We start from the raw sequence: 121,896 nt of genomic DNA, 5'->3' as shown, positions 1-121,896 counted from the left end.
CTCGCATCCCTCTGTCTTTCTGTTCATGTCTGTCTCTATGTCCCTTTCCTCGGCATTCTTTCTCAGTGTTCCTGTCAGTCTCTCTCATCCCTGGAATGACCTTGTATTAATGAGTGTGTGATCACGAGTCAGTTGGGCTTTCAGCGCGCCTCACAGCAAATACACAAACAATCCCTCCCTCCCTCACCACACACACACACACACACACACACGCATATATGCATCCGGTCGGCCGATCTCACAGACACTATTAACACGGCTCTGTGCTGAAATAAGAAGCTAAAGAAAAAGAGCGAGTTACAAAAGACAAAGAAGTGAAAACAGGTGGAATTCAGACGACCGGACTGAAGGTGGGTAACTTTAAATCTCTGTCAAGAACCTCAGAGCAGCCGTTACTCTGAATTTATTACGCTAAGCTTGTTTGAGCAAAACAAGTACTCAGAAAGAGATTTGATTTTTAAGAGAATCTTCACACATGAGCAAACGTCTTAGGAAAGCCACACAATCCGGCCCTTGGATCTCTCTGTGAAGGATTGTCTTGTGCTCTTGTTATATCTCAAGTACGCAGGAGGATAAATTGCAGAGATAACAGCTGTTTTTCTGCGCTTTGAGCTTTAGAGGTCTTTCTGTGCTCGGTGTGAGCCGGTGACAGCGACGGGTGACTTAAACATGTCCCTGTGCTGTCAGGGTTTAGACCCGGAAAAATCTCTTCCGCTGACCTCTCGGTCTCCGGCTGGATGTGTAAAAGTTGATATTGTTTATTAAGTCCTGCCGCGCTTTGTTTAGTCTTCTGACTTCTAACAAACATTCTGCCAATGCCCTATGAATATGAATTGAATTCCATAATATATATTTGTTTAATCAAAAATAAACATTGTATTAACGTTAATCAAAATGTTTAATCATTGCAGGTTTGATCCTCCATACATAAGACTGTGATGTAAAATAAAGTTTTTATGATTGACATAAATGTGCATAGAATATTTATAAAAGTCCATTTCAGTATAAGAAACAACTTGCAGAATTGAATTCAAGCAGAAAATCTGCCATGATGGCGTAGAAGCAGAAATCGAGTTGCGTTTGTAGGCCACACAACTAAAGATTACAATCGTTGCTGTTTTGTCAACACGTATGACATTGTTTTGTGGGCCAGTGTGCTGTTCCTGTACAAACATCAAAGCATTTCCTTAAGAAAGCATTGAAATGGGTTCGCCGTGGTCCACCTTTTATCTCTCGGCCTCACGTCCGTGTCAGAACGTCCCCTCCAGGATGACAGGAGCGAGAGAGATAAAGAGTGCTGAAGAAAGAGAGTTTTACTCTCCTTATCAACACACACATCATTGTTGGCTTCTTTTGAAAGCGTGTCGTGTGTGTGCGGGTGTATAGTCTACATTCACTCTCACATGTATAGAGCATGTGTGTGTGTGTGTGTGTGTGTGTGTGTGTGTGTTTTCAGGGGCCGATTTTTCCCAGGATGGTGTGTGAAGTGGGTCGTTCCTGACTGGAATGAGAATCAGTGGGGTGCTCACGACCCCGTGAGTTCTGAGCGTCGGGCCTCAACGCCGCTGCTGTTGCCATAGTTATCGGTTAACCTATCAGAATGACTCCTGCTCGACTGAAGAACCACCAGCCGCTCGTTTCTCTCTCGCTCAGGTCTGGGCTTAAAGGAATGTTCTGGGTTCAATACAACTTAAGCTGTATCGACGGAGTCTATGACGTGACGTCGATGACAACAAAAAATCATTTTGTCCCTTTCGTTTAAAGCAAAAGACTAAATCTGTGTTTTCATGACGGATGTTTGAAAGTGTAGCCATAAGACTATTATCACTTTTGGGGGTAGAAATGAACAAAAGTCCTTATTGAATGTTCACACCGGTAATAAATAATGATTTATAATTTGAGATGTCAGGTTGGATTCCGCAGGTATTGTCAGTTTGAAGAGTTAATACTGAAATCGTAGCTTCAATATTGTGATAAAAGGAATAACATGTGCAAAGTTTGATTTCCATCGTCGGTTATGAGAAGCTTTATGTCATCTCACTGGTCATTATGTGGGTAATCAACATCGCACAAAAGCCGAACTTGTATTAAATCCAGAACATTCCCTTTAGAAACCCAGCTGTGAATTTCTTTATACATAGAGGAGCTTTAATGCGAAAGATATTAAAAACGAAGAGAAAGAAACTGTTCTGGGATCAGTCGGACGCTGGCGGTTCGGTCGGTGGAGATTAATCTCCAGTGGGTTTACTCTACTATGTGGGAACTGGTGGTTATACTCATCCACAGACAAAAGCATGCTGGGTAGAGATGGAGGGGGCTGTCGAAGTTCTCTTTCTGTTCTGTTTGATTCGTCTTTCACTCGAGCCGCTTGAAACCGTTTTCTCATACGTCGGGTCACAGAGGTGCGGGAGGCTCACTGAGAGAGACACAAGTGTGCTTGTGAAAACAACGCACACACTTTAAATTCTCAGAAGGATGCTCCATGGAAACTCAAACTCGCTTTTGCACTAAACCTGAAGCTCCAGTGGGGACTATGTGTATGTTTCTACTGACTTCAGAGACCAATATTATACTGTTGTACCGTGTTCGGTTACTTCAAAACGAAACGATCTTATTTGACCTTTTCCATAATGTAGTAGATGTTGTACTAGTACACTTGTACACTTCTGGCCAAGTATTTCACCAAACTCGATCTGTCAAATGAAAAGAAATATTTGAACCAATAAAAAATATATTACGATAGGTTATGTTTTATATAACATTAATATATAATTGTTCTAATATGATATACTCACTCTACTTACAAGATATATTGTTCAAACACTCTACTTAAAATCTGCTTAAGCTGTTTGCATTTACTTCAGACATCAACACTGAGCACATGAGCCTCAATCACGATCATCAACAATCATCAGACATCATATGGTTAAGAAAGGAGCTCTTAATACTAAAGATAACTTACAATGACAACAAAAACAAATGTAGCCAGCAAACACTCAAATATAAATCATTTTAATCATTTTAACCTGCGAATCGAAAAATCATGCTGGGAACTTTCAAACAGCGTTTTTTGAGATTACTCAGTTTGGCAAGTTGGTCAAACTTCTTGGGTCGTTTTGGACAATCACTTAGATATCTAAGTACAGTCACACAAGACTCATTTTGTTCAGTATACTCCAAATAATGCATTCTTCTCCTACTTAAATGACTTTGTTCAAGTTACTTTAAAATCTTTGTTGAGAGAACAATTTGAAGTTGTATTTTTTACAGGTTACAACTACATTTTTGTAAGATGTACATTTAAAGTATACTGAATGTATTTTTCTTTTTAGTCTAAAAGAAGTACACTAAAAGCACACCTGAATAACCTTTTTTAAGGGGTTGGTTAAAGTGTTATAAAATGTCTGCAAGTGTTTAAAGGATTGTTTCCTCCCCTTTGAAAGAGAGAATGACCCTTTTGCTTTGAAATAACTATCAGTTAATCCATGAAACTGCTTTTCCCAGCATGCATCACTCTGCGCTGTGATTGGCTGATCTAGCTCTAAAGTACAGGTCTCGAGTGAATGGTGCCCAATATTGATCTTTTTGGACATGCACAAACATGGGGTTGCGATAAAACCGACGTGTAAGCGACCACCCAGGCATCCATCCGCGAGTGCACCTTGTTCGCCCCCTCCTCTCTCTCTCTCTCTCTCTCTCTCTCTCTGTCTGTGTTTTTCTGTACCCACCCCCCGTCCCTGCGGGAGTTCTGGGTTGTTTGTGTTTGTCTAATGAAGTGAGATGATTGTCTCTCAGTATGAAGTCACCAGAGACGGAAAGTGAAGCAGTAAGGTGACAGAGTGATTGACAGATGGAGCGAGCGAGTGAGTGAATGAACACGTAGAGTTCTGTTAAAAACATACGCAAGAAACTTCAGGAAAGTCTTGAAATATGCATCATTTTCCAGTAGAAATTCAAAACGTGTCTTTATGAATGATTTCATCACTTTTGTTGGTTTGTGTTTGCACTTCAGAGAGCAGAATCTCGTGTGTGTCCCACAGAGACACATCGCATGGCTCTCTGGTTTCTCTTTTCAAGCTCAGGAGACTTTTTCCCAGTACTGGAGAAGTATTTCAGGAAGGGATTTTATCCAGCAGGTGAAGGGTTAAGGGGGCATTACATATGAGAACTCTTTACAGGGTCAGAGCAAGTTTTTCATCATTTAAAATGGCAGATAATTATGATTTCCTTTAGAATACTGTGCATAGATTAGACCAGGAACGTGTTTTAATGAAACGGGAATCCTTTTTCTCAGTTATGTTTTGTTAAAGTATCAACTAATACTCACAGACTTTATCTTGGAATTGATTTGAGGTTTGTAAAAATGCAGATCGAGACAATCGTTGGCAACTGTTCAAGCATAGCTCAGATTTTTTGTCTTGGAAGAATTTGTTGAAAACACTTAGATGAGACGTATGTGAGAAACATGTGAGGTGTGGGAGACTGAAGCAAATGTTTGGCTTCCTAAGAGAAGCGATTAAGATTGGAATGTGATTTGTCTTTCCTGTGGGTTTTGTTAGTAAAGCGTTTTTAAAGTGATAAATGAAAATGGTTTTATAATCTTTACCATCATCTCAGAGACAAACAGCTCTTGCTAAAATAAACTCAGAGGATGCTTCAAAAGTGTGTGTGTGTGTGTGTGTCAGAGAGATCATCACACACATGCTCATTAACACTGTGTTGTAAATTGAATGATCAAAGATGATGTACACACGCAGCTTCTGCCAGTCTCATATTAATCTTACTTAAAAGAGTACTTTTACAGTTGTATTGCATACTTCGTATCTTTTAAGAGTATTTACTTTGCATTGCTCATTTTCATAATGTAATAATTCACATTTTAATAAAGGATTGACGTTAAGATTGAAAACCGGCGATACAATACATCTTATTTGAAAAGAGTAGAAGCGATGAAGAGATGAAATCGTGGTGCAATGTTTTCCAGACTTGAGAAAAAAGATGAAATCTTTTTCCTTGAAAAGACTCCAGGGACATGAAAGTGCCCACAGTTCTGTGTGTTGGTGTGTGTGTTCATGAGATCATTATGTAGAAGGAACGGTGTCCAGCGGTGATGTGTGTGCTGTCTGTAATCTCAATGCTAATAGGCTGTTGTCCACTAATGGCCGATGCAGTGGGCTGGAATAAGTGTTTAATAGGGGTGCTGTAGCCCGTCTGACTCATACATGCTCTCTCTGGGCTTTAGAGCTCGTCGGGTGGGGACGTAATGCACATCTAATCTTAAGAGCCTCTATAGTGAACACAGATAATAACAGAGAGCCCACTCCAGCGTTATAGGCCACATTGATTTTTTATTGTCTCTATCTTTTAACACAAACCTCTCGGAGGCCCCAGAGTCATTACAGCTGTCAGCATCACAGACCCAATTAAAGAGCCGGAGCGGATGAGATACCGGACCGCCGGCCTCCGGGGAAATTATGGATTATACCCAATCAGTTTGCCTGTTGATAGTTAATGGCCTTTTACATCATCGATACCTGAAACGCTTGATGATTCTGACGGTTATTTACTTACTGTCATGTGCTGTGTATTATGAACTCAATACAGAGTCTCAAACTCAGACCTACATCATTAAAGTATCATAACAGTCGTCTGAAATGACCACACAACTGTTCTGAGCTCATTTGATGGCTCTGTTTGAGAAGGAGATCGAAAGTTCGTCCGATGTTACTCTTTCATAGCTCAGAAGATTTGATGGAGGTGAAATCATCTGGTAAATTTGAGAAATGTTTGAGTTGATACTGAGATCTTCAATAATATAGATTTATCTGAGCTCAGTTTGACACATTGTGGACGTCTCTTCTCAATCTCTAATGACAGACACATTCTGACTCTTTTTCTCGGGAGACACAGATAGAGACTTTACACTGCATTTGTTCTCACTGATGTCTAGGAGAAATAATTGAGATATTCAAGAGAGAGCTCATCTGTAAAGTCGTACAGGTTTACAGTAGAACAGCATGTGATTGAGTAAATGATGAGAATTGATATATGTTTTAATGAGGCGTCTTGAGTGAGAAGAGTTGTACTGGAGATTATGAGATGATCTCCTCCTGTAATCTGGATTAAAGCAGAGCTGTGAGTTGGTTGGTATCTCTTTAAACAGATGGCATGTGTCGAATGAGGAAGATGAGGGCTTTCAGAAACCTTCAGCGCTAAACAGGGACACATCCACCCACAGAAACACGGCTGTGGATGTTCACAGACGCTTCTCCAGCATGCTAGATAAACGGCTGTGGTCAGGAGTTTGGGTCAGAGCCGCCTCCCACCGCTACGCCCGCTCTCTCTTCACACCTCTCTCTCAGCTTTAAGAGTTCTGACGTTGAGCTGAAGTTAGAAGAACCTGCTGCGGGATAAGAACAACGACCTCGTATTCTCTGTGTGTGTGTTACTGATGAGAGATCTGAGCTGTTTCAAAGCCCGATGCCCCACAGAGAGGGATATTCTTTAAAGAACCCACCCACCCACTCTCTCTCGCTCTCTCTCTCTCTCTCTCTCTTTCTGTCGCTTTCTTCTTCTCATTCTCCAAAAATAACACAACTCCTCCGTGAATATATATATATATGTATATCGGTGTCCACCTTCCTAAGCAATACAGACACTAACAAAGAAAGTACGGCGGTAATACTACGGTTGCTGGGAATGTGTCAAGATAACACCATGTCTTTGGACATGTGTAATGATCGTAGACTCATTATGTGTTTTCAGATGAATAGAAGTGCCAACAGGTACAAAAACACTGTCCTTGTTTCGAATGAGTCAATTATATGTGCTCATTTATCCGTGGAGAGCTAAATATAAATGACATTCAAACACTGGCGAGGTTTATGTGTTGCAGTCCAGATCTGGATTTGAATGTCTTAAATCTTTAAGAAAACGAAGACAAATAAGCATTGAAATCAACCAAAATGAAGACATTTTAGGATGTTTTATTACAAATATACATATGTCTAGTTACATTTACACAGTTGTGTCAAACAGCTCTGGAAAATTTTAGAAGTTAATAATGATGAGTACGGACAAACATTCTTGTGGAGGATGGAGTGGCCTTGCAGTGAAAAAAGATTCAATTCAGATTTATTTCTGTAGCTCTTTTTGTACAATTTTGAATTGTTGCAAAGTGGCTTTACAGTACATATGTGTAAGGACAGAAAAAAAAGAAGTCTAGTCATGTTATCAACATCACCCGTCATCAATTAATTTCATCAACTCAATAATAAACATTAATGCAAAGACATTGTAAATGTCAAAGGCTTGGGGTGTTAAATGTGTCAATGATCACATGACAATGATCAAAATGTTCATCCCTAACACGTGTGTATTTACCTGCACCTTACAGATGTGTAATTGATCCGAAACAGCTGGAAACTCTGCTGTAGGACAGTTACTCACATGAATCAACTCACAGGAAAGTTTGTTTAATGTGGATCATATATTTCAACTCATTTAAACTCTTGGGAGGGGTACCGAAGACTTTGAGATAAAAACTTTGAAATGTGTGTGTTGGAGAGGTGAGTGTGTGTGGGTGGGGCTGCTAATGATGGACTCATGGCTCTATTTTGGATGTAATTGCTTTGTTCACGCACCTGCTTCCAAATGCACCATCTGTCATCCGCCCGAGAAAAACTCACAAGACAATCCAGCACGTTACATCTAAATTATCATGCCGAGAATCGTGATCTGCTATATAGACATGGCAAGAACATTTAATAAGAATAGATCTCTATTAATAAAGACATTCAGCGATTGTCTGAATGATGGCGTTTTCATTGTGTAGGTGTCAAAAGAAAACCGTACTGAGGAGTATACTGTGTACAAAAATAATGTTTTACATACTTGTTTCAAAGCAGGAATGCTACATTTCCAAACATTTTATTGGACTGTACTGTTTGTATTACGAATAGTCAACAGTTTTACTAAGAAACATGTTTATTTTATATGTTAAGAGTATCCACAACTTGTTTTAAGCTTTTATAAATTGTAAATATCTTATATTTTGTTTTCCTGAAGGATTGATTTTATTTTTTATATCACTTGCTGATATGTCAAATTTTAAGACAATAAATCTGTAAATATTGAATGTAAATGTTTTCATATCTGACAGTCCAATCAAAACAAGTCAAGTCAAAGATATTCTTTCATTTTTTTGTACGCTGGGAATTGGAAGTCGATTGCATTGCATTATGGGATCAATATTCTCTCTGGTGCACTCACATCACATCTGATCGGTTATTCAGGTATTCAATGCGGTTTGCAAACTATACAGAACAAAAATAGCGTACGAGTAGTACTATGGAAGATCAGAGTAGTGTAGAGATCACATATTGTGTGCATGGGGTTGAGCGGGGTGAGGATGATTTTCTTTGCTGGGCTTTCTGAAAGATATTTTCCCGGCAAGCGAGATTCATGGAAAGACACAAATGTCAAAAAGTCGATTTTCAACACCCATCCCATTTATTTTCCATTTGCAGGGGCTTTTCTGCCGGCGAGCCGCGCGTGAGCGTGTGTATAAATATGTGTGAAAGTGATTTGGGATTACAGGTGCCTGGCAGGTTTATCGGACCCCAGCGGCTGTATCCGGGCCAGTTCCATCTGTCTGAGAGCATCTACGTCTCTGGGTTTTGTGTCATTCTGTGTATTTCTCTGGTGATTGTGGGATTTGTGTCGTGTGGCCTGTGTTGAGATCAGACACCTCTGCTAACATTAATCCCAAAACACGTAAATATCTTTGACAATCATTTGTGCACTTATTATGAATTTGATTCAGTATCAGAGCAGACTGTCTGCCTCTCTCTATCTCTTCACACGGTTCTGTTTTTGTTAGTTTCTGCTGTGATGGTTGTTCAATACGTTTCGTATAAAATACCTTTTATCACATGCCTCTCTATCTTTATTGGTCAGTCGCAGCATTCTGAAGCACATTTGCATTAAGTCATTTTGCAGATGCTTTTATCCAAAACGACTTACAAATAAGGAGCACCACAAGCAATTTATCACACGAGAGATAACATTATTCACAGCATCCGGTGCCAAGTCATCAGTAAACTCCAGTATCACAGAATCCAGAGCAGAAATACAAAACAGAAAAGTGCTGAAGTCATTACTTTCACACATAAATTATATTTATCTGTTGGGTAAGAGGCAGTGCAGTCAGGGGCATAATCCACAGTCAGTCGGCCATTGTTGTTGTTTTTCTCTGCATTTCATCAGGTTTTCGTCCTCAGAAGCTCCGCCCACTGATCTTGAAACAAACAGACAGAACTCGAATGATCCGGGTTTGGGTGTGAGTCAGAATAGCTGGATCAAGCGCAAAGCTTAGATCTCAAACCCAGACTGTCAATCAGCCCTCACGAGTGTCCGGTCGTGTTCCTGTTGAGTTGAACTCTGACCGGATCACACACACACGCACACGCACGCACGTACACACACACACACACACGCGCGCGCACACACACACACACACACACACACACACACACACACACACACACACACACACACACACACACACACACACACACACACACACACACACACACCTGAAGCAGCAGATGAAGTATTGCATGAACATGTGTGATTCAGTTGGAGTTCTCCTCTGCAGTACTGGACATCAGTGTTCTCACAACCCTCGTGTCATTTCAATGCCATAACACTCTTTTCCATATGACCAGAGAGGACCGATGCTGGCCAGATCCAAATTCCCGAAATGCCATGTTGTTTGAGTTTTACAACCACTAGTTACTTTCTGTGTTTATTGCACGGATAAATAAGTTGCTTTGCACGTTCCAGAGATAAAAATAAAATCATACATATTTCAAGTGTCACATGCAGGGGTGAGTCCATGATAACAGAATGTTCATTTTTGGGTGAAATGTTCTTTTAAGAGCCAATGCAGCAGTCTTCCAGAAATCTGTCAGTGGCAAACAATGACTACAGCTTTCTTTTGGCAATAAAACCTGTGTGTGTGTGTGTGTGCGCGCGTGCATGTTTTTCTGTCTGATGGATGACGCTGTCAGTCTCTACCTCCTGCTTCCACACTGATCAATGAGCTAATGGAGTGTTAGAGTGGGATAACCGCCTCACCCCACCACACACACACACACACACACGGTTGACCCCTCAGGTCTTCATTCTGTGTGTGTGTGTGTGTGTGTGTGCGTGCACAGGTGATTTTTCATGTGATCTTGCTTCAGGGTCTGATGGATGATCTGCAGAGCTTACACACAAAGATGTTCATGATTTGTAGCAGTGTTGGACAAAAAAGTACATCTTGATTCCTTTCAATTAATATGTTTGAATTTTAGTTAAGTTGGCCACGCCCCCGGGAGTGCTATAGTTATTTTGGCCACACCTATAGCATAAATTAGCCACATCTATATAAGAGTGAGTTTGTGTCGGATCTGTATATTTAAATTAATATTTTTTAGATTACAAATATATTCTGTTGAAATTGACATTCCTAAAACTGAGTTGCAGCTGAGTGGCAGCTGAGTGGCAGGTGATTTATCTCATGTAATTTTCCTTGAAGCTTATCACTGCTTTCTTCTGATATCAACATTTCACTGCGAATGTTTTGGTGGACAAACTGTGTTCTTCCGATTGGTTACTACGTAATGATTACAAACAGTGTAAAAATGACATGAAGGTGAAAAATCTTTGTATTTTGGGGTAAACTATCCCTTTCTATAGAAATCAATGATGCGTTAGTCTACCGTGAGCTTGACGTGAGATATTTGAGTTGCTGTATGTAGATTAAAACTCACATAGTCACTTGATTTGGTTTAATTTTAGCTACAGGTTATTTCATAAGGAAGCTGGATTTTAGAACGGAAATATTTGAAAAGTCATGTCTTTTTCTCTAGATGTTCAAGTGCGACTCGCATCCAGAGGGAAAGTCTTTAACACGAGGCCGTGCAGAGAGCCGGTGCTTATGGACGTTGTGGAAACTCAGTCAAGCAGAAAGAGGAGAGAAAGAAGGATGGGCCGAAGAGAGAGCGAGGGGGGGCTTTAGACGGCAGTAGGGAGGCTCAGGAGTAATTGAAATGGAGGTGATGTCGCCGCTGGGCTGGAGCGTTACTGTAACTGAAGTGCAGCCGAGCGTTTGGGATAAAATTGCTTTCTAATTATTCACTCCACCTTTACTTTTTCTCCTGAGAGAGAGGGGCGGGAGGGAGGGTGTTGTGTCTTTTGATTTGTTGATGAAGTTTTGGCAGTTCCATGTTTATGTATATTTTGTTGTGTTATGAGTATTATACTCATCATGTTTTTGTTTTCCCCAGCATGCAGCAGCAGTGGATGTGTGTGGCTTTATTAGCCCTGCTGGTCATCACAGTGACACTGGCAGATGGAGGTAAAACCGAGAAACAAGGTAATAGAAGATAACTACATATCACCATCAAAGCTCCCCCACATCATCACAGCGCCATAGCTTTACCGTGCCACTGACATCATCACAGCTCTGTATGACCTCACAAAGTGCTTTCAGCAGCATGTTTGTTTGTGGTGTGACAGGTAAGAAGGAGCGTAAGTCAGACTGTGGCGAGTGGCAGTGGAGTGTCTGTGTGGCTAATGAAGGCGACTGTGGTCTGGGCACTAGAGAAGGCACACGTAGTGGCAATGACTGCAAACAGACCATCAAAACCCAGCGCTGCAAGATCCCATGCAACTGGAAAAAACAGTTTGGAGGTGAGAATACACACACAGGTACGAGCTTACATACGTCTCTGTTGAACACGAGAAAGAATCGAGAAAGAGTTATGTCCCCAGAAATGACACGTCTGCTCTGAGTGCCAGAAACAAGCTGGCAGAACTTCACCGTGTGTGTGCGTGCATGTGTGTGTGTGTGTGTGTGTGAGCATATGCCACATTCCCTCAGGATTTGTAGGTATGCACACAAACTATAAACAAACAATGGAAGTGTGGGGTGTTTGAGACTTCACAGCATCAATAAAACATGAAGTCACTAAATGCTTTTCTTGTGTAGTTCAGTGTTAAAGTGACGGTTTGTAGTTTCAGGAGAGCGGTCATTTAACCAGAGAGCCACTGCGTGTCCTTCTCTTCTCTCTGTCTCTATACATGTCATTAGACACAGTTTTGTGCTTGATTGGAGCCATTTAACCCTCATATAGCCTGAGACAGAGAGAAACACCGCAGAATATATGCTGCAATCTGATGTGGAATTGCTATATATATATATATATGGGTAACACTTACATTAAGGTATTTATAAATGTGTTCATTAATGATAAATAAGTCATTTACAAATGCATTTAAAAAGAGGAGGTTCTAATGAAATACCTGCTCAATTTTAACTCACATGTTATAAATGCTTAATTTGCTGAAAATGCTGTATTTGTTCATTGTGTATTTGACTCGAAAGCAGATTCATTATTATCTTGATGTTGTTTACAATATAGGCCATCAGACCGGACACTTTAAGGTGTTGTGTTGTTTTTGCTTATAACTGCTCACTATTTGGGAGGTATTCCGTTTTATTCATGCAGTTATAACTGCTTTATAATGCATTTGTAAATGACTTATTAATCTTTCATGAATACATTTATAAATGCTTCATAAAGGGTACCTCGTGTAGTACGTATGTGTTTGTTTATTTGTGTTTGTCTAGTGAGAATGTAACCATTTAAGGTTTTCTTTTCTAATGTTTGTTGTCAGGTGAGTGTAAGTATGAATTCAAGGCGTGGGGTGAGTGTGACTCCGGCACAGGAGTGAAGACACGCACCGGTGTGCTAAAGCGAGCGCTGATGGACGCGAACTGCCCGGGAAATGTTAGTGCCACCAAACCCTGCGCAAAACCCAAGAGCAAGCTGCAAGGTACAATAAGCACTACACTAACACTTTTATAGAAATAGATTATGTGTGTCTTTTCGATTGTGTGACCTTTTGTTGTTTCGCTCTCTCTGGAGCACACCGGCTGTGTGGAATAGCCCTATTCCATATCATACCCATAATTCAGTGCTCCCAACGTGAACTTTTATTCCCGTTGTGACCAAATGTAATATATTTAATTTGTCATCTGACTGGACTTGCTGTTACACCGCAATTGATTTTGTTTCAATGTTTAAAAACATTACTGTACTAATTTCAGCTTTCATTTAGTATAGCAAACAGTGAATTGCATTCATTTTAGAAAGTGTAATTCCGCACATTGTGTGTAGTTATTGATTGTTGTCTATGGTTGTTGTAAAGAATGTGTTTCATCTTCAGTCATTAAATACATGTAAGTGTTTAATGTGCAGTTAAAGTACAGACTTGATGAGATTGAAAGGTTAAGCTGAAATATTGATCCACAGACTCTTTTGTGTCTATCAAAAGAGAATAACAATCCTATTAAATGTTCACACATGTGACGTGTGTGTGTTGGATTCTAATAGACCGAATGGAGTTTCTGTTCATTGTGTGGTCGTAGTTATATCATATTATTCTAAAGTAAATATGTTGAGATTGTTGGCTATCTGTCGTTACAATGTTTTACCTCTCTGAAGAATAAATCAAATGTGTGCTGTTGCTTTTCTTATCTGTATAGTGTGTTGATAACTGTGTATGTCTAGTAAAGGTAAATCGTGGCAGCAATAGACGATCTGTCTTAATCTTCTGCAAACATCAGTTTCTACACAAGCACACACACGCACGCACACACACACACAGTCTTGAATAGTGGTGAAGGTTGAAATTGAATGAATTAAATCGCTGTGATTGGAGTTTGTTTGGATGATGTGGACCTGAGACAGCAGGTGTCAGTGACTCATGACATTCACAAGCTGTTTTATTACCATAATGTGACATATTTCTGAATAAAACACATCCATCAGGAATCAATTACGGACGAGGCTTGTTTCTGGAGTAAATATATTACATTTTGATGAAACATGTACATTCACGTAAAATAACGCGCACCAATGAATCTTCCACAATAAGATCGAAAACGTGAGAGAGCGAGAGCGAGAGAGAGAGAGAGAGAGAGAGAGAGAGAGAGAGAGAGAGAGAGAGAGAGAGAGAGAGAGAGAGAGAGAGAGAGAGAGAGAGAGAGAGAGAGAGAGAGAGAGAGAGAGAGAGAGAGAGGTGATGGAAGTGAGATAGATTTGGCTGAGGAGTGGATCTGATGGGTCCAGCTCTCGTGTCAAATCTATCAGGATTTTGAGCTCAAGTGCTCCTGCAGCCCATCATGAAACATCCACACAGATGAAGAGAACAACAGAGACGTTTGAGGAGAAAAATAAGATCTCTTTAGTGTCACAGCATTGAGATTACAGTGAGAACAGGGGTCTTCTCGTTTAGTTTCAGATCTCAACAGTGTCATTCAAAATACAAATGCACACCAACATTTCATCATGAACTCAAATGTTTCTCATCATGTTCTCCCACGACCAAACGATCTGTATGTTAAGTCACCGTGAGCTATTGCAGAGGTAAAACAGATGCGTTTGTGTCCTTTTCAGCGTGTCAACAGAGGACAGAGGTGTGTGGAAACTCTATTCTGTATCAATAGACGCTGAACACACAGCCGTCTGGGTGAGAGGGGTGTTGTCACCCGGATCTGTTTGAGGTGATAAGAGGAAAGGCAGAGAGGATTGTGGGTGTTTACAGTCAGATGAGCAGAGAGATGGAGAACAGGTAAAGGCTATCTCACCTCATGTGGAACATCGCATCACCCGCGCTGATATTCACGGCGAGACCATGCAGTGCTGAGCTGGGGGATTTTCACGAGCTCTGATTGGCTGAGAGCAAGGACAAACGTTAGAGATGAGAGTGAAACTGCCTCAACCCATTTCTGTCTGGTAAATGTCAGCTGACATGATTTGGCTCGTATTAAAGGCTAATTCTAGAATAAGAGTCATTGGATCTGTTCACATAATAAGATGTTGATGTGTGTGCGTGTGGGGGGACCAAATGTCCTGACAAAGATCAAATGATGATTTTTTTATTCTAATGAAGATTGTGATGTTGGATGAAGTGGGATTTGATGCGGTGGCGAGTACAGACACGACTGCAGACAGCTGGTGTTTCTGAAATAATTGACTTTATGACTTGTAATAGAGTTTGATCAACAGGCGATTTCCACTGACACTCACTCTATTTCTCTTCATCTAATATGGTAATTAAAGTCAAGGATCATTTCATATTTCTGATGAGTTTTGCAGAGGTGATTTATACATTTCATAGTGTCACAATGGAAGCAGTTCGAGAGCCTGAACTTCAAAAGAACGACTGCTTGAAGAAAATGAAGTCTGTATTTATTCAAGTTTAAGATCTTTATGAATCATCTGAATGATCATCTTTCATCATATATAATAACAAAACAAATATATACATATTTTTTTAAAATGTTCCCTCGCTTGTATTTACAGACTCACAGAAGCCAAAACGGGAAGGAAAGAAGGAGCGAAACCCAACAGACTAAAGGAGACGAGAGGAGAAATGATTGACCTCCTCATGCAGAATGTCTAGAACTGTCTTCACATGAGGGAAAGAGATTTTCATTTCTGTCTAGTAGGACATATTTAGATATTCTAGAGTTTCATCTTGTTATAATGAAATACAGCAAAAAATCTGAAGACAAATGTATCAGTAAAAGTCTTTGCTTAAACTGTAATGTTACTAAACTAATACTGGACATTAACCATTCAGTTTCATCTATTCATCCTCATGATGATTTAATCTCGCATGTTAGAAGAAAGAGTTGAATTGTTCGGATGTATGTATGATCTTTATATTATATTTGGATTGTTCACTCACCAGATGAATGTAAGGGGGATCCAGTAATCATCTTGACATTTTTTCTGTTTGCCTTTTTGTGCTTTTAAATGTTGGAAAACTGGGCAGATGTTACGTGTAATTCCATTGATTCATCTCATTGGAAGAAGTGCATTGCATTGTGGGACACGGTATTCTAAAATGCAATTCAGTCTTCAGAAATGTGCATACTCTGCACAAAATGAGCTATATACTTCATGGTAGTATGCTGTTTTGAACGTGATGTTTGGAAGTGAATGAGCTGAATTTCTCCTGCTGTTCGAAAAGACAAATATAACACCAGCTAAACACATCAATGCAGAATACTAAATGCAGATGAACGCAGAAATGTATTTATCTTCATGTGTGTGCGTGTGTGTGTGTGTGTAAATAAAACTGATAAATAAAATGATTCATTCCATCAATCCTAATTTCACGTGTCTGTCCAGTTGTGTTCTTTGTTGTCTGTAATAATCCAGGCAGAATCAATTATCATGAACACTTTTATTTGCTAGAATTCTTCTCCAAAATCTCACAATACAGCAAATCTTATAAACACACTTTAAACCATTTCATCGCATCAATGATCAACAATTCAGAATGCCTTTCGGATCATCGCCCTCATAAAGACCAAGAACATTGAGATTTATGAATAAACACATGTATTTACAAGTCATCTGTGCTACACGTATAGAATGTCCACGATATATTGTAATACAAATGAAAACAAAGCACACGGCATCTACTGCGTGAAAGTCACAACTCACAGTGAATCGAAAGCATGTGACACATGTAGCCATGAAAAAGAAACAATGTTATATACACATGCTGAGATCTGTACATATACAGCTTCACCAGTCCGTGTCTCATGAGTGACCCAAAGTCTGAAATCAGATATTTTTGGTATACGAATAAAAACCAGCATCTGACGTATGAGTCCAGACACTCGTTCACACAGAACGCATTCTTCTGTTGGTTTATAATATGTACAGACGGATGTCTTTGGCCGATGTGACACGTCTCGCATCCACGAGTTCAGCTTTACCAAATCTTTGCGTAAGAATGCATACTGTGTAAACGGCCTATTCAGGCGAAGCACGCACTACGCAAGTACATCTGTGTCTTATCCCTCACTACAAGTCTGCTATTGTATACTCATATTATACTCAAAATAAAACATTGTTATTATAGTTCCAAATAGTATTGAAATAGCACACTTACAAGTATACTATTGGACATAAAGTATACTTAAAATAGAGTAGAATTTTGCTTAAGTATAGTCTACTATTTGTAAGGGATTCAGGATGCATTTTGGCACGTATATTAAAATCTGCCTTACAAGTATTTCGTCTGTGAGGTCAATTCTGATTCTAACCTGTTTATCTGCACAGACGTGTGAAGGAAGCGTAATCATCCCCCTGAGGACAGAAGATTGTTACCATCACAAAACCACAAGAGTGAATGTTGAGCATCTTCAGCGGGCTGCTCAAGCGTTCATCTCTGTATTTGCATACTTGTGTTGAGTCTGTTTCTGGCCCGAAGCACATTCCCGTCGTCGTCAAGTCACCATTAATGAGCCAAAAAGAGAGAAAAAAACAACAACTTTAAAGTCAAACGTGTGAAGAAGTCTGCTTTAGTTGCTATGACCACCAACAAGTTCCTTGAAGTCATCTTTCATTTTCACGCTGTCTGCTTTCTGTCCTGCTGCAATGTCCACGTATGGCTTGGTTCTTTTGAAAATACCGTCCGAGCGAATTTCCCACTTTATGGATGTTTTATGTTTACATACTGATTAAGAAAACTGTACAAAAGCACGTCTGTCGTTTGATGAAGACTGCTAATCGGTTTTGTTGTATTCATCTTTAGTGTTCATTGGTTGTTCATGATGGCCTCATGACCTCCATCACACGCTACAATTGAGTTTATGTGTGTCTAAACTCACACAGAGAGAGAGAGGCTTGAGACACTCTATGGATGACCGTTAAACACATACATACACATACACATCATTAGTGTGTGTGTGTGTGTGTGTGTGTGTGTGTGTGTGTGTGTGTGTGTGTGTGTGTGTGCATCAAGAACTGTGAGCATGTTCTGATTTACATGATCTCTGGGTCACGAGCAAACTTCACACAAATGACATGTGTGACCTACACGCACACGCACACGCACACACATACACACGCTGATATTATTAATCTCTTTGTGTTTACCAAGGAAAAAGTTATTTATTATATTTACAGCTACACTTCAAATCTAAACTTGCCAACAACAAGCGCCATGAACACCATAAATGATATTTCTGATACTTTTTGCTTAAAAACACAAGAACAGCGAACTTCTATATATTTATTTAAATCAATATCTAATAAATAGAATGACTATACTATATAAATGATATCAATAACCGATCAATATATTCAAGCCCTTTTATATTAATTGTGCCGTCAGTTTACTCTTGATGATGATGATTGCAGGATGATGATGTGTCGAGCTCTCTGAACATAACAACACACACAGCAAATCACGTGCTGTATGTGTGTGTATGTGTGTGTGGACTCTCTGAGCTGTTGTACATGTGATGTTGTTGAGCGTCACACACTCTCTCATCTGTTTATCTCTCTCTGAAGAACACAGAGAGTGTGTTAGATGAGTGTCGGCCCATGTAAGGACGGGGTCACAGGAGAGAGCGTGTAGCTCACAGATCTCCGTCTGAACACTCAATCTGACACCTGCACTATCTGTCCCGCATGCGGTTTATAGCACAACACCAGAAAACATCTGTCACGACCTCTGACCTCCAGCACAGAGGGATCACACACACAGCGATTGCAAACAGTCGGAGATGCACAGTGACATGCATGACAGTGTCATGTGAGGTGTGTAGGGGGCGCTGTGTTGCTCATGTGAGCGTGTACAGAATGAGGCTGATGTATGTGTGACTCAGCTCTACATTCTACAATAAACACTTCGGTCATAGAGCCGAAAATAACAAAACATCATGAGATGAAAATACTGACACTGATTATATGTGTGTGGGAGAAAGAATCAGTACAATGTACCAAGGGTGACAACAGTTTTCATTCAAAATCAACTGTTGTTTACTTTGAAAGAGATTGCCCATAAATGAGAGTTCTTTCATCATTTATTTACCCTTGTGGGGTTTGAAATCTATTTTCTTTGCGAAACACAAAAGAAGATATTTTGAGAAATGAATGTCAATGGGGTTCAGCATTGTTTGATGATCAACATTCTTCAAAATATCTTCTTTCGTGTTCTGCAGATGAAAAAAAGTCATACCGGTTTGACATGACAATGAAAAAATAAAAGTCTTGTCTACGGACTCAGTTTGAGAGTGACTGTTATCCCAGGGGGAAAGTACGAGCGCAGGGCACACAAACCAACGTTCAACACAAACAAGACATCAAACATCATCTCCCAGCTGGAGATGTACAGCATTCCCCCAGCATGCATCACTGTCACTTTCTCTGATCAACTGATTGATTTATGCCATGATCCTCTGCTTCAGGCAGGATTCTGTACGTCTGGTTTAATGAATCAAAACTGATGTATGGTGACACAGCGTCTCATAATGAGATGAGAAAGCGTATACGCTTTAGCCCTTTAAATTCACAAGGCAGAAACCTGTGATTTAGTTTAAACCCCTTTCCGGGGTAATCAATCACACACACACACACACACACACACGCACAAATCTTTCAAACAGGCTGCCCGCAGGCAGGTCATGCACCCAGAGATCAGAGCATCATCAGGCCAGCCAAACACACGCATGCAACGAGCGCCGGTCTCATGTCAATTACAACGAGGCTGGAAATGAGCCTCGGCTCTTTTAATGAGAACTTACAGACTGTTTTGTACAGTTAGGCCACAAGCTCTGGATGTAAATGAGCGCGCTCCTCTGTCCGTGTGTAGCTGGTATCTTCTTTTCTTTCACTCAGCCGCGAGTGAACTGTTTTGTGTAAATGCAAAGCAGAGGTGAGCGGGATGCTAATGCGAGCGCGTCTCTGAGAGGCTCTTTATCCTGCACGTCTGCTCACTTTAAAAGCTTTAGATTTGCATCCCTGGAGCCCCCGAGCACTCACAGCTCATCCACTTTAACATACGGCCACACCAGAGAGCCTCTCCAGCTCCCTTATTGCTCTCTGAGAGCACACGTAACACACACACACACACACACACACACACTCACATACATGTACCTGTCACACTCCGTTTGATGAACGCTTTAAAGTCAACATAAACCCGAGACGGTTTACTTTCTTAAGAACACTTCCTGCATGGTCCGTGCATGTTATTATAACATTTCTTAACATTTATTTGATCAAATCTAGTTTGTAGTTTGTTAAGCCTACAGGATTCCGTCTCTTGTTGAATATTGTGCTTCAGAAGTCAAATGAGTTCCCGTTGACTTTAAACCGGCTTTATAACACACATGCGCACACACACACACACACACACACACACACAAGCACATCATTCAGCACGCCACACAAACATTACAGTACACGGTTATGTACATTTATATACATGTGTGATTTTATACTGAAGCTCAAACACATCGGGTTTGGATCTTCAGTCAGCCCTGTTGTCCCTGTATTTGTGTGTTATTATTGAATAGTACAGAGTCCAAAATCTGAGCACTTCTCATCCTTCTTTTTGCGACATGCATCACATCTATGTGTGTAAAGTGCTACAACAATATTATCTATAAAAACAAAAACAACAGACACACATACACACGATCACTCGTGGCAGGCCCAGACGGAGTTAATCTGGATTTGAACCGAGTAAAACGTGTTCAGTGGAGCTGACAGCAATACAGTCTTATTGGAAAGCGTAATGAGATTCCCAACAACTATTTGAATGATTCTGTGTGGGCCCGTCTCATTACCTGAACCCTTTTCAATCTCTCTGTTTGAATTGCTGAAGTCTTAATGGACGTTCACACTAACAGCGATTTGGAAGTCACTCGTTTTTAATTAGTCGCTGGCAATTTCTACCAGCGATGTGACAAAACAGAGTTCAGCTTTATGTAAATGAAGCACAGGTCGGATATATACAGACTTCCAGCCGTTTCATGAGACTCTACTCTGACACACACACACACACACGTGCGGACCGCTCATCGGATGGAGCGGATGTTCTTATACTGGCAGAGCAGCAGTTGTTTGAATGTTTTTTTGAAGGTGATGTTACACAGGGCGTAGCAGGCGGGGTTGATGGTGCTGTTGATGTAACAGAGCCAGTATCCGATGGTCCACACCGTGTTGGGAATACAGCTGGAGCAGAAGGTGTTAATGAGCACCATCACGTTGTAGGGCGTCCAGGTAGCCACGAACGCCACCAGGATGGCCATGATGGTGCGCGTAACCTTCTTCTCCCGAGAGGACGGCGCTTTCTTCTTCTTGGGCGGCTGCTTGGTCATCTTCACGATCTTCCTCGCAACGTGGTTCTGCCTCTCAGTGGCCGGAACGATTTCCACCGTGGCATTAGAGGGAGCGTAACAATCTCCTTTGGGTGATTTGGTGATGATCTTGATGCAAGTGAGTTTGGATCCTCCGGATTTGGCGCGATGCTGGGTGGGAGCGTCGTTGGCTGCGGATGTCGCTACTTCGTCTTTCTGATTCGTTACACCGCCGCTGCCCGAGGTGGAGTCGTTGGAGCTTTCTTTCTCCTCGGCGGGGACGCAGTTGCCTGTCACTCCTTCGTCCGTCGATGGCGCTTTGCCATTCTGAAGTTTGGCATCTCGCTGGTTGGCCGCGTCGTCTGTGACCTGGGTCTGACCTCGCTCGGCTTCTACGGCCGTCACGTTGTTGTTGGTGGGTTTGTTGGTGGTGTTTTCGCGTGTCTGGCTTGGAGATGCTACCTCCAGGTTGCCGCTCGACGGCTTGCGGTTGTCTTTCTTCACACGGCTCTTACTGGCCCGGGAGATCTGCCAGTACAGCACCATCATGATGATGACTGGCAAGTAGAAAGCAGCTATGGCCGTGCCGAATGTAACCGCCGCGTTGGAGAAGAACTGGATGTAGCACTCTTTCTCCGGCACCGTACGCCCCCCAACGATAAACTGCCAGAACAGGATGGCCGGAGCCCAGAGGACGAAGGACAACACCCAGGCGGCGGCGATCATCATCCCCGCCATCTTGGTTGTCCTCTTCACCGGGTAGCTGAGCGGCTTGGTGACACAAAAGTACCGGTCGAAGCTGATGATCAGAAGGTTCATGACCGAAGCGTTGCTCACCACGTAATCCAGCGCTAACCACAGATCACACACAACCGGCCCGAGGGGCCAGTATCCAATCACAATGTAGACCGTATATAAGTTCATAGAGCACAGGCCGATGATGAGGTCAGCACAGGCCAGACTGAACAGAAAATAGTTGTTGACGGTCTGCAGGCTTCTGTTCACTTTAATGGAGAGCATGACCAAAATGTTCCCGATCACGGTGACCAGACTGAGTGATCCGGCCACGAGTACAATAAACACCACCTCCACTGTCTTATAGGGGCTCTCGTCCACCACCGTCTCCTCCGTCTCATTGCCCTCGGAGGCGTTCCAGAAGGTGAAGTTAATTGCGTCCATGGCGTCAGGTTCAGCTGCTCAGTTCACTACAGGCAGGAGTTATGAATTAACACACCTGCATGAAAAAGAAAAACAAGCATTGACTTAATATTTGATCAAAATATAGAAGAATTCATACAAATACAAAAAAAACACACGCAAACCATACATTAACCATAGTTTTATAACCATAGTTTAACCATTGTATTTGTGAAACCATCACTCTGCCCAAAAACATTACATCACTTTAATAAACCAAATGTATTCAAGTTTATTCAAAACTGTCTATTTGTTATTACAAAACGTTTATTTTGACTTTATTTTATTTTAATAACTACTAAAACCAAAATAATATATATCAGATATGTATTCATTAATAATAAAGTTTTTGTTTTCGTGGCGACAGAGAGCGCATGCGCGGTTGTTGTTGCTAGAAGGGATACGGATACGGCCGGAAGTGGTGCAAAGTCTCGCCATATAATTACAATGAATTAAACCAGAAAACGCGTTTACCTAACCCGACCCTAAACACGACCTTACAATAATACAAATATGAATCAACTCTTTTCAGCGTGACAAAAATGATGTGGTATTGAAGTGCGCATGCGCAGTGGTGGTGGCTGCCTGTATCTTCTCCAGTCAAAACCGAGAAGCGGCGGAAAGCGCGAGAGACAAACGTGAGTTTACCCAAATAGTAACAATTAAAAAATAATCCTTATTTATTTGCAAAAATAAACGTGACTGACACAAGAACAAACATTAACCCGATGAGAAAATCATCAACACGTTAGTTTATTAACAGGAAATGATGATATGGTAACGACATATACGGTGTGAAAAGGTGTCGGCGTTCACGTGAGTGGAACAATACAAACAATTACCCGATAATATATTTATTTTCCCTTTAATCCCGTGTGATTTTTCTCACAGAAGTTTCACTGCTTTTAGATTGTAATGAAACGTGTCAGTTGATCGGTGTAATAGCATATTCGGGTGTTTTCATCTGGTGATTTTAAGATCTTAACACGTCTTGTTTCAGAGCGATTTTCAGTCATAAAATTGAAGTGTTTTTACATTTCAACTAATGTGAATTATGAAACGGTTTAAATGAAGTGAAAGGGCCATTTAAGGCTTGAACTCAAAGAGAAAAAACTAATCTGAAGTAACGTAAACGTTACCAGGCATCCCAAAGTGGAGATGATTTCCAGAAATTTCTTTTTTATTGTTAGTTAAAAGTTAAAACCAGGCAAATAAAAAGCCATTATGCTTTGGAACCCCCCCATCATAACCCCTGAGGTGATTGTCACGTTAATGACATTATCAACCTCATTAAGTTCATTTACAGCACCAAGTTAAACAGCCCCATGTGCATGCAAATTATTTTTCAGGCTTTAAGTTTAGGATATTCTAAATTTTTTAAACGAAACGTTGATTAATGTCAACCAAATACAATGTGGGGAGGCCAGCGGGGAGGCCAGCGGGGAGGCCAGCGGGGAGGGCTGGAAGCGCCGTGATTTCAAGGTGCCATCGTCCTCCGGTACGAAGAGAGGCACCACCATTAGCACTTGAATAGGTTTGATGAAATTCGACCATCTGTAGTAATAGTTTATGTATAACAACAAGTGAAATAATGAGTAAATAACTATAAAACAATTGTATGTTAAGCTGTGATCTTTGGTGTTTGTACACTTTGGACACCTCCGAGGATAGTGGGGGTCTCGAGTCACTGGCACTGTTATTTTGGGGTCGTGGGCTGAAAAGTTTGGGAACCCCTGCATTACACCTCTCTCTGTGTCTCTCTAGATTATATCATGTTGTGTTTTGTGTAGACTCAATGTGAAGCTTTCTTGATCCACTTTTTATCATAAACTTTGTTGATCCTTTATACATAGATAACATATTTATAAAGAAGTGTATTGTTACTGGGTTAGGCTTTTTACAGTGGAGATTTTATATAGACTTAGGAAATGAGTTCCAATATAAAGGAATCCCACAAAACTTTGTTTTGCATGCATTTAGCCCTAAATAAATAAATGTGAATTTGTGTAGATCAAGACATTTTATTTGACCATTAAGAGGATTTCTCTTAATGAGTGTTAAGCACAATTTGCTCTCGCTATTATATTTTTGGTAGCATAATTTGTAAAAGAAACATTATTCTCAAAAAGGATGTCACAAAACTGAGCCCAAATGCTCTTTAATGCCACTAGCCTGTAAAAACTATACAGTAGCGTACAGTACACTCCTATACTCTATGTGCATATAGTACTCAAGTCGTATAGATTTGGAGGTTGTTCTTTAACCGTTGTTTGCTCTGATCGTTTGCATTGAAGATGTAAGGAAAAGCAACACATTGGTAATGTGAGTTTAATATTCCACTGTTGGCTCAGTCGTGCCTTTCGTCTTTGTACCAGGATTAGAGCCTAGGATCTGTTCCCATACCAGCGCTTGCGGGCAAAATTAACCTAATGCCAGGCTCTCTCTCCCTTTCTGTGTCTGTGTATGTGAATAGATATGAGTCCGGTAATGGTGATTAGAGGGAAGAGGTTATCAGTCTTGCCGAGTGACAGTTTGCTCTGTTTTTCTACATTAAAACGCTGCCTTTTTTGCTACTTTCCCTCCAGAGCAGCCTCCGAATAACCAGAGAAAATTCACTTATCTCCAGTGCCAGAAAGCCCTAATCATGGCATTAGCCACGGCACTAAGCCAAACTAATCCTGGTAAAAATGCTCATGTCCAGCAATCAGTGTTTTAAGAAGAGGCGGACAGCAACAATGCAGACAGAGCGTGCTGGGTCTGCGGGGAGAAGTCACCTGCTGGCCGCAGGCTATCTGCACACTCCATTCATTCAGATGAACATCTTTATTAGTTCTGTTTTGAAACCTGGTGAGCCGCCTGCCATCCACTGCTCCCAGTTTGACATTAGCTTATGGAAAATATAATAATGCAATACTTAGAATATACATATTAATATATATATGTATTTACATTATTAAGTATGCAGTATTTGACTTTGCATGTTTTGTTTTTGATTAAAAAATAGTATTTTTATTAATTGATTTCAGCATTAAATAAAATGTATTTTGTTTTATCAGTCTTGAAATGGAAGTTTGCCCCAATGCATCCTGGGATCGGCTTCTCTGCAAAGGATACATGCGACACTGTCTTTGAGTTCGGCCAAAACAAGTCATCTCAGAAGGTAGCATAAGGTTCCAGAGCTACTTTGTCATACACATCACATCTCAGAAGACGTCTTTTCGTCTGCCTTTAAAACCTGAAACAATTGTCTGTTTTAATATCGACCTCTAAGCACTTGAGTCCGTGCACTTCAGCTTGTTTTTATGTGTGTCGTATTCTTTATTTATAGTCATAAAAGCTCAGACCTGCTTGACTAATCAGGTATAATGCAATCCGCCGGATTCATTAATCATCTGTATATTCGGCTCTTAAGAGGCCTGTTGTATTGTAATGACAAACTGCCCTCAGAATTATTCTGCCTGATGCAGCGTTCACATTCCCCTGCCGCTTTCTGATGGCATTCTCTGATCTGAGGTCCATATTTGAGGCTGGCTGAAGCAATGTGTCGAATGACAGAATAGAGTTTGGCATTATGAATAAGTTTGCTCAGGCTTTTGGACTCAGCCGTTGTGGAACTGGCTCAGTAGAGCTGAAAATTGACATTGCCCTATGGGACGCTCCAAGGACTTCTACCCCGTTCTATTGCCCCTTTTTTATCCTTGTTTACGGTTTTCTTTCTGTGTTCCAGCAGAAGCCACTGCTGACCTACCGTCCATATTTACATCAATACTCTGAGCAAAGGCTTCATAATCTGTGTGTGGTAGAAGATGGAACATCAGTGTTTGTTTGCACTGAAACGCTCTGGAATGGAGCCGTTTCTAAGACACTGAGATAATTATATTGCTTTAAACAACAACACAAGCCTTTGACAATAGTTTGATGACTTATAGTTATTAAATAAGCTTTTGTTAAAAGTTTAGGCACGGTCTGTTACTGTGTGTTTATCTGATGAAATACACTTTGCATTCTCACTGTTTCCGCAGGGGTGCTATAGCGGGACACTGCCTGAATAATAACACATCCAGTTTAACGGCACAGACGTCTCAAGGTAATGCATCAAACAAGTGTTTGAATTTGATGTTGTGTAGATTCTCTGGCTTCAGCCCTCTCTGTGCACAAGCAATGTTTTCTGGCCCTGTTGTCATATATACACCAACGTGGATTTTTTCCTGAGGACAGGACCAACGTCTTTGCTCCATTGACCGAATGTGTCAAGTCAGCGGCCGTCCCGCAGCAGTCTCTTATGAGATTTCAATCTGAATGGATGAATGACTTAATGAGATTGTAATGTTCTTCTTTCCTGCTCAATTGATGACGGTGTGGTGCATCCGAGGTGTGGACATGGGATGTGTGTGTCCGGAGAAACGTGTGAGAAGGTAAAAATGCAGAGAGATTTGTTTCCACCCTGCTAGAGAAACGTGATTCAGTGTTTGTGTGTTCGTGTGGCAGGTGTTTGTTTGTGTATAGCAGGTGTGTCGGGCAGACTGAAAGGTTAATGACAAACTGAGGAGAGACGCTTTAGACTCAAACAAAAGCTGGCAAAGATAATGAGATGATTCCACTTAGGCAGAGATACGGTAACACTGTCTGATTATGGGCATTTGTAGCAAATATTCTGTGTTTGTGCACACAGACAGCGATCTGATTATTCTTGACAGACAGCAACGGTGTTTGTGTTTCTTTCCCATCTGCCACCGTCAGTCTGGATGTTTCACATATGGCAGCGCACTTATAAACAAACTCAGTCACTCCTGAAGACATTCACTGGACTGAGCAGCTCTCCGTCAGGCCTCTCTGTCGCTTTCATTCTGTCACAAACCTGAAAGTGTATGAGACTTGCTGTCCTGTGTGAGGAAACTTCAGTACTCCAGGGGACAGTAGGGTTTCCTTTTGACGTCTGTGCTAATAAATCAGATGTGTTATTCATGTAGACAGTTTAACTAACTGTTTGTCTTTATCTTGAGGAGGGAACAGAGTGTGGAAGAAGACTGTTCGTGAAAACCCTGGCTGAATGCCCAATGCAGCACAGGTACTCGCATTCATTTGTGTTTGTTTCAGGCCTTGTGTCGTTGATGTATGTGAGTGTGTGTTATGTTGTTTTGGACAGGTTAAGGTTGTGTGTGTGAGGTCTCAGCTGTGAGTATTGGCAGATTGAAATGGTGCGCAGCAGGACGCTGAAAGTGCTCCCAAATGATCCCATTATGGACACACAAACATAACATAGTGGCAACATCTGGCAGCCTAAATATCTGCTCAGGACATCTGATGCTGTATTAACACACATGCACGTACACATGAGAGAACTAATTTACTCTCATTATTAGTCACACCTTAATTAAAGAGGTTTACAATTACAGTACATTTCTCCCTTTGCATTCATTTGCAACGTGTGTTCTATTTAGTTTGTGTTTTCCAAGTTGGCTCGTGTGTGCTTTGTTTTTATTGTTCTGTGTATGCCTGTAAAAGTTTGACCCTGGTCCCAGTGCTTCACAAATCCACACTAAGACTGCATTGACATTATATCCGGCGAACAGATACTCACAATTATACGAGTGCATGTATCCGCGCATCTATCCGCACAAAAGCTTGTAAGAATTGCTTCTTGTTGTTGTCAGAGGAGCCATTAGAGGGATTTGGAGACATGAATAGTTTAGCAATTTTGTCTGGAGCTTTAAAATCACAGTTTCCGTGATCTTGTAATACCTCCCATACACGAGCCTTTCGCCTCAACCACCTGGAAAATACAGCTCTTTGCGTTTTACCGCTTTTATTTACACATTTACAACTCAGGTATATAATGTTGTTTTGTTAAAAGACTTTCAAATGCCTCTTGGCAAAAGACATTTGCGAGCAGAGTTGTTGTCGGGTTATTCGATGAGGTTGGATGCCGTTTCGCAGCAATTTTCTGGATAATGGCCTCCCTCTTTGTAACGGCACGTTTCATCACAATGATGGCGAGGAACTCGTTTTATCATGTAGATCTGGCCTGCTGTCGTAATCTCGCCATTATAAATCGTGTGAGAAGTTTGTGCATGTTATCAGGAGAGTGTGTCTCACGAGTAATGTTCCAATATCGTCATTACAACTCGACGGAGAGCTGTTTAGTGTTGGGTTTTCCTGTTGCTGCCAGACTGCATACAATGCATCTCAATGAGGCCAGGCCGGAGCGTGCGTGCGTGTGTTTGTGTGTCCGCAGGGTCTAATAGCCACAACCTGTGATATAGCATCCACTCTGAAATGGGAAACAGGATCTGTTTCACTTCATTAATGTATTACACTCTCAATCTATAACTTCAGCAACTCATTAGCAACTTCTGTGAACACTCGGGCAACTTTAAATAACTGTCCCATTAGTGCGTCCAGTATGCGAACAGATTGTAAGACCGGAGACATACTATATGCACATATGCTAATGCTTAAACAACACCATTCCCTTCAAACTCCTGCTCTGCCATGACAGTTGTTTAAGAGAAAACCGAGAGTAAACAAAGACTAGCTGTATTGTCCCTTGTGGTGATGCTAGGAACACAACACACTCTTCAATTGCATTCCAGAAAGTGAGCGTTTGGGCTTATTATCAGAATGCGGTTCTGTCAGCGTCCCATGATGAATATTCCTCGTTTTAGAGGAGGTCAGAGGTGTGGTGTTGTCGGTCAACTCTGAACACATCTGTGTGTTTGAAATTCACAGCAGTGCTTAACTGTCTAGACTACAGATACATGCACAGCACCAGAAGAGCGATACCGTCTTTGTAGATTGGATTTCTTGATTTCTTTAACAGATATTCAAACCTCCATCCATCGTAGACGCTCGGAGGGTGAGACTTGATTAAATTCATGGGGAATTGATTGGTTGGTAAAGTGTGTCTGTGTGGTGTTTCGGTGATGTCAGACAATGACTTTTCAGAGCGCGACCAAATTATAAGAGTTTCACAACAAAAATGTGCACAGATGAATCATGCTGTAATCTGTAATGTGTATGGTAAGAGACAGCATTCTTTATATGTTGACTCCCACTCTCTCTGTTTGCTCTTTTGGAGAAATTGAGACATTAAAGAGACTTCATGTGCGATTTCTTTCTTTCCTACAGGCCGCATTTACAGTTTCTTTCATTCTTCACAGAGAGCCACATGAAGGCATCATTTCTTCACACAGCGCCAGGTCAGGGTAAGAAGAAAATCGCTACAGGAAGAAAATGCTGCTTTAAACGATGTCCTTGAGAAAGAGCGTCGAGCGTAAGTGTGTGTGTTGAGTTGTCTAGTCATGCGTGCAGTTGCTGAGTTGTGTTTTCTGTGTCTCGTCTCGGGTCTTACAGTGTGTGTGTCGCTGTAGGATGGAGTACCGTGGTACTCATTAAGATTGGGAGCGATAGAGAAAATGGGAAAGAGAAAAGCAGAAAGAGATAAAGCGTTTGCTTTCTGGAGTTGTTCCTTTTCATTATTTTCACTGACCTCTTATTCTCTTTCTCTCTGTTTTAATGTTTCTCCATATCTATCATCTGAAGGCGTAAACACGTGACGCACTGTAGAGTCGGACGGATCCAGTTCTAAATGGGTTTTATGATGTACACTGGAAAGGTGGTAATTCATCTGTCACCATTGCTCATGGCAGGGTCATGGTCACGACTTTATAATCCTGCACAGAAGACATCTTAAGCGTGGATTCCAAAAGGTGCATTTACACTTGTTATATTTAAATGAGAGACAGATATGCCCTATGTGCCAAATCACACTTGCCATATATGACAAGGGCTAAGTTTTTTTTCCCCTTGCGGGGCTTGAACCTGCAACTTTTCATTTACCAGCCTGTATATTATCTACTACACAGTGTCCCCCAGAAATGGGCTCAGTTGCTCATATGATGTATCTCGCAGGTGCTTTTGTCTGGACAAAATGTCACATCCAGCCGACGACATCCACGGCAAATCTCTCTGAGAGCCGAGGATCAGCAGAATCTGATGACGGTTAATCTCTGGAATGGAGTTTTGAGCCCATCATCGTATGCACGGCCCGCAGCCGTCATAACAGCACACACTTGATCCGCTTTTAACCGTTACCTTTTAACGCTCATAACGCACACGCTTACAGGACACGTCACATTTCGAGTGGCTTAACCTTTCGCCCGGGGCCCGTGTCAGACACGGCCGAGCGTAAATGCGAGCGGGCAGGTTCGTAATGAGTCGGCCGTAATAAATGAATAGGCTGCCGTTGCTCTTTGCGCTGCCGGCTGGCTCTCGGGATCCCTCTAATGCGTTCGTCTCCATCCATATTCCCCGCGTATGAAAATTAGTCTTGAAAATCTTTTTGTTCATCAAATGCCGTACAAAGAAGTTCTCGGCTGTTCACAAACCGCTCTTCAATTATCCCCCGTTCGCCCGTCGCTGCCGCTCTCTCGTCTGCCCTCATCAATTATGCATACTGTATATTAAATACATCACATTTGCACATCCTCTCATTTGCATAATTTCCAGAATCCCAGTTGGCAGAAGAACAGAAACGTGTTATTGAACTTTGCCGTTTCCTTCACCTCTGATTTGTGTGGCATGGTCTTATAGGGATATTCAGGGTCATTTTAAACGTTTAAAAAATGTCAAGGCAGTCATTTTGATGTGTTTAAATATCATTCTGCATATGCAACGAGTTACAAACAAAATGCACATAAAAACATTAATACTATAGAATTTTGAATAATTCAGATGATGTCATAACATGTCTATAATCAAAATTCATATCAACAAAAAAATGCTGTTTTATATTATTTTCAATGTGAAAGATTAAACGAAGTGACTTCCGACTTTCCTATCGAGAGGACTCATTCTAGACAGGCATGTCTGATTGACCCCGTACAGAGAAATGAAGCTGAAAATAACCCAAAATATTCCTTTAACTCGCGTAGTGTGTGTGTGTGTGTGTGTGCGCATTTGTGTGCTTGTGTCTTTTGAGTGGTTTGCTGTAAGATCACTCTGTCTGGACTCCTGACACGAGGACAGTGTTTTGTGTGAATGACACCATTGTGCCGTGCTGAGAGAGATTTATTGGTTGGATAAGAGGACACAGGAGGCTGAGCTGAGTGAAGTCTGTAATGTGCTCGAGGGTGATTGGTTTTCAGTTTCTCTCCTCCCAGCCAAAGTGTGCAAGAGTAATAGCTTTAAAATTCAGCTGTGTGTTTGAGCAAGTGATGCTCAGCCAAAAGTTTCTCTTCTTCACCTCCACCACCATCCATCTGAGATCTGACCCATTTGGTTTTTGGACTCTGATTGCTCAGACGTGGCTATTATAATGCAGTGTTTTAACTAGGGATGGGTGATATGGCCCTAAACTATATAGAACTATAACACTATCCACCGCTGCTTTATGCTACAAGTGATAGTAGCTGCATGTAGTCTAGAGCCTCAGACACATAAACATTCATCAAAAAGTAAAACGAACCCCAAATCAAACAGGCTCCTGTAGTGTTTTTGTAAATATAAAATATAATGCTGACATTCCACTTCAAAAGGTTGTAGTTAAGAATTACTGAGAACTGATAATTCAATTGAACTAAAACTCCATATACACATTATGTCATAACTAAACTGTATATGGCATATTGTTTGGTGGAAACTATGGCATCACACTGCCAAATTCTCTCCTGAACTGTGTGAACCTTCTCTTCTCACAGAAACATATACTGTATCTGTCTATGACTCGCACTACAGGTAGAGATCTGAGCCAAACTATTGCTTGTTGTGTTTTAATGTATTATGACTTTCAACAAATACCCATCCCTAGTTTTAACCAGATGTCACCTTTCCGTCATCTCTCTGTACACCCTGAAAACATCCTGTATATCATGTAGTTGGCGTCACTTCGCTTTTGCTCATACTTGAATCCATAAGTCCATCTATATCTAGGAACCATTATGGACCAGACCTACAGTACAATGGATCTTCTGGTCGTGACGTGTTTGGACATTCAGCTGCGGGTTTATTATGAGTAATGAGCTGGTTTTCTGCTAGCAGTATTAGTCTGCAGTCATTTGGCTCTGCTATACAGTGCTAGGAGATAGTGTTTGTAATGGCAAGGGACTGGCACGTGTCCAGCAACTGAAGTCTTTCTCAATGCCGCTGCCAAAACAAGCTCGCTAATACATCGTCATTAAGAGCCACGTAAATAAACCAGGGCAACAAGGCTCCAGGGCTTTCGTGAAACAGGCGGCGTTTAAAGAAACAGTTCGCCCATTAAGTTCTATCATCATTTACTTGCCCTCACATCAAACCTGAATGACTTACTGTCTTCTTCCGAACACAAAAAAAGATTGAAATAAAATGCAGGTGGGTGGATTAAATACAGTGGCAGAACATTATGACTCAGTTTAACGCTTGATAAAGAAAGTATGAGTAGCCCGCTGATCAGTTTTGGTGAATCATCATCACATCTCAACGATAGCGCTGCTTTAGATCTATTATTATCCGCAGCTTCTATCAAGTGTTGAACAGCATTTCATCTCATGATTATAGATCGCCTATTTACAACAGTCCAAAAGTGAAGTCATTTATAAAATGTTAATGAAAATGTATTGTTTTCATTTTTCCCTTAAAGAAGTGTTTATGAGCTTCATTAATATACAGCAGTTCCTCCGTAAGCTGTTGTGTTTGTTTCTGTCATCGTTGAATCCATATGCCACCAGCTATTGTCCTCCAGACGGCTAAGCGTTTTCAGTAACTTTGCAGCATCCTGATTTACAAAATCAAATTCTGTGAGTGAATAAGCAGTCAGCCAACACGCCACTCGGAGGGGTTTCATTTACGCCGGGTAATGAGCTATTAATGCTTCTTTAAGGGCTCTCTCCTGTCGATTGCGTGCTGCACGGCGTTTGATTTGTTTATTTGTGTGCTATCAGGCCTCCTGCAGAGTTGCGTCTCCGATACGACATATGAAGTGCACACGAGGTGTGAATGTGCACTGTGTTCGCTATGTTTATTTAGCTTGCGGCTCCGCGTTATTGTCTTGGAAATAAAGACGTTAGTTTGCTTTCTTAGTAGGATTGAGCAATTGTACAGTATAGTGTTTATTCTGTATATGTACATACTGCATTTGTATTTGAAGTCCATACGCTGCAGTATGATGTATATATGAGGCGTGCTATGGGCCAGAGTGTGAATGATTTGTATAAAGCTGTTAGTGTAAATTGTGTATAGTGGGACCCTCAGGAGGCGGCGCTCATTCTGACAGCAGGAACACTGGCCAAGCGAGACAGAAAATCTCTTAACGGAAGGAAAATGATATTAGGGCTCGCTGCCGTGTGCTGCTGTGATTATCATATATATTAGTGCATGGTGTGTTATAGCTGCGGGCCAATGCGGAGGAATGCTTTAATGTGCAGACGCCGTGCACACTGGGACAGGAGAAGAGACCTCACTCACTGGACTCTCTTTTAACATGCATGCGCTGGAACACCTTTCACCCACATATGACAATCATTTGCTCACCATTCATATTTGTTTACATTACTAATGTTGTTTAATTGTACACAACCAAACCAAAATGATCATGCATTGAATAGGCAAGAATGTATTGCAGTTTGTTGCAGATTGGGAATCTGTACTATTAACGTGGAAATGGTCAGAATCGTCTTTCATGTAAAAATCTGATATTACCTGACATCATCACAGCACAGACTGTGTGAGTTTCCTTTGTGAGTGAACTTTTCCTGTAATCGCTGTGGATGTGAATGATGTGAATATCGCGACCCTGAGATGGTCAGGAGTGCATCACATGCTCAGCGACATTCCTTCGTCTCTCAAATCCTGTTTATTTCTACTGATCGATTCATTTTAGAGAATACGCTGTTTTATGCCCTTTCTGTGTCTCTGTTAAAAGCCTCACATCCAGTCTGACTGTTCACATCACTGAAATATGCCAATCTTTATTATAAGCATCACTTTCTTTGTTTTTGCTCTGATAGACTGTTTTAATGTACAGAAGACATGCATGTAGTGTATACACATGTTTTTTTTGTGTAGGACTTTCGAAGTGAAGGTGTTTCAAGAGAAGTGGCTGTAAATGGCCTTTTTTGTGTCTGAAGTCTTTAGATATTCACAGTTATAATCAGAATGCAGATGAGCGCTGCTATCATTTTAAATCTCGGTTTCTCAAACGAGGGGTTATTCAGATTCTCTAAACAGCACTGTATGAGTCACCTGATGACGGAGGTTCAGGATCAAAACGCTGAGCATGTGTGATGGATTTTATGCTCTTTTTCTTCAAAAATCTGTGTGGAGTGTCAGCAGACACAGTGTTCAGGCTATAGACCCAACACATGTGTGTGTGTTTATGTAACATGTCTGTTTGTTGTCTGTCTCGTGTGTGCAGGCGTTCGGAGCTCAGCGAGGGGAAATGAAGAGGTCTCTCGCTCTCGGCAGATGAGTTCTGCGGCCGCAGGATTAGCTAATGCGATTAGCTGCGTCTCACAATCAGCCTCACTGAATGCATGTTGTAATTACTGCACCTCAAGTAGAAGGAAGGTGTGTGTGAAAGATTACAGCAGGTGAGTGGCGGCCTGTGATAGATACGCTCTCTCAACAGCTGCGTGTGAAGCTCATCAGCACACGTGACCAGAACTCCACAGACACATCGAGTGACTTCTGAGCTGTTTGTGTGGGTGTGTGAATGAGTTTCCTCACTGTCCAGATCAGCTGTCATATTACTATACAGGTTTGTTAATACTGTTTATTTGCCTTCATAAGTGTTATTGAAAAATGACATATCTATCATCCTAATGATGCTCGGGCTGTTAATGACCTTTAGTTTGTCTTACACTGTGACCTAACCATACACGATGCGACGCCACACACGATTAAATGCTATCTCTTCCATGTTAATCCGAGTTATTTTGGTCCTAACCAGCCGCGACAGCGCTGCGCGACGAGCAACAGGGTTTCCATTTCTACGACGTTGCGGCTGACAGCTCTGCCCACACAATGATCTCCTTCGATGCAAGTCTTGCACCTCATGAATATTAATCGGCAAACATGGATGAGGACAGGCTTTATACATTTGATTACATACATTTAGATTATGAAATCATAGCATAGCATCCGGTGAGGCATCACTGAAGTCACAGGACGCATCTCTCTTTGTGCACTCTTCAGCTGTCACATGAGAGCGTGCTTGGACTGAAAAACAGTTTTGATTGGCTGTGTTTTGTGATTGATGGTTGCGTCCCACCCCTTTTTCGCATTCGGTAGGAACAAACAAATTGCTTATCGGAGGAATCTAGTCGTGTTTGGTTTGGTTAGGATGCAATGTAGCCCTCCGGTTTTATAAAATGACAAAATGTAAAAGAAATAATTACTTTTATTAGTATTAATCAATAGAGATAGATTGTTCAGTTTTGCAGTATTGCAGAACATTTCTCCCTTCATAATGAATCCAATGGAAAAAGTTAGAGAAATGAACAAATATTAGGGGAATCTTTATTGAATAGCAGAATGTTTTTGACAGAAACCCTCAGCAGGCGCTCCCCATGGAGAATAAACACCGAGCAGAAGTACTGAATACCTTCAAAACACATCAGAATTGGCTCATTTTAATTTTATAATTAAACCTTCACTGCAAATCGAATATGAAGAAACGCTGAATTATTTGAACACAACTGTGATATTCTATTACATGAAAACCAAATTAAAAGATTGCCGTTCTGAAAAATTGACTTAAAGAAATGAATTTGTATAAAGATGAGATTCTACGTTTTTTGGTACTTAGCAACACACCGTGTGAGTTTTCTCTATGATCTTAATTCCTTGCGTGTCAACCGTAAGCTGACAGAAGTCGGATAGCCGCATGCTAACGTTTGATTGAATTATCCCTCAACATGAGATGGCAGTAAACAGTTATTCCTCCGCTGTCTCACCCCTGAGCGATGACTTTCATCCTCTCACATGTCATACACACACTGACACTCGCCTGTCGCTGTGACGGCTGTGAGCTTTTGCTCATTTACGGCTCTATATTTCTGAGGGGAGGCCTGCGAAGCACTTTCTGTTGAATGTACGCCTATTTATAAATATATATTAGCTTGAGCACATGGTGCGCGCTCAGATTGAAAACTCGTACCTGCAAAGATTGCCTGCTGTGAAGTTCATTCAGGGGAAGGGATGCATTTCTCCTCCCCGTCTCCTCTACAGATCGCATCCTATTTTGAGGTATGAGATATAAGCGGACTGAGTAAATGTTCGAGAGTAACCCAGTCTTCATTTCTTTAGGATTTTTTTTTTTTCTGCTATTCACTTTGCTCTGATTGATGTCATATTGGGAATGGTAACGGTCAGGCGCTTCCTCTTGTTTCTTTCCAGTGGCCACTAAGACAGGAGGATATATGGCAATAATGGTTTTCTTACATTAAGTTTAGTTGGATGAATAAAACCTGTGCACCCTGCATCACACAGCTAAAGCCAGTCAGTCACATTTCAGAGAGTTTAACATGAGAGGCGGTCTGTGGGCTTGCTGTGTGTGTGTCGCTGCTAGACACCTGCACTGTCATCCTGACAACAGAGTATCATTACACAGTCATTATACACCTGTGTGCAGGGTGCAGGTCAGAGAGCGTGCGGTCAGCTCACATGAAAGCTCCGTCCTTCACAGCGGACTAATGCTGTTCACTTCACCGCCTTCATGCTGTCAGTTCATATCTTCAGGGAACGTGGGCTAAAAAACTACATCTAATGTGATTATTCACACTATAACAGAATAGATATTTTATTATATAATGTCGGGTTTTAACTCTAAAGCTGCGCTTAAAGATGTTATCAAATGTCAATACATGAACAACTGTGACCACATTAATGATTTCTGGCTTGCTTAAAGCTTTGCCTCTCTGTCTTGCCTCCTGTTTAAAACAGCATTTGCAGGTTGCTTCATGTGCTTTTCCTTGCGCAGGTCGAAATCAAATGACGTCAGACTGACCTTGTGCCCAACAGCGCACATTATAAACCATCATTAAAAGCTTTCTGTTGTGAATTGGGGTAAGTAAACAGTTTTCAACAATGTTTTTATATAACTGATTTTCAACCTTTTTTCTACGGGAATTGTTTACAAATTCAATTCAAGCACCGTAAGTTACAATAATAATTTATATGAATATATTAGTTTTTTGTGTTTTTGGTCTGTAAGAGCAGTAAGCAACCAAGCATCATGCCGTGCGCTGTTCTGCTCACTCATTGCATTTTCTTTTATTCCCGCATGACCAGAGAAAGATGTATTCATGATGTTGCCGTAGAATTCCAACATGAATTTATTACAAGGTGACTCTCTTTGGCGTAACCAGAGGGTAAGAGACGGTTTACAGGCCAATAAACCAGTAACCTTCCTGTTATCAACCCTTTGTGATGCCTCGTTTTACCTCATGAATTTTATTCATGGATCTCATGCAAGCTGGACCTCTCAACAAATAATATCCATGAGCCAAGCATTACACACCTCCGTTGCTCTCTGTAATGTTCTTCAGGTCGATGTGTTTGTTTGTGTGTCGTCTTTAAACGCAGGAAAGTTGGATTATGGATTTGTACGATGAGATGCCTCTGGGAAATGTGTGTTTTTCCAGCGTGCCAGGAAATGGAGTGGGTGGACAGGATTCTGATTAGAGCCGAAGCTAAGATAGAGCGACACATCTATGGGTTCTATATCCGTCCATGAACAGAGAGAGACGTGCCTTATCATAGACGACGACAGACACCCTGTACACTCCACTCGCTCTGTATCAGTCAGCTGAGGACCACACACACAAACACACACGAGTGGTGATAGCGTGCATTTATCAACCGCTGACACCCCTGCATTCATATACTGCTGCTGGACTGCATGTTGTCTCCATCGTGTCTGAGCTCATGGTAATATGGCGAGTGCGTGTTTGTGCCTCTTTCTCGCGTGAGCGTCACGTACGCCGAAACCCCGAAACCGTATGTTGGATAAATGCGTAAAATGAGATGTTTCGTCTTTTTTTTCCTTCTCAATTTTCCTCAAGTTGATTAAACAGCAGCAGGATCAAACCAGAGCTGAATCTCAAATCCATTTCTGAAGAAACTAGCTGTGTTCTAGCATATTTAACCACGTCAGCCTGTGGGAGACCGATTGCACAGAGCATCTTGCGATAGAATCATCACTTAATAAAGAAATGAAGAGTCATTTTTTATTTCTTTCCTTAAAGGGATAGTTCACCCAAAAATATAAAATGGCATTTACTCACCTTCCAGTTGTTTGTTCCAATGAACACAGAGAAAGATATTCGGAAGAATGCTTATAACCAAACAGTTCTTGACCCCCATTGACTACCATAGTAGGAAATATGACAATGATAGTCAAAAGTGCCTACTATGGTAGTCAATGGGGGGGCGATATCTGTTTGGTTATAAGCATTCTTACAAATATCTTTGTGTTCATCAGAACAAAGAAATGTATACAGGTTTGGAAGGTGAGTAAATGATGACAGAAGTTTTGTTTTTGGGTGAACTGTACCTTTAAACTTGCCTGCACCATGGTATATATACATGCATATATGCTGTGTTTTATCCATGTTGTATATTACATGCCAGAGTCAGTGTTAGTAGAGTTTGCTGAGGGTTTTGTGTCTTTGCTTCAATTCTGAATGAGAAATACGGTGAGCTCACACAGTGTGTGTGTGGATGGATGGATGGATGGGTCTCCATCTCTCTCTGCAGCTCACACTTAAACCTTTGAGAGAGCTTGAACTGAGATTTTCTGCCGGCTCCCTTCCAAAGCGAGAGGCCTGTTAATGATTTAGACGTGTGTGTGTGTGTATGGCGAGCATCCACCCGTGCCACAGTGTTTCTCCCTCTTTCATATTTCATGAAAATCCAAACACTGAAGGGGGGAATGTGTGAAAAGCTCCTTTGTGAGTGTGCTTGTTTGTCTCTGCTCGAGTCGTGATCTATCATTACCAACATATAGGGCTCATTCTCCAGTTACTATGGTGATGAGCCTCCCATTAGCTGATGATGATGATGATGATGATGATGATGATGTCATAAGGTCTGAGATATCCTGAATAGGTGGCCCGATGGTTCTAAAGACCTCCATTCCTGAACTCATCTGACCATTTTTATATTGAAATGATTTTGGTTTTGTCTTTTAGCAAGTAGATGTAGAGTAATTCTTTTAATTGCTTAACTCTTTTGTTTTTCTATAATCTTATCACAGTGCATTCTGGGATTGCAAAACATTCACTGTATGTGAAGACCTTTGTACTGTGATTGTCATGTGATGTTAAATCTACTTACTTTCTGCTCATATGAAGTGAATATTATTGTCAAAACACAGTGTCTTGTCTGAACGTCACTTCACATTTCTCTCTCATCACTAAGCTATCATACAGAGATTATATTTCACCATCCAGTCAATTTCTAATAAAACTTCTGGTCTGTATTTTTTCATTAAATGTGTTGTTTCACATTGTAAAATGGGTTGTTAACAGCGTTTCATATTGACTTTAAATGCTGTCTAGGTAGACAGCTCACTAGATGAACTATTGACTATTTGTTAAATGTGTTTCTGTGTTCATAGGCGGATGTTGCTGTGGCCAGCGGTGGATTAATTGTCCAGCAGTTATGACGAAAGGTGAGTGTTTGTGTAAAATTCATTGAGATTCTATAGATGTCACTGAAAGGAGTGATTTGTAAATGTGCCTTGATTTGTATTCAAACAAACACAGCATACTTTGTTTTACCTAAGCAATCACATTGCTTTCAGAAGATCAGTTCTGAAATGAAATCCTGTAACACATTCCAATAATGTTCAGATGGGTGCAAAACGGGACTAATAAGTAAATGTTTGCCAACAGATGCAATGACAAATAATCCTGCACTGTTTCCCAAAGACAGATTGATAGAATTTTGGGCATTTCATTCTCTACAGTACACAATATAATAGAAAGATAAAATAAAATGGGCTAAATAAAGGGCAAGACATCAGACATCACTATCTTAACTGATGTTGTGATATAAGAATAATTCAGTCAACACTTTTCACTCCTATTTCCACAGGCTTTACTATGAAAAGAAGCCATACATCAACACTTCACAAGTACGGCTGACTTCTCTAGACCTGGTTTCATCTGAGAGCTGTGGATTTGTGGTCCGACACATATTCTTGGTAAAACAGCCATTGTGTTCTTCACGCCAAGAAGGAAAAAGACCATCCAAGCTGTTATCACCATCAGGTCCAAAAGCCAGCGTCTGTCATGATGCGGGGGTGTGAATGGGGGAAGATCCAATGCTAAACCTAACCAACTTTGAAAATTGACCAAAGACTCGATTGTCTCCGTTTCATTGGGGTGCGTTTCAATCATCTGACTTGAGTACTTTCAAAACATTATAAAACAATTACAATTTGATCGTAAACATGAAATAATGTGTTGAACAAAGCACAGGAGGAACAGAACTTCTAAATTACTCCTTTTTTTTTTGTATCGCTGTTTTGGACACTGTCCCATCTTATTTTGGGAATTGGGAATATACAAACACTAAGGAGCCGTTACTCTGTTTATACTTGTTCTGCAAGTGTATTAAAACGCACCGTTATGAGACTTTAACAACACATTGCTAGGCTGCAAGAAAGAGAGACAAAGATAAATATGTCACATTGTCTTGAAGATTTGCAGCACGTTGAGTTCTTTCCCTCGTTCTGTTCATTCACATTATCAACTCATTAACAACTAGGTCAAACTGAGACTTGAAAAATATGCACACAAAAATAGCAAAGACATACGGAAGTGTCATATCTTGACATTTCAATTCTATTTAAAGGAGATGATTCTAGAGAGGCCAGTACTCTTTACAGCGAACGAGACTCAAGCACCTCTTGTGCTCAAAAACAAGACTCTGACGCTCTTCAGCACACAACACGACTCGCGTCATCCGCCGATACAAACGCCACATTTAGATACAGACAAACAAGCCGAGAGATCAATAGCGCCAAAACAATCATCCAAATTGAGTCCCACGCAGCTATATTTACCTGCTTTCCATTTCATGTTCTTTATAATCTGCCGTTACAATTACCCCTCTCACCGTATAAATGGCTTTCAATCATGAATATTTCATTTACATAATGCCAAATATACATAAATCATGTTTGTTCAGTGTTCTCATTTTTTATCACTGTCTTAAAGGAGCAGTCATCATTATTGTCATAATAGCCTGTATGACATTATAATTCATAAAAACATTATAAATAAGTATTTCGTGACCACCGGTGTCAGAAACATCCCTTATGTTAAATATCCAGAGAGAAACTGAATATTCACAGCTCAAAAATCTCCTTTTTAACATAAACTCAATGTTTTGTATAAGGAACATGAAGACGACTCGCATCTGTCATTGTGAATAAATCCCACATATAAGCTTAAAAAAGATAATTCAGCACTGCGACAGGAAGTAAAATATGAAGTTAGTTTTTCTGTCTCTTTCTGTTGTTGTCTGACACTCGTCAGTAAATCATTGGGTTGTGTTGTGAGCTGAACGAGAGTCGTACACGTGTTAGATTGTGTTTGTTTGTTTGTGTGTGAATGACAGCTGTCTGAATCGTGGGCGCAGGCCGCGGGTGAACCCTTAACAATAGTGTGTGTGTGATGTGACCTGTGTGTGTGTTTGCGTGTCCTGCGACTTTCCATCAGCACAGCAGCGCCACATGTTAGAACCAGCTCCTCAATTTACTGCTGTCACAGAAATCAATACAAGTATCACACACAAAAACACTCACTTTACCGACCATCAGATTCAAGTTTCTTCAAGAAAAATCAACTTACTTTTGCGTCCTATTTTCTGTGCAATTTACGCCAAAGTTTATACCACTTTAGCCACACTCACAGTAAGGGAGCTTTACAATACTATAGTTACTATAGTGTTTTGGGATTTTATACAACTGCACCAGAGACGTACAATTGTGGAAGATGAAGACTTTGTATGTGTATTTTATCAGATTATTTTCTTCCGTTTTTCACACACAGGTTAAAAAATAACAGCTTGATTCCAGCGTCTGCATGCACACAAACATTACATCACGAGTGGTGGCGGATCAAAATTTCACGGTAGGGAAAATGTGACGCAATACGCCTATAGTGTCTTACTTCATGCACATACAGTTTTTTCCCATCGGCTACGAATATTTCTGTTGAATGATTTAGAATGTGGCTCACTTCTTTTCTCATAAAGTTTTAAACCCGATGACCTTCTCTATCCATCTGTTTGCCTTCTATTTAGCAGACTTACCGCAGACATAACAGTAGATTTATAAACGCTGCCTTATCTGGCCGACTCAAGGACACGAGCTGTTGAGATGAAACTCTGCCGGGGTGAGTGTGTGTCTTCAGGGTTTGAACCCGCAGGATCCTTGTGCTGGAAGGGCCGATCTTAAACCACCAATAAATAATTAAGTGTGCAGATGTAATGTGTGAAATGAAGCTCTTTATTATGTCACACTTGTAATGAGGATATGATTGTGTTTACAGTCTCGTAGAGAGTGTGTGTGCGCGCGTGTTCTTGAATTCAGAGTTTCTCCCGGCAAATAAAGTGTGTCTGCGGATGGTTTCATTCATTATTAATGTGTGAGAGAAAGTACTGGCACCTGGGCTGATGTGTTCAAACAGTGCTGCTCCAGAATGGAAGGATCCGGAGTGTGTGGTTGTGACAGTCAGGAAAAACGTCCTTCCATGCATTTACACTCCATTTTGCCTTGTTAATCAGAGCTTTATATGACGCGCGCATTTGACAATATTTCACCAGTTAATGAGGAGTGTGTGTGTGTCAGTACAGTGCTGGTAGACCAGTGACATGACAGACTGGCATCTGCGTAAGATTCACTTTGAATGATTCAGTTCTTCTGGGTTTCTTAAACTAACACGTGCACAGGATGGATTATTAGTTTGACTAATATTATAACCTTCCTATCTGTGTGTGTTTAACAAGAGTGTTTATAGCATTTACAGATGAAGCACTTACACATATACCTAACTGTGAGGACTGTATGTATGAAACTAAATGTAGATAAATATGATGGCATGATTATTAATAGTAAGTCTGTTTGTAATAAATTGTGGATTTCCATGTTGTGGCATATTACATTCTCTAACACGTTCTAATAGAGCCATATGTTTATGATTTTTATGTATGAAGTTATATCAATTTGGCTGTTTTCCCAGTTCCAGTTTTTGCCGCAGCTATAATTGAGAAAAATGTTAGTAGCACATAATGTCAACCGTCACATTCTGTGTGTTTCTCTAAATGTTGAAAGAATTAACTGTTTTTATCTCATAATTCAGCTCTACACACAGTCATTTCCATTTACTTGTTCAGAAGAGTCTTAGCATATTTTAATCAAACTCTTCGAAGCGCTTATATAGTCATTAACATAATTCTAACACATTTGTGCTTACCAGTGTACATTTACGCTTACTACAGTATAAGCAAAGATTTTGTGAAGCGCTCGCACAGATTTATTGAATGGATCTGCTTTTCATTTATTCGTGAATCAGATGTGAGCGAGAAAGAGAGAGACGAGTCATTTCAGCTTTATCTTCAGTCAGTTTGGTTGCATAATGTCATGTTATCTCAAGAACTGTGTGTGTGGACTTGGTTTTGATATGTTGGTGGGGACCTAAACCTGAATGCACACCAACTCATGGGGCCCGTGTCCCTGTGGGGACCAAAACTGAGCTTCTAAATTTTACAGAACGCCAATTTTTGAAAATCTAATTCGAAGATCTTTAGGTTTAGGGGTTAGTTTAGAGATAAGGTGGTAAATAATACAGTTTGTACAGTAAACAACTCATTATGCCTATGGACTGTCCCCACAGAGATAATAAACCATACGTGTGTGTGTGTGTGTGTGTGTCTATTGTGTCTCAATAGATGAAGTTTTATCCGTAAATTCCGCACAGTTGAAATGTTTTTTTGACTGTAAATGTCATATTCCTGCTAAATGCCTAAATGTAAATTAGAGCTATAAAAAAGATTATTGATTGCATAGCATTTCAGATATTATTCAATTAATTTACATTAAGTTCATAACTTTTGATTTTCAGCCTTTTTTAATGGGACTCATTTCAGAAACTGGTATCTTGAGCAGTCTCCACGTGCTCTTTCTTTAAATCTCACTGCTGTACAGAAAAAACATTAAAGAAAAGTTGTATGTGATTTGTCTTTATCAGGAAATAGGTTCAGGAATAACGTTTCTTTTGTACGCATGTCACACGTTTGGATTGTGAGGTTTAATGTTGTTTCTCTTGTTAATGTTTGCAGTGAAGGGTTTTGCTGGTGTGACTGTAGTTGGCGGAGCTCCTGCGGCTGCGAAACATTAAACGCCTGCTGTTCTCTATCAGGTAGTCTAGATGTTTTGTGTAAACACTGTCTTGCATTTGGGGCTTTGTACAGGAATGTTCCGTATTCAAAACAAGCTTTATGGACGGCGTTTGTGGAACGCTGTTCTTTACCACCCAAAATAACGTACCTCCGTTTGAAAAACGAAAACAAAATGTGCTTTTACAGTGATGGAAATACATTTCAATTACTGTATTTGGAGACTTCACAGATGAAATAAACAAATTTTTTTACATCTGAGTTTCACGCTTTTAAAGTACAAGTGCATTGATGTCAATGTGATTGTTTTTACAAAGTGAGAAATGAGACTGAATCACAGCGTGTTTGATGCTGTTAAATGATGTAGAACGCAGTCTTCTGTGGTTCACTCGGTGATGGCGAGTAAATCATCTTTCCACGGAGCATCTGTTTCGATGAATCTGTGTGGAATATTAAAGCACAGTTTAAACTCTGTACATGAATCCCTCTTTCAGGACTGAGGAGCAGCCGCGTCCAGGGAGGATATAATCTAATAACACCATGGGCTTTACACGCGCTCAAATGAAAGCAATTAAAAAGCCTGCGTCTGCGCAGACCCCGTCCCCTGTGTGTGAGTTTACATGAGGTTTAGCTGCGACTGCTCCCACGTAACACATTGAAACTGTCTGTCTGTCTCTCTCTCTCTCTCTCTCTGTCTCTCTCTGTGAATTGAGGAATTCCTTAGAAGGTTGTTGGGCTGAATCCTTAAAATAAAGATACTGTATGTATCATATGTTAGACATACACTTCTCATTGAAACTGTGTGTGTGCGTGTGCATGCGCGGGCTGTAAATTGTACGTCATAAATGATGTCACATGACTTTTATGTAACTGTACTATGTTTATATAAATCTCATTTTAATGACTGAGATTTATCTTAAAACCAAACCATAACATGTGTTCCAACAATGTTCACTTTTTCCTGTTTTGTTTTCACAGCCCCCACAGTACAATCTGACTCATCTATAACCGCATTTCACGTAACTAACGTATGCATAAATGTAATATAAATGTGTGCTTTGCTATTCAGTACAGACATCGCTTTATTCTGAAAACGCTATAACCAATAAACAAATACAGGAAGTCCCCAGCAGGAGGTTTTACCCGATTTTATTCACTTACGTGGACAAATTTGCCTTTAAAGTGTGGTTAAGTCAACCCACACACAATGTTAATGCAAACAGCGTCCTTTGTGAAATCTCCATATTAAACCCGCAGAGGTTGTGTGTTGACATTTGCCGCAGCCCTCGGGAGAGCACATGCCGCACACATTCCATTAGTTTACACGCGTCTAATGCTTTGCAAATCCCCATCCAAACCTCCAGATGTAGTAATGCGGCGTTTATCTTCAAACCGTGCTGTGCGTCTCAATTATACAAGAGCTCTCAGTTTAGCTTCAGTTCTGTTCGACGAACGCTTGATCGTTTCTTTGTAAAACTATTCTTACATAAATTCACATTGGATTCTATAAGTCAGCTTACGCACGAGTGGTTTTACAAACCGTTTACACAAATTACTTTAGCGCCTGTTTAATGAGCGAGGCCCTGTGAGACTGAGAGAGAGAGAGAGAGAGAGAGGAAGCAACACAAGACCGTATGAAAAAATAAAGAGGCATTTTTCACGTCTTTGAATCGCAACAAAATACAGCTTGACCAGTCCTGTACTTGACTGTGTTTCTGTCTAAAGATTTATTTTCTTATTAGTTTGAATCCATCTACCGAATCGAATCAGTTCGTCTTTCTTCTAGAAAAACGATTCTTTCTAAGAGTCACAAATGTATTTATTATGGAAGCAGAATTGTACGGTATCTCTTTCTCACACACAGCTGCACATAAGCGAAGCGTTTAAACTCCTCGGCCCCTTTTATCACTCAATTAAAAGTGCCCTCGTTGACTTTCTCCTGGATGAGCGGCTCTCATGTGCAGATGAGAGAGTCGACGGCGGGCCCGAAATAATTGAAACGCAATCCTCTCATCTTTAACTACACTTCATGTCACAGAATCGTCACTTCAGAGGTCGTTTAATTTTTAGCATGTAAAACACTCAAAGCTTAAATGGGATCGGCACTTCTGCGTCAACTTAAGTCTGGGTTTCTGAAACAATAATTGAGTTGTTCATGACCTTTACCCCCCATATGCACTTAACAATGTCTGTTCTGTATGTAAACCCCCTTTAGGTGTTAATGTAACTCTGTAAAAAAAACACGTCCCCATTCAAAGCAAACACGAAAACATGGTCTGATGGTTTCCTGGGAAAGCTGTTCTCCCGAGCGTTGTTCGGTGCAGGAACATTTGTGGGTTAATGAGGTGACTTTGGGATTAGCATTTTCCATGTCACAACAGTGCCACAGATGCTAGCGCAGGGCATTGCCATGGCAACATCTGCTCCGAACCGGCCCGCTCCAGGCCAGGTGTGTTGTAATGGAGACCCTGAAGGGAGTGACCCTTTAATAAAATCATTCTGCTGCTCTCACATGCCATGGCTTGGTACTCATAAAAATGAAAAATATCTGTGGAATAAACGCTCGACTCCCGCTGAACTTTAAACGGACCAGAACTACATACTAATGATGTCACTGATACCCTTTCATGACATACCTGAGTGCTCAGAGCAAGAACTCATGTAATCGTTTCATCACGTCTGCTTTTAATTTTCACATAAATGAGATTTGAGAATTGCAACATTTAGTCGTATACACACTTCGTCGGGTCGACATCGTTTTCAATTAGGTTCTTTTCATTATTGAGGAACGAGATAATGCTATTGGTTACATTCATCATCAATTTGGTTTTCACTTTTATGATGTTATTTCAGATATTTTCATTTGGGTAATATTACCAGCATGAATCAATAGTCAAAGTTATTAATATCACATTATTGTCAATACCAGTATATCACAACTTCCTGCTTCAGATCATTTTGACAATGCAAGTTAATTTCATAGTTTACATTTAGTCATTTTGCAGATGCTTTCATCTTAATCTTTGTCCATTATTCATAATGCAACGTAGTCATATTTAAAAAGAGGAAAGAAGATTACATTTCTCATACAGAAAATTCAATTTCTCACGATTTGAGACTCTTGAAAGGTTGTTAGCGGTAGTGAATAACCAGAGTGATTGTGTTACTATTGTGAGGCAATCCTGCGGCCCACAGTGACGTGTGTGTGTGAAGATGAGCGAGAGACAGACAGGGCAGGGTCGGGGTCTGGGGATTTTGCTCTGCCAGACGTAATTAAATCAACAATGAAAGATTTGCAGGGAGCAGCCCTTTAAAATTTAATTTTCTTCTGCGAGACGTTCGGCGGCAGCGGGGAAGATCCTCTGATAGACGCGGGAACAGAAATCAGGGTTAAACTGAGGTTAGCATCAGGAAACTGTCCTAGCGCTGTTAAGTAATCTGCGTGTCAGTTTTACTTCCAGTTGAATCAAATCATGAACTGGATTGTAATTTCTTGATGTAAACTGATTTGAAAGTTCCTTATGCAAAAAGATAACATTATTGTTCCAAAATCATTGCGTGTACCCCAATCCCATAATGCATTGAGAAAAGCTTAGTCTCATATGAGTCTTTACAGCATAGCTAAAATATTTATATTGTAAAATGATGCAGCAAACAGGAATATCTGCTTAATTCATTTTTTTCCGGGTTTTAAATGAGCCGTTTTCTGTTCTCTAGTATGCACACTGCTAATGTGAGTCGAGTGTTCTGTCTTCATGTGAACTATTCTGCGGTTGCTTTTTCTTGTTAGTTTTTTAATCATAGATGTGTTTTTCTGAGTTTGACTCGTGTTTTATCTTTTGAGAAAGCACTTAGGCGGCAGCATATGCGAGCATTTACACGTGTTCACTACAAGCACCTGTTGCTGTCCCGAGACAGACGATCCGAGCGGGTCTGTTCAGATCTGCATCATATATACCGGCTCCACTGAGCGTGATGAGCGTTTGCCTGAAATGAAAAGGCGAAGCACAATCCCGTCGACTAACGGCAGAAAGATTTGACAGATTAAAGCTGCTTTCTGACATCTCGGGTTATTCTCAGAGGCCTCGGCCGCTGCTGGAGACTGCTGGGAAATGCTAATGCTATTTGCATTTTGGAAAAAAAACAAATCCACCGGATGTCATTTGATTCTGTGCTGGTACTTACCCCCGCGAGACACACGTGGACTCAACTACACCACAACAATACCACATCAGTATGCAGAGAGCATGCGGTGACCAGTGAACAAAACCGTGTTGCGTGTGCGTTGCGGGATTAATCCGGCGTGCTGCGCGTTTATCTGCCACTGGCGGGGGACGCCTGTCTGCGTCTGTCTGATAACTCACACTATTGTCCAGCCTCACACAGTGTGACGGCACCATTCTGACCTGAGAACAGAAGACGACCGCTTAAAAGCGTACTGTCAATATATGCAGGAGGCCATTTTTCAGTGATGTACGTGTGTGTGTGTGTGTGTTTCAGATATACTTTAGAAAAACTGAAATTCTCATTTTGGTGTAAAGAGCTGATCTCAGTGTAGCACCTAGACAGCAAATTCTCTGATGAAACTTTCTGTCTGGTTCAGCACTTTTATACAGAACGCTGATGGAGCCACGCACAAACATGAGCGGTTTGGATGAGTTGGGCAGGTGGAGGTTTGATGAAAATGTCTGAATGACACAGCATTCATCAGAAGTGTCATCTTCAAACAAAAGATGCTGAAACTCTCACTACAAACTTTCTTTCTCAAAGACTCAAAAGCGACTTGCGTTTTTAAAGTATATCTTGTTTCAACATTAATTCTCAACAAACTGTTTGTCAGACGTTTGGCTTGAAAAGTGTGTTTGTGCTTTATCAAAGTGGCATTCATTTCAAAGAGATTTTATCATCAAATGGTGTGACATTCAGACATTTTTAAGTGTGACCTAAAGTGTCGGAATGCTTTTGGGGCTTCTGGAGGATTTCGTCCCTTCTCTCTCGCTTTCTCTGAGTTTTTATTTGTGCACTCTTCACATTCTGGCAGGATAATAGTGGCCACAAATCATTCCTTAGGCTTCACTGGCCAGGAAATTGATGTTCTTTCATTTCAAAACAATGGAGAGCCTTATGAGAGGCCTGACGATGTCATAACTCCAACGGGTGACAGGTTTGGGGGATGCTGGGACAGCTCAATCAATCCCAGCATGCACTGAGGCTGCCGTTGGAACGCAGGGACGACGTTCTCAATCAAACGCTGCCGTCAAAGCGTTGTCTTATACACACACGGCTGTAAGATGCTTTTATGAAAGTGCTGCAGGTTGTAAAACTAACTGAGGTGTGTTAAAAATCTGTGAAGTTATCAAAGTCTGTGTGTGTGTGTGTGTGTGTGTGTCTATAGTTGCTGACATGACACTCATTTGAAATATTAGTTGACCCACCATCTTTAATACACAATCCTGGTCTCGGGCATCTCCTTGAAGAACAAATGCTCTTGATAATCTCTTATTAAAACATGATAAACGGCTTTCTTTTTGGCCGACGTCCTCACCTATCAACAATAACCCAAAAGCTGCTGTATGATTTATCAAAGCCTGGTTTGTCTGCTTCTCGTAGTTAAGTCAGTCAGCCCTGCGTTTCTTTCCCTCATTGAACCTGTTTCACTCTGAAGTGTGATGATGACTAAAACGGGTCGCATTTTCATTAAATGCGCTCGTGTAAAAGAGCTTAGAGTTGAAATGTTCAGCAGGTTTTTGCAGTGACGAAAGCCTCTCTGCGGGACAGATGTTCTGGGTTAATTACAGCACATATAAAGCTCTTTAAAACAGCAGCGAGGGCTCCGTGCCGAGCGAGTCGTGATCGGAGGCTGCTGGCCCCGGCTGAGGTGCCGCATACCTGCTCCGTCTCGCTCTCCGGGGGAAAATCACGCCGCTAACACACCGGGGAACACTTCAAAGCCAATGGACACACGTGTGACCGATGGTTCTTTCCTGCCTGTCAGAGATGAGAGAGAGAAGCAGCAGGAGTCTCTCTCTCTCTCTGTGCTGTCAGGTTTATGGTTATGGTTGGCTGATCGTCGAGTGATGTTGGAGCGTGAACAGAACGGAAGGGAAGGAAATCCACCAGTACACACACACTGCTCCAGCGCTGATGCCAAACCTCAGATACACAACCGCACGAGATCATCATCATCATCATCATCACGGCTCAGATGAAAGAGAGATGTACTTACTGTACTGCATTTGCCAAAATGAACAGCAGAACGCACCGTATCCCACAATGCAATGCGTTGACTTCAACCCAAGGATATCAAACCCAGTCATAAATATCAAGTCCTTCATTATTTGTTCATAAATCATAAATGAGATGCAACAGTTTTAATATTTACGTGATAATTATATAAGCGAACGAGGTCGTGTTTCAAGCTTTATCTCGGATAAGAATGCAGTGTGTACTGCGTGTGTTCTCTCTGACTGCGGGTGGATCACGACCGATCGCTCTGTCGCATGCATATGCACACGCATGCAATGCATGTTTGCTCTGAGCAACGAAAATAAACAACAAATGACAATAACAGTGGAATTGAATCTCCGAATGAAATGTTATGACAGCTCTCCACTGAACTGAATGTCTGAACATCTACGATTACATCTGTAAATGATTAATGGATCATGTGCTATCGTGCATGTGCAGAAGACAATGTGGAGGAAGCAATAAAAAAGGCCTGACCTCAACAAACGAGACTACACAGAAACATAAGTGCTTTAAAGTATGTTTGTAGTTTCACACGCATGTTGTGGTTTTTATTCTCTATGTCAGGGATTTCCAAACTTTTTCATTCCGGGACCCACCTAGACAAGTACTCAGTATATCAAGACCCACCAAAGTATTTTTAAACGGATAACAACACATCCTGATTTACAACAGAGAGCAGTTTTTATTTAATTGTTCATATGAATGAAATATACTGTACTCTCACACTTTTCCCACTGTAAGCACTCGGCCGTTATGTATCCATTCAAGTAGTTAAAAATGTCAGCAAAACTTAATATTATCTTAACCAGACCGACAAAATAAACGGGTAGGATGATTTTACAATGCAATATACCCTGTCAGATAGTCCTGCCAGCGTGAAATAAACACATAAAATAAATTTACAGTGTAAATACCCTATCAGATTATCCTTCCAGCATAAAAGAAACATGTAGGATTAATTTACAGCACAATACCCTATCAAATTGTACTACCAGTATTAAATAAACAAGTAGAATGATTTAACAATGAAAATATACAATCAGATTACCATAGCAGTATAAAATAAACAGATTTTATAGCGCAAAAAAATGCCGTAAAATTGATGTGCGCATGCCTGCACCTACAATACTGACGTGAACATGTGACACTTCAACACAAATAAATCAGATGATTTATGAATCGAGTCATTCAATGAGTCCTGTGTTGATTCAGACTTCTGATTCCTGTGTGTGTCTGTGTGAATGTGTTTTAAGTTAAATGATTCATTTGAAAAAAATAATCGTCTCTTAATGGTCGTTCGCTCATTATCTGGTTTTGTTTCTTTCACCGTAACATAAATTTAGCCGCAGCCAAGTGACTTTGTGCGCCCCACCTTTTATCACCCCAAGTGGGTCTACGTGACCTTGTTGTGACGCAATGATGAGAGACGTTCTGTTACAAAGCAATGACGTGATTTTAGTGACGTCACCACTGAAACGCTTCAGATGATGTAATCGAAATCTGATATTGTACATTTTGGTGGATTGAATACAGAGTCAGACGCATCACCTGCTAGAATAACAGGACCGTTCTCCCACAATCTCACGATTGGACGCGGTGCTTTCCAGGCCCTGGGCGATGTACCTCTGTCTGGAGATGTGAACGTTAGGAGTGCCTCTGAATGTGACAGCGCTAAAGCTCTCGGGAATAACCTCTCGCTCAACACCTCTCCATCCCTGATACCTAAACTGAAGCGCTAATGTGAAAGGGCAGATCGCTCGCTGTGGGGGTAAAACTGGGCCGGGCGGTTGGCGAGTAAACGGTGACAAAATTCTTACTTTTGGGTGAACTATCGCTTTAACATCACAAACGATATTGTCAGGAAAACTACACGTTAGCGCTTTCGAAGCGTTTTAGATGTTTCCAGCTGTCTGTTTGTGATGTAAATGTCCAGGCTTTTCATTTGAATGTGTTTTTTTTTGTCTGAAGGCTCTCATTTTCCTTTCAGAGCAACACTAATGGAGTAATTACAAGCCCACGGTACGCTCAAATAAACTGAGGACTTGTGCGTGTACACGGCGAAATCCTTTTAAAATACAAAATGTTGCAATAAACAGATGTAATCCAGCAAGCGCAGACATTCGCCAACAGCGTGAGGCTCAGATCCCAGCAGCTGGAGGAGATCTCCAAATAAACAAACATTTGGTTAAAGAACAAAGTAATACGACGAGATGAATTATCATCAAGTGATCTTTCATTAGTACATCTGTTCGTCTTTAAGAGAAAAACTGAACCGTCAAAAGCAATCGGCCCGAATGTTTCATCAGATGAAAACACACATACACATCTGGTAACATCAGAGCTTCTCAAAGTCACTCACTCAGCCGAGCATCTCTGTGATCTACAACACAGCACTGACTTCTCAAAGTCAGAAGAGTTCAGGAGAAATTCAGGGCAATAAGAATCAGCCTCCGTGGGCCGTGTACAGATCCTCCACACTCACAACAGTTTATGCAAAAAATAACAAAAATCTGGTATCATTTATTCACTCTCATGTGTTTGTAAACCTGCATCTGAGTCTTTCTTCATTTCTTCAGAAATGTTTTTGTTCATATAATGGGGTTAAAAAATATTTTGTATTCTGCAGAAGAAAGTCATACAGGTTTGACATGACACGTGGCGAATAAATGATTTCAGTTTTGGGAAGTGTTGCATACCAGTTCTTCAAAATAAGATGTCTTTTCATTTTGTCCTATACCAAAACAAATACAAGCATGGTCCATTTTTTGCCTGTATGATAGAAATCCACCAATGGGATCTCGTTCAAGCCCCTTTAATCTCACATCTGTCTCTTATAGAGTTTCAGGAGTCACCTTAACATCTCGAATGCAGTCGAAGTCAACTATTTTAATATGAAATGAAGCATTGAAGCATCACTCACCACATCCAAATCCAATCATCCGAGCTATGCACATTCAGTGTATGCCTCTATAGTCATTCTCCAACCACTGTCTTAATGTCTTTTTTATTTCACTAAAGTGTTAAGAGGAAAAACCAGATGGACAAACTTAAAGGTACACTTCAAGAGAAATAAGAGACCTCGAAGCAATGATATCATCCTCCGGGCCGTACGTATAGGATTAATGTCATTTTATACTCTATATGTTTACTAAATTGTCCATGGAGCTAAATTCTAGTTCACTTGCAGGTCTTGTTGTCTCTTGAGCATCTCCGGCCGCATACTTCAGAGACTCAACATGATCATCTCCAGTGTGAGTCTCTGCTGTTGCTCCATATTTCAGCCATGTTTGGTAGTGAGGAAAGAATATCGCTTCAAAGTGTGACTTCATTTCCTTTATCGTTTCATCCTGTCTCTCGTAAATTACAGTCCGGGGTCGTTGTATTTGTACAACAGGCTCAAGGGAATGGATTGTGCCTCCTGCGGGCGTGTGAGGCCTCAGCATTCCATTCTCAGTTGTGTTGTGTTTTTCAGAGGAGTTAGTGGGGTGACCTGGACAACACGCCGCCCCTGGCGTCTCCCCGAGCAATTCAGCGGAGCTGTTTCTTCTGTGTTGTCCTGATAACTGGGGGTCAGATGACATCAGACCAGCGGCTAAAGAGAGAACTATCACATAACAGTGTGACACAATGTGTAATCTTGACCTCCAGACCTCACATTACACACACAGACGTCCTCCTCCATCATTCGTCTGGCAAAGCGTGAGCACAGCTGTGCTTAACTATAAAGAGTTGAATGTATTATGGTCGGACGTACGACTAGATGTGCATCACGTGTCATGTCCCCTTGAGATATAATCAATACAATACTTCCAGTCATTGAACGCATTTGATGTGTTCTGTACTCAGACACCTCTGAGCTTCTCTCTTCTCGTTCCTCGAGAGAAAACGTTGTGAAATGACCCCGAGATGACCGACTTTCACTTTTCAGTGAACTTTTCCTTGAAAGTGAAGCCGTTTGAGCCGTGTTCACACACAGAGGCGAGGTCAAACATTCATTCTGAATGGATATTTTTATGGAACGCTGTTTTATCTGGTCATTATTATCCTCGTTACACAGGTGAAATCCTGAAGGCGAGAGACAGGGAGATCTTTCTGTCTAACGCTCAGTAATAATGAGGCGGTGGAGGAAATGAGCGAGTGAATGTGTGGAGGTGTAATAGATAGAGAGAGAAAGAGAAGAGATGAATTGCTAGCAGATAGATAATTGGATAGAGGCTCTCAGGAGAAGCAGATCAGATCTGTTGTGTAATTAGAACGGAGGAGTGTGTGAGGAATGTAAATGTTTCTGGGTTTGGGGTCTCACGAGGGTCTCCCGTCCTGTAGAAGCATCTGACCGCCTCACCTCAACACCTCATCACGGCGACAGCTGGTGCTTTGCTGTGTGTGTGTGTGTGTTTCTTGGTACAGTATCACACATAAGAGCTGTATTGTGTTAACGCTTCCAGCTTGATATTGCATGTATTTGCATCATCAAATGTGTCTGAATGCAAAATCCCTTACAATAAATGTGTCTCAAGTGTGTTTTATTCTCATTCCCTAACCAGTGTGAAGAGAATCTTACCGTGTGCGTTTAATACATTACATTTTGATAATGATATCCTCTTTAACTCATCTTCAATCTTCTTCAGAACACAAAAGAAGATATTTTGAAGAATGTTGAAAACCAACATTGAACTCCATTGACTTCCATTGAATGAACACAAAACCCCATTTCTCAAAATATCTTCTGTTGTGTTTCACTAAGGAAGGACTTCCTTTATAAGTGATTTACAACCACATGAGAGTGAATCAAAGATTTCAATTGTATTTTTATCCCTTTATATAACATTGTGCTAGCAGTGCAAACTGATGAAATGTATACAGAACAATAGCTGGACTGCACATTAATTCACTTTGAATAAAAGCATCTCCCAAATCCTGAAAACGGGTTCATGTAACACTTCTTTACCCTCAAGGTCTCGTTCTTGCACTTCAATATCCTCTCTGTCTTTGGGACAGTCTGTCCTCATGCTTCAGGTCTAAAGACATCTGAATTTAATTTAGTTGAGAAGTCGGACGCTACGGCAGAACTGTACAACATGCGCTGAAAAAGGCATCTTCACTGTCAAAGCCAGACTAATCCACCCATAAGGAAAAAGAGAGAACGGTGTGTGTGTGTGTGTATTGATTGGTATAAACACACAGAGGAAAACGGGTTGGTGACCTTGCGTTGGGCCGTGTCCAGCTCTTGTTAGATCACTTTAAATGAAGAATAAATGCCGTCCATGAATACTGATGCCCGCTGGACTATCTGACAATACACACTTGATCCAGTCCTAAACCAGTCTTGATCCTCTCCTAAACCAGTCCTAAGCCCGTATCAAACAACTCTTATTGCTTATTAAATCAGTTCGGTCTGTAGGAGCTGTTGAGCTGTAATTGTTAAAGGTCTTCTGAAGGTCCACACTTTATATCAATGCGAAAATAAATCATCAGATTTTCACATGTTTGCCTACAACAGTCACATTTCAGCGCAAACACATTCAGATTTGATTCATGGAGAGACAACGGTGAGGAATAATGTATCAGACCTGTACACAGACTCCATTGAATCACACTCTTTATTCTCTATATTGTAATAATGATCTTTGAATTAGATTTGATTATAGTTCAGAGGAATTCAATTGTAATAATGCGGCTGGCTGGATGGTTTTGTCAAATAAAGTAGAGACGAGAGACGGGATGAATTTACACTGAAGGATAATTGCCATGTTTTTATTCGATGTTCTCTCCGATATCTGATAGAGATCAGATCTTGTTGCACACGTGTATACAGCAGAAACACACGTGAGATCAGATCATTTTTTTACTCTAAATCTGATAACTGGTTATCTGACCTACATCTACATCTAATTTATAGTCAAGTGGAAGCGCATGTTAAATACACACTTCCGATGTGTTAGGGTACATCTACCCGTAAGGAATACAGAAATATTCCACAAAACAGATGAGATCGGTGACATTAAATAGAGAAGTAATTGAAACGTAAGTCTCATTTGTGTCTCAGATCTTTCTCCTGTGTTCAACTGTGCTCATATTTGTCAAGTCTTCAATCAAAAGTCAATATTATTGAAAATCTCAATATCAACTCATCAAATCCAGATGATTTCACCTCTGCAATCGACATTCAGATGATTTCTTTCTGTTTGTAGGAGAGACCACGTTGATACTTGCAACACAACTGAGAACTCCATCAAATCTCCTGAGCTTTACATGTGAGCAATAGTATCCGCCTCTGGGAAACGAGATTTTTTTAGTTCACTATTTATTTGTCACAGCATCTTCCACCACTCCGTCTATCATAAATGAGAAATGTCTGTGTATTTGGCCTTACGGTGTAAATGCAGTCAGAGAGATGGAGTGGTGCGGAGCCGAGCGGGTGTCATGTCCGGGGGTGTCCTGCTGTTTTACTGACGCTCTGAACAACCTTTAGGCCCTCACACACACACACACACACACAGTTTGCTCTCTTCTGTCAGTTGTGCTCGTGTCTGACAGCGTTTGTGCCTCTAGAGTTCTGCACAGAGAATATCAGATGTGAAATGTAGAAAAATGCCTCAAACATGCCGCATCGTACACCCAGAGAGATGAAGATCAGCCGAGTGTGTCAACAGACTGACACACACACACACGGCCACAGCGTGTGTCATTTAACACAGACGCCTGTGGGGGAAAGAGGTGTGTGTGTCACTGCTCTTAATGTCATGAAGTCCATGAGAGTGTGTGTCTGTGTGTTTTGCTTGTGTTGGCAGTGAGGTCACGCAGCTCTCAGCCAGATAACTGTGCGTAATTTCCCTTTTTCCCGTAGGAATAATGCGTGCACAGACGGGAGGGATGAAATTCAGCTCACATGACCGACTGCTGTCTAAAGATGAACCTTAATCCAGATACAATGACATGCACATGAACAAGTGATGCTCAGCTGCTGTCCTGAGGTTAGTCACAGAATACAGTTTCTCCCGCTTCAGTTTACACAATGTCATTTTTGGCAACATCCATTTGATGCTGGGTGATGGGGTCATTTGTAAATAAAGAAAAAAACTGAGGCATAAGACTTTTTTTGGATAATGTGCATCTGTTTCATGACGTCCTGACATTGAGACTTCTTCACAGTGAGTGTTTCCATTTCTTTTTTATTCGCCATGACGGGTCTCATTAGATCTGTGACGTTGACCAATCGGAGCACAAAATCCGTACAAACAGCTGTCAAGCGTAAAGTTGCTCTTTTTGATGATATCATGCACGTCATGAAGCCACCGTGTAGTCTGACATGTTGTCTAAGACACAACGAGAATTTCGAGGAATATCACAAAATTTGACAGATTGACTAGGCGGTTGCTTACAACAGGGTCTGTCACCGGTTCATGATGCTTCTTTTAATATTCTGTATATTATCAATATAGAAAATATAGAGTTGATGCGATTTAAATAAATACCCGAAGCAAAATACAGTTTAGTTTTTTGTATTCACATTACATAACACAAGCATTGTGATGTTCCACAACAGCGCACACGCACACGAGAACAAACCGTGAGCGAATTTGCATTTGTCTCTCTCTGTGCTCGTCTCTTTGTGTAACAAATGACTGAGGTTATGACACCTGCTGCAAGGAGAAGATTACGAGACGTAACCGTTGCGTTCTACTCCTCCTCAGCAATCGTGTTTCTTTTCTTGTTACTATAATACATGAGGACAAGCACTTCTTCAGTTTAACTCGCACTCTCTCGCTTCTGAAGCAGACAAGGACAGACATGAGGAGATGACTCTGAAATCCGCCAGATGCTTGGATTCAAATCAAACACGCGGTGTCTCTTTCTCTCTTTTCCCACATCTCGTGCATTTAGTTACTCTGATAAATGATTGGGAAATGTGAAGGAGTGATTCTCTCTCCCACACGCACACATTTTCTGTTGTGGGTCAATAACACGAAGGGTTTTGTACTCGTGAGAGACCGAGGTGAGTAAGAGTGTGTGTGTGTGTGTGTGTGTGTGTGTGTGTGTGTGTGTGTGGTGAGAGATGTTGTCAATCAATCGGAGGTGCTCTCAGTGGTCCTGTTAGTGCTTCTAAATGATTAAAACACCATTTTATTGTTACATTAGTCCCCAGAACACTACAGCTTTCAACATTCCCATAACCCATATCCAGCTAAACTTTCCCTATAATCACCTCACAACTCCAGCGTGCTGTAAACTTGTATAAACTTTTGACACCCGACTGTGAGCAATCCACCCTCGCACTGACATTAAACTCTGAATGGGTGACATTAAACGCTTTCACTGGACTGCTGAACACAAACACTGTCATGACACACACACGGGTCAGAGGTGACATGCGCTTTATGCTTTTTCTTTAAGCCAGAAGGTTCCATCTCCCACTGGAAGACTGACGGTCTGGTTTAGAAAATACAAACAGTGTTGTGGAAAGGTCACTGGCACACGCGTTCATTCACTCTGGCGGCTGCTGGTGCTTGTTATTGTGTACAGCGGAGATAATTATGTCTTTCCTTCAACACTTTACCATCGCTGTCACCCGGGCAGAGAAGGAGGCTTAAAATAGATGTTTAAAATGAGAAAGTGCGTAGTGATGAAGATGAGACGCCATGCTGCCCTGAAGCAGGTTATGCAGGGAGATCTCATGCCATATCCTAACTCTTTTAACGGGTGACTGATTCATATGAATCATTTGCAGCAGTGCACGCGTTTACCAAACTGTTTTTGTAAAATCTAAACCGAGCTGTGCTGTAATTGTAGTTTTGATTTCGGGGTTCTTCACGGTAGGTGTGTTATATCAATGCGTTCTCAGCCTACCTGTGCGCGCCACCGGGCATCTTCATGCGCGCTCTCCTGCACCTAAACGAGCGCTCCAACGCACCAAACCAAATGAACTGAAGACGTTCGGCCTCTCGTTGTCAATAAACCTCACTGAAAATGTGCACAAGCCATCCAGATCAGCAGAGCTGTCACGCGTTTGTATGAGTCCGCAGGTACTGGACCCCCGCGTCTTTACGCGTTTAACCCTCTACAGCACACATCAACAAATCATCAGCTCCCCATCTACTTACAAGCGAAAGGTGCAATAATAAATAATCATTTTATCAGCGGAATTGATGCTTACATTATGATCAGTCATGATTGAATCATTAAGGGGTTAATATAGCAGTTTTATGGTTGAGATCGAAAACGGGAACAACCGCGACCACCGAGCGCACGCTTTGATTATCAATGAGATCGCAAATCTGATCGATTTCACTCTCGTGCTTTGATCCATAAACGGAGCAATAGAGTATATAAATCTCATTCTTCATTTGGAATCTATCCTCATATACATGCGAAAATGAAGTACAGTACAGTTTTATTTGCGCCGTCAAGAACCCCAATTAATTTTCTTGCGCGGTCAGCTCGGAGCTTTTGGTTTTGCGCGAACGTCTCTAATAAATCAATAATCATCTCAACTAATCCAGTCCGGAAGCAAACGCAAAAGATGATGCCTTTTTCTGAACTTTATACTAAACTAGCCTTCATCCAGACAATCAACTGAAATACGCATTAGAAATGCAACACTCCCGTGCGTAAAATGGAACGGCTCTGCTAAATTTACTCCATCCGCGAAAATATCTTCTCGGATTGATCGATGTTAATGCTCCGTGTTGTTTCTGTTACAAGCCTTTAGTGGAAAATAAACGATCTGTGTGAATGTGAAACTGAGAGCAATTCAAGCGCCATGTGACCATAAAGGCTTGTCCATCACACCAGGTGGAGATGGAAATCAGTTTTCCTAACACACGCAACACGCGCAGGGCTAATCGGGGAATATATATAACCAATTTGATTGTAGACCGGTTGCATAATAAATATGTCCAGTGTGTTTGTGAGCTTAAATGGAATATGTCTTGTTGAAATCTCTCTGAGTTTTAAGTGCGCAAAATCTTCTTTATGTAAAACTACGCAGTTCATTCCTGTAAATTGTTCATCCTGAGTTTAAAGTGAAAGTGACAGTAAAACAGAAGACTGAATGTGAGAATGAAGCCACATCTGTCCAAAATAATTGTTGTTGTATAATTTGTCATTTGTGCGTGATTCTCGTTAGATTTCAATCGGTGCGCACGCGGAGAGGGAATGGGTCTGTTAGCTCGGGTCTGGGATGTGAAGGCTTTGCTGTTCAAATCAGGACTGATGTGCTGTGACGCTTGTAACTGTGTCTCTGTGGCACAGCTGTCAAATACAACAGCTCGATCAAAACACTGAGAGACTGAATCTGCGGCTTTATATCGATTTTAGGTTACACACTCCAACATACCTGGAATAAAATGATCCCGCTGATAGTGTAAAAATAACCCAGCAAAGTGAGAGACTAAAACCACATAACGTTATACAAATGACATGTTTAACCAACATTCCTATGTGGCGACTTTTAAAGATGGTTTGGATTGTTTCGGAAATCTCGTGTCTGGACTCTCCATGTTGCGCAGTCACTAATTCGTCTGGTCAACTCTTTCACGCTTAAAAATGCTTTTACGCATCTCAATGTTGTGCGCTGTAACGCATTTTCTTAACATTCGCCAAGTGCATAAAAACACGCAACAAACAGTGTTAATGGAGGAAAGCGCGTACAGTAGTTCTGTGGAGACGCTCACCTACCTGCTCTCAGTCGCTCGTGACGCCGGCGGGCTCTCCGCTCTCTCGGTCGCAGGTGAGTGGGTCCGTTCGGTCACGCAGCTGGACGTCTGAGGACATGATGCTAGACGGCTGGAGCTCTTCTCGTGGGTGAACGCGAAACGAGGAGTGGAAGTAAGGAGTGGAGAACAGGAGGGAGGGGTGGAGACGCGGGAGGAACCCTTTTCAGCATCATTCTCACATATCATTAACGCACTTCACTTTACGCGCGAGGAGGCGGACACGTCGGCTATTAATACACGTAACAATACTTCATGATAAAACTGAGTTTGATTTTCTTTAAATGTCCCTTAGCTGTTACACTTGGGATGTGTGTGATGGGCCTATTTATGCACAAATGAATGTGTGGAAAGGTTCGTGTGTGACTGAAGTGATTGATTGGTTTTCAGCAGCCCGGACCGCGCGCTCAGGTGCCCAATGGATCGATGCGATAGCCCGGCGACGCCTGACGCGCTCCGACGCCTCTGGATTAAACGGGATTTGAGCGTCTTGCTCGAACGTGCCGTGACTGCGCAGCGCGTCCTCGGAGATTTGTGTCTACACTAAACCATGAAAAACCTTTTTGCGAAAAATGCACCGATGCGCGTGATGTGTGAAGCTAATCCACTTATACAACAGTACTGTGGGGTACCATGGTATACTAATGGCATCAGAGGGTAATCTGAATTATTGCTGTATTCATACGACATGTATGAAACTATAAGAACCCTGAAATAACGATGATAAACATTACTAACAATGTCAAAACATTCGAGTGCCATTAAAGTTTCATGTAAACCACATTCACATATAATGATATTTGTATAGTACTCCAGCGTACTTCAAAGAATACTAGGGTATTATCCACAGATCCATTGAATCACATCATTAATGATCAAAGCAGCTCCTGAATGAGAGTGATGTGCTCTTGTGTGTTTATGCAAATGTCGGAGGTCTTTTGCAGAAACACCCCGGAGATACCCCCCCCCCAAAAAAAAAACAACAACATGGTAATAATGTATAAATATATTGTGTGATGCAACCACAGTTCTTTTGTGTGGTTGTGTGTCTGAAGGGTTTTTAAGCATGAATGCGAATTACGCTTTTAACATCTGAAGATTATACTGACATCTACTGGAGAAACACACACTCTGTCTCTATCATCTGTGTGTGTGTGTTTGTTGTGATCCTTGGTTGTTAAATGGACATCCATCTCCATGCACATCATGCCAATAAAATGACTGCATGTAGTTTGTTAAACGACATGTCACGCACACACAACATGTAAGTGCCTGCGGTGACACAATGACATGATGTTCTTCATTGATGATCTGGTGTTGTATTTGTCTAATGAGCGGGGAGCATAAGTGCCCGAGAGTTGGATTGGTAGAAGACGACGTTGTTAGTTTGATCTGTGCGTTTAATTAACGCCCGTGGTTTGATTCCACGTCGCATATCTGCATTATTTCACATGCCAATTCAGCCCACGCCGTGGAGCCGAGGCGGCGAATAGGGACGTCTGTACCGCTACAGTCCCATCGCAGCCCTTTAATTGACAGCTGCTAATAGAGGAGTCTCTGTTTCTGCTCTCTCATTTAGGAAAGACGGAGCGCACAATGGGCGCATACAATCAGAGCCGTTCCTCTGGTGGCGATAGCTTTGTCTGCTGCTGGAGAAGAGGAATATGGAGTGGAGGAAGAGGACAGACGAAAGGGAAAAGACAGGCGGGATGATTGTGTGAATGTACTGTCTGTCAGCTGTCTGTCACTCGTGCTGGGGATCAGGACAAATACAAATCAATCAGAGGAGTTTGGGACCTGTTACGGCTGTAACACAAGTGTGGTTTTGTGTCTTTTTCTAGTTAACGTTTCAATTGCACGGTTTGTGCTCCGGATGTCAATTTATTGCATTGTAGACAGTAAAGTGTGTATAAAATCATACAAAACGAAATGTCTGAGTCGGCTCTTAACTTGAGCCACTTTAGAGCACCCTAGCAACAGCATAGTAATGCCCTAGCAACCACTTTTGTAAGCACCTGCTGTATCAACGTCCTGGTACCATCCTAGCATTGTTGTATTTTATAGCACTCGCATTTATAAAGAATATTGCATTTGGCACCGATTAACTTGTGTTATTTGTATAAATTTAGTCATATTCACGTCTCTCTCTCTTCTATATATGTGTGTGTGTGTTTTATGCTTTATGAGTGGGCCACTTTACACACACACACACACACACACACACAAACAGTAATGTCTCTCTCACCGTGTGAATGGACCCCCAGGGAGAAGACGTTCAAACCTGCGCACGATCCACATGCTCCATCGATGTGTCTCTGGAGTCTCTCTCTCTTTCTGTTTGTGACGTGTTGAAGTGCAGCTTAATTCTTGCCTTTTAGCAGTGCGGCGGATTAGAGGAGAGCCAGATCGATGTCTGCTATGAGAGAACAACATACACATAAACAACACGACATAAACACACACAGGTTTACGAAGTGAGAGAGAGAGACACCCCTTCAAAATTGCTTTGAAATCCCTCATTTAAAGGTGACCTCACCGCTAAACGCCTCCAAATAAATGTGCATTTGTGAAGAGCTATAAGGTGGCATCGGGTCTTTAGTGTTGTTTAAATCCAGTTATTTAACTTCACGTTACTACGCGTTTCTTAGAGGAGTTTGAAGGTTAAAAGTAATTCAATCCCAGAAGATTTGATGGAGTTCTCAGTTGTGTTTCATTTTAGTCTCTGCAATGTAAAATTGCTTATGAGGATGTAATTGACTGTAATTGGTGTGAAGTTCATGTTGATTCTGGATTTGATTAAATGTGATGAGAAATGTTTGAGTTCATACTGAGATCTTCAATAATATTGACCTTTGATGGCAGACTCACTTTGACTCATCTTCTGAAACTCCAATGACAGACACGTTTCTGACTCTTTTTCTCAGGAGCCACGCATGAGACTTATGCAAAAGTGCAAATTTACTCTCTATTTGTTCATATTTATGGCTATAAGAGAAATGATTTCTCTTCTGAAGCTGTATGATATCTCCGCGTGAGAACTAACTGGATCTGTTAATGAAGGTTTGAGTGACGTGCAGGTGAGTAAATGATGCCAGATGTTCATGTCGATGTTTGGCTGAATCTTGATGTAAGTGTTTATCCTGGAGCAGCAGAGACCGTCTTCAGATGCATGTCGTGGTCTTGGGTCCGAGTTGCATCATTCTGTGGTGCTGAACAGAAATTGGTCTCGGATAGAAACCTGAGGATCCTTCACAGTCACAGAGAGAGTCAGCTCAGTGCACATCCATCCGTCTGCCCTTCATCTCTACAGGTCACTCATTCATTTCTTGATATTTGATGCACTGGTTTGTTTGTGTGTGTACAAAACAATATATTTTGAAAATCAAACAATGCGAAAAGATTTATTTAGGTTTAGGGCTGGGTTAGGGGAGAAAATATACAGTTTTTACTGTATAAAAATCATTACGCTTATGGACTGTCGAGGGAGAGACAGATTTCTGGTGTATTGTGAGGTTAGATGACTGTGTTGTGGAGGCTTTAGATAACTGAGCCACATTTATAAAAAGTTTGGATGTAATTGTGTTAGATAACAAAACGTCGAAGCAAGTGACATTTAAAAGAAAAATACCCCCACAAAATGAAAGCACAACATTTCACACAAGGATTGAGATGATAAAACGCTTGAGTTCCAAATAAAAACAAACTACTGAAGTTGTGTGAAAAACTTCGAGCAGCATTATTTGAGAGATGGTGCTTTGCTCTTATGTAATTTAATAGTGACGTTCACACATTTGTAAGTGTGATTCGATGTCACACTTTTTTAGGGCTCCTGTGAATGTGAAGCTTTTAAATGGTTGCTGCATACTCATTTTATTAATATAAATTGGGTCTTTCCTCAAGAGAAAAACGGGAGAAATCAGGAGATTAGAGTCTGGATTTGCATCCGCAGGACCGCTTGAGCGTGCCGTGAATACGCTTGAGTCTGTAGGCATCATAATTAGCTTTATACGCAATAGAAGTGTATAGTGTGTAGCTGTGTATCCTGAAGATAGACAGCAAGAAGTGAGACATCAGTTACACAAGCGTCTTTATTCTTCACTGTGGCTCTGTTCATTTTTCATCACTAATGTTGACAGATGAAGTACACACGCAGGGCTCGAACACTGCTGAGTGTGTGTGTGTGTGGAGGGGGGTTAATAAGTCACCCTGGTTTTTAGCAACATCAGCACCCAAACGAAAATAAATGCTTATCAGCAGACCACAATCACAGTTGTTTCACATTCGCTCAAACATGTGTGTGCATGCACGTCCGTGTATGTGTGTGTGTGTGCATGCACGTCCGTGTATGTGTGTGTGTGTGCGTGCATATATGTGTGTGTGTGCGTGTATGCGTGTGTGTGTGCATATGTGTATGTGCGTGAGTGTGTGTGTGCGTGCGTGCATGTGTGTGTGTGCGTGCATGCGTGTGTGTGTGCATATGTGTATGTGCGTGCGTGCGTGCGTGCGTGCGTGCGTGCGTGCGTGCGTGCGTGCGTGAGTGAGTGTGTGTGTGCGTGCGTGCATGTGTGTGTGTGTGCGTGCATGCGTGTGTGTGTGCATATGTGTATGTGCGTGCGTGCGTGTGTGTTCGTGCGTGTGTGTGTTTGTGTGTGCGTGTGTAAAGGGCTTTTGTTACTCTGTTCTGTCTCTCATGTTCCATTAGTGTAGCCATTGTTTCTGCTAAATGAAAGCTGTTCATGTGCACCAGACACACACACACACACACACACACACACACACACACACACACACACACACACACTATATACAGTTTAAAGCGACAAAGCTTTTTTTATGCTGTTTTAATCTTTAAAGACACAGCTGCACAAAAATTCTACTTCATAAAATAAAAAATTAACTTTATTTAGTAGATTTGCATTTAAGATTTCAACAAATGTTTTCTTGCATCTTACTGTACCATACGTGTAAGAGTTTCTATTGTGCAGAAAGATGAATTGCTCACCTAAATCACATCTCGTGTGAAAAACAACTTAAGGACAGAATGCGTGTAGAAGTTTGACTGAATTTAAGAGCGGATAGTTGTGAAGCAGAAAAAGAAGAATGTGCTCATGAGCTCACATGTACAGATCTGTGCCGAAAGGTTGAAAATTAATTGCTGCTATTTTTCAGTCTGACTGACTTGTTGTAATGCTCGAGTTCTTTCGCTGCATTAGTCTGAAGTTATCTTGCGTTTGGTGTGACAGCTGCTGTTTCTCCAGCAGAAACCGGCTTTATCCATTGAGCACATGACACACAGTCGGCTCATATTGACCTTACTCTTAGTTTTCACTGCTGTTGTGGTTGGAGACTTATATCCCCGGCACGTATGGATGATGGGAAAGTTAATTTGTTACGCTTGAAATGAGCAGAGCCGCGGAAATCTACATCAGTCCTGTTCATTATAATGTCACAAGTTTAGAGATTACAGTAAGTGTCAGAAGATGTGATCTGTTTATTATCGCCGTTTCAGTTCATACAAACTGACCCTGCCACTCCATACGGGAAGTGAATTAATGTCCACTCGGTTTATCTCCTGAGGGAGAACCCGCCAGAAAATAAAGAGGAATGAGATTAAGTTATAGTTTCATCATCTGACCACACGTGTATGTGTTGTGTTTTATTCCATTTATTCTCATCAATGTCTGTGAGAAAGAACAGATATATTAAAGAGATCTCATCTTGTGATTTTTCTTATGGGAATGACTTTCTAATATTCATCTATCAAAGAATCAACGCCATAAAAGTCAGTCTGCTGTTACAAATCCACTTTAAATGGATGTACAGTCACAGCGGATAAACACAGGAGGGAGAGGAGAGAGAGGAAATAACAAATGAGATCTCTCCTCTTTTGTCCTGAACAATGACATCAAATGGAAGCAAGCGGCAACTCGTGTCTCATATGTTTCTCACGTGTGTGAAATCGCTAGATGCTCAGCGCAGAACAAGTGAAATGTTTCTCAGAAGATGAAGCTACTGGATCGTGTGGGTGAATAAATAATGACAGGACATTCATTTCTGGGTGTAGAGTTACTTTAGAAGATAAAAACATTCATTAAATCTGCTGAACTCTGAAAGAGAAACATCTGAGCTGTGAACACCACAAATTAAGCCCTCAGATACATCTGCTTATTTCAGCTCTTATTTAATCTGACGGCCCAGAGAGAGAGAGAGAGTGTGTGTTTTATGACCTGCCGATAAAAACTGTGAAGCTTTGAATCTCTAGATAACCTCCATACACGCACTGATGAACTATACGTATAAGAGTCTCGTGGTTATCTCCAGCGTTATGGTTTCATTTGTTTTAGTGGTATTCACCTGGAGTTTAATGTTTCACTCTGAATCCGTCATTCTGTCATGTGAATAAAAGATTCCTATAGAGAATTATATTTACAGTTAATACAACTAATGTACATCTTATGAAAATAAACAATAATATCATGTATTCATATTTACTAAACGTATTCCTGTTTTGCAGCCCTACAGAAATACAGTTGAATTCAATATTACGAAGCTAGTCTGCTGTCCAGGTCAACAGCATTTAAAAGCAATATATTCTGTTTAATGCGATGACAACTTGTGATGTAATATATAGATTCAATTCTGCTTTGCTGTTCGGCGGTTCACGGCCCTCGCTCTTCTGTTCACAAACAAACATGATCTGAAAAAGTTCAGGTGATCCTGCATTATAAATTCAAGTCGTGTCCGGATGAAGGTAGAGAAGAAGCCATCAGTCCTGTAGCTTCAGACTCATCAGAGAACAGAGCCGCTCTCCACGGGAGCCAATCACGAGCCAGACGTCAGCTTTAAATTTGCTTCAGTGGTCCGAGCTGAGCCCTCCGCTGGCCGTCCGTGGAGTCTGAGAGTTTGATCAGACTCAGATAAGAGTTTATTAATGAAGAGAAGTGATTCACGGCTCTGTGAACGCGTCTTCATTACGGCAGGAATGTGTAATTTAAAGTGCTGACATTAAACATCCGCTCTGAGAGTTAAAGGGAAATGACTGTCAGTTATTATAGTCCGTGTGTGGATTTAACTTTAGCACTGTTGGACGTAACGGTACATCTATCTCTCTCTCTCTCTGCAGCGTTTGAAACACCAGAAAACGTCCCATTTGATTTCACGGAGACGCACATTGAACATTTGGATTTCTGAGAATGGGGCGTTTGAACCGGATCTCCACACAGCGAGGTCGTGGGTGTGAATGTGAACAGATCCTCATCCTTTTGTGTTCTAAAGCAAACACAGTGTAATCTCTCATCTGCTCGACACAATCGTCTCGCTCTCTGTAATAAAACATGTCGCTGTGTCTCATCTCTCTTGTGTGTCTCTCTCTCTCTCACTGTCTGTCTCTCCTCCTGAGTGCTTTTTAAACAACATCACCTCAATTATGGCACACAGACGGAGCGTCTAAAAGCCCCAGTCGTCCCTCTTCAACAACACACATACAACACGCATGCACAGTGCGGAATATTAACTCTGTATGCACACACACACACACACACACATACAAGTCATTTAAATACACAACATTAGTGCCCTCTCTTTGTAAATCTTCCGTAATGCACAAACATCCTAATCGAATAGTCAAGAATCCCTCGATATCACATGTCCACTCTCTGCATTCCCATTGGTTGTTGCCACGTTACATCAATGCTCATATGCATTACGTCAAACTCTTCATCACGTTGAACTCTTCACTCATGTCGCCTTCGCATGCAAAGTGCTATTACAATAACTTCTGCTCACTTTGCCACTGCACATGAAGATTCCCTGATGACATCAGGACACACACTTCACTGCATTAATGATTCTGTGAACATGTGTGCTAGCGGCTGAAACGTTCACTTCAGGAATCAATAGTCAATCAGAATTGATCAATAACCCGTCTGTCTATAAATGTGAGGAAGACAATCTCTGTATGTTTGGTTTTGCTCAGGCTCATTGAACTGTGATACTGACGTGTCGTTTCAATAATTCGTTACATTTTATAACGCGGTTGTCTGGGCACTCAAAGCGCTTTACATTCTCCTCAACCACCACCAATGTGCAGCCTCCACCTGGCTGATGCGACGGCGGCCATATTGCTCCAGAATGCCCACCACACACCAGCTTACTGGCGGAGAGGAGACAGAGTTACGAAGCCAATAGGTCCTTCTCACATGACGTCACACATCTGCCGTGAAGCAGTGTATGTTTTGTTTTCTTTTTGCGATAGAGAAGGTGCTAGGATAAGTACTTGAATGAGTGTCCTGTCAGTCAATAACGTTAGGAAATATTAACATGCCTGATACTTAACATAATAATAATCTTACCGATGTCTTGACCTCTCGTATTTTCAGTCACTGTTATTACATTCTAGTGCGACGGCAAAACGAAAAAAGGCGAAAGTTCAATCACGGTCATTGTGAAAAGGGCCTAGCGGTACTTTTTTCTGATTAGGAGGCCAAGATGTATATATGCGAATGGACGAATTTAGCCAGGGTGACACCCCTGCGAAGGACATCCTGGGATTTTAAATGTCAGGACCTCGGTTTAGCGTCTCATCCAAAGGACGGTGCTTTTTGACAGTATAGTGTCCCCATCCTGGGGCATTCGGACCCACACAGACCACAGGTGAGCCTCTTCCAGCAGCAATCTAGTTTTCCCAGCAGGTCTCCCATCCACGTACTGACCAGGCTCAACCCTGCTTAGCTCCAGTGGCCAACCAGTCTTGGACGACAGGGTCCAAGCTTGATAAAGCTTAGTGTGAGTGTGAATAAAAACTTTAATGAAAAAACGTCATATTCCTGAAAAAGAAAGCAATGGAACGGGTTTGTGTTTCTCAGATAAAACAACAGGAGTCATTCATCACTTGTGAAGCGGCGTTCTTTTCTCTCGTCCACACATGAACGTTGTTGTTTTATCTGTTTCAGAAGGACCCACAGACGTGGCTGGAATATTGTGACAGAGATGAGCCGAGCCGTTTGGAATCACATCATCCAAAATTGCAAAACATCAATATCTTAAAGTGAGAAAAGTCCCTACAATCCCTTGAGGATCTTCGGTTCCAGGTGATATTTAAATGATATCCAGGTAATGTTTCCCTCTTTCACACTGTAGACAGAAGCAGTGTTCACTGAGCAGACCTCCATTACCTATCACTGGATCACTTTATTGTTATTATGTGATAATATGGTATTAAGGACGGGGTCACAATTACATCGATGGTTGATCTTTATTTTTCATCGACACTGAACTGAACCCAAACAAATGAAGAGCAACAGGAAAGAGCAAAAACTGAGCAATTATAATATAGAGAGAGAGACATTGACTTTCTGAACACATACATATTGTGCCATGTTATGTTCAAACCCACTGAGATTAAAACATTACTGAAGACACAAAGAACTCATTCTCCACACGTGTACATAGTTGTGTGTGTGTGTGCGTGTGTGTGTGTTTGTGCCCTTGCCCCAAAGAAAGAGAAAACTGGATTGAAAAGTGAGGATATGAAAGTGATTACTAGAGCTTGAGGCTTTGTGTGTGTGTGTGTGTGTGTGTGTGTGTGTGTGTGCGTGCGTGCGTGCGTGCGTGCGTGCGTGTGTGTGTGCGTGCGTGCGTGTGTGCGTGTGTGTGTTTTAATCTCAGTGGTGTCAGTCACTCTTGGCTCACATGCACAGCAGTGTTTGGAAGTTAGAATCACAATGAGGTGCAGGAATAAATCTGTGCGTTTACAGGATTCCACAACAAACACTGTTCTGCCTTCTAGCAACAATAAACATTAAACACGGATGTTTGTAAACATTGAACAAATCAAAAGACACATGACTGTAAACATTTATCTTATGACATCCATTGATAAGATTAGCATGTGAGTGTGTAGTGAAGCATCAGTGTTGTGTGTGAACATGTGGTTTTCATGAAACTTCTGATGTACCGTTTCATCCACCATCAGAAACACTGCATACGTCATGTCATCACACACACACACACACACACACACACGTCTCTCTCTCTCACAGACACACACACACACGTCTCTCTCTCTCTCTCACAGACACACACACACACACACACGTCTCTCTCTCTCTCTCTCTCTCTCACAGACACACACACACACACACACACGTCTCTCTCTCTCACAGACACACACACACACACACACACACACACACTCCTCCCCTTCAGCTGTCAGTCTTTATACATCCAATCAAATCGCAGTTAAAAAAGTGCAAGAAGTTGTCTCATTTGAAATGCCATTTTACTCTGAAATGCATCAGAATATGGAACACAGGGTCTTTAAAGAACCAGTGATCTGAAGAACATGTGTTGATCTCCTCTTACAGACCTGAAGGTTTGTGATCAGGAGAAGGTTCTTCACTAAAGAGCAACAGAAGTGTGTATTATGACGTGTGTGTGTCGATGCTGTGAGTTCTTCAGCTCTTTCTGTTGTTGTATATTCAGTGCAGGAATATTGTGTTTTTTACTCCTATTGTCTCTCTGCTCTTCTTCATCATCTCTGTTGGCTTCATTTTTTGTACTTGTGCAAAGATTTCTTTGATTTCACATTGAGCTCTTCAGTTTGACACATTGTTGACATCTCTTCTGAATCTCTAAAGACAGAGACATTTGTTAGATTTCTGCCTCTTTTTCCCAGAAGAAATATCTGACGAGACTTAAGAAGAAGTTTAAGATCATCTCCTTTTAATCTCAGTGATGAAATAACGGAGATATTAAAGAGATCTAATCTATGATGTTTTCTTTTTTAATTGGGATTTCTTTCTGAAATCACTGAAAATGCAACAATTCTGCAGTCAGAACACAAGAACATGCACTCTTCCTTCCGTCAGATAAAACAAAAAGATCAAGACAGAGCCGTTTAAAAGTGAGAAACTCGAGGGCTGGTAAATCCTCCTCAGATGAGATACTGACTCCTCCGCAGCTCTGTCGAGATCTTCGTCCGGACTGTTTTAACATTTTCCTCCAGAGTGTCCCTGCGCCGTCTCCTCATCCACCGGTGAAATCAGAAAAACCTCGGCTGCCTCGGAGGACTGAGAGTTGAAGGAAGTTAAACTCGTTTTAAAGAGACACCCCGAGCTGTTTGTCTTTCACGGCACGTTTCAGCATCTGTCCTCATGTTGAACATGAATATATTCACACACCTGAGATAACACACGACCACACGCTTCAGTCTTCTGCTCCACATTATTGCTGATTCTGGAAACCACCCAGAGTGTGAAGGTGAGAAAACTTCCTTTGTATTTTATCTGACAATGTGGCCCAAGTACATCTGAAATGATTCATGACGAATTCTTTCATAACTTGTGTTTCATTTCTGTATTCATTTCATCACATTCACTTCATCTCACTCTGTCATAAGAGTTTCAGAAGAGATGTCAACAACGGTTTTCAGTTGGTGTCAAAGCTTTTGCTGAGACGTCTGGAGTTGAGTGTATTCTAAATGAATTGTGTTTCCCCGTCACACAGAGAACAATAGTGTTTAATCCAGCTCATTTTTCAAGTGTCTAATAGTGTGTTTATTTCAGAGGTGTGTGAGGGTCAGTCGGGCGGGGGGGATTCACTGCTTATGTACTTCATAGCTCATTAATCATCTCTCAGTTAAATAATGGTGTTATGCCATCATCCGTCAAGCATACAGAGCCACAGAGGAATATAATTACTGGAGATTATCACTACATGAGTGTGTGTGTGCGTGTGTGTTTGAGTTTAGAACACACTGTATAGTGGGCTGTGGACTCTCGACACATGCACGTACACACTGGAGAAAGATTGTCTCTGTCTGATTGTCTGTCTCTCTCTCTCTGTCTTCTCTGTGTGTGTGTGTGTGTGTCTGTCTGTCTGTCTGTCTGTCTGTCCGTCCGTCTGTGTGTCAGTCTATATGATTGTTTGTCTGTCTGTCTGTCTGTGTGTGCGTGTGCGTGTGATTGTGATTGTGATTGTTTATCTCTATGTCTGTCCATCCATCTGTGTGTCTGTGTGTCTGTCTCACTCTTTTTAATGACTGGAGTAACCAGTCGTTCAGATCAGTGTACTATTGGGAACACTTGTAAGTTGTTCAGAAAGTTCACAGGGGACAGAATCTCTTCTCTGTTCTGTAGTTAATGAAGATCATTTGAATGAACTCATAGAACTCTGAAGATCAGCACTTCCTTTAATAACACTTACAGTCGTGGCTTCTGTACTATAAAAACGCACGACAGTTTAAAAACAAAGATTCATTACAGAAGAGGAAAACAAATGGACCCCATTTTTTTATCTTAAATAGTTTCCAGAAATACAATTTTCCAGAAGTGCTGTGTGAACGTGTTAAATAATGTTGAGTCAACACAGTGTGGAGTGAATATCATTATATTCCATTAAAATACCTGCGTGTGTGTATATGTGGCCTTGTTTTAATATAGCGGGGGGACCAACTTATGGGGACTTGTGATCTTTAGGTTTAGGGGATAAAATATACAGTTGTATAATAAAAATCATTACACCTCTGGACTGTCCCCACAGAGATAATAATAAACACCAGACGTGTGTGTGTGTCTGATCCTTCTCATACATTCTGTTTATCATCTTTATTCAGTTTCATGAGGTTCAGAGCTCCACTCAATAACATCCAGGTGGATTTCTGCCTGAAAAACCTGTATTGAATCACAATCACAATCTCTGACTCTCATCCCACCGGCGGTAGATAAAAGTCTTTATTTATCCGTATGGTTTTCTTAACATAAAAATCAACTCCAGAAGAATTGTGTGTTTGTGTGCAGATACACATGGATGTGACAGTTTGTGACCCTGATGCCTATTAAGCACACTAGAATATTCACTGAATGAAAGTGGAGGTAAGGATGGGCTCATCTCGGATCGACAGCTATGTGTTTGTCCCACAGGCAACAGAGCAATGAAGACATGCTTTTACTTACGCCTGCAAGGCTTTCCCTTCCATAAAACCCCACAGAGATGAACTTCAGCTCAGGCACTTTTACCTGAGGCGAGAGAGAGAGAGAGAGAGAGAGAGAGTATCAGGGTATGTTGTGTCCACTACATTTGTGTCTCCATCCGTGTGTGTGTGTGTTTGCGTGTGTGTGTGTGTGTGTGTGTGTGTGTGTGTGTTTGTTGTGTGTGTTTTGTGTGTGTGTGTGTGTGTGCGTGCGTGTGTGTGTGTGGAAAAGCAGAGCAGATATCAGTCCAGGGTTTATATTTAGCATGTATGTGGGCTGATGGAGTCTGTGTTCCAGACAGCATCACACACACACACACACACACACACACAATTAAGCATCACACACAGGTTTTCACTGAGTTGTATATTAATTGCTTGACAGTAATTAATAATTATGCAAAGTCCTTCGAAAATCTCGTATGCTCCTCATACTTGCAGATAATTTTAATGTAATATATATATAATGTACATAATGAGAATGCCTCTTCTTTGATGATGATGATGATGATGAAGGATAAATAATATTCTGAAATGTATCTTAAATCTCTAGCTCTACTAGAACACTTCCCACAATCCCCTGCACTTTAAACACAGCAGAACAACTGTGGACGTCAAAGTCGACAAATAGACAAATAGATTTATAACTAGAATCTACAATCTGTTCATTTACACCTAGAATCTGTTGTTTTTAACTACAACACTAACCAAACCCAGACATCAATCAAGAACATCACTGTAACCATGGAAACCCTAAATCTCCAGCTAGTTAACGTTACCAGTAAACCTAGCTAGCCACCAACCAAACTATGAGATGATCAAGCCATATCACGTACAGATGCCATGTGAGGAACTGTTTGAAACTGTCGAGTTTTTGCTGTTTCACACAGTGTTCAAAAAACAGTATTCAGTGTGTATTGTTTAGTAAGCACTACCATATTCTGTTGTATGTAGAGGTCAGTAAAGCATCCCACTGTGCGTCTCTCTCTCTCTCTCTCTCTCTCTCTCTCTCTCTCTCTCTCTCTCTCTCTCTGTACATGCTGAGAAGAGCCTCGGATCTTTTCTGTCTGTTGGGTTGTGGAGGGTAAATGCACACACACACCTCTCATCAGCTCAATAATACCAGAAAGAGTAAAAGATGATGGGAAATCAGCAGGTGTTGTGAATGTATGTCTGCACATCGGAGCGCTGCCTCCTGCTGGTGATGAACACTCAACATAATACGGCCAGAGCACACACGCACACACACACGCACGCACACACACACACACACACACGCACGCACACACACACACAAACACACACACACTCTGCCTGTAGGAGTTTCATGTGTGTGTGTGTCTCATTAACCCTGAGTGATTCTCAGACGCGTGTGGGCGAGCTCGTCTACTGAAACACATCATGATGATCAACATCTCTCTTTGGATGTTTATTTATTGAGCTCTGGACTGTTATCCCTTGAAAAAGTAAAGTAAGGGATTATTTTTGTCTAACTTTAAAATCTGTGCTTTAATGTATAATTCTCACATCTGTAATCCTTTGGTCAGTTAATAATATAACTTTACGTAGTTTTATATCATTTATTTGAATGAATGAAAAGAGCCGTTTCACGTCTATCCTTGAATCACTTCACTAATGGAGGTTGATGTAGGATATAGAAAGTAATGAGTAATAAATCATTCAATAGTCATTTCTACAGTCATCTGAACATGTCATTAGTAGTATTTAATGACATTTCAGAGTAACTTGCCCAACACTGGTCACTTCACATGTCAGTGAAAGTGATCAGTCCTTTGACATCAGACACATGGATCTGATAATGAAATAAAGTCAGAGAGAGAGAGAGAGAGAGAGAGTGACACGTATCGCTCATGATGAAAGCTTGAGATTTGATCGGCTCATAATGAAGTTGTCACAGGCAATCACAGAGCACATCTACAAATCCTCTGCGGCCGCGGCTCTGGACATGACAGTCGTGATGGATGATGGGAGAGAACAGGGCATTGTGGGAACCCAGGAGGTGCTGTGAACACAGAGGGTCAGTGGATCCGTCTGATCACATCAGGACTGAACTACAGTGATTCGCTGAATTACACAGCCCTTATTCGACATCTTTCCACGTATTCAAGATCACTAGAGGGGTGTGTCCACTGATAAAGAGGAATGTTTGCAATTACAGGAAGACACGCTTGAGTTCCCTCTGAAATATCAGCAGCGATCTGTCCTCCTCCACCCAACCCAACACACACCAGAGGATTCCAGCCTGCACCAAAACTTTATGAGCTCTTCCAACTTCTTTTTATCTTATAATTTGTTAGTTTAATTGTCCCCGTGTGATAAAGTTGAGCTTGCAGGAGATAAAGAGAATCGATGAGAAGAGTATAGGCGTAATGATTTATTTCTCCTGTGCTTTGATTTATGAGGACGAAGCACGGCACACATACTTTGTGTTTATTAATGATAGCACTTTAGTTTCATTATTTCGTGTTTGCCGAAAGAAACTGCTCAGGAGACGGCCTTTATTCACTCCAGTCATCTGTACAACACAGAGCTTTTTCACACTTTTTGGTGTAAGTAGTAGACGATTGCTGTATATGAGATGCATGCATGCAAAAAACAGATAACACTCCAGACAACATGATGCGTCTCAGTCAGTGTTGGGTGTAACTACTTAGTAAATAATAAGTTACTGTCATTTAATTACTGTTCCCTTGAAAAAGGAAAGTAAGGGTGTAATTAAACTAATATATTCAATGGAAATGACATTAGACTTTAAAATGTACGCTTCAATGTATTCTTCACGCATACAATAATTTATGTGATTTATGTCTGTCCTTTAATCAATTCTTATTGAGGTTGATGTAGGATATAGAAAGTAATTAGTAATAAGTCATTCAATACTGTTTGCAGAGACTTATAATCTAATTACACTATTGAATATGTAATGACTAACTAGTATTTAATGACTTTTTCAGAGTAACTTTTCAGAGTTCACCTGTAGTGTGTACTGTACGGGTCTTGACGCAGCACACATGGACACGAGTGTTTGCAGTAATTGCGACTGCATTGGAATGAGGGGCTCACAGCAGACCCTCAGAACGCTGCATATCATTACAGGCTTGTGCTCTCCTGGGAGACCACAACACCCTCATCTGAATTCAGAATGCACAGTCGTACTGTATTTTCTTCAAGGGCTGGTTTCATAAAACAACCCTGACTCACAAACTCTCTCTCTCTCTCTTTCTCTTATAATTCCTTTTGTCCTCTAAGTGAATTGGTTGCCTCTGAGAGCTTATTTCATGCAATAATAGTGTCGAGCAGGTCTGTCGTCCTCCATATTTCACACACAGAGAGGAAGAAGGGAGTGGGTGAAGGACACTGTGTTGTGTCCGTGCCGTTTAAAGGGCAACTCACCCTGAAAGGAATTCATGAATCTTTGAAGAATCCTGCACTTCTTTTCCATACAACGACAGTTCAACTAAAGCCACACGGTAGAGATGGACAGACGTGCTCCCTGTTAACTGTTTTAATAGTGGACCTTTATACTGTATATAGTGATGCCTCCTAGTCTTTTACAAACTCTTTTCATTTGAGTAACAGTACATTAATCATCCATCTGTTTATGACTTAGAGTGCTTAAAATTAAACAAATGATTTTCATCGAAAGGGAATAAATACCACAAATACACATTAGCCATACTGTATATAGGCAAATATGTGACCCTGGATCACAAAACCAGTCTTAAGGAGCACGGGAACATTTTTAGTAAAAGCCAAAAATACATTGTGTGGGTCAAAATTATAGATTTTTCTTTTATGCCAAAAATCATTAGGATATTAAGTAATGTTCCATTAAGATATTTTGTAAATTTTCAACCCAAAATATATAAAAACATTATTTTTGTGAATGGATGGCCTGCTACAAGACGATTTTCTCGATATTTAGATTTTTTTGCACCTTTTACTTCCAGAGTTTTACACTCTTGTATCTCCACCAGATTTTGTCCCATCTTAACAACCCATATATCAATAAAAAGCTGAACTATTCACCTTTCAGTTGATGTAAAAATCTTTAATTTCGAAAAATTGACCCATAAGACTGGTTTTGTTGTCCAGGGTCACATATATCTGAACATCCATGTACAAGATTTGTATTTACAGATGGGTTTTATTTCTATCCTATAGACCCCTTCAGATGAAGTGCTTCAACGTGTTTCAGTTACACAAACGTCTGAACAAAATAAAACCAACAGAAACATATCTTTAATTAAAAATGTACACTATATATATGTAAGATTTAAAAAATACTAACAATAAATAAATAAAAATGATATGCAAAGTGTGCTATATATGACGTTTTTTATTTTTTCATATTGAAATAGTGGGGCTTTTAAGTAAGGCCGTATACAGTACTGTAGTGTGTAGTTATTTATACTTAATTCACGTTTTATTCGTATTTTTTCAGTTTAATGTAAGTTTGCACTAAAATGTGTTGTTGTTATTCACTTCCTTTATTTGCACTTTGTAATTGAGCTGAAGTGTTTATTAATATTGTGTAAACTATGTATTATTTTGTAGGTAAACCCGGTTTGTTTCCACGCGTGAAACATGTGAATAACTGAAAATGTCTGACAGTGTACTTCACTATACTTCTTTTTGTACAGTGTCATTGTTCATTGCATTTCAAATGTAGAGTCTTCACGCATCCGTTATATAGTGTAGTGGATGCGGTGGGTGTGGACTGGGACTTTTATTCTGAAGTTTATTTGCGGGCGGTAGTCTGATAGCGGAAGTCCGTGCCGCTGGTGGTTGCAGTTCAGGCGGATCCCGTCAGTGTCTGATCTCAAACTTTCTGTCAATCCAAAAAACGTCTGAAAGCCGGTAGGTGACACACAGACTCACTTCATACACTCGAGAAACACCCGAAAACACGGAAACACTTCCGCTGTGGAGCGGTTTAACAGTGCGCGCGCGTGTGTGTTTCAGGTGACATGGGGGATAAGGAGTTGATGTGGGCCCTGAAGAATGGAGATCTGGATGAGGTGAAGACTCTGTTGGTGAAGGTGAGTCTCTCTCTCTCTCTGTCTCTCTCTCTCTGTCTCTCTCTCTCTGTCTCTCTCTCTGTCTGTCTCTCTCTGTCTGTCTCTTTCTGTCTCACACACACGCACATTGACAGGCAGGCTTCTGTGTACAGTGGTGTTATTTGGTGATATAATACCATGTTTCTGAGTTGCCTAATGCTAAACCATGTATTGCCGTATCTAAAAACATGACATCACACATTCATGAATGAGTAGAAACCATCTGACTGTTGTGGTAGTGTGATGTTATCTCTGTAGTAAAAGCAGGAAGCTGTACACATGACTTAATATTTACATATTGACAGTTATTACCTGCACACACATAAACTAAAACATGTTATTACCATTGAATCAGGTGCTTTGATCAAGGAAACATATGTGAAGTGTTTAAAACAGCATCGTCAACATTTCTTAGTCAAATGAAAACAACTAAATATAATGAGTTTGTGCTTGTTTTAGATTCATCTTATACTAACACACACACTCTGGCCTGTAGTTCATCTGTTAAGTGTGTATCTTGTGTCACAATATCGCATCACCTCCTTGTGTAATTGTATACACGATTCACACACACACGCTGGACAGAAAGTGCTTGCAGAAACACGGAGGAAACAAGTGCAAGATGATGTCTGCTGTGTGTTTCAGGCCTGAATAATAGTGTGTGTTCTAGAGTTCTTCTTTGCGTGTGGTTATTTGTGGATGTGGTGAAGTAACCTCAGGCGTTGTGTGTTTCAGCGTGAAAACCACAGGCTTTAACACTCGTACACTTCCTCACTGCAGATGTCTTGATAAAGGTGACTTCATATCTCAAAGAGATAACAGAAGTCACCTGTCTCTGTCCTGCAGATGAAACTGCTTTGCTTTTACATGATATTTGGCAGGATTCACATGTGCTAGTGTCAGTGACGTGACTCTTTCACTTCAGCGGTTCACACCAAAGTTCACACGCATCATTACTTTTATTGTGTGAAGAAAACACAGAAGGATAAATGGAGAAATTATTTTAAATATTTACATTGGGATTGAAACGTGTGTTTGCGGGGCAGCTAACATCCTAACACAAATCAAATCTGAGATGTTTAGATGGTTTGCATTCTGGGATCACCTTCAAATATAGCCTATGTAGGGAGCACATTATAGCCGTTATAATTCCCATCAGCCACAAATAAAACTCATTTTTGAAATGCCTCATTTTAACTTGTTTAGTCACGTTGAGTGTTTTGTCCAAAAGTTTGATAATTAGAGTGAATTAACATTGCTATGACAACTGTGAATGTTAAAACTTGTGTTATTGATGTGTTTTTTCATAACTGTGTGTGACTTGTGTCAGCCGCTCGGTGCAGGTGGTGAATATTCATGCGGTGACATTTGCCCTCAGTAATTTGTGTGTGTGTGCAGGCGGAGGATGTGAACAGGACTCTGGAGGGCGGTCGGAAGCCGCTTCATTACGCTGCAGACTGTGGGCATTCAGAGATGTTGGAGTTTCTTCTGTCCAAAGGAGCAGATGTCAATGTAACGTATCTTCTGTTGTCAAACACACACATTTCCTACGTGCACCTGTTAATGTTTAATACATATGTTAATGTTTGTGGATTCGCAGCATGTATTCGTTCTGCATGACTTACTATTACCATTCATACTTCCTTTAAATAGCCTGATTTCACTTTTTTTATGAAGTGGACACAAACCCTCGTGGCATCTGAGACGTGTATGACTTAATTTCTTCAGTTGATCAAATACGTTTATATTAAATAGCTTTTATGTTTACTTATTTTATGAAGGTCAGCACGTAGAAGAACATTATTCCATCATTAAATGAATGTAAATGACTCTAGTGGCTTAATAAATGACTCCTGAAGTGTTTGTGAGAGAGACAAAAATAGTACATTTGAAATGGTACATTTTGGAAGTTTATTTACTAGGTAAACTATTCCCAAAGTCAGTTTTTATGTAAATTGTGTAATTATTTTTGTAGAAACTGGTTAAAAAAACTAAATCAGAGATGTCTTAGCGGTCTTGAGACATCACTGAGAATCCAAACACAAGACATTTACCAGATTTCCGGAAATGCTTATTTGAATTATATCTATAATCAGCATGAGACCTCTATATTAAAATGTCATCACTATTTCTTTGTCTTTTCATCTCTAACATGATTTAAGATTAGTTTAAGTCATACTTTGAATTAGGTTTAATCATTTTTAGTTACATTCTTAGCACATTTGTTGCCATTTTATTGTTTGTTTTTTAATACTGCTGTATTCATACTTTAATACAGATTTGTTTGTTTTTTAGGTTTTAGTTTGTAATATTTCCAGTTAATAATTTAATTGTTTCGTGTCATCCCACACCACCAGATGTTAGTCTGTCGGCGTTCACTCTCAGCACACAGAGAATGTTTGTGAGATCAGAGACCTCTGAAGTCATCTCTCAACATCTCTGTAATTCATAGAGGATGCTGAAGAATTACAGCGTCTGCCCTTGTACATGAGGGAAAGCGTTAATGTTCCTGATTTATGGTTTTTCTCTTACAGGCTCCAGATAAACACGGTATTACCCCTCTGCTGTCTGCCACTTATGAGGGTCACGTGACCTGCGTCAAGATACTTCTAGAAAAGGTACAAACCCGTTCACACAACCTTTAGTTATTCAGCAGGTCAGAGAGCCGCGTGTGAGGTGTGTGTGTGTGTTGAGCTCTCAGGCGAGCAGACAGAATAGTCTTTTTGTTTGTGTGTTTTAAAGCGTGTTGTGCTGTAAGCGCTGATACCAGCGGGGTCACTCAGGGTTATATAATGCGCTTGTGTCAGAGGAGGGGCATTAGTGACCCTCTGAACAGCACTGCACATTCTTTACTGTGAGATCACGTCCTGCAGGACCCTGTCTCACCGCACCGGGTTCTGTGGCCTCGGGCAGCTGTGAGGTCTCTGATTGGACTTTTGTGACCGTTGCACTGGTGGATTGAAAGGAAATGTCTGCTTTGTGTTCATTCTGACGCGTCTGGTACTGAAATAAATCCCCTTCACTGATACCTAACATCAGTTTTTGACAGATTTTTATGGTTAATATTCATATACCAAGAAGCATTATAAATATGACATTTGATTGATTTAGTAATGCCCGTTTGACAGAAGTTATTTATTTCTAGCTATTCTCTTGAAACATTGTGTACGGTCTTCCTGTCGATGTGTTTTTGACCAGACGGACACTTCCAGTAGTGTAACAGTGGCTTCAGATGATGTTACTTCAAACCAAGAGAAATCATTCAGAGCCTTTGCACTGCACAGATCAATACTTCACATTGATCCACATGGAGAATGCAGTGCAAAATATTTCTGTAAAGAACAAGTGGCTGATCGATTAAAGCTTTGCTTTGTATTAGAGGGGCCCCTCTACGTGTAGGGGTCCAACCACGTGTAGATTATGCATAAGACGTTCAGTGTTACTGAAATGTTGGTAACAGCGTTGAACATTAATACGATGGCAGATCTGAAATGAGTGAAAGAGTGTTGAAATGTGTTTGATGGGGTAGCATTGTGTTTAACAGTGTTGAGTCTTGTTGGGTTTTGATAACTAGTAGTTTCTGAAAGGATCTCGGAAGTATTGTTTAGGTGTGTAGAGATCTCGACACGCACGGTGTGTGCGTTGCGTACGTACGTGTGTGTATAGTGGTGATAAAATAATCCTGCAGTGGTTTTTATTGGGTAGTAAAACTGCTTTGATCCTGTGGGTTTTATAAGTGTGTGTGTCAGTGCTGTTAAGTAAGGATGATGGTGTGTGTTTTGTTTCTGCATTAGGGGTTGTGTGTGTGTGTAATGATTGCTTGTTTGTGTTTCTCCAGGGTGCTGATAAGGAGCGGAAAGGTCCAGATGGTCTCAGCGCGCTCGAGGCGGCCGAGAGCGAGGCCATCAAAGATCTACTGAAGTGAGTCACTTGCTGCTGAACAACAGAGAGGGTCGAACCTGCAGCCACCGAATCCAACACACACACACACACACACACACATGCCTCTCTGTCTCAGCCCACCGACTGCATCAGCTCCTCTTGCTTGCCTGTGTTGTTTAGTTTTTTCATGATTATATTTTATTTTGGGAGACGAGCGGTTGCTGTCTCCTCTAGTTTATCAAAAGCAGCCATTGGCTGATGGACCTGTCACTCACACCTCCCATAAGGACCAATGGGAAAGCCGTCGGACTCTAAACACAGAATGTAGAGTAGAGAATGAAATTGATGAGGTGCATTTTTTTTTCGGACTGTAAGACAAAAAGGAGCGATTGCGATTTCGAAATGAGTGGTTCATGGGATTTTGAAAAAGAAAACTAGCTGAGCGACACTCCGGCCCGACGTCAAACAGACGACATTCCTGCACATTAACTGTTCAGAGAACAAAATAAAACACTCATACGCTTCCATCATTTTACTGGCCGCACATTTGCTTTGTGCCCTCTTGAATTTTTGTTGTTGTAGAAATAAATAAAATCATTTTCAGCTGTTGTGTGTTTTTAGAAACGTCTATCCACATGAAGAGAGACCTCTCTCTCTGTCTCTCTCTCTCTCTCTCTCTCTCTCTCTCTCTCTCTCTCTCTCTCTCTCTCTCTCTCTTTAGAGGTAGATATGTCTTACTCTACAATGAGAGACGTTTTCTGCTGTCCAGACAAAATTTCCTACTCTTCTGTCTGAAATCTCTCTCTTTCTCTCTCTCTGTGCATGACAGTATTTCAGCTTTTCATTACAGTCTTCAGAATCTTCAAATTGATCCTTAAGTGAGCGTTTTAAACATCCACATCTGACATTGTTGTAAAGTCAGTTTGAAAACAAATAAAGTGATTTCCAATGATCGTGTAGACTTTGTGACGTTTGTGTGTGTGTGTGTGTGAGGGCAGGGATTTGATGTTGGAATGTGTTTTGCTTAATGAAGTGCTTTTGTTCATCATTCAGCGGCTCTCGCGCTTTAGCCACAACACAAAGAAATCAATTATTCAAACTTCCTGATAAAGTTTAATGTCAGCGGTACCTGCTCGCTCGCTCGCGCTCTCTCTCTCTGACATCCCTTGAATATAAAACATCTCATTTACTCGTTTTATCTTTTAAGACAGAAAGTGTGCTGTGATTATTTTTGTCATCTGCTCAGGCCCAAAGTCAACATGTCAGTCACATTTGACTCTCTTTATACCTCTTCATTATCTCCTTTCTGTGTTTGTGCCGTCACATTTTCACTTTACTAATTTAAAATATCTTGCGTATCATGTAATCTTTCATTAAAATGTAATAACCTGCTCTTAAATGACATTTTGAGTGACAACACCAACGCGCTTAGGTTTTGACCAATGAATGCAGTCGGCTGCTCTTGCGTTATGTAACACCCACCGTTCAATCAAATGTCAGTGTCTCATAACAAGTCCCGTCCACTGTTTTCTTTTTGTGTCACTTGTAAATGCACATTACAAAAAATGTGTTTGTGTTTGTATGCGCGTGTGTGTGTGTCGCACAGTTTTACACACTCACACACTTACAAACACTGGCAGCAGTCCATATAACCGATCGACTCAACAGCTGTGTTCAATAAAACACGCCTTTGCTGTTGCCATGGCGACTGCATCCAGACCGATGGCTTGTGATCACCTACCCTGAAATTGTGCTTAATGAAGTATCACATTTAAATGACTTCAATAATTATTATTTGTCTTTGTGTTCAAGGTTTTGTCTGAGAAACCTTCAATCTTTATTTCTAAACATTTGTGTCCTCATGTATACACAAACACATCAGCATGAGGGCTGTAGGCCAAATATTGAAGATAATAGATGTGTCTTGATGTGTTTGCCTTTGTCCCATTCTGTGCACGATTTAGCAAATCATTTAACAAAGGTGATTTGTCCCAATTAAAACCAAGGAATTGTATAGAAGAGCAGATAGAACAGAGTTTCTCTGTGTTTTCTCACAAATCTTGTGTGTAATGCGGCAGACAGTTAACAAGGCTTGTTTATTGTGTGTGTGTTTGACAGATCTCTATAACCACAATCCAGAAGAAGTCAAGAAAACAGGCCACGCAAATCTGCGGTGTTTATAGTCATATTAGGGCTTATCATATGAGCACAGAACATTTTCAACGCCGACTTTAATTAAGCTCGACTCAGACCTCTCAACATGTGTGTGTGTGTGTGTGTGTGTTGAGCGGTACAGATTGAGGCCTCCAGACGCCCGTCTCTTTAATTCGTGTTTGTAATGGAAGTGGGTCTGGTGAGCGTGTCCAGTGAAATTCCTCTGTTTTCTCATCAGTTGTTAAGTGCCGGATCACAGCCAAACACAGCAGCCCTGAGCTGGACGAGCGTTCGCTGGGAAATCGATGACCGCTAGACCGCTGGAACAACCAGTTTAATTGCGAATAAAAGAGGATTTATCACTGCCGCTGGTGTTCAGTTGAGAAACAATGGAAGACACAAATGAGATGAAGGAAACCAGTGCATTCTGGGTAATGAGCTACAGCCACAGAACTCTCCACTTTACAAAGCAAGTATAAGAAAATATTTCGGTCTAATAAAAAAAGAGTGTTCAACCCAATCTGAACATGTCAACATCAAACTGGTGAAATGAGCCGTGAATGAAGTTATAAGAGACATCTCACCGTGTTCTGAAACTGAAGACATTTCTGGACCAGGCCTGGAGTGGAAGCTCTTCTGGAATTGGCACTGAGTAGTTTGGCGGCACACGTGTCCAGCGCTGGAGACGGGCCGCCGTTTAATAGCTCGTGTGTGTTGAGAGCCAGAAGGACGTTCACACCGTGACCCTTACACTGAAGTTACAGTGACTGCGTTCTGCTGTATCTGCACATTTGAGATCACGGTTTTGTACAGTGTGTATTTATTTTGATGGCTCATTATTATAAAAATATTTAAATAAATGTTGTAATCAAAATGATCAATACATGTGAAGTCAGTAGCAGTGATTGTTATCAAAGAGAATCCGCTTTAAAACCCTGAAGTCATCGAAGTGAATATTACCTCCTCTCTATAACTGAGAGAATGGATTCTCATGTGTGTGCACGGCGTGCGTTACAGTATAGGATGACATATAAAGAGGCTTCAGACACAAGAGCGTTGTTCATTGGTCCTGAGGGTATAAAGTCGTCGTCTGCGGCGTGTTGTTGTTACCGTGTCTTATAACATGTAGTTTACTGTGCTGATGAGCACTTCATCATTTTCTAATAGTCTTCTTAAGAAAGAAAGAGCAGCCCGTTTGCTTTACTGTAGATATGATAGATATTTGCTCCGAGCGCTCATGCAGAAAGCCCAACACTAAATCAAGTTATTATTTCATATCAGGGGAGAACAGGGAAGCTCTCGCAATAACATCTGTAAAGGTCACACTGAATATATACCGTACAGTAGCCTATACCGCATCAGAGAAACTTCTTTTCTTTGCAGTTTTGAATTATTGTTGCATGTTTGAAGTATACTTTGTGACTCGAGGTGGTTCATTCATTTATTAATTTTGTATTTTTTTATTGTTGGTTGCTTTCATTATACAGAAAAGACAACATATTCAGACCTCTCTTTAGGTTTGATTTCTTTGGGTGAACTGTTTCTTTAACACTAGCTGACTTTGTGTTTTGTTTCGGCATGATGTGATCTGGATTCACGTGTTGTTTATTGACAGAAGCGGTGACTGCGGCTCTTTGTGTTATGTACGTTATAAACCGTGTGCAGTTCATTTGCTTTAAGCTAGCGTGTCAGATTTATCATCACGTGAGAGCGAGATCTCACCAGCTCTGCTAATAACCCACAACACACGCACACGCGGTCTTATCTGACTGATATGACAGGAGAATACTCAACAGCGAAGAGCATTTTAATGAAGAAAGTTACGTTTTGTTAATCGAATAACTCAAGCCGTGTCTTTCTTTTCAAATGGAAAGCTCCTGTCCTGTGGCCCACATTTATGAGTCTAAACTTCAGTTTTATTCTTTCTAGAGGTCTGGATCTTGCTGTGTTCGTGTTGTGATTATTCACTATTTGGTTTTATTCTTTTAAATCTAAATTAAAAGTAAAGGCAGACACTCTCTAGAGCATCATGTTGTTGCTCTTTCATATACAGCTATAGTTGTGTTTCATTTAAGGCTGAACTTATTCTCAGACGTTTCTTCTAAAATTGGTTCGGAGACATAAAAAGAGAAACACATGAAGCGTCTGGAGGTGTGTATGAATGTAGATAGTTTTGATCGCAGACTTGACCAATCTGAGCTCAGTTTGACACGTCTCTTTTTCACGTGACACGTTTGTGACATTTCTGACACTTTTCCTCATGAGAAATATCTGAGACACACGTGAGAGATAAAGGATGTAAGAACAAGCCAGCAGAGAGTGCTGGTAGTTGTCCCCTCAGTCTGGTTATTTGAATAATTTCCATCATTTGCATGTTCTCTTCTGTGCGCCCCGTAGGGTGAGGAGGCGTCTTTGATGGAGTGCTGGGGGTCTGCGGACGGCCGTCTTGCTGCAGGCCGGAGATTATAGAGTCATTGAGAAATGAATCATCAGGTATTAAAGAGAATGCCTATGTATGACGCTACGGTGAGTGACAGTGTCTGACAGAATGAGGTTGGGTGACATGACACACTCGGAACACGGCTGCTTTAGGTTTTAACACTCTTACTCTTTCAATACACTACTAATATTTGTAATGTTTCGATGTGAAAATACTGCACACATTTACCTTACAAAGTGACGATCCAGTTGTAGATTTTTGTTTTGCTGGCTTTCTATTAATTGTGCTGTTTTCTCCGCTCGTAAAGCCTCGTGTTTGATCAGATAAACATTCAACCAAAGACAAGTCCATTCATCTTCTGCCTTTAAAGAGCTTTTATTCACTGCAAGTTGGAAAGACTGTCGCATGGAGTTAAAAGGATTAACACCTCATAGACATACAGACACTATAGATCTGATCAAAAAACAAATACTCAACTTTTGGTATATAGCGCTTATTACAGTTTTCATTGTTACAAAGCACATTAGAAAAATACTGCCTCTCTTTCTTCGGCTTAAATTTAGACCTGAAATATATTGTATGTATCGATGTGTACACGATCCGTTCATCAAATGATTAATAACTAGAAAGCCAAATACATCTCTAGTAAATAACTGAGAGTCTGCAAAGTACATTCTGCTTTACGTACAGGTGTGCGTGCGTGAGTGAGAGCTGAAGTTGGGTCTGTTTTGGGTGACCAGTCTGCGCATGCATCTGTGAACCGATGATCAGCATTCATCATGTGTTTACTTTAAATGTTACAAAGATGTTGATGATGCTGAATCTGTTCTTAACCGCAAGAGTTTCTCGAGCTCTCCGTCTGTGTCTCTCAGAGTTTAATTGCCTTTGAGCGCGCGCACCTGCAATTAAGCTGTCAGACACGCAGAGAAGCGTGCGAGGCCCCGTGGACTCTCTCTCTCTCTCTCTCTCTCTCTCAGCTCTCTGAACAGGTTTATTTTAGACAGTGGGAAAAATCATGTCTGTCTGTCCAAAGCATTTTGCCCATTAGAGTGATGTCATTCATGTCAGAGGACGCATGAGTCTGTATATGTGCAGGTCATTCCTCTAATGTAAACATCTGATGGTCGCACCACACAGTGAGTGGTGGAGCAAATCCTGCATTTATAATCCGCTGCGTCTGCTATTTCTCAACATGATTACTATTCAACACGCAGACGCATTTCAATGATTTGGAATGCATTCATTCTAATCTTGCATACTAATTAGTATGGGTGGTAATCGCTCTTAAAATGTGTTCCTGAACATTCCTGGAGCAAAATTCAAAGCGGTACAAAGTTTGTGAAGTTGTGATTGACAAGCATGTGGTCGCATGACTTAAATTCAGATTCGCGGTGATCCAGCAATGTTTACATCAACCGTTTCTGTTGAGTTAGACAGTAGTTTATTGATTTCACACCGTATCACCTACCTCAGGTGAGCAGACAGACAGACAGACAGACAGACAGGTGATGTAGATGTCAGAGCTGTTGTTCTCTCTTGTGCTCTTTCATTGGTTTTAATAGCAGATGAACCGGTGCTTTTATACGCCACATCACGGTGCACCAATTACAGCTCTTAAGAGACACAAAGCCAACAATCACAGGGCATTACCATATCTAAGGTTTACCAGGCCAATTACTTCAAGGGTCTCACAAGAGCGCCCACCTGGATCTGAAGCCCAACAACACCTTAAAGTATTTTCCACAGTTTCCTGAAAGAATCACCAACCCGAGTTCCTGCGTTTGCACACGCAGACATGCTCCCACAGCACCACCAACAGGAGAAAACACACACATTTGGGTGCCTTTGATCATAATGTGTTTTCTTCTCTTGAAATGTAATAGAAGTGTTTGAGATCTCCCTCATGTGAGTCGATTCAGAGATCAGTGTGTCATACGTTTACTTAAGCAGTGACCCACTCCTAAACTGATCTCAGACAGCGCTCTCCCGGGGTGTTTGGTCTGTGATGTGATATCCATCTGTGAGCTGGAGGACATTCACAGCATCTGACGGCACTCAGAACCCTGGAGCCGCGAGACCTGATGATCTGCTGAAATCACACCAGCTGCTGATGTTTTTCACATTCACCTGGCCTATCCGCTCGGGTCCTGTCGTGCTGGGATGTTTTTCATACTATAGCAAACCTTGAATATAAAGCACCCGCGGTGACGTGTCGCTGGCATCAATCTCCTCTGACATCTGGACGAGAACACAAGTCACACATGTCACGAACCCTCCATATTTGATCTTAGTGTGGCGAGGAGCTTCTTATCCTTCTGTATCACTCGGTGATGTTTCCTTTGAAGGAAGCGATGTGTGTAGGCAGCTTGTGTGTGATTCTCTGCAGCTCAGTGTTATTTCTAGTCAAAACTGTTGCTGTAGGACTGCAGTCCTCATGCTATTGCCAATAAAAACAGCCAGTTTACCGGAAAACTGCGAGTTCAGTGGAAAACCTCGAGTCTCTGAGTGTTTTTACTGCACAATAACTGCAATCTTAAAGATCTTTACACACAACACACTCTTGTGACCGCCGACAGTGAAAAGAGCTCCTCCTCATGTGTCCGTGATATTCTGATCTCTGGATGTCGCTGGTGTTTTGCCATTCATCAGGTCTCACTACACGATGAGATTTCATACACGCATGGAGAACTAAGTGCAGGATTGAACCCTTAGCGTGACGTCTGTGTAGACATCTACTGTGGGGGTTTTGGGGACACACTTTTTACCCAGACAAACTCCAGCAAACCTTCTTCGTGGACATATTCATTCATTATAAAAACATATAGTCAATACATCTGTATATAGATGTCTGTGGAATGTCCTCAGATAAGAAAACGTGTGTGTGATCCGCATGATGTTAATGCTCGTGAGCTAGGTGCATGAGAGGAAGACAGAAAACAGATGAAGCAGACAGACAGATATATATATAGAGAGAGAGAGAGACAGACAGACTGAGTGGCTGTCTTTGAGTTTCGATGACTTCCAGATGAAAATATCAAAACACAGAGAGAGAGAGAGAGAGAGAGAGAGAGAGAGAGAACATTCCTCTTAAAGGAGGAGGAGAAATCTGTTGTTTCCTGATTAGGAAACAAGGAGGAGAATGATGGAGCCAGTCTCTCTCTCTCTCTCTCTCTCTCTCTCTGTTCATTTACCAATCCAGCAGTGACGGCCCTGACTTTAAGAAAGTAAGAAGAGAGAGAAGAGGAAACATCATGTCAGCGTTGTGGATTCTGTCTCTGTCTGTGCTCATGTGTACGGTATCTTCAGCATCTCACTGGAGGAGAGGTAAGACACACAATGACATCATTCATGAGTGCGACAGGTGAGTGTTAGATCAGACCCGATCACTGGCTTTCTGATGAGAGAACAACTAAATAAACATCAATATAACAAATCAATATAAAGTTAAATGAATGTTTTAGATCATCTTTAAACATTTGCGTCTAAAGGTGTGTGTTTAAATGCTTTTACTTTGAGTGTTGAGTGTACCTGAGCAGAATAAAGGAGCTTGCGTCTGTATCATCCGTTGTTTATGGAATTTAAAGTTCTTAGCGCGAGAGATCATTGACCTTGTGCTTTCACAACAAGATCTCTGGAAACAAAATACATCAACATCATCCGCAGGGCTGACCAGACGCTCTATGTGTCTTCAGATATCTGTCCTGACCTTTCATAACATTCCTCGGCTGGACTTCAGAACTGTTCGTACAGACAAACAGACATTTAGAGGATTACGTGAAGTTAAATGAGCCGTAATGAGTCACTAGCGGCCATGTGCAGTTACTAATATGTGCTTCTACGACGTTCATATACAAGAGGAATTTTGGCAAAGATGTAAAAAAGCAGCAGCAGATGATCCCACCTCACGAGTCCTTAAAGGGACGGTTCATCATTTATTCACTCTCGTGTGGTTGTAAATCTCCATGCGAGTCTTTCTTCTGTGGAACACGGAAAACAAATCATCTCACAGTACTGCCGCCCATCACGGGACGGTTGAGGTTCTGCTGTATCTGAGACTCGTGTTCTAGTACAGGTTGGTTGTATTAAAATGAAAGGGCATTTTACAGCACTGTAAAGGTGAGAGGTCGAGAACTCACTCATGCGTTCTGTCGGCACACATCTGCAGCCGATTGGCCGAAACAGCTGTGGAATGTGTGTGATGTGGCGACATCCAGAGCGAGTTGAGTGGATCGGGCTTTGGTCAGTAATCCACACTAGACGACATCCATCATGTGACTGTGAGACTCCACATAATCCTGATTTGGGTCCTGTCACACACGTCAAACTCACCTTGCCGCTAGGAGAGATGAACATCGTCCAGTGACACACGCCTCCCTGCCAATCAGCCCGTCGCATGCCCACCCGCCAGCCAATCAGATGCAGATTTGCAGCTGGCGAACACATGCGCTGTCAAAACATGTGAATGTGTTTCAACAGGACACTGTTGAATAAAACAAACGGTAACACTTTACATTAAGGTACCCTTTATAAAGCATTTATAAATGTGTTCATTAATGATTAATACGTAATGTACAAATAAAGCAGTTATAACTGCATGAATAAAAAGGAGGATACCTGCCAAATAGTGAACAGGTATAAGAAAAACAGAATAACACCCTACAGTGTCCAGTCTGACGGACCATATTGCAAACAACATCAAGATAAAATAATGAATAAATACATTTATTAAGCATTCATAACATGTGAGTTAAACATGGCTCACTTTATAATGCATCTGTAAATGATTTATTTATCATTAATGAACACATTTATAAATGCTTTATCTAGGGTACCTCAATGTAAAGAGTTACCAAACTAATCTTTTTAAATGTTAACATCTGTGAATGTGTGGTGTGTTGAGATTACCCATGATTCTCTGTGTCTGTCAGCTCTGTACCCATCAGCCTTCAGAGTGAAACGAGGAACACCAGTGCTGCTCAACCCCTCGTTTCAGAAATCAGTGGAAGATGCCAACCTTCTCTATGAGGTTTGTGTCTCTCTCTCTCTCACATCTCTTGAAATGAATCAGAGGGAACTGTAAAAGCATGAAAGCATTCTTTAGTTTGCATTTTGTGATGTATTTCCCAGTAAAAACGTGTTATTCAATAAGAAACAAATGTAGAACAAAAGATGATTTGATCCATCTTGAATCAATGCGGGGTACTGGAGACAGATGGAACAGAACCTGCAGAGGAGACATCTCTCACAATTCCCTAATCAAGACTTCATTGATGAAGAATATTTATTTATCATTTATTTTGAAAAGGTATCGCAAGATCACAAGAAAACATTTTATTTAATGACAAATGAAATAAAAGATGAATTAAGTACTGTAAGTGTTCTTTCTGTTTGACAATTGTCAGATTTGTGAATCATGTGTCATGAATATGTCATGTCAATCCATAAAATATATCACAGGCAACTTCTGAAAAATAAAACAGAGAAAATTGAAAGTCTCATCTGCATCTCAGATATTTCTCCTGAGGAAAAGAGTCAGAAATGTGTCTGTCATTAGAGTTTAAGAAGAAATGGCACACAGCAAAATCGTCAGTGTTAAAAATGTCGGATAATAAATCTACATTCAAATCTACAAATACAATCTACATTCATTCACACCTCCTGATTCTGACGCTCACTTGATTCTGTTTTAAGACGTTTTTGAAGAAACATCTGAGACTAAGTGTATACTTAAATAAAACTCAACTGAGACCATAAATCTCCCGAGCTAAAACTTTTCTCAGTCTAGTTCTTGGAGTTCGTCGGTGAGTTTAATGTGTTTTTCAGCGTCTTCTCGTCGAGTGAAGGAAACAGTCAATACTTGAGCTCAGTGTTATTGAGTTCTGAGACATCAAGCTGTCAGATCCATCAGAGAAATCAACAAAATCTCCATTTAGATTCAATCTTTAAAAAAAACACACAGAAATATTAATATTTCTGAGACAGATGTCTAGTCCACGGTCGACATCCCAACATCAGATATCAGACTGTGATGAATGTCTCATCAGACAACAGCAAACAAACGTCCCGCACATCTCTCATCTCACACTTTGGCCACTTTGATCATGTTTTAAACTACCAGACTCTGTTGAACACATTTTAATCCATTCGACAGAATTCTGCCAAAAATCAGCATTTTGTAACATTCCTTTGGGTCTGTTCATCTCCAGACATCTGGTCAGTCTGTTGAACGTCTCGTGTTCTTTGTTGTTTTGCAGGTGTTGTGGTCTGGAGCATACATGGACACAGAGCGAGGAACGCTGCATATATCTGATCAGGAACTGGCTTCTTTAAGAAAACTGGAGGTTCTTGAGGTTCTGTGTGAGGACGTGTTGCCCAGAACTCTCTCGGACATCCAGCGGCTCAACGCTCAGCTGGCACAGCATCACGGCTCGCTGCGGATGGAGGACTTCGAGCGCACTGTACTGACCATGGCGTTCACAGCCCAACATGTCCAACACACCAACCCCGGCCACCAGAGGGAGCTGTGGACAAACACCCTCTTACAACTCTATGAAGCCATTAAAGGAGACCTGCGGCCTGAGTGACATCTTCTTTATCAGGTGTTTAAAGACATTGGTCTGTTCTGTGTCCTGAAGTGTGTATTTACATGTTTCACTGTCGTCTGAATGTATAATATACACATGTATATATGATCATATTATGGGCAGTTTAAGATCAGTGTTTGCATAAGTTCACCTTCACAAATCACATTCTTTGCCTAAAGGTGTTGTTTGTCCACACCGCAGTCCAATGTGACGGCGTGTTATTAGAGATGAGGTGTAGTGTCCTTGTAAGACTTTCCATTCATCCTCAGACAATGCATCTGCTCATGTTATCATCATCATCATCATCATCACGTCCTTGCTCGTGTTTTAATGACATTTCACCTGGAGAATTCCCAGCGGCACATCAAAACCTGCTTCTTCTGCTAGAACGGCTTTCAGAAGACTGAAAATGAAGATTTTATTGAAACACCTCAGGCAATCTTTCAACATCTGACTGCATATCACCAGCTGATGAAAGACTCACTTCAGATAATCATGTTTATTAATGAAGCAGGCTCATTATTTCACAATATATATTGCGTTGTGTGTGTGTACGGCGCCACCTGCAGGCGAAAGATATGACAGAAGTGGTGCTTATAACAGCAACTACAGAGATGATTATTAAAGGGACAGTTCACCCCAAAAGTACAATTCTGTCATCATTTATTCACCCTCTAGTTGTTATAAACCTGTATAAATGTGACACAAATGAAGATATTTGTAAGAATGTCAGTAACCAAAAAGATCTCATTCCCCATTTACTGCCATAGTAGGGAAAATAAATACTATGGGAGTCAACATGGGTTAGATCTATTAGTATCTTTAGTAACATTGTTCCAAATATATTCCTTTGTGTTTAGCATGCAGAACAAACACATTTATAAAATGAATGTATATTATATATAAAATAATAATAATAAATGTTAAATCATTTTACCCACCGTTGTCATGCATATATAAATAAATGACAAACAAGGTGACAGAAGAAAAGCTAAGTTTGAAGGTTAAACAATAACGTTTATATTTTTAGTGGTAAAATGCGGGGTTGTATGTGACGCAATAACCCGATGAGTTGCAGTTAAACAAACACTTAACTGATCAATAGTTCGTTGACTATAACAAGTACACTTGTCATGTTTTTGATCAGGCGCTGGAGCGCCACATTGAGGGGTCCTGACAGTGAAAACTATCAAGCGCCGTCTGTTACACACTTAACATATGAATATAAACACACGTACATGAGGTAAGACGAACATTTGCTTAATAAACAATCTGTGTGCACGCGTGTGCGAGGAAACCCTCTCTGTTCGTGTCATTTCTGTCTGTTTGTGCGGTAAATGTGTCCGTTTTGGACATATGAGCTACCTCGCTGCAGCTAACGGCTAATGCTAATTCGTAAACATTGAATAACATGGCTAAAATAGTTAATTTTAAACGATGTAATTGTTTCCATATTGGAGATACACAACATTGTCTTTAAATCGAGTTAACGGCGAAATCCACATTGAGGACGTTCATTTCGACGGCTTGAATAACCGCAGGTGTTGCGTATCAGCTTTATTCAGTGTTTTCGTTTTGGTCTTGTAATACTGTATAAGTTTAATATAAGGACACACGCAGTAATAATGAAATGTAAGGTTTGTGTGAGAGCGCGAGTGAGTTTGTTTGTGACTTCGGCGGAACCGGAAGTTCTTGCAGGTTCTGGTACATTCGGGATCAATATTAGAGATACTGAATCCTCTCGACATTAACGGCTGTCCGGGAAAGTGAATGTTTTCTATGGGAAGTGAGAGAGAATTGTAGTGAATTGTTTCTCTGCGAGTTTATTTTACTGTTCGAGTGAAGCACCCACGACCCGTCAAAATAAAAGTTCTGTTGACTTGAACGCTCTTGTAAAAGTACTGTAGGATTTGATAAAGGAAATTGTATTCCCCTCGTAGTAAATTGATAAACTGTAGTATACTATAGTTATGTTCAAATTCACTGCAGTTACTAAATAACACTATAGTGTATACTACAGTCATTTATGTGGACAAATATAACTCTTTTGTAAAGTAAAAATGAATAAAACAAATAAAAATGATATGGCCGTAATTTATCCATCTGTATGTAACATTAATGTCATTTGCCTATACGTGGGATGATTTGTGTGTATTTTTTAATGATCACAATACTTGTGCTATAACAGTTTGTCCTGTGCTACAAAACCCTTACACCTCTGTAGCACCAGTGCCATGTGCAAAACAAGTTAAGATACAGCCCCCCTGACACTAATAACAATTACTGCTTGCCTAAGTTGTCTTCGTTCTATAGCGATCATGGGGAGTGTTACACATTAAGGTGGCCGCAGCAGACACTAGGTAAAACGCTTATAACAAACAAACAAACTTGACCAATCAGGATCTGAAACAATTCAATTGACATTTTTAAATGAATCTTCATACAATTCATGTTTGTACTCGGACATAACTCATTTACTTGTCCAAAGGACAACCACATGACAGTACTTAATGTCAAGCCCTGCTGAGTATAATGAAAAACCATACAATGAAACATTTTAAGTAAGCAGTACAAGCTTACATTTACGTTTTTGGCTTTAAACAACACCCTTTTATAAAATATCTATTAAAAGTAAGTTTTTATATATTTTTGTGGATGTGTAATAACCATTATTACAATCCAAACGAAGCCTTTTGATATTTAGTTTGTAATCATTATTATATTGTGTTTCACAGGTGCAGTCATGCCTGCTGAGCGTAAGAAGTCTGTAAACATGGAGGAGAAAGAGACGAGCAACAAGGACAGAGACGCGGAGAGACAGGCCACCGCTTCCCGCGAGAAAGGCAAAGACGAAACCAAAATGAGTGGAAAGAAAGACGGAGGAAAGACAGCGGAAGAGAAGAAGAGACGAGCAGAGGAGGAGAGGAGAAGGAAGGAGGAGAAGGAGAGGAAAAAGAAGGAGGAGGAGAAGCAGAAGGCTGAGGAGGAGCAGAAGAGGAAAGAGGAGGATGAGAAGAGACAGCAGGAGGAGGAGGAGAAGAGGCTGCTGGAGGAAGAAGCCAAACGACAGAAAGAGGAGGAGGCTGCTCAACTCAAGTAAGAGCTCTGGGGTCTGATGTCATTTGAAAATCATAAATCTGTCATTGAAATGTGATTCACAGCACTGAAACTTGTGTGTGTGTGTTCAGGGAGAAGGAGGAGGCCGAGCAGCTCCATCAGGAGTCGTGGGAGCGTCACCACTGCAGGAAAGATCTCCGCGTTAAGAACCAGCACGTGCAGGAGACACGTCCAGAGGAGGCGTTCTTCAGCCGTCTGGACTCCAGTCTGAAGAAGAACACGGCGTTCGTCAAGAAGCTCCGCACGCTCACGGAGCAGCAGCGCGCCTCCCTCTCTCAAGACTTCAACTCGCTCAACCTCAGCAAATACATCGGCGAGGCTGTGAGCTCCATGGTGGAGGCCAAGCTGAAGATCTCAGACGTGGGATGTGCCGTGCACCTCTGCTCTCTGTTTCATCAGCGCTACGCAGACTTCGCTCCGCTGCTGCTGGGCGCGTGGAAGAGACACTTTGAAGCCAGGAAAGACGAGAAGACGCCCAACGTTAGCAAGCTGCGCACCGACCTGCGCTTCATCGCCGAGCTCACCATTGTGGGGCTGTTCACAGATAAAGAGGGTCTGTCGCTCATGTACGAGCAGTTGAAGAGCATCATCAGTGCCGACCGGGACACGCACACGCACGTGTCCGTCATCATCAGCTTCTGTAAGCACTGCGGGGATGATGTCGCCAGTCTGCTGCCACGGAAAGTGAAAAGTGCTACAGAGAAGTTCGGCTTGACCTTCCCGGCCAGTCAGATCATCAGTTCTGAGAAACAGCAGCCGTTCCAGAACCTCCTGAGGGAATATTTCACTTCCCTCACCAAACACCTGAAGAAAGACCACAGAGAGCTGCAGAACATCGAGAGACAGAACAGGTGAGTGACAGGTTGGTTTGATCGGCTTAGTTGTGAACGATGTGATGACACTCAGCTCTTGTTTTCTCTCTTCAGACGGATTCTTCACTCGAAAGGAGAGCTCAGTGAAGTCAGACATAAGCAGTATGAAGAGTTCGCCACCTCCTATCAGAAGCTCCTGGCAAACACACAGACTCTGGCTGATCTACTGGACGAGAACATGCCTGAACTTCCTCAAGATAAAACCGTGCAGGAAGGTGCGACCTCCGTCTCTCTTCTGCACTCTGACGTTTGGTGTATTTCCTCTTTGACGTGTTCTGTTTGTGTTGTATGTGATAGAGCACGGTCCAGGCATCAATATCTTCACGCCAGGAAAGCCGGGAGAGTATGATCTGGAGGGCGGGATCTGGGAGGACGAGGACGCTCGTAACTTCTATGAGAATATGCTGGATCTGAAGGCGTTTGTTCCTGCCATCCTCTTCAAAGACAACGAGAAGAGCGGACAGAACAAGAAAGGTACCGACTGCTTGATCATGGTGTGATGCAGTGTGCATGTGTACTGCAGTTTTTGTCAAATGTAGACGCTCATGCAGATGCGTGTGTGTGTTGCAGAAGAGCCCGAGGCGATCATCACTGAGGAGCTGGAGATGGAGCTGGAGGCTCTGGACATCACTGATGATCCTCTGGATCTGGACACAGCTGATGAGACAGAGAGTGAAGAACTGGCCAAAAAAATACTGGATGAGCAAGGTACACACACACATCACCAAAGACTTCCAAATAGCAGCAGAGAGAGAAGACCAAACATGTTCAGTGTTCATTTTCGTCTGATTGTTTTCTTTTCTGTTTTATTATGGCTGTTGATTTGAATCTGTTTAAACTGTTTATAAATAAAAATATGGCTCACATCATCATAGATCAGTCAGTTTCTCTGTCAGTAGGCTCCTACTACAAATTCATGATCATTTCATTGTATTTTTTGATGTGCCATAATAACTAGGCCTGGGTATCGATTTTGATGTTTCGATTCGATTTGATTCTCATTCACAAGTGCTCGATTCGAGTCAATGAATATAGATTTAATACAGATCCAAAAGATATTTAAAAAAAGATCAATAAATATCACATTGCAATGGTGAATTAAAAAAATGAAATGAAGAGCCACAAACCTGTATATTGAAACCGTAGAGGTTATTTGACATTTAAGATACAGTATAACAAACAACATTAGCTGTAAAGAGGGGCTGCAATCATATGAACCGCTGCCTTTTATGTGAAGATGATGTTAATGAAGCAATGAATGAACGATATGCTCCCTGTTATAACATCCACCCGTTGAAACGTGACATCTAGTGGATAGTTGTTGCAATAACATTCACGTAATTGAATGTTCAATGCATTCGATTCACAGCTTTTGAGAATCGATGTTTAAAAAAAAAACCTGAAATGATCTTCCGCTCAGCTCTACTAATAACTCTTTAAAAGTGTGTTAAACAACATCAGTCACGTGGGTGACTGATGTCAATACGCATTTGTGTAGAACAAGAGGATGAGGAGGCCAGCACAGGCTCTCATCTCAAACTCATCGTGGACGCCTTCATCCAACAGCTCCCAAACTGCATCAACAGAGACCTCATTGATAAGGTAAAGAGTCACATGCACACTTCAACCCTCACATTCTTATTTATTAAAGTATTTTAAGTGGATGTGAATATCAGAATGTACACACTTACTCAACATACACTAACATTGGGTTGTGATACCTGTGTGTTCTCAGGCAGCGATGGACTTCTGTATGAACATGAACACAAAATCAAACCGCAGGAAGTTGGTTCGGGCTCTCTTCACTGTACCCCGGCAGAGGTGTGTGTTATTTCCTCTCGTGAACACTAGATGGCGCCGCAGCTCTTTTCATTTGTATGTACGATGTGTTTGTTTGTGGTGTTCAGGCTGGATCTGTTGCCATTTTACGCTCGTCTGGTGGCCACTCTTCACCCGTGTATGTCTGATGTAGCAGAAGATCTTTGCTCAATGCTCAAGGGAGATTTCCGCTTCCACGTGAGGAAAACACACAACCATCTGAATAACAGAAATTAATCATCCAAGTTAGCGTGTTGAACGTGTGTCTGTGTGTCTCATAGATCAGAAAGAAAGATCAAATCAACATCGAGACAAAGAATAAGACGGTGAGGTTTATCGGGGAGTTAGCCAAATTCAAGATGTTTCCCAAAAACGACACGCTGCACTGTCTGAAGGTGAGAGAGACACGCAGACATGTAGATGTCTATACATGTAGATGTCTTTCTAACACTTGTCTGTGTGAAGATGTTGCTGTCTGATTTCTCTCATCATCACATCGAGATGGCCTGCACGCTGCTGGAGACGTGTGGACGATTTCTCTTCCGCTCACCGGACTCTCACCTGCGCACCAGCGTCCTACTGGTCCGTCCTCACACACACACACACACACACAAACACACAACATTCACACTAACACTGTTGTGTTTACAGGATCAGATGATGCGTAAGAAACAGGCTCAGCATCTGGACGTGCGTTACGTGACGATGGTCGAGAATGCCTATTACTACTGTAACCCTCCACCGATGGAGAAGACGGTCCGCAAGAAGAGACCCCCGCTGCAGGAGTACATCCGTAAACTCCTCTATAAAGATCTGTCGAAGGTCACCACTGAGAAAGTATGTCGTGACCTCCCTCCCAACAGCTGTGGATTTGATTGTTTTATAATGTTTATAATGTTCATGTAACGCATCTTGTGTATGTGTGCAGGTCTTGAGGCAGATGAGAAAGTTACCGTGGCATGAGTCTGACGTCAAGAGTTATCTGATATGCTGTATGGTCAACATCTGGAACGTCAAATACAACAGCATCCACTGCGTGGCCAACCTGCTGGCCGGCCTGGTGGCGTATCAGGAGGACGTGGGCATTCACGTGGTGGACGGCATGCTGGAGGACATCCGACTGGGCATGGAGGTGGGCACGTCATACAGTAACCGATCACATTACATCTTGAAATAAGAGGACCTTCATTTTGTTTGTAGGATATTTTGTGCCCCTGTTGATTGTCTGTTTGAATGTGAGATGCCAAAGACATCAAAACACATATTACAAATATAAATATTAAACTCGAATGCTTTAGAAATATGGATCTGCAAAATTCACAGGTGTAGATATGCCGAGGTGTACGTGTAAAGATAGTTTTCATGATCTGATTTTCCAGGTGAATCAGCCCAAGTTTAACCAGCGGCGAATCAGCAGCGCTAAGTTTCTGGGCGAACTGTATAACTACCGCATGGTGGAGTCTGCTGTCATCTTCAGGACTCTCTTCTCTTTCATCTCGTTCGGCGTGAACACTGACGGTTCTCCCGGTGTCCTCGACCCCCCCGAGCACCTGTTCCGCCTGCGGCTGGTCTGCACACTGCTCGACACCTGCGGACAGTACTTTGATCGCGGATCCAGCAAGAAGAAGCTTGACTGCTTCCTCATCTACTTCCAGGTTAGCTCCACCTCTTTATTTGTATCAGCCAATCAGAGCTGGTAAAAAAAGGTTCAGTTGTCAATAGAATACAATTATAATATTGTGATTCATCTCATGATCTTGATTGTTAAAACAATCTTAGATTTTGAATTATTTGCTTTCAAGGTTGGTCATGTAAGAATAAAGATTAAATGAATGTAGAAGATTTTATTGTCAAGTTTTGTCAAATGTGGTAACGTGTGTGTGTGTGTGTGTGTGAAGAGGTATATCTGGTGGAAGAAGAGTTTAGACGTGTGGAGTAAAGAGCAGCCGTTCCCCATCGATATCGAGTACATGATCACAGACACGCTGGAGTTACTGCGACCCAAAATGAAGCTGTGCTCGTCTCTGGATGAAGCCTGTGCTCAGGTCACACAGCTGGAGAAAGAGCTCCTCGTCAAACTGGGTAAAGCAATACTGTGTGTGTTTGTGTGTGTGTGTGTGTGTGTGTGGTGCTGCCGGTTGGTCCTGTCTGGCAGCATTCGTCACACTGACATACGACTTTAGTGATTCTCTCTTCACGCCCGCATGCGTGATGTGTGCAGAGAACGAGCCGCATTCCTTCAGCAGGTGGAGTCGTGTCAGTTTGAGATAAGACTAAAGACTGAATAGTTTTTCTGGAATGCTGTTGTGTGTGTGTTGTTTGTCTGGTTTTAAACGGATGTTCCAGGTAAAAATCTTGTTTAATCTCTTGGACAAACCGGACGCGGTTCGGTCAGCAGCCACATTCCTCTCACTCTCTGTGTGTCTGTGTTCAGGTTTGGAGAAAGACGGTCGCTCCTCCAGCATGATGGCTGAGGATGAAGAGGAGGATGATGATGAAGATGAGGGAGGGGCCGACACAGAAGAACAGTCTGGAAATGAGAGCGAGATGAACGACCCTGAGGAAGAGGTGACTGTTCTCTAACATGAGTGATTGACAGCTGTAAACCCCGCCCCTCCACCCTGTTTGTTATTGCAATATCCATCAGATACTTTTTGGTTTGTAACCGGTTATGAGGATGACTAATGTGGGCGTGTCACTGAAGGTCATGAACTCTGTATGAGTTCGTCACTAAAGCCATTAAAATATATAACTCTTGTATTCCACTCCTCTCTGCACAGACAATATCTAACTATACTAAATGATACTAAACGATAGTCTTTTAATAAACATTTAAAAAGAATAATAACCATTGTAGGAGCCAAGTCTAATCCTTCAAGGTACTGAGTTGTTTGATCCCACAATAATGAAGTTGACGTGCTTTCTTCGTGTGTCGTGCTGACGGACCCGTGTTAGCATCTCTTACCTTTGTCACAGCGGTGGCTCCGTCTCGCTGAGTTGTACCCCAATTCAACAGTGCATCTCGGGCAGACAGATCCCACGGCCCACTGTATTAAAGGCTGTTCGCATAAATACATTTTCATCATCAGAAGGGTCATCAGCCCATTTTTTTAGACCAGGCAGACGTGACGCATACAACAGCGTGTGTGCGAAAAAGTCCACCATGGGTCCGCAGCAACAAGCGCCCCTCCACCAAAGAAGAAGGAAACCTCACTTTCTAAGACAGTTGAAGTGTTATCTTCAAAGCATCCTTTAATAATCCATAATAATAATGCAGGGGCTCATCTCACCTGTAATAAGGTTTGATGACTCTTAAGGCTTTAACATATCAATGCCCAAAATGGGTCGCAATATCTAAATGTCCACACATCATTATGCATATCTTGTGCTCTCTCCACTCCCTCCTCCTCTTTGCCTGATCTGTTTCCTTTTAAAATCTTTGTTTTTGGAGATGCGGGAACCCTGAATAGAGAACCAACCAAACATACACACATAACTCACACCCATATTCCACTTTGTGTTGTGTAATTTCGCCCTTTTCCTTTTGTTTTCTGTGCTGTTGTAATGGTGTATAGTTTGTTCTTTACTATTTTGTCTGTTTCTTTTGTGATACCGTCTTGTTTTAGTGTACCGTCTTGAGCAATACAAAAATAAATGGGGAAAAAACATTTATATTCAAATACCACATTGTCACACAATGTGTTACTTTCCAAAATGTCAATGTGTTGTTGTGTTATTTCCCCACATACTCAAAATGAAATAATGAAAACAATTGCAACTTGTAAAGTGTTTATAATTGAGAAAAAGAATGACAATTACAGTGATAAAGACCTGATGCGATGTGAATGTTTGCTGACCAACTATGTGTTTCTCATGTGAAGGAGGGCTCTGAGAATGATGAAGAGGAACATGAGGAAGAAGAGGAGAACACCGACTATCTGACGGACTCCAACAAAGAGAACGAGACGGATGAGGAGAATAATGTGAGTCAAACTCTAGCTCCGAGACACGCTTGTCATCTGTGCTTTATTCTGACGCTCTTCTCTCATTGATCAGGAGGTGATGATCTGTGGTGGGGGCATTAAGCACGTGGCGTGTGCGGAGGATGAGGACTTCATCCAGGCGCTGGACAAGATGATGCTGGAAAACCTTCAGGTGCACATTAATGCAATCCACCAACACCTTCTGACATCTTCAGTCTGAAGATCCGACCGAGTCTTCACTAGCTTTTAGTTCACGTCTGCTAGCTTTGAGGTCATCTACAGTCTAGTGTTCTCCTAAAGGTTTATTTAAAACTTGCACTCATGGGTGTACACACATTACTGTTCTTTGTGATTGTCAACTTCCTGTCTTGACAGGAAATGCACACTTCTTCTCTTTAGAGTGTTATTCATGTGTGTGTGTGTGTGTGTAGCAGCGCAGTGGAGAGGCAGTGAAGGTACATCAGTTGGATGTGGCGATTCCTCTGCAGTTAAAGAGTCAGCTGAAGAAAAACCCCACCCCTTCCTGCACGCCTGATGCTGACGCAGACATCAGTGACACCATGCAGTTCATCATGCTCACGCGGAAAGGCAACAAACAGCAGGTACATGTGTGTGTTTTTTTGTTGGAAGGGTTTCGGGTCTGCAGGGTGTGTTCAGGATGTGGTTTGGGAGGGTGAACTACAGCACACAACGCTTGCACTGTTGGACCACCACACACACACACACACACACAGCAAGTCTTGTTTTCATTCTGGTGTGGCTCAGTGACCCAGTTATGGTTCCTTCAGTTTTTTGGAATAAATACATTTTGACAGCAACATACTACATTTTACCAAAATAAAGTATTTAATCTTACATTTAAAATATTTAGGTGCATGTTTTTGTGCAATTACTAAATCAACTTCTCAAACTTCATGGAGGTAATCTGATATCTTTACTCCGTTATCTGTCTGTGTGTGTGAGCAGTTTAAGATCTTGAACGTTCCTCTGTCATCTCATCTGGCGGCGAATCACTTCAACCAGCAGCAAGCCGAGCAGGAGGAGCGCATGCGCATGAAGAAACTCACACTGGACATCAATGAGCGTCAGGAGCAGGAGGATTATCAGGGTGAGTCACAGATACTCCACTCAGTATTTATAATATTCATTCAATAATTTCTCATTCTGGAATTCATTGCTGTATGTATGTGCCTGTAGAGATGATGCAGTCCCTCGCTCAGAGACCGGCACCCGCCAACACAAACAGAGAGCGCCGCCCGCGGTACCAACACCCGAAAGGAGCCCCGAACGCTGACCTCATATTCAAGTCCGGCGGCAGGTCAGACGTGCACAGTTTCAGAATCAAATAAAATCATTATTTTCTGTCTCACTGACCCTTGACTGTTCTGCAGAAGACGCTGATGATGTCAGGAGGAGCACATGACTAAGTCATAACGAGAGAGACAGAAACAGACAGGCAGACAGCGGTGCTTTGGATCCACCTGCTCTGGGATGGAGACCCACCTATTACGGACACGCCCACCTGACTCCAGCCTCACCACGGCAACCAGAGAGGTGCATCATCAGCTGGAGGAGATGAAGAGGGAGTCAACACACACACACACATTCATGAACACAGACAGTGTGAGAGTGTGTAGACGTGTGAAAGTTTTCTGCGCGCACACACACATTCATCCGCGTGAGCAACGCTGAACTGAAGCATCTGTGTATTGACACACAGGTGATTTGTTTGACTGATGCACTTTGATATTGTCCAGTGTTGGATCTGTAATGGAGGTGAACGCATCCTTTAGTCCTTCAGACAAAACTTCAGCTCGTCTTTGAGTTGCTTCGCTCGATCTCTTCTATTCTTTCTCCTGATATTGTTCTCAGCGTTGGAATGCCGTACGTGATCTGCATGGGTGACCGCAGCTCTGAACATGTTCTGTGTTGTAGTAAAATGACTTTCTGTCATTTTTGTTTCCGTGTGGTGACGTGTCGAGTCGGTTCTGTGTCCGGGTGAGCTCAGCAACTACTGTAGGTGACGTTATTGTAAGACAGCCGCACAGAATGCGGTAGAACCGGTCAGAAACGTGTCTGCGGGTGGGACGAATAAGTCTGTCTGATACCTGACTCGAACTAGACAGAGAATCATGTGACGCATGTCCCATCTTAAGGCATCCGAGTCTATTATAGAACGATTTTTAAATGTCAAGATTTTATGCGATTTTTGTTTGGGATTTTCCGTCACTTGTGTATGTCGTGCTTTGAATCTCTTCATGTCATCGGTGAAAAGTCATTGCTTGTGTTTTGAAATGGGTTGAAATGATTCTGCTTTGTTTTCTACTCAGACTTTTCACTCAGTTGCCTGAATAAACATATCTGTTTATTGGTGTGTCCGTAGGTTTTTTTATATAATGAGTGTACTGTCTGAAGTCAATGCTTATGACTTTCTAGTCTTTATTCAAAAACACAAGTGTATAGATCATAACATATAAAGCCGTGTTCACATTTACACAAACAGGAGAAAAGTAAGCGTGTGCTATACTGTGTGTGTGTGTTCACAATCACACATCCTGTATCCTTCAAAGAATGCTTTAGTGAAAGCAAAAAACCGGAGTCAAACCAAACAAACAAAAACAACAACAAATCACACATTTTACACTCACACAACTCATTCACACTGAAATACACATCACACACACACACACACCAGAAGCTGTCGATGTTTCACACACATTTGCTTAAGGATTTTATCCTCATGAGCTTCCAGACAGTTTTTTCTCCACAGCAGGATCTAGATTTAGACGTCTGTGGCTTAGTGTAGGAGGAACTCGACTAGCTTGAGATCCTCTGTGGTCCACGGCAGAGGAATGCAGAAAACAGTGCCCATAATTCAACATCACAGAATAAATACAACATAATTATTCACTGGCATTTCAGCAGACTGAAACTCATGAACTATCAGCATGTTTACAGACAATGTGACAACATGTAAATAACAAGATATTTACTAACATGAGGTAAACATACACCTGAGCGGAGAAACAACGTGATCCAATTTGCTTCCATCAGGTGATTCTTATATATCAGGAATATATAGGTAAATAAAAAAAATAAAAACAGAACCAAGTCAACTCATACATGCCATGCTTACTGGAGTAAAACTCTCTATATCCAGATTCACTACAAGGAACGTTTGATGATGAAGATGATTAACTTCTCCACCTGCTCTGCCTCTGAAACAAGTGACAGCAAACTAAACAAAAAAAAAACAAGCTTAGGAAACTGCTCACTTTGAGAATTATAAATAAATGTTTTATCTCTTGGGTTGTTAACTAAACATACCAATAAACTACCCTCCGCATACTTTACATTCTCGTAACCGTAAAAAGCTGCATACTTCAAATAGTTTACATACTAGCAACAATAAATAATCCTTAAACTAAAAAACATAATGTTTAACAAAAAAAATAACTATTCCAATAAAGGTAGTATGCATGCTAAAAAAACTACATCTTTAAAACTAGGAGTAAACTAATCCAATAAAGGTAGTATGCATACTATACATACTAAAAAGACTACGTCTAAAAAACTTTAGGAGGTTAACTAATCCAATAAACGTAGTATGCATACTATACATACTAAAAAGACTAATCTAAAAAACTTTAGGAGGTTAACTAATCCAATAAAGGTAGTATGCATACTATACATACTAAAAAGACTACATCTATAAAAACTTAGGAGGTTAACTAATCCAATAAAGGTAGTATGCATACTATACATACTAAAAAGACTAATCTAAAAAACTTTAGGAGGTTAACTAATCCAATAAAGGTAGTATGTATACTAAACTAAAAAACTAGAAAACAATAAAGTCAAATTTAGTCTGTCATAATTTAGTCATCGCGAGCGTCGTATAGATGTATTATTGTAGTAGTCGAGTGCGTAGATGCGAGTGCGTGTAGTAGTATTATATATTATTATATATATTATACGTCGCTCATAAAGAGATTCATGAAGCATAACCCCAGCGTTCACTCTCCCGAAACCCGGGGGGGGGACACAACCCAAACAACCCCCCCCTCTGCGGATCTGGGTAGGACAGTGACCTGGGCTAGAACCCTCGACCTTTGGATCACGTTACCATCACTCTAGCATCAAGCCACTGGAGCCTGCACACCAACGACAGATCTCCTGGCGTTTTTGTCTTTCGAAACTGATGGGACTGGCCTTGCACACTATATAAAGACCCAAAGACCAAACTCAATGAAGTCCTGTGGCTCAGGTCGTAGAACATGGTGCTGACAACACCAAGGATGGGGGTTCGATCCCAGCGAATTATTACATTTATACTGTAAAGACACTCTGTGTTGTTTTAAACAAAAGTGTCTTCCAAATAAATATTCTTGATTAGGTTTGTTTTCTATGTTATTTTCAATCGACACAAATCACAAAAACAAGATAAACGTCATTTATCATTCCAGGTGCTTTGGGTAACCCCTACTAGACCGGTGCCACAACCACACCATTATTGGGTCGAAAGCATATTGCTCATTTGACAGCCATAGAAAAGTAGCTACATAGCTACATAGTACAATATTTTATAACATATAAGTGAAACCTTATAAAGTTTCCTCACTGGGTGTTTACAGAAAATAATGTCACTTAAAATGGAGCTTTTGTACACACAGTATAAACAGACTAGTACCATTTGGCCCCAACTTAACAATTGACATTTGCGCATGAACATTTAAGAGCTTCCTCGAAGCAGTCCGAGTTTGCGTAAAGCATCACGTCTAGCTTCATCTGTGGCTCCTTTCCCAGAGAACTGGACTGTTATTCCCTGTGTGCGGAAGGACGGTTTCACTGTAGGTTTGCGCCGCATCTCTGGGGACGGGGGACTGGCTCTTGGCTTGGTGGGACTCAGAGGACCGGAGTGACGTGTAGGTCTCAGGCCTGTAGAGGGAGATTTTTCAGCAGGTCTGGACGCAGCGGGATGGAAAGGTGGTTTGGAGTGTAAGGACACCACATCTCTTGAAGGCGAGTCTTCAGTTCTGCTAACCTCTTCGAATTGTGAGAAGGTCTTGGATCTGGGTCTGTAACTGGTCGGTGGGCTGATGCGACTCGTGTTGGGTGGTGATTGGCTGTAGCTGGATGCAGGGTTTGGTTCGTCGCTGTGTGCCATGGATGGGTTCATGACTCTGGACCTACCCCCGAAGCTATTGAGCTGGACTTCTGGGGTCTCTGATTGGGGCGATGTGGCATTGTGATGTGGGACTTGGCCCAATTTGAAGGATGTCGTGGGGTTTAAGGTGATGCTCTTCCCACCATAGTTGTTAAAATCACTGTGTCTGATCTCAGCATTTGTTAACGCTGCTGATTCACTAAACTTGTCCTGCCTGTCCACGGTTCTGTTGCCCTGGATGTAGTCGGTGGTGTCCATGCCGTGGCCTTTGGATGTACTGACTTTGTTGTGGTTGCTGGCTGTGTTTGGCACATTCGTCGATGTGCTTCTACTCCTGAGAGGCGTCCTAACACTGCTGCTGTCTTTGTTAAAGTCTGCAGAGTGCTGCATGACCGACTGCGTTCGCCTCTGAGCCAGTCCAAGCTTCGACAGGGCCTCCATCCTGGACTGGTCTGCCGTCGGATGTCGGGCCTCCATCCTGGACTGGTCTGCCGTCGGATGTGGGAATGACACGCTTCGCGTGGGAAGGTTGCGGACGCAGGATGGCTCTCCGCCCTCCAGAGGGTGTGCGGAGCTGGGTAGGTTAGCTAGCATCTGGGCCCGTCGCTCCTGCATGCTGACAGCTTCTGTGGCGATGTAATGTTCCCGGCTTCCATGAATCAAACTGATGTTGTCGGGGAGGTATGTGGGCTTGGCGTGAGTCGGAGGGCCGTGTTTGGTCACGGGGCTCGGCGGTAACTTCAGACTGGTCCTGCGCTGAAGCAGAACCGAAGGCAATGAGGACGCACAGCTCGCACCCTGGTGCTCGGCGATCTTACTAGCGATGACGACGGGGGTGGGAATGGAACCGGGGGGCGGCTGGTGTCCACCTTCCTCTGATCCCGGAGATGTGATGTTCAGCCCTGGATGGAAACTCATGCGGGGCTCACGGTGGTGCTTCATCTCATAGTGGGTTTCTGGAGGCACAATCAGCTTCTGGAAATCTGACAAAGAAATTCACTTAAAGGAATATTTCACATGGTTCAGCTGTGCTTACTTCCTAACATCTTATTACACAATCCAATTAAGTTCTTGTATATAAAAAATCTTAAAATAATGACAACTTCCAATGCTGCTCTCAAATCCGACTATTAAAAACTAGTGGTCGGTATGCAAAGTACACTTCACAGTAAGTTTGTATTCTATGTCAAACACATGTTGTCGATCAAAGGTGTTAGTTAACATTATGATTTAGAGCTGTATTTGAATGTGGCTTGTGTTGAGTTTTATTTGTTCTGATGTTGTGGTGTCATTGTACAGTACCTGGCATGAAGTTTGTCTGTTTGGCTTCAGGTGTAGTCTGCACCAGATCAATGATGTCATGGTCTCTCTCATACGAGGCCGGACGCATCTCAGCAGGTGTGCGTTTTTGTGCCAATCTTCCCGCTCCTTCATTCTCGAGCTCCACCTCCAGAGAACCGATGGTCTCCTCAAAGAACAAAATACACTCCCGCTCCTCAAGACTGAGGAACTGTAGATCATCCTCCTAGAGAGAGAGAGAGAGATTCAGTTACATCACACAGGTGGAAACAGGTGTGCAGCGTTTACTTTTCTGTACCTTTGTCCCTGAAATTCAAAGACAGACGCTCACATGAGAAACATTAGAGACACATGTAAACCAATGACTCGTGTACTCGGATCACCTGAGACAGATGTTTATAGCTGGTGTAAGACAAGTTTAGAAGCGAGAATTCAGGTTGTGTTGGTTTGTAAGTATGTGATTTCGGGCCGGGACAAACTCACCTCACGGGTCTAACGGGTGTAGTAGAGAGAGAGAGAGCGAGGCGGAGCTCAAACATGAGAACACAGACTCTACTCATGTAGAAAACAGACTACTCTCACAGGTGTGTGTGTGTGTGAACAGTGGGCTTCTTGTTCATCGTCCCGGCGTACACGCCCTTCACCCTCAACAGCCTTTCAGCGGCCGGGATGTGCACACACACATCGAGAGAGAGAGAGAGAGAGTTGAGCTTTGCTGTAATTTGTGTTGTTAAAACAAGACAAACAGACTGAACCAAAGCATCTTTTCTTCTCATTGTTTGTGTGTAACACACATGGTTGGAGTGTCTTGTGTGTGTACAGTTGTTATCGGATTACAATCTGCACATAATGTCACGAGGAAACGATTGTGTGCGAGACAGCAGCTGTTGTGTGGCGTAACAGCACTAAAAAACACCCCAGTTTGACAGTTTCCTAAAACAATTGGAGTTTCCTTGTGTAAAACCCATTTAAAGGTCTTACACGGTTGCTAAGGTGTTCCTTGAGGGTTTTGTCAGATTGCTAGGGTGGATGATTATTGGCCTAAATCATAGAATGTATTCATCTCTTTTCATTTGATGTGAGCTTTTCTTACTTAAACCCGGACACACATTATATAAGTATAATTTTAAATCTATAGTGATTTAACTTAGAACAGTATTTGGGCAATTGCAACGTTATGGACGTACATTTTTTTGTTATGGACGTGACATAAAAATACTCAGAGAATGAATTAGTAACGATTAAATTGTACCATTGGTTTATATTTGACTAAATCCTTGTTGATAGAAAAAAATGGGAGACATGGGTATCCGAACCACTAAATGTAAATATCTGTGCTGTTTTTAACCCTTGCTAAAAACATTTGTAAAAACTTTTTTTTCATGGTAAGGTTGACAGTTTCACGGAATAGCCCATTTACTATTCTGCACTGTTTTTGGTCAGTAATAATATCTTAATATTGAAGGTCAGATCATTCTCAAATAACTCGAATATGTTCATACTAAGACTGTAATTATGACTCTGTCTTTCATTTAATCTCTCACTATGAGAAACAGTGTCATAGTGATACGGAACTTATCAAACACTATAATGACTAATAATAATAAATGTTAAAGTGACTCTGTCATAACAGTAGAATGCATTGTAATGCTGAACCGGCTGGTTGTGTGAGACGTCGCGCATGCTGTTCTTCTGCATTCTTGACTTTACTACACAATGACATTCTTCCATCCGAGAGTGTGAGTAACGCTCTCACTAACACTGTATATACAGTATGTGTGTTAATACTCACAGGCTGGCGGTCCTTCAGCCCGTAGTGAGGGGTCCGGTGCACATGGACGTCCATGGTTTCAGGATCAGGGGGACGGTGTCTTGTACTGGGCTCAAGCAGTAGAGGTCAGGGGTCATGTGAAACATTTCAGCACACCCGGCTGACCCCGTCGCGTCATCAAAACCACCTGAAAAACACCACATATATCATCACATAACTCTCATAAATAATGTGTGATTATATATGAGCTCACACAGATGAGATCTCACTACAGCGCCTCTCAATTAATCAGTTTATCAGATTATGATTGTGTAGTCATGCGTGACGTGTCCATGGACACATCAAGACATTTCTGTAAAAACTTACTAGTATAGTAGTTTATGTGTCATTTGATATAATATCATATACTTCATGTCAGCTAGGCATTCATCTACTCCATTCATCCATTCATAACTTATTTACTTGAGTAAACATTTACTCGTGCTATGGAACAATACTGACTCAGGCTAATAAACAATAACAATTGTAGAGAACAAATGTAACACAAACAGACGTGTAACAATATCCGGCTGAATCTCAGCAGATCATCATATTTCATCCATAACAGAAGCAAATCTCATTCTCATCCCGGTTACTTCATATGTTAACTTTCTGATTCAGCATCATTAACGCGAAGTAGCAATAAAAATAAATTACATATTTTAATGTACGAAAGTGTAACATTTCTATATAAAAGTATGAAATTAGAAATAAAGGAAGTCTAGAAAATAAGAAGCAAAGACTCACCAAACGTGCAGTATGAAGAGATGTGTGCGTGTTTAAAGAGACGTGACTCGTGAATGAGCGCGAGCTCCTCCTCCATGAGGTTTCCTCCGCGCGAGCTCCTCCTTCATCCCAACGATGACGTCAGATTTCCTCCACACGATTCATCTGCATTAAACGGCGCGTCGTTTACTGTGAACTAATGATGACTCATCACGAGTCGCGTGCTTTTAAAGCGTCGAGTAAAGTGATCAGACGTGTTTTTCGAAGCCTTCGTGTAAACTGAACACCTGTCCGCAAACATTCACATTCACACACAAAGGTCGCCATCTTGCGGCACGAGCTGGATACTACTGTCGATTTGGCTTTTATCCTAAACGACATACAAAGAGAAACACACCTGAGCGATTGATCCTAGTGGTCGATAATGTATTATACGTGAATACATTCCTAGTTTTAATAATTGTAAGCCGTGATAAGATTATTACTTTCATGGCGTCTAATCTTAAAACTAAAACTGAAAACCTCATAAACGGGAAAACTGTGATGAAAACACGCATAACTTTTATTATTCGCACAGGCTTTGGCAATATTGCTCATGAGCGGGGACTTTTATGTTGGAGAGATCAGGACGAGCGTTTCCGGTGTTGTAACTGTGGCGCTGCGCTTCTCTGCGGTGGGTAAACATGAACTTCAGCGGGTTTTATAGACTGTCAAACCTTCTGAAGTGCAACAGGAGATCGTTGAGTATCTCACGGAGAAATGTGAAGTCCGATTCTTTGACTCTGAGACACCAGCAGAACGGAATCAGGTGTTGAACTCGCATCTGATGTCAGTGAGTTGGTTTCATATTCGCACATTCGGACCTCCGCCGACATTCATGAAAACAAACTAACTTACAATCCGCAACATCAATCAATTCAATCAGTTAGAATGGTAAAGCCATCTCATCCCCTTCATCCACAGAGACCATCTCAGTGACTAATAAGCGCTTTAAAGAGGATTTCATTCATTCATAGGGATGTACTTTGATTTCAGTTTAGGACCCGAGTGGAATTGTGTCATTTCCCTGAGCATTTATATTAAAACTGTTCCATTTTTCTTTACAGTGAAATAGATATTTCATCCATCCTTGCATCAATAACATCAGCGATAGAGGTAAAAAACTATTCATTTAGATGTGAAGCAATTCCTACCCAAATCTGCTCCGGCAGGGTTCAAACAGGTGATCAGTGTGACCTTGACATGAGAGTCTGACCCCTAACAAGTGTCCTATACATCATGACGTCAAACACTCATCACTAGAGCACTGATTTTTTTCTGTCGTTTCATTAATTTACTGATTCATTCATTTTTTTTTTGGTAGATGAATCTATTTATTCATTTAAACTTATGTCCTGAAAATGACTTTGGTAAATACTGTATGCAGAGCAGAAAGTGTGCCTCGCTCTCAAGCACGTTCTGCCGCCACGTTGCTTTTTTAACAGTTGGAAATGCTAATAAAATTAAATGACACCTTTTCATTGCATATTAAGAAAGCTATTGAAGCGAAAGTCCAAAAGTGCAAATATGAAACCTACCTTATCAGGCTGCATGAAATACATGCTGTATTAACTCACTTTATATTGCTTTGTGGGTGTCTATTCAATAACTAAACCGTACTTGTTGAGTGTGGTTTTGGGTCAGTGTTGAGTTGCTGTTGTTGTTACCCATCATGTGATCATTTCAGGAGGATTATTCTGAATAATCCCAAGAAGAGAAACACGTTGTCTCTGCCCATGCTGGAATCACTGAGAGAAAACATTCTGACAGATTTAGACAGTGAAGACCTGAGAGTGATCGTCATATCAGGCAAAACTCTCAGAATAAAACATTCAACATAACAATCTACAAACCTGGTGCTGACTCTCTCTATCTATCTGTCTGCAGGGCAGGGTCCAGTGTTTTCATCAGGTCATGACCTTAAGGAGCTGACCTCCATACAGGGTCCAGACTACCACAGCAAGGTGTTCCAGACGTGTTCAGAGGTCATGACCCTGATTCAGGACATTCCCGTGCCGGTCATTGCTATGGTGAACGGCGTCGCCACTGCAGCGGGTTGCCAGTTAGTCGCCAGCTGTGATATTGCCATAGCAACAGATAAATCCACCTTCGCTACTCCAGGAGTCAATGTGGGTCTGTTCTGCTCCACCCCGGGTGTGGCGTTAGGGCGAGCCGTACCCAGAAAGGTGACTGTCACTCAACCCTTGACTTTAAAACTCATTTAAAGGAACCAGAACCTTTTGCAGCAAAAATACATGACCCATTTACAATAGTCCTTCTCTTTCAGGTTGCCATGGAGATGTTGTTCACGGGCCGACCCATCTCAGCTCAGGATGCTCTAATGCACGGACTGGTCAGTAAGGTGGTGAGAGAGGAGCAGTTGGAGGAGGAGACACTGGCCGTTGCCAGACGGGTGTGTGAGTCCAGTCGGCCTGTGGTCGCTCTGGGGAAAGCTGCGTTTAACAAACAGATGTCTCAGAGTCGAGACGCAGCGTACGCGTCCGCCTGCGCTGCCATGCTGGAGAACCTGGAGCTTCAGGACGGGCAGGAGGGCATCAGGGCATTCCTGGAGAAAAGACGTCCGGTCTGGAGCAACAGTCCAGAGAAAATCCACACGTGATTCAACACTGACACGCATATTCGGTTTGAACTCACAGCAATCAAACATAAGACCTGCCAGAAATATCCTGTTCAAATTTAACATTCTTAATGTAACGTTCAATAAAAAAATTATTTAGCTGAGATGTTTTGTGGAGATATTTTCCCTCTTATAATTGGTTTGACCAATGACTTTTTTATTGTGTCAAAAGCAAAAATATCATTTCATTTGCATACTTGAAAAAAATACCTTAATGGTGTCAATGTAAATTTGAATAAATCTGCCTATTTTAGTCAGTAACGTCTGCATTATGTATAAAGGATTTAATGAAGAAATCACACAAAGAATATCTGCTTCAAAATAGGAAAAATGACAATCTGACTTTATAAATCTGTGCTGAAAATGTTCAAGTTCTGGCGTTCAGATAAATCCTCTCCTGATGTCCGCCGCTCGGTTTCCTCCCGGCCTGAGAGAACGCCGGCCAATGGGAAAGTCTGCGCCTGGAAGATGACCCGGGAGCGGACCAATGGGGTCAAAGCGTGGGCGGGGCAGGATGACAGGCGTTTGGTCATAATCTCCACCAATGATGCCGGGTGGGTAGGGGTAAAGGGGAAGGGGGATAGGGGCAGGTGCAACGGGGGCAAGAGGGTAAATGGGGGGCAGGTGGGGAGGGTAAAACCTGCATCTGCTCCTGCGCTCCATCTCCTTCCGCTGCTTATATTTCATCCTGTAAACCTAATGACAAAACAAAAATCCAAGACGTTGAGTTTTGTTAAATCAGATTATTAACAAAACTTGAAGTGCAGACTCACGTTTCTCCAATCTGTGTCTCTGTGCTGAGTCCCGGCCGGATAACACACTGCACACACACACAACAACACACCAGCTTTAGATAGACACATTTGTGATGAGTGTTTGTGTAGTGTGTGCGTTTGTGATGTTACCCCTAAAGTCTCTGTGCAGCAGGTGTCTCCAGAGCGATGGATCCTGGGTGGCAGCGTTCAGATCTCGACACACAGTCGACAGCGAGACGAGAGACGTGACGTCCAACAGACGAAGAACACGTAACAGCAGCTCAGGAGGAAGAACGGCAAGACCGAAGAGAGCGGGCAGTCCCAGCGCTAACACACACACAGTATAAAAAACACACAACATACCACATGATATAGTAAACACGTGTGTGTGTGTGTGTGTGTGTGAGGAATAATCACCCTGTCTGGCAGCGGCCATGAGCGGATACACCAGCTGATCTTTAAACAGACGAGAGAGTTTCCGTAAGTCTCTGTAAACCACACCTGTGCTTACACCTGCAGAGAGAGAGAGAGAGAGAGAGAGAGAGAGAGAGAGAGAGAGAGAGAGAGAGAGAGAGAGAAAATGTTAAAGCCTGATCGCCCTTTTAAAAAAGTATACTTAAGTTCAACAATATTCATATTTTAAACTTTATATTAAGTATAATAATATCAGTGTATTTTAAGTATTCTGTGTAGGGACTAAATTGTTCCACTTTTTAGTTTATAAAATACTCTTTAAGTACACTCCAACAGTACACTACGTTACAATTGACCTTATAGGTATACTGACAGTTCAATACTTTTTATGAAAGTACATTTGAAGTACTGTATACTCTGACTAGCTCAGTCATTATTTTACAGCAATTATACTTGCAAGGGTTGCTTCCAATGTTTCCTCATCTGTAAATCGCTTTGGATTAAAGCGTCTGCTAAATGACTAAATGTAAATGTAAGTGAAGTTAACATCATACTTGTACTTGATGACGATGTACGAAACCGTCAAGTTTACACTGGATTTTTAAAGGAGGTGGAATGATGTAACTGTGCAGAAGAGAATGCCACTCATGTTGTGTGAAGGGTCGGGATATAGACTAATGCTACCCGTGATACGTTCACTTTTGCTTTGCACTCTTACCTGCCGAGTCAGGTGTGACATGATCATCTAGTTTCAGCGTCAACTTACGAGAGCTTTCCAAACTTCTGTCCATCTTCAGAACAGCTGTTTATACAATAAAATACAGTGAAATCTTTACGAGTTCAGACAGGACGGAGTGAATCAATGCTGCTGTATTCATACTGACATACCATTAATGACAAGAGTTTGGCCCATCGGCACAGCGACCACTGTAACCGCACTGTTCTCCAGAAGAGGATGACCATACTGAATCCTGTACACGCCCCCTGCTGACCGCCAGCCAATCGGCATCTCACCTGAGTTCACGTTCCAACCCTGAGACCAATGAGACAAGAGTTCACATAAGCATTTCACATTGTGAAGGTTCGGATTTGATTGGAATAGGAGCGTGTGAGGGGTCAGGTGAACTCTGACCTGCGGAATGAATCCGGTCTCCAGCAGCATCAGATGTATCGACAGCATCAGACAGTCTGACGGCTTCTGACAGCTCGCCGAGTCCAGCAGCCTCTCCAGAGCGTGAGGAATCTCACCCTCCACAGTCTCACAGCACAGCAGCGGCAGAGGGGCGGAGCCTGCGCTGACCACGCCTCCTTCATCTCCCTCCACCCACTGCTCCTGCTCACTGCGTCCTGACTGCTGAGATGCACACATAGACAATAATTATTGATTTCATTTAACTCTCAGTGTTTCTCTTCAGGACAGTTTTAAGAGCTTCAGAGGTGAGCGGGTCAGTACTCGCCTCCTCACTCGAGTCCATCTGATTCTGCACCTGCCGGACACCGGCACTGCTCGGGTTATGTGGGGCAGTTTGTGTCTCCTGCGAGCTGCCAGGGGGTAAAATCACACTGATCATATCACCAGAGACCACCCCGCAGGAGGAGAGAGTCTGGCCTGTGTCTACCAGAACCTCCTTCCCGTTCAGAGACAGATTAAACTCCACATCAGAGCTGCACAGAGAGAGAGAGAGAGACAGAGAGAGAGAGAGAGAGACAGAGGTTAGTTTTCACATACACTGAACTATTAGAGGGGTTAGTTTTTCACATACACTGAACTATTCATATCATCATAGAAAATGCCATGATAAATCAATACAGTTATTATAAATATATAAACTGATTTCATGACTCTATAAAGCTGCAGATAAACTCAATCTCACCTCGACCCACATTCGGACAGCAGAGTGTCTCTGATCCGATCACTGAGATCAGACAGACTCGGTTCCGGTCCGTCCAGCTGCAGTCTGTGGGTTTGATTGTTGATTCTCACCCGGAGCTTCATTCTGACCTGCAGGTCACCCGAGATCCGCCTTTATAATTCACTTTCATTTCAGCGTAAGCGCTCGTATTAAATGACACGCTCCTTAAAACAACCGTTTAAAGTATACAAACAGACAACCAGCGATATTTTAGCCTAACCGCAATGTTATTACAAGTTACTGCCAAGTTAACATATATAAATGAAGCTAAAGGCGTTGATTTAAATATTAGCGTGATAAACGAGACATGTAAACATCACAGAACATCACCCACCTGCAGATACGTCACAACAGCACGAGCGCAGTGAAGCCAGAGATTCTCTGGGAAATGTATTTCAAAATAAAAGCCCTAAGCGTGTCTTTTTATTTGTCACTTACACATGCTTATATAAATATACAACTAGTAGCAAAATGTGAAAATAATAAAACACTTATATAACTTCATATATATATATATATATGAAAGTGATACTATAATATTGTATTAAAAAACATCATTACTTTATTATTTGAAATGTATTTAATAGTACTCGGTAATAGGAGAAAGAAAATAACTATAGTATGTAAAATACATTTAGATACGAAATAAAAGGTATAATTAAGGTATTAATAAATTAAGGTATTAAAGAAGTACTCGATTGTTTGGATTGTTACAGTATTTGTGATATTGTGTAGTGAATATAGCAACAAGCTAAATAAAGACGCGAAATTAAAATGTTCGCTGTTATGATCTGAGAAGTATGTTTCGCTACAATGCTGCCATCTGCTGGTCACACTTGCGTTCTTGAGCCGTTTTATACTTTGTGTTTCAATATCAGTGGACTTCATTCTGTTTCAAAAACACATTTTACAATTCACCAAATTATTAGATATAATACGTTAATAAACCAAACGTGTACAAATAAATCATCAATGACTAAAACTGCACTTTTGCTGCAGTACGCGCATGTGAACAACAGGCGGCGATAAAGACGCTCACTGCGACAGCCGGCAGTGAAACCACAGAAGAAGACGCGCTGCGGGCGTGATTGTGCTTTCTAGTCGAAAAAGGAGTTAAAACTTAAACTTTGAAAATGAGTCGCAGTTACAACGATGAGCTGCAGTATCTGGATAAAATTGATAAGAACTGCTGGAGGATTAAGAAAGGTTTCGTGCCGAATATGCAGGTAAAAATCACAAATGAAGCGAACGTGTGTGTGACGACGTACAGACAGAAGTTTGAACACATTAAAAACCCGTCAAACCTTAATCTCTGATTAGCACAATTATGCGAATATTAAACGGCTCTTGTAGTCGCTTTATTTTTTACGGCTCTTGTGACATACTTTAATGGAATATAAATTTGACAAACATTGCTCGTCATCATATATTTCTAAATGTCCGCATTACTAGTGTTTCTGTGATGTGACGTAGATATGTTGTTAAGATGGCACGTGTTGCTGATGATCTAGTGGACTATTAAAGTGATGAAATGTTTGATTTGACATCCAGGTTGAGGGAATTTTCTATGTCAATGATCCTCTGGAGAAACTGATCTTTGAAGAGCTCAGAAACGCGTGTCGTGGAGGAGGTGACGTCAAACACACCCGGTGCTTTAAGTCATAAAACACTATAGTCGAGTGTATTGCATACAATAAATGCTTGGATAACAGTTTAAAACCATGAATAAAGTCAGTATTGTTGGTATGAAGTTTTTTTACAATTAGGCTCGAGTTTAAAGATAAACAGGAGAAATCTACATCTATTCTTTTCATTGATGTTTCAGTCTTTAAACTCTTTTTGAACCCAACACATTATAATGTTTGACTATGTCAGTAAACACAAACAGAGATGGATGTCTGTATATAAATGAACACATTTGTGTTCACAGGATTTGGTGGATTTCTGCCTGCTATGAAACAAATTGGAAACGTTGCTGCCCTTCCAGGAATTGTACATGTGAGTTGAGGGTAATGTATCCGTGTTTAGCTCCGCTGTAGAGTTTACGTTGAACCGTGTGTCATGTCTGGGTTCTGCAGAGGTCTATTGGGTTACCTGACGTTCACTCTGGATACGGGTTTGCCATCGGAAACATGGCTGCGTTTGACATGGACAATCCGGACTCTGTCGTCTCTCCTGGTACGCAATCCCACCTGCTTTAAATACACCTGTTCCTACAGTAAATGTGACCGCTCTGAGTGTGTCTCCCGTGCAGGTGGTGTCGGGTTTGATATCAACTGTGGTGTGCGTCTGCTGCGGACAAACCTGGACGAGGGGGACGTACAGCCGGTGAAAGAGCAGCTGGCGCAGTCCATGTTTGACCACATTCCTGTTGGGGTCGGATCCAAGGGCGTCATTCCCATGAGTGCAAAGTAAACAGGAGAAACACAAGACAGAAAATATATTTTGTTTCGATAATGAG

General features: G+C 41.4%; 9 protein-coding genes across 27 annotated transcripts in view; 6 read left to right on the top strand and 3 right to left on the bottom strand.

Moving 5' to 3' along the window:
* The first annotated feature begins 204 nt into the window (after nt 1-204).
* Nucleotides 205-16,236, top strand: ptn (pleiotrophin). 2 transcript variants are annotated; one of them, XM_079454265.1, is made up of 5 exons: nt 205-350; nt 11,337-11,425; nt 11,569-11,742; nt 12,730-12,888; nt 15,423-16,236. In XM_079454265.1, exons 2-5 carry the CDS (start codon nt 11,338-11,340, stop codon nt 15,473-15,475), a joined length of 474 nt encoding a protein of 157 aa, XP_079310391.1. In that variant the 5' UTR covers nt 205-350; nt 11,337; the 3' UTR covers nt 15,476-16,236. The 2 variants fall into 2 exon arrangements, with proteins under 2 accessions (XP_079310391.1, XP_079310392.1); XM_079454266.1 differs by having other exon boundaries at nt 219-350; nt 14,514-16,236.
* Nucleotides 16,237-20,329: 4,093 nt separating this feature from the next.
* chrm2a (cholinergic receptor, muscarinic 2a) lies at nt 20,330-61,870 on the bottom strand. Its single transcript, XM_079454112.1, has 2 exons — nt 61,739-61,870; nt 20,330-22,463 (listed from the first exon to the last, which is right to left on the bottom strand). Exon 2 carries the CDS (start codon nt 22,406-22,408, stop codon nt 20,948-20,950), a length of 1,461 nt encoding a protein of 486 aa, XP_079310238.1. The 5' UTR covers nt 22,409-22,463; nt 61,739-61,870; the 3' UTR covers nt 20,330-20,947.
* A 17,612-nt stretch (nt 61,871-79,482) lies between these two features.
* Nucleotides 79,483-84,314, top strand: mtpn (myotrophin). Its single transcript, XM_079454114.1, has 5 exons — nt 79,483-79,624; nt 79,730-79,806; nt 81,223-81,336; nt 82,359-82,442; nt 83,663-84,314. Exons 2-5 carry the CDS (start codon nt 79,735-79,737, stop codon nt 83,747-83,749), a joined length of 357 nt encoding a protein of 118 aa, XP_079310240.1. The 5' UTR covers nt 79,483-79,624; nt 79,730-79,734; the 3' UTR covers nt 83,750-84,314.
* A 7,188-nt stretch (nt 84,315-91,502) lies between these two features.
* Nucleotides 91,503-95,820, top strand: fam180a (family with sequence similarity 180 member A). 2 transcript variants are annotated; one of them, XM_079455308.1, is made up of 4 exons: nt 91,503-91,624; nt 93,229-93,326; nt 94,555-94,899; nt 95,154-95,820. In XM_079455308.1, the coding sequence occupies exons 1-3, from the start codon at nt 91,552-91,554 to the stop codon at nt 94,882-94,884; spliced, it is 501 nt and encodes a 166-aa protein (XP_079311434.1). In that variant the 5' UTR covers nt 91,503-91,551; the 3' UTR covers nt 94,885-94,899; nt 95,154-95,820. The 2 variants fall into 2 exon arrangements, with proteins under 2 accessions (XP_079311434.1, XP_079311433.1); XM_079455307.1 differs by having other exon boundaries at nt 94,555-95,820.
* A 194-nt stretch (nt 95,821-96,014) lies between these two features.
* On the top strand, nt 96,015-107,041 carry upf2 (UPF2 regulator of nonsense mediated mRNA decay). 2 transcript variants are annotated; one of them, XM_079454812.1, is made up of 22 exons: nt 96,015-96,127; nt 97,620-97,980; nt 98,073-98,852; nt 98,928-99,088; nt 99,171-99,347; nt 99,444-99,581; nt 100,372-100,475; nt 100,609-100,694; nt 100,781-100,889; nt 100,973-101,086; nt 101,157-101,273; nt 101,343-101,528; nt 101,620-101,823; nt 102,071-102,346; nt 102,590-102,773; nt 103,126-103,259; nt 104,573-104,674; nt 104,748-104,846; nt 105,109-105,276; nt 105,641-105,782; nt 105,872-105,992; nt 106,066-107,041. In XM_079454812.1, the coding sequence occupies exons 2-22, from the start codon at nt 97,628-97,630 to the stop codon at nt 106,073-106,075; spliced, it is 3,765 nt and encodes a 1,254-aa protein (XP_079310938.1). In that variant the 5' UTR covers nt 96,015-96,127; nt 97,620-97,627; the 3' UTR covers nt 106,076-107,041. The 2 variants fall into 2 exon arrangements, with proteins under 2 accessions (XP_079310938.1, XP_079310937.1); XM_079454811.1 differs by having other exon boundaries at nt 105,106-105,276.
* A 50-nt stretch (nt 107,042-107,091) lies between these two features.
* proser2 (proline and serine rich 2) lies at nt 107,092-113,877 on the bottom strand. The gene is made up of 4 exons (XM_079454813.1): nt 113,698-113,877; nt 112,933-113,098; nt 111,144-111,366; nt 107,092-110,824 (listed from the first exon to the last, which is right to left on the bottom strand). Exons 2-4 carry the CDS (start codon nt 112,984-112,986, stop codon nt 109,407-109,409), a joined length of 1,695 nt encoding a protein of 564 aa, XP_079310939.1. The 5' UTR covers nt 112,987-113,098; nt 113,698-113,877; the 3' UTR covers nt 107,092-109,406.
* A 142-nt stretch (nt 113,878-114,019) lies between these two features.
* Nucleotides 114,020-116,740, top strand: echdc3 (enoyl CoA hydratase domain containing 3). 7 transcript variants are annotated; one of them, XM_079453918.1, is made up of 6 exons: nt 114,293-114,508; nt 114,640-114,696; nt 114,783-114,831; nt 115,403-115,524; nt 115,603-115,901; nt 116,003-116,612. In XM_079453918.1, exons 4-6 carry the CDS (start codon nt 115,452-115,454, stop codon nt 116,333-116,335), a joined length of 705 nt encoding a protein of 234 aa, XP_079310044.1. In that variant the 5' UTR covers nt 114,293-114,508; nt 114,640-114,696; nt 114,783-114,831; nt 115,403-115,451; the 3' UTR covers nt 116,336-116,612. The 7 variants fall into 7 exon arrangements, with proteins under 7 accessions (XP_079310046.1, XP_079310042.1, XP_079310041.1 ...); XM_079453916.1 differs by lacking the exon at nt 114,640-114,696 and having other exon boundaries at nt 114,268-114,508; XM_079453921.1 differs by lacking the exon at nt 114,640-114,696 and having other exon boundaries at nt 114,302-114,349.
* fbxo7 (F-box protein 7) lies at nt 116,466-119,826 on the bottom strand. 10 transcript variants are annotated; one of them, XM_079453902.1, is made up of 10 exons: nt 119,770-119,826; nt 119,397-119,524; nt 118,980-119,187; nt 118,655-118,873; nt 118,411-118,555; nt 118,241-118,324; nt 117,526-117,621; nt 117,259-117,435; nt 117,127-117,173; nt 116,466-117,049 (listed from the first exon to the last, which is right to left on the bottom strand). In XM_079453902.1, exons 2-10 carry the CDS (start codon nt 119,516-119,518, stop codon nt 116,735-116,737), a joined length of 1,413 nt encoding a protein of 470 aa, XP_079310028.1. In that variant the 5' UTR covers nt 119,519-119,524; nt 119,770-119,826; the 3' UTR covers nt 116,466-116,734. The 10 variants fall into 10 exon arrangements, with proteins under 10 accessions (XP_079310028.1, XP_079310035.1, XP_079310032.1 ...); XM_079453909.1 differs by having other exon boundaries at nt 119,397-119,599; nt 119,770-119,807; XM_079453906.1 differs by having other exon boundaries at nt 118,655-118,876; nt 119,397-119,599; nt 119,770-119,801.
* Nucleotides 119,827-120,472: 646 nt separating this feature from the next.
* The window catches only part of rtcb (RNA 2',3'-cyclic phosphate and 5'-OH ligase), a 4,132-nt gene continuing 2,708 nt past the window's right edge, over nt 120,473-121,896 (top strand). Inside the window, exons 1-5 of the mRNA XM_079453900.1 lie at nt 120,473-120,661; nt 120,987-121,065; nt 121,366-121,433; nt 121,514-121,613; nt 121,690-121,846. Coding sequence (XP_079310026.1) covers nt 120,569-120,661; nt 120,987-121,065; nt 121,366-121,433; nt 121,514-121,613; nt 121,690-121,846 — 497 coding nt within the window. The 5' untranslated portion in view covers nt 120,473-120,568. The remainder of the gene's footprint in view (nt 120,662-120,986; nt 121,066-121,365; nt 121,434-121,513; nt 121,614-121,689; nt 121,847-121,896) is intronic.

Source organism: Barbatula barbatula (assembly GCF_947034865.1).
Source record: "Barbatula barbatula genome assembly, chromosome: 4".
In the NCBI taxonomy this organism is placed as follows: Eukaryota; Metazoa; Chordata; class Actinopteri; order Cypriniformes; family Nemacheilidae; genus Barbatula; species Barbatula barbatula.
Note: the sequence above shows the minus strand (reverse complement) of the source record. Positions and strands in the feature narration are given on the sequence as shown.

What these genes read in the sequence shown, in the direction of transcription:
- echdc3 (XM_079453915.1), top strand. Translation starts at nt 114,360, where the DNA reads ATGAACTTCAGCGGGTTTTATAGACTGTCAAACCTTCTGAAGTGCAAC. An exon ending in CACCAGCAGAACGGAATCAG is followed by an intron (nt 114,485 to 115,402) that starts GTGTTGAACTCG and finishes TGATCATTTCAG; the next exon opens with GAGGATTATTCTGAATAATC. An exon ending in GAGAGTGATCGTCATATCAG is followed by an intron (nt 115,525 to 115,602) that starts GCAAAACTCTCA and finishes ATCTGTCTGCAG; the next exon opens with GGCAGGGTCCAGTGTTTTCA.
- fam180a (XM_079455308.1), top strand. Translation starts at nt 91,552, where the DNA reads ATGTCAGCGTTGTGGATTCTGTCTCTGTCTGTGCTCATGTGTACGGTA. An exon ending in AGCATCTCACTGGAGGAGAG is followed by an intron (nt 91,625 to 93,228) that starts GTAAGACACACA and finishes TGTGTCTGTCAG; the next exon opens with CTCTGTACCCATCAGCCTTC. An exon ending in ATGCCAACCTTCTCTATGAG is followed by an intron (nt 93,327 to 94,554) that starts GTTTGTGTCTCT and finishes GTTGTTTTGCAG; the next exon opens with GTGTTGTGGTCTGGAGCATA.
- mtpn (XM_079454114.1), top strand. Translation starts at nt 79,735, where the DNA reads ATGGGGGATAAGGAGTTGATGTGGGCCCTGAAGAATGGAGATCTGGAT. An exon ending in TGAAGACTCTGTTGGTGAAG is followed by an intron (nt 79,807 to 81,222) that starts GTGAGTCTCTCT and finishes GTGTGTGTGCAG; the next exon opens with GCGGAGGATGTGAACAGGAC. An exon ending in CCAAAGGAGCAGATGTCAAT is followed by an intron (nt 81,337 to 82,358) that starts GTAACGTATCTT and finishes TTTCTCTTACAG; the next exon opens with GCTCCAGATAAACACGGTAT.
- chrm2a (XM_079454112.1), bottom strand. Translation starts at nt 22,408, where the DNA reads ATGGACGCAATTAACTTCACCTTCTGGAACGCCTCCGAGGGCAATGAG.
- proser2 (XM_079454813.1), bottom strand. Translation starts at nt 112,986, where the DNA reads ATGGACGTCCATGTGCACCGGACCCCTCACTACGGGCTGAAGGACCGC. An exon ending in GGCTGAAGGACCGCCAGCCT is followed by an intron (nt 111,367 to 112,932) that starts GTGAGTATTAAC and finishes CTCTCTCTCTAG; the next exon opens with GAGGATGATCTACAGTTCCT. An exon ending in ACAGACAAACTTCATGCCAG is followed by an intron (nt 110,825 to 111,143) that starts GTACTGTACAAT and finishes TTTCTTTGTCAG; the next exon opens with ATTTCCAGAAGCTGATTGTG.
- fbxo7 (XM_079453903.1), bottom strand. Translation starts at nt 119,518, where the DNA reads ATGAAGCTCCGGGTGAGAATCAACAATCAAACCCACAGACTGCAGCTG. An exon ending in TGTCACACCTGACTCGGCAG is followed by an intron (nt 117,622 to 118,240) that starts GTAAGAGTGCAA and finishes CTCTCTCTGCAG; the next exon opens with GTGTAAGCACAGGTGTGGTT. An exon ending in GCTGCACAGAGACTTTAGGG is followed by an intron (nt 117,174 to 117,258) that starts GTAACATCACAA and finishes GTGTGTGTGCAG; the next exon opens with TGTGTTATCCGGCCGGGACT.
- upf2 (XM_079454811.1), top strand. Translation starts at nt 97,628, where the DNA reads ATGCCTGCTGAGCGTAAGAAGTCTGTAAACATGGAGGAGAAAGAGACG. An exon ending in GAGGAGGCTGCTCAACTCAA is followed by an intron (nt 97,981 to 98,072) that starts GTAAGAGCTCTG and finishes GTGTGTGTTCAG; the next exon opens with GGAGAAGGAGGAGGCCGAGC. An exon ending in ACACGCTGCACTGTCTGAAG is followed by an intron (nt 101,087 to 101,156) that starts GTGAGAGAGACA and finishes GTCTGTGTGAAG; the next exon opens with ATGTTGCTGTCTGATTTCTC.
- ptn (XM_079454265.1), top strand. Translation starts at nt 11,338, where the DNA reads ATGCAGCAGCAGTGGATGTGTGTGGCTTTATTAGCCCTGCTGGTCATC. An exon ending in AGGTAAAACCGAGAAACAAG is followed by an intron (nt 11,426 to 11,568) that starts GTAATAGAAGAT and finishes GTGGTGTGACAG; the next exon opens with GTAAGAAGGAGCGTAAGTCA. An exon ending in CTGGAAAAAACAGTTTGGAG is followed by an intron (nt 11,743 to 12,729) that starts GTGAGAATACAC and finishes GTTTGTTGTCAG; the next exon opens with GTGAGTGTAAGTATGAATTC.